The following is a 120840-nucleotide window of genomic DNA, read 5'->3' as shown; positions in this document are numbered from 1 at the left end:
GGTTACTCAGATGAGGGATTATTTATGAAGCAGAGCATGACGCCTTCACCCAGCTGGTGTTATTTATGGCTGACTTGAGGGACTGCAACATTTTGTTTGGGAATAGTATAGAGTACTTAAATCAACACTAATAGATAGATGGAAGGATGAATGCAAGTTTGTGGTGTGGAGATGGACTGGAGTATATAATAAGTGTACAGTGCAACTGGAAAGTTTTCAGACTGTTTCAAGTTTTTCCACATTTTGTTATGTTTCAGACTCATCTTTAAATGCATTCAATTCATTTTTTCTCATCAGTCTACACACAATACTCCAATACTTCACAAAAAGCAGGTGTTTGGAGTGTTTTGTAAATGTATGAAAAATAAAAGACGAAAATATCCCAAGTATTCAGAAACCTTTGTTATGACGCTTGCAGTTGAGCTCTGGATCCTACTTCTATCAATGGTCCTTGAGATGCTTCTACAACTTGATTGGGGTCCACATGGGCCTAAATGAATCCATTGGACATTATTAGGAGAGGCACACATCTAGATAGACAGATAGATAGATAGATACTTTATTGATCCTCAAGGGGAAATTCAAGGGTCTCAGTAGCATACAGACATAACACACAACATGCACTTACAACAGAAATGGTAAACATTAGTATAGTATAAACATATAACTAAACTCCACTGTACAATAAAGACAGTAGAAGATAAGATAAGAAACTAACAAAACTAAATACTAAATACACTATATAAGTTAAATTAAGAAAGTCCAATGTGCTTGAGGGTGATCAAGCATAAGACGCTTGTAGTGACAGGGCCAGGACTGGTGAGGTGCTAAAGGGAGTGAGTGTCATGGTGAAGGTGCAAACAGTAGTCCAACCATAGTCCTTAGTTGTGTGTGCCTGGCAAGGTGCTCAAGAGAGTGGGTGTCATGGTGAAGGTGCAAAAAGTAGTCCAACATTAGTCCAACAGTGCAACAGTAAGGTCTAGAGACCAGCATAAATAATATAGACAAATAGGAGAGTAAAGTGTAATGAAGACAAGGTCAAATAAAAAACTATTTCAGTGCAAGAACAGGTTGAGGTAACAGTGTAGCAGTAAAACAGTAGTGAAAACATTAGGCTGTGTACAATAGTAAAACAGTAGTAAGCAGTAGTGGGCAGTCAGTACTCAAAAAACATGGACATGGAGATGGTGGAGAGGCAGACAGACTAAGCAGAGAAGTCTATCTCTCCTCTTCCCTTTAGTGAGGCATTGAACAGTTCAATGGCCCTAAGAACAAATGACTTCCTCAGCCTTTCAGTTGTGCATGGCAGTGAGCGAAGTCTCCAGCTGATCAAGCTCTTTTGGTTTTGATAGTGCTGTAGAGCCGGATGACATTCATTGTCCAAGAAGTTGATCAGTTTGTTTAGGGTCCTCTTGTCAGATATTGAAGTGATGCACTCCAGTTCAGCTCCCACTACAAAGCCAGCCTTCCTTACCAGCCTGTCAAGTCGCCCAGCATCCTTCTTCTTTGTGCTTCCTCCCCAGCATGCCACTGCATAGAAGAGGGCGCTGGCCACAACAGACTGATAGAACATCCTGAGGAGCTTGCTGCACACATTGAAGGACCGCAGCCTCCTCAGGAAGTACAGCCTGCTCTGTCCTTTCTTGTAGAGTGCATCAGTGTTGGCTGACCAGTCCAGTTTATTGTCCAGGTGGAGACCCAGATACTTGTAGGTGCTTACCACCTCCACATTGACCCCAACAATGGAGACTGGTAGCAGACTGGTAGCAGAGCAGATCTGTCTATGTAAGGTCTCACAGTTGAGGGTGTATGACAGAAAGCTATCCAGCATGACACCAAGATTTTGCCCCTAACCACTCTAACTGAGTTGCACAGTTTGAAAACGAACGTTAAGGGTTGTTTTAGGACATGTTTGAGCATGCCTGTAGGCAGCCACTCTGACTAGTCAAAGGCGATTCAAAACGAGTCAGAAAAGTCGAGACAGGAGCAATCGTCAAAATTTCGGTGTCCACCACTCTAGTTCATCCAAAACAAACCAGAAAAGGGACTGAAAGTGCTAAATACCGAAATTTTCCTTTAAGGCTTGATCCAGGTCAGTCCAGGCAGGATCCTGACTGGTCCTTGAGATGCTTCTACAACTTGATTGGGGTCCACATGTGCCTAAATGAATCCATTGGACATTATTAGGAGAGGCACACATCTGTCTATGTAAGGTCTCACAGTTGAGGGTGTACAGTATGTCAGAGTGAAAACCAAGCCACAAGGTCGAGATAATTGTCCGTAGACCTAACGAGACAGGATTGTGTCAAGACACAGATCTGGGGAAGGATACAAGAACATTTCTGCAGCATTGAAAGTTCCCAAAGAACGGTATAGCCTCCATCATTCTCAAATGGAAAGGTTTGGAACAAACAGTCTTCCTAGATCTGGCCACTCAGCCAAACTGAGTGGCCTGGGACGGATGGCCTTGGTCAGACTGTACGCTTCTCTCATCTTCACAAATGAACTCTAGATCATTCACAATTCATCCATTGGGTTTGGGACCTTGGTTACCTGTCTGACCAAGGCCCTTCATCCTCAGTTATTCAGTTTGGCGGGGCTTTCCGGTTGAACTGTATGTTCAGACTGCAGTAAAAAATCAGATTTGTTTTTCAAATCAGTGTCAGTTTGGCCCCTTTTATTTGCATGTGATCCAAACAGATTGTTATGTCCAGCAACGATTGTTATGTCCAGCAACAATGTAGGCCTGTTCTGGTCACTGTCAGACACACAATTTCACTTCCCAAAGTCCAGACCGTATGTAAACACCAGTGCATATCAGGCCAACAAATTTACAGAATGAATGAATGCCACTCAGCCGATCTGAAGAACACGGCCTGATCTATCGAATATGGTCACGTTCATTTCTTCTTTAGCCAGTCAGTTAAACTTTCACTTCTCTGTTGAAGTCTGAAGGCCTAACCCAAAATGTGTGGTCACTTGAAGGTAAATCCTCTTTTTTGTGTGCAGATGTACAAATGAGATGTACTTTAACCTCTCGATAGTGCATAGAAACTTTGACAATTTAGATGTAGTTCAGGTAAAGGAATTGAACTTTCTTTGAGCAGCAGGAAAGAATCTGTCAGGGGAGAGCAGGACCTGGCCAAACAGTCAAACACACTTTATTTATGACAAATCCAGACAGCAGGCAAAGACAAAATCCAAGGGACAGGCACGGGGGGTTATGGATGTGACAGTTTTGCGCGGAATTGCCCATTGTCAGAATGAAAGGACAGATTATAGAAAAAGATATCTCTGAAGAGCTGAGGGAATGACATCTGAGGGGCAGATAACACTTTGCAAAAAAAAAAAGCTATTTGAATTCTCTCCATTACAGCACTGCAGAGTCAGTGTGCCTCAATCAGGACATCTACCGCAGTGTCCTAGTAGCTGAGCAGTACAACTGGCTCCTCCTCCCACTATTTACCACTTGGTGGAGAACTGGAGACCATTGCATCAACAATTGTATTTATGAGTGAGTTGTAGTTTGTCTATGGCACCTTACAAAACATAATTTAGCCTATGTGAGCTTAGCTACCTTTACTACAGTTGTACAATTCCCATTTACCCCCTGCTTATCCAGGTCTAAAGGTTTCCCCATTGCTTTTGTTTTGTTTCACAAGGAAAGACTGTTGTTCCTAGCGGACACTCAGGTGAGAGTCAGGTTACTCAGATGAGGGATTATTTATGAAGCAGAGCATGACGTCTTCACCCAGCTGGTGTTATTTATGGCTGACTTGAGGGACTGCAACATTTTGTTTGGGAATAGTATAGAGTACTTAAATCAACACTAATAGATAGATGGAAGGATGAATGCAAGTTTGTGGTGTGGAGATGGACTGGAGTATATAATAAGTGTACAGTGCAACTGGAAAGTTTTCAGACTGTTTCAAGTTTTTCCACATTTTGTTATGTTTCAGACTCATCTTTAAATGCATTCAATTCATTTTTTCTCATCAGTCTACACACAATACTCCAATACTTCACAAGAAGCAGGTGTTTGGAGTGTTTTGTAAATGTATGAAAAATAAAAGACGAAAATATCCCAAGTATTCAGAAACCTTTGTTATGACGCTTGCAGTTGAGCTCTGGATCCTACTTCTATATCTATAGTCCTTGAGATGCTTCTACAACTTGATTGGGGTCCACATGTGCCTAAATGAATCCATTGGACATTATTAGGAGAGGCACACATCTGTCTATGTAAGCCAGGTCTCACAGTTGAGGGTGTATGTCAGAGTGAAAACCAAACGAGACAGGATTGTGTCAAGACACAGATCTGGGGAAGGATACAAGAACATTTTGCTGCATTGAAAGTTCCCAAGAGCACGGTATAGCCTCCATCATTCTCAAATGGAAAAGTTTGGAACAAACAGTCTTCCTAAATCTGGCCGCTCAGCCAAACTGAGTAGTCCAGGACAGATGGCCTTGGTCAGACTGTATGCTTCTCTCATCTTCACAAATTAACTCTAGATATCATTCACAATTCATCCATTGGGTTTGGGACCTTGGTTACCTGTCTGACCAAGGCCCTTCGTCCTCAATTATTCAGTTTGGCTGGGCTTTCCGGTTGAACTGTTTGTTCAGACTGCAGGACAAATCGGATTTGTTTTTCAAATCAGTGACAGGTTGTCCACTTTTATTTGCATGTGATCCAAACAGATTGTTAAGTCCAGCAACAATTGTTATGTCCAGCAACAATGTAGGCCTGTTCTGGTCACTGTCAGACACACAATTTCACTTCCCAAAGTCCAGACCATGTGTAAACACCAGTGCATATTAAGCCAACAAATTTACAGAATGAATGAATGCCACTCAGCCGATCTGAAGAACACGGCCTGGTCTATCGAATGTGGTCACTTTCATTTCTTCTTTAGCCAGTCAGTTAAACTTTCACTTCTCGGTTGAAGTCTGAAGGCCTAACCCAAAATGTGTGGTCACTTGAAGTTAAATCCTCTTTTTTGTGTGCAAATGTACAAATGAGATGTACTTCATAACCTCTCGATAGTGCATAGAAACTTTGACAATTTAGATGTAGTTCAGGTAAAGGAATTGAACTTTCTTTGAGCAGCAGGAAAGAATCTGTCAGGGGAGAGCAGGACCTGGCCAAACAGTCAAACACACTTTATTTACGACAAATCTAGACAGCAGACAAAGACAAAATCCAAGGGACAGGCACGGGGCGTTATGGATGTGACAGTTTTGCACGGAATTGCCCATTGCCAGAATAAAAGGACAGATTATGGAAAAGATATCTCTGAAGAGCTGAGAGGGAATGACATCTGAGAGGCAGATTGGACGAGACCAAGAAGACAATAAAGGGGAAGAGGTAAGAGCAGAAATGGAGGGAAACTAACAAGACAGGAAGTGGTGATCATATAACGAGAGGGGCATAAGGTAAACACAGAGCATATATGGGGTAAGAGAGAAACAGGTACATGTCAACACAGAACAATACACAAAATGGCCTCTAGAGTGACACACCTTACTCTCTAGGCTTAAAGCTTGATCCAGGTCAGTCCAGGCAGGATCCTGACAAAATCATTTCTGCTTTCACTTCCTCTTGTCCAAGTGCTCTACATAAACTAATGGCAGCAATCCACACATAGTGCTAAAAATATTGAGGAGAATTGTCTTTAAATAGCTTTATCTTTAATGAAAGTTTCAGTGTGTGTGTGTGTGTGTGTGTGTGTGTGTGTGTGTGTGTGTGTGTGTGTGTGTGTGTGTGTGTGTGTGTGTGTGTAAAACAGGGAGACTTCATAAGCAATTTCAATGGAACCTGGATAATTACTGTTTCAAACCCATATAATGGGGCTGTGGAGGAGATGAAATCACAAGCACAATCACAGCATTTTGGATCAGATGTGATAATTTAGCTCTGAGTTGTTGTACTATTACATAGTGACAGCAATATCTCACACAGACCTTTTTGTGATGGTATTGAAAGTCTGGAGAATATAATAGATCGGAAATGAATTTGACCACAGTGTGGCAGCCTTGAGAACTATGCAGGTGTGTCTGGTGTAGGCTAGCATTGTAAACATGATAGTGTGGACCCCTGGGGATTGTGTGTCACTTCTGTGGCTGGAAATGTGTTGGAGATTGCAAGCCCAGACCACGGCTGAGCAAAGAAACTGAGGAAATCCTCAGACAGGCTAGTTCAGGTGAGGACCATCTCATGCCATGGACTAAGGCAATTAATGAGAGTGGCGGGGCCAGGGCTGTGTCCCAGACACCTGTTGGAATAAAAACTGGGTGTTTTGGAGCAATGTCAAAGACTGCTGGGATGTAGGGAGCTCATTTTTAGCCATACTCAACTGTATAACGCTACATTAACATTGGAAGAAGTTGATTTACTTTGAAGGTCAGGCCATTATTTAGTCAAATAGGCTACCCCAGCCATTCTTATTGAAAACCTTTATTTACAAATGCTTATAAAAAGCAAAATAATATTAGCACAGAGGTCCTTACACAGTTCACCATAAGACAAAAGGGAAAGACATGAAATAAACGTAGGGACACTACCACAATAATGTAAAAACAATTACACAATCAAAACAACAATGACACAAACAAAAACAAACCCTCAATACATTTGAGAAACAATCCAAAAGACTGTAATATACATAGATGTACATGGGCTGAATATTAAAATAGCATATACAGTAGAGTCCAATCACTGCCAATGACATGATAGACAACAGTCCCTAACAAGAAGAGATAACTTAATTGTCCTAGGTAGGTTCACTACCCTGTGATGGCATAAGTGTCGTAAGTTAATTAGACTGTAATGACTATTGTCCCTTCTCACAGGAACTTAAAGGACAGGGCAAATAAACAAAGACTCCTAGACAAACAGAGAATTACATGACATAATCATAGAAAAAACCTGAAAACACATAAATGTTATATATGTATTAATAACCTTATGTGTATAGACAAACATGCTCACATACCATTTGGGTTACAAGTTTGAGAGACAGTAAAGACACAACTGGTCATCCAGCAATTGTTATCATCCTTACTTAAATACTTTTTTTTCCCACATCCTTATGGGCATTTGTACAATAATTCCTGAACAGCTATGACCCAAGAACATTTGTAAATCATATTTATACAAAATTTGACAATGCTCTATTTAGTAGATGTAGAATTTCTGAATGGAACCAATGGATTACACATGTATGTACTTACTGCTATGATACACTAGGGGGGGCAGTAGGCCTATACTCTTCTGGTTGAATGTCATCTATGTACATTACCTAACTTCTTTGGTATTGCTGTATTCTTTAAAGACTTTATTCAAAAGCCTTTTCTTTCTTCTTATGAATTCATTTAAAAGATCATTGTTTCACATCTACCTACATTTCACTGCCTCAAGACAAACATGTATTTTTTTAAAAGTTTCAATGGGTAGTAACCTGCACTTACAGCATACACATTTCTTTAAAACACATTCTTTAAAAACACATTCTTTAAAAATGACAATATGTCACATATTCTGTCACACTTTTTAAAACACTAGACAACAATAAATTAAACCGAAATACTTCAAAGCTAGACAGATGATATATGTACAAGAACTCAATAAAAATACAAATGTAGACACAGATGCACACACACACACTTACCACACTCACTCTCACACACACACACGTGTACACACACACACACACACACACACACACACACACACACACACACACACACACACACACAACACACACACACACCCACATACACACCTACCCACACGCACACACACACACACACACACACACACACACACACACACACACACACACACACACACACACACACACACGCACACACACACACACACACACAGCTGAATGATGAAAGTTTCAGAAGGCCGTCATTTGAATTGATTGCAGCTTAGGCATATATACACGAAACACATCGTGTTTCTTCCTTTACAAGCTCAGTCCTCCAACATGAGTCATCAACATCATCAGCTCAGGAGCCTGTGTATGATGACCTCTGACCTCTGCTCCTTGCACTTAGTGACAGGGGTCAAAGGGGTAGCTGGTGACTCCACCATGCAGCTCCAGAGCAGACTCCGACCAGGCAATAATGTCCCCGGCCATGTGTCCGTTGCAAGAGGCCAGGTTGTAGATGTCGTGGCCAGTGAGGATGTGAGACCACATCTGCAGGTCAGAGATCTCACCCACGAACGCCTGGGTGGCATCAAAGCGACCGCCAAGTGTATCCTAAGGGAGAATAGAGAACGGTTGGTGTTACTAACAATCACTGCTTACCCACACATGGGACACAACTTCGGCTGAACAATCTGTAAGTAAGTTTACAATTACTTTGACCACAGCCATTGAGTCTCTACATAGATATGACTTCTGTATGTGTTTTGTCTTGACTGCTAAAGGTACCTGTCGTCAGGATCAGACATGATTAATCAAACTCCTAATCCAAACGCACCTGTTCCTGCCCCAGGATGAAAACTCCTCCGGGCTTGATAGGATGCCACGCGGAGAGATTCTCCCCTGAACCCCTCTTCACGCCATCCTGGTACGCCTCCCACAGCCCGTCACGAGTCGACCATGTCACACACACGTGGTGCCACTTCCCGTCACTCAACGAGAGGGGTAGGGTGACCGCCTACACACACACACACACACACACACACACACACACACACACACACACACACACACACACAAGCAAAAAATGGTTCTCTTCAGTATTCATATTTGCCTTTCTTCAGATGAAAACACACATATATAGGAATGTGACATCATTCATACTAATTGTATGTTTGCATAGTACACATAAACAAATGCACAGTCATACATCCAGGCATACAAATACCCACACACAAAATAGCCTCATGATTTTGTAAGTGGTTGACCCAGGTTTGATTCCTGATCACTGCAAGTCTTTGCCAGTTGCTTTGGATAAAAGCATCTGCTACATACCCGTTACCTTAACAAATATTGATATGCAGAGGTACACACACACACACACACACACACACACACACACTCTTACTCACCCTGTCGTTGACCAGCAGTTCCATGGGGTTGTTTCCCCACTCGATGAGCACCAGCTCATTGGCCTGGCCGGGCACAGAGTAGGAGAAGGGCGTTCCCAGCCCGGGTCCAGCGCCCGCCTTCAGCCACAGGCACAGGGTGAGGGAGAAGATCTCATGGGTGAGGGTCTGCTTCAAACGCCCATACATGTAGTTGGTCCGCATGGGGAACCCGATCTGGAACCCATCCGGACCCTTGCTCTTCTTACGGGAACCTGGGAGAACCGATAAAGCATTTATTTTGTTTGTTAAGTCATGGGTTTTGTCATTTAGAGTCATCTTAAAAATGTATTTCAGTTTGGTTTTGCGCTGTCAGGAGGAGGTTGTTTAGCCAGGCCTGTGAGTACAACAGACTATAGCACTACTACAGCATGTATTGGGAGTCAGAACTTTAATGATTGCAGCAGTTGATATTTAACTGTACAGTAAGCATCTTGAATTTGACCGTTTGGTCCTGGGAAAGTAGCTCTTGGGAAATCAACATCAGCGAGTGATTATAGAATAACATATGTCAGAGCCCGAGTTTATTTGCCTAGTTTTGCTTTTAATTAATGGACCCAGATGCTTCCTGTTCAAATACAAGCCACTCAAAACACGCTTCTGTCTGTATGTCAGTTTTAGACTGACTCTGGAACAGTTTTAAGCCTCATCTGCTGTTTACCATTGTGTTCTGTAGCTGATAAATGCGATGTTCTATCATAACTCAGGAGAAGGAGGGAGGTTTGCCCGAAGTACCTGTGTCTGTGAGTCTGTGCTGAAGGTGGTTCAGGACAGCATCCAGATTGCTGTTGTGTCCACCAGGTGTCCTGTGTCCTTGCGTGTGATAGGATGACCTTGGGTATGTGTGGCTGTCCAGGTCATTATCATCTTCGATGCTGTCATCATCGTCATCATCATCTCCACCGAGGTGTCTGTCGTCGTGACTTCCATCGGCGCGGTGTGCGTCAAAGTGCCCAAGGTCATGAGGTATGTCATCATGGTCAGTATCGTTGTCGTGCTCACCTTCGTGGCGCTCGCCACGGTGATCGTCATTGTCATAGTGACCGTTGTTGGGATGTCCATCATCGTGGTCCCTGCCATGCATACTGGTGTGATGACTGAGCTGTTGCTCGAGAGCATAAATTTTCCGTTGCAGGAGGTCTTTGAGTGAATTTGAGTAGGTAGTGGAGGTGTTGCGGGTCTGCAATGAAACACAAACATTTCAGTTTTAGCAGCTTGCACACTATTCACTCAATACAGTACGCAAATACAGTACATATTGCTGCAGTCATTTTTGTTGCAGGGTCCTTCAAAAATCCCTGTATTCCTGCGATATGGGAGCCAACAAATAGACATCCATTAACCCCCTGGATTTCCTAGGCCAAGAGAGTGTCAGCTTTTTCCACCAAAGACAGGAAATCTGGGATTACTGCCCACCTCATTCTCAGAACGAATGACGTCCGTGTCGTAGAAAGGCACCCAGGCACCTAACGTGACATTGACCATCTCGGCCTATGCCAACTCGACACTTTTGGCACCACCCTTCACTTCAGTGGGCTGTGCCATTGTTGGTCCTAGCACCCAGCTCTGCGTCGTTACTAAGTCTCTGTGAGACCCTGGATGAATCTGGATCTCTACTGGAATCGAGCCTGGGTGTGCTTGCAGCTGCAGCTGCCTCTACTCTAGATCCCGCTGATAACTCTGTGTTGTGTGGCTGCTTTAACACAGAAGTTAGGTTGTTCACTAATAGAAGATCAGTGTAGCTTTGGCAGAACCTGGAGTAGATCCAAGTCCAAGTGCTGGACCTAAGAATGCTGAAGCATTCCTTTTACACTAATTGTATATCAAAAATCACGCAACCTGGGCGGGGTGCGGTGGGGTAGGGTGCCAGGTAACTGTTATTGCAGAATATGAGAATGGCAATGGGTCATACGGCCAGTAAATATGTTCATCCTCTATGATGTATGTACATGTCTGTGTTGCCTCTCTTTGGACCCCAGAGTCAGGATCCAGCGCTGAGGGGAACATCAAATATGTGAATGGCTGGACTGGTGGGGTTATCTCTGTCTTTACCCATTTCTCTCTTTGTGTCTCATTTCACATGCGTCTTCTCTCGCTCCCTCCCCCGCCCCCCCCTCTCTCCCTCCCCCCTCTCTCCCTCTCTCTCTCCCCCCTTCTCTCTCTCTCTCTCTCTCTCTCTCTCTCTCTCTAGGTAAATCCCGCTTTGCTCGTGCTCAGTGTCGACCCTCATTACTGTACGTCAGGAGGGATCTCTCTAATCAAGTGTGATGTCACTGAGCTGCCTCCTGCTGTCCCTGACATCTGTCCGCAGCTCACGGGCCAACATGGCAGGAGTGATGAGAGAGAACAAACAGACAGAGTGTCATTGCAAGATCACTGATTAGCTGGAAACCTTCTCACTTAAAAGTGCATTGAAAAATGGAGCTATGATATGTATGTAACCTCTCTCTCTCACTTTGACTCTCTCCTGGAAGCATTTCCAAGGTCAAAAAAACATTCTTTTGTCACGTTATCAGAACTTGTATTTGTCACAGCAAAGTAAGTGCTCCAGGTGATAAATTCAATTTACATGCAACTATGGCCTGATAAAAGGAGTAGTGCAGTGTGAGTGGGAAAATAAATAATAGATAACAGAATAGCCATCAGTTTGCAATTGACTTGTAACAATCACTGTATTTTGTGGATGTCATGCTACCTCTCTTTCTCCACTGTGACAGTGAAACACTTCATTTATTTACTCAGTTTAGCACTTTAAAATTAAGGGGAGATTAAGGAGACTATAACATAGTCTCTTTCCAAATTTAAACCCCTTAACATTCATTAAGAGATACTGCATGGTTTCAGTGTAAGACGAATACAACACTACTACATAGTATGAATATAAGGGACTATGTTTAAAAAGTGTTCAGTTTCTTACGTGTTATAGATTGACACAATAATTTAGTGCTTTAAATCCAGGCTTCCAGGTTAGTGCTAATGTATTAGAGGATAGATTAAAGATTTATACCTGGCACAGTTGCCATAAGCCTCAACTTAATGTGACATGTTTAACCTGGAACCCCATCTGTCCAAACAGTAAATACAGAGGAGCTGGCTCTTGCCCAGAAATCGGCTGACCATGACATATTGGCGCCAAAGATTTGGCCTTAACACCTGGTTTTCATGGAGCATTTAGAAATCTAGTTTCCATCCTTGATCTTTGTTGTCATCCTTTACCTTATGTTCTCCTGTCTTCACTTATACAGGGATGGCATTAAACTCCTGTGCACAAGGAACCTCAAAAAGGTAATTTTTTTTAACTTTAGAATTACTAACTAATGACATGATTCAGCTGCCTTGGTTTGACTTGGCTTGATTTTGTGTGTGTTTTCTTAATGACTGGTCTTGTGTGTGTTTACTGGAGACTGGACTCGTGTGGCGAAGCGTCGAAGGCGACTGGACTGGCGAAGCGTCTCCGTCTCTCACCTGTAGACTCTCCAGCCGTTCCTTCAGCGCGTGCAGCATCCTCTCCAGCTGTTCCGGCGACGACGATGACGACGGCGTCATCTCGCCTGCGTGCTTGTCCCCGAGAGCTGCCGTCCTGTGGTGGCCCCCCAGGCTCATGGACGGGTAGTGCCCCTCGGGGTCGCTGGGGTGACCACTGTCGGGGTAACCAGAGTGGTGAGGTGTGAGTGTGTGGTGCGTCAGGTGAGGTGAGAGCCCCAGGTGGCTGTCGTGAGGGCCCATGCCTCGGCCAAAGCCCTCGCACATGGCCAGCTTGGCCGTCAGCTCCCGGATCTTGTCCCTCTGGTCCAGGATGGTCTCCTTCTGCTGGACCAGGCTCTCCCGCAGGTGCAGGATGGTGCTTTTGGCCTCCTCTGGGAGCCCCCACCAGCTGCTTCCACTGCCGCCACTGCCTCCACTACCGCCTCCACCACTGCTGCTGGGCCCACCGGTGCTGGCCCCTAGAGGCCCCCCAGCTGTGGGGAAGCAGCCGGGGTCAGCGTCCGCGGGGATGGGGGTGCAGATGAAGCGCGGGTGGGAGACGTAGTCGTACTCGGGCGCGCTGGCATCGCTGCCGCAGAACAGCGCCACCAGCAGGAGAGTCTTGAGAAAGACTGGGAAGAGTCTCCCTGGGTCTGGGCCTCCGGCGAGTCCTGGCATTTGGACCAGCCTGAGTGACAACCGATTCTATGGACAGCTGCTGGTTAGTTGATGGGTGATACTGTTTTTCTCCTTAACCAAGTTTGTTCACCTTTCAGATGTCATGCAACAGGTTGTCTGTGGGTATGGTTCTAGTCCAGGTAATCTTGAATGTCTTCAAATAACACACACTATATTCCTCATAAAATGTTTCCTATTTTCACCAAAAGTATTAGACACTTGATGGAGGATCCTGTCAGTGTGGGTCTCTAAAGAAGTGAGGTGGACACTCTCACACAGTGGAGTCCGGCACAGTGATCAGGTAGTACGATGAGTGTCTGTCGCCAGCGCTCAATGTTAGGAAGCTCCTTGCGGACTGCCTCTGTTTCTGTCAGAAAATACAAAGACACCATGTCAAAATAAAGTCTGTGTGATGACAATATATGATTCATGTACAGCCCATAACACAAATGCTTGTAGTAGTATTGATCATTTTGAGGTATTGCTTCAGTTTTGATTTAATGGCATTTATTATGTACCTGTGCTTTTATTTCTTCAGTAGCATACACATTAAATATGTACTTGATATCTACTTTAAATATACCATAGTCCTGTCTACTTCACCTTGAAAGCTCACATACATGACATGTACCTGTAGAGCCTACTTAAACTTCCCATGTGCATTTCTGCTGATTGACCGAGTTATTATAAGTAAGAGATAAGACCAGATTATCTGTGCTCTTGATGACTATATATGAGGGCACACACAGGCAACAAGTCACACAAAGACACTGCATAATAAAGATGAATAAACCTTTGCCAAGCAATCAACAAATAAATTAATTACCCAAGCAATTGATATGCTTGATCAATGCCCTCAGAGGGCTCTGCGTTTGTATGTGTGTGTGTGTGCTCAAGCCTTAGATGCATATAAGGTGCATGAACCCGCTCAATAAACCAGAATTTAAAAAGAGAATACTGTTTTTGAGTGGTGTGTCATTGACTTTGAGCTTCCACATATACAGTACCGTTTCCCAATACTGCTTTGTGTGTAATTCCCATGATTACTGTCTCAGCTATCCATCCTTGATCTCCTGGCCAGGACAGATGAGCCTATCGTGTGTGTGTGTGTGTGTGTGTTTGTTGGCCACTGAGTGATAGGAAACGTTCCAAAGCTTTAGAGGCAGACTGCTGCATTGTGACACAAATCCGATCCTGTCTGCCAGACTCAAACGTAGTAGTCCCAACGTAGGCACTCAGTCCCTCTCAAAGTGATGCTTCAATTGGTTTAGGGGATTATTTGCTTGGAGAACTGGCCTCACACCAGCACAGAGCCTAAAGATTTGTAGATGTCTACTGAACCTGAGGATCTGCAATACTGTTTTGTGCCGTAAACAAATTTGACTAACTTTTTCCAAAACGTTTTTTGAGTAAGTATATTTTTTATGTAGTATAATTTTGCTCCCTCCCCTTTTAACATGTTTTAGACCATCCTGAAAAAGACACGTGTGCCTATCTCTGGGCTACACCAGAAACCATTGCCACAGCCAATACAATATCTCAACATGTCTCATTCACAGTTTGCCCACCTTTTTGTTGAGGATACTTGTGCCTGTCTCCCACCCACCCTCCCATTTCCTCCAAGTCTATTATGGACAGCTGGCATGTCTTGGTCTTAAAGCACTGCTCTTCATCACTAACAACTCCCCTGTACCCATAACCTCGCATCACCGTCTTCCTCGGAAGCGACCAGACACCTTTAATCACAGTTAGAAGATTCGGAGATCATGTAATTAAAACATGGGCTGATCACATGCAGTGCTGGTGGCTTCGGCTCAGGCCACCAACTGTTGTCGCTGTGTTCAGACAATGGGCAGCCCTGGGTCAGTCTGCCAGCGTCTCACGTGATCTTAAGGGCTTCCTGCGGCCAACCTGGAGATTAAAGACCTGGTCCTTACTGCTCACGGAAAGCCACATATGTACATGTCTAAGGGACACTACAAGTCCATTCATGAAGGTGGAGTCTGTCTCGATGATAATATATATATATCCGACACCTCCTGATCATTCCTGAGCATATGGGACAGTGGCTGTCATATAGTTTGATGCGCAAGTCAACTTTCAGTGACTTGGTATGATGTTATCTGGCCTGACACAAGGGATGTTTATATCAATTTTGTTGTATCGCTTGGTATGGTTACTGTTTTCTGAATGTGTATGCTTACTTTGCGTATACTCTTACCAGTTTTCTCTGTCATTCAAGTATAACTCAGTGTCATGAGTCCACATTTATGGCAGATGTAGCCAAATCTGGACAATTTACTGAAATAGTAATACGACACTAATCTCTCCATGCCTTGGACCAAGCACATCTTGTCATTATACAGAATTCCTACAATTAAGATACATTACTTTTTGCCTGTCAGTCACACAACTTCACACTCTGCATGGTGTATGTGTCAGCATCTGTGTGTGTGTGTGCCATGTCAGTGCCGGTCAGAAAAATCCTCTTGACTTTGTCGTTCGCTTTGGGCTTAAAGGCCAACACAGATGGTCTCTGTGTTAGAGAGTGTCAATCCACACTCCTTGTTTAGCGTTAAACGTTATCCCCTGGTCATCCAACCAATTCAGCTAATTGCCCAGGCTGGTGAGGCCAAGTAATTACGCTGCCTGATGAGGGCTTTATACCCTACGGCTTGTTGCTTATATCCACAGCCCATTCTGTTGAATCTGTGCAATCTTAATTAAAGTCCTGGAGATGTATGCTTAAGGTTTTTGTTGCTAATTAAAAATGGATAACAAGGTCATGGAATTAGTGTAGCAATTTGACAAAGGCATTAAGATAAATAAGACACTTGGGGTCCTGAGGACACTTGCTTATGCAAACTGTATCTTAAAGTATTCAATTCATGCAACTGAACACAGGCTGGAGAGAGATGCAAAGAGGAAGTAGATGTGATTTGAATGGACAAATTTCATTAGACAATAACAATCTCAAATCGCAATACACAATGTAAACTTGTTGTTTACATATAATATACATATAATCTCATACCATATTGACTACTTCCATGCAGTTGCAAGCTCAGGCAGTTTGAAGGGCAGACGCTAAACAATTAAAAAGGGCACCTATCTCACAACATGGGGCACCATCCCCACGCAAATAGCTACAATGTATACATTTAGATTAAATAGTTTTCATTTGTCATGAAAATTAACATTATGTCAGGTAACCCAGACAAAAAGTAAGATCTAGGTGACCTCCACTGGGATAACTTGTGAAATTCTGTCAACTAAATGTACCATTTTTTCATGAAATAGAGAATTTCCTTTAGGGTGGAAGTCTGCAGTCACACGACTGTTCTTTATTGTGAAAAAACTTGAGATTGAAGATAGAAATTTAGAGCGGTAGCCCTGAACATTCTGGCCTAATGTGTCTGTTGGCAACTAAAAACAAGGACAGTGATTAGATGAGGTCAAAATGCCAGCTAGATATTAGACCAACTTACCTGCTCCTTGCAAAAGTCTGTCCTGCTTTGCCACTTTGTTATGCTTTCTCACCAGTAGTACACTAGCATGGCATTCCACTGCATTCTGTACTATATAACACTTTCTCACCAGTAGTACACTAGCATGGCATTCCACTGCATTCTGTACTATATAACACTTTCTCACCAGTAGTACACTAGCATGGCATTCCACTGCATTCTGTACTATATAACACTTTCTCACCAGTAGTACACTAGCATGGCATTCCACTGCATTCTGTACTATATAACACTTTCTCACCAGTAGTACACTAGCATGGCATTCCACTGCATTCTGTACTATATAACACTTTCTGAGTTTTATCGCACTGATTTCTGTCCACATGCAAGACATATCCATCATTAAATAAATGCCATCTTATGCACGTTCCACTCATCTCGACTTTCCCAGTGTCTCTGGTTTAACAAGTGTGAAAGTATGTAGGTTAAAACAAAATCCTGTGATTTAAAATGCCCTCATATTTCAGACTTCACAATGCTCCTTCAAAATCAACAGGTTATCCTGAGCTACCATTAACAGGACCCTTCCTTTAAGGAGGGTGTTTTACTGTGTCACCAGTAATACAACTTGATTTGATTATCTCAGACACATATCAATGCCAATGCTACATTAGCCTAGCTTATGTGAATACTACTCATTCCACTCCAGTTACATTAATGAAGAACAGAAACAACTGACATCTGAGGACAACATAAGAGCACTGAGAATAACAATCACTTAATCGTAGAAATGACAGGACAGCAGTTACCTGTTGATGGTCTCTCCAAAGCAGCGTAAGGTATCTTGTCCACCTGTGTGACTGATGTAGGCAGCCTTAATGCAGAGGGCTGATTTAAGTCTCCTATCTCTCCTCCTTCAGCTCCTCTTTCTCCTCCCTCTCCCTCCCTCCCCCATCCTCTTTCTCACTGTGTCCAGGCTGATTCCTACTTGATTACAATCAGACACTTCTGCAGACTGAGAGCATCATTTCATTTCTTCTGTCAATATAGTTACGTAGTAGTGGAACAGCATAATCAGCATGCAGTGAAACCTTTCAGCTTTTGAGAAACCGTACAAATTCAAAATCCAGTTCAACAGTACAAATTCTTTAGCGGAAGGACAGAAAAACTAAATAATTTAGCCTACATTTTCATGATAAAATTACCATTTTGTACTGTTATACAGTAAAGGAATTACATTCCATTGAGACCCTGTGATATGTATAAAGCTACCAATATCTGAAAAACACATAGGTACATTTACAGACTACACAGCCATACCACAATCTACCACTAAGAGCTTGATAAACCACAACACTATATTTTTTCCTTTACAGCATACATGCACATGTGTGACTTAATAAGATAATTAGCCTAATTAAGCCTCTCCACGCACAAATCCAGCCTTGACCACTGCAGTGACAGATGGGCTCCTATTCAGGTCAGGGTGACCAATGCACTCCGACTCCGACTCCGATCTGAACCGGATCAGAGCCAGACCTGAGCCAGAGGTGGCTGATGGCTAGGGCTCAGGGGCAGCAGATGGGGCCCTCGTTCCACACAAAGCACTCCCCCCCCTGCTCAGGATGCGATGGGTGAATGCGGGCACAGGCAGTGCAAAGCAGAATGCACACAGGGAAATACACGCACACACACACACACACACACACACACACACACACACACACGTGTCTAGTCAAATACCGTGACAGGTCAGACTTATTTACAAGTGATAACATGGGGTGTAGTGCGCCCAGGTAAGAGTTAGTTACTTGCAATAAGGCAGATGGTTCACAGCACAGGTGTGCAAGTCATGCCAACAGCACATTTAACAGGTTTGATTAAACTAATGTTTAACCTTTGACATAATTATTTCTGTAAATCCCTTACACTTACATGACCCATAATAACTACAAAACAAACACACATAAAATACTTATTCTATTATAAACAGTCAGTCTTGCAGACATAAAATGAAAGGATGTGATGAGAAACAATTTTTTTTTTAAACAACATTTTTTTTTAAAACATATTTTTTTGTGCCAGATTGAATGTGAGACATTGTACACAATATAGTAAACTACTTATGGGAAAGGTTGTAAAAACATGGATACATTTCAGATGTATCCATGTTGCATGAAAAATAACATAACATTCCACATTTATCCTCAGGATAAGGGCTATATAAGTGAAGCACATACGTCTCTGAAGCATCAAGGCAGCCATCATTTTGATCACAACTCACCCTTCACCCCTTGGCTGAGCTCCATGATACAGTTTGTCAGAGGCCTGTGACACAGGCACAGGAGGTCATAGTGCAAAGATCCAAGTCACGCTTTTAAAGACTGGCACACTCAGACAATGAAATTTCCACAAATCAAATCAGTTTTAGTGTATGTGATAAATCACAGATTTCTGCATTTTCAGGGAATAGTTCAGTTGCTCAACCCCTTTATGATACAATATCCTATGTATCCAATGTATCCTGTAACAAAGGTACAATGGTTGGGCAGTCTTCACCAAAGGTGCAAGACACAAGCAATACATTAATTTACTATATATCCCAATGAAGACTGATGTTCATTCACGTGATATTGACAAAAAGAAGCGTGTGTGTGTGTGTGTGTGTGTGTGTGTGTGTGTGTGTGTGTGTGTGTGTGTGTGTGTGTGATTTGTTAGCAGCTTATCTCATGTAGATCAGTGTAAGATGAACTCACAGATAACCTCCACTAGCATTTTGGGTGGTGGCCAAGTAGGCTAACACTCTGCATACTACAAAGCCTATAAAGAGACACTATGTTAACTCTGACAGACAGACAAAACAAGAGTCATTACTAAGACTACACATGATGCAGGAGCATGGAAACATATGACACTGAGGATGCCTAAGGTCTTGTTCCTGGAAGAGGAATGAAAGAGAGAGAGAGAAAGAAAGGGTGAGAGAGAGAGAGAGAGAGAGAGAGAGAGAGAGAGAGAGAGAGAGAGAGAGAGAGAGAGAATGAGTTCTAGGGCACAGACAGAGGGATGCTTTCGTGCAATCCCATTTATCGGTGTGTAAGTCATGCCTTAATAAGTTACAGGAAGTGTACAACAATAGGTGGCTGTGATGCAAATACAGTTAGGAACAAAATTATTCATACTCCTGGCAAATATTGATTTAATGATTATTTTATCTTGACCAATATGTTTGTTCTGACTGAAAATGACATTGTCACATGGTTAAAGGTTGGTAGAGACCGTTTGTTACTTATAAATGTGCCACAGGGGGGATTTGCTTCAATCAAAGGTTGCATGAGCCTCCCCTGCCTGCAAGAAATGTTTCAACGCCCCCCTAACAGGCATGAACCTCCATGGTCAATTATCGATACCTTCCGCGCACGCTATTAAGCGCTATGAAACACCTCGACATAATCTATCGTTCAAAAGTCACCCTCTGCTTTCTGATCTTACACATCACACTTCACCAAGATGGTGGCCATTTCAGTAGATTTACTCACTAACATTGTTGTGGAAACACAATAAGCATGGAAACTAAATGCACACTTCCTGCATTAGCCTTGAAATAAGTTACTCCTCTAGTAAGTAGCTATTCACATGAAATAAAACAATAAAACATTGAGACCATTCAACAAAGCACACTGGGTAATAACAAATCCAACACATGAACTTGCTGCTATCTCGTCTCTAGGCTTCCTCAGTCATTGTAAAGCTGCCGAAGCTGAACAATAATCACAGGGACCGAAAAATTCCTAACATGCCAACTTTTTCCGGGTTTAGGCCTATCATTTTAACTTTTCCCCGATGTCTTGCCGTTTTAATATTTTCCCGTAGAATATCCCATATTACTGTAATACTCTCATAACATTAGTCCTGCATTCTGGCCTGTCTCTGTGTCGTCCTGTTGTTACCCCTTGCCCTTCCAGGGAAACAGATGTATTCAAATCATCGTTTTGCTTGCTTAAATGCGAACTCAGCGTGATGTTAACCTACAGTAGGCCTATTTAAGTTAACGACGTGGTTGTCGTGAGAGCACGATTCATTGGCGCTTGCAGTGCGCACCTGCCAGGCTAAGAGCCAAAGAAATCCCCCTGTATATTCACTCCAATACGGAGCCCTAGAGGGGTCATCGCAAAATGTTTTGCATGTTGAGAGAATGTGCGCTCGTTTTACTACATTGTGCGCTCGTTTTACTAAATTGTGCTCTTGTTTAACTAAATTGTGCCCTCGTTTAACTATATTGTGCACTCGTTTTACTAAATCGTACGCTCGTTTTACTAAATTGTGCGCTCGGTTTACTAAATCGTGTGCACAATTTACTATATTGTGCTCTCGTTTTACTATAGTGTGAGCTCATTTTACTAAATTGAGCTCTCATTTTAAGCATAGTAAAACGAGGGCACAATTTATTAAACGAGTGCACTATTTACTAAAACGAGCGCACGATTGACTAAAACGAGGGCACGATTTATTAAAATGAGAGCACAATTTGTGAACATGGTTATAGAACATTGTGTGCACGATCTACTTAAACGTGGCCACAATTTGTAAAACGTGCACTTGATATTGTCTTGACACATGTAAACATGAGCACGTTATAGTATATTCGAGATCTCGATCTACTAAAACGCACCCACAAATAATTAAAACGTGGGCTCAAAGAAATTCAATTGTGTGCACAAAAACATAGTGTGGTGTCAAGGGGTCCCCGGGAATGACGTCGGGAGGTGTGTCGCTTGTAGTGACGTAGAGGGAATCTCATTGATTGCAGTGCACCTGGTTATAGCCCCGTTAGGTAGGCTGTAGGTGGGAGAGCAGATGATTGTGTGTTTGTACAGGCCCCTTGCCAACATCGTCCAGCTGAATGTTTGGCGAAGTTTTGAGTGTTTGTTGAGGTCCAAGTGTATGCAGAGCTGTGGTGTTTATCGCGAACGGTGTGAGCTGGGCTACATAGCCTGAGAAGCTGAGCATCGTGAACGACACTTTATGTCTCCCGTTTCATAGTCCGTATCAAAGCTTACCTCGTTGTGTGCATCATTGGTGTGCGCGTGGGTTATATGGTGAGGCCCATCGGGCGCTAGAGGGAACCTTATTGTATTGGGTGGGTATTAGGCGATACTACTAATTCGCAGTAGCCTATTTGTACCAACAGTAGGTCTACGTGTTGTAATTGTTTGGGAGCTTGTCGCTGTGATGTGCTTCGATTGACTTCTAGACCTCACAGTTAAGTCAACAATCCAGGAGATAGTGGAAACCGGTCATTAGGCTACAACAGAGCCCCAGTAGCCTTTGTAGTAGAATTTCCCCGTTATGGGTCTCCATAGCTGGCGGTTGACACCACAGTGCCCCTGCTACAAAGAGTAGAAGTCCGCTATAAAACATGACCACCTGAAGTCTTTAATTAGCTGCTTACGGTTATCACATTACCAATATGAACTGGTACAGACAGCTAGGCCTAGTCCATGTCAAGGTAACACGAAGTTGCCACCAAAGCACAGGGAGCGGTGAGAAAATGTCGGCAATTACTAAATGTGAGCACGAAATACATATTTCGAGAGCTCAATTTAGGCCTACAACGGGGTCACGTTGTATTAATTCGAGGGCTTAATTAAAGGAAAACGTGCTCACGTTTTATTAATTCGAGGGCTTATTTAAAGGAAAACGTGCTCACAAATTATCACGACCAGAAAATATATCACTTAAAGTGAGCTCTCCCGGGCTCCGTAGTCCAAGTTGGCCTACCATAACTTACCAACTCTACACTGTAGACCATAAACTGGCTATTTATATGACCAATGTATTTGTTCAACTTTATGAAGCAGAATTACGCACTGCTACTTGGAACGTAACACATTTTTGATGGCAGGAGAGAGAATGACAGCGATTACGTAACAAATTGCACTTGTTGCTGGTTACCAATAAATAGGGCCTACTATATATTTTTTTGCAAACAACAAAAACAGAAAGGATGGAGACAGCAAAGCTAGAGATGGGCAGAATCAATTGGTAGAAATGCTTGTCAAAACGTTAGGAGCTGGATGTGTGGATGAATGAAGCACAATATGCTTTATAAGCATGCACACTGTTTAAAGTTAGGCTAGGCTACACGGTAAAAGTAAACCAAAGTTAAATTTAGCTTTTTTAGGGCTGGATAAAGTTGACCAAATGATAGGCTGTTAGGCCTGAATAAAGTAGGCTACTTTGTTGCTCCAACCCTTCCAACGTTAATGGGGACGGATGTTGACATTTTGCGTGAGAAACCCGGGAAATCTCCCTTATTTTCATTGTTCAATGTTGACAGAGCTATGGAACGAAAGAGAACGTTATATGGCGACAGAAATCAACAATCAAACAAGCCACTTTGATTTTTTGCTATTTTCATTAATACAAAAGATGGGTGACCCCCAGACAAAAAAAATTTAGGTGACCCTCCCCTCAACAAAGAATAAAAAGACATGACCCTCCCCTATTTTCCTCCGGTGACCCCGTTTATAAATAACGAATGGTCCCTAAGACAATGTGGTAGAAACATGGATATTTTTTAATGGAAATGGCATGTCCACAATTATTCATACCCTTTTCAAATATTCAATGGAAACATCTGTATTTGCATTCACAGCTCTCAAAATAGTTCTTATAATACCTACCAAGCCTACGTGTCTCCACAATGATTCATTTTAGCAGCAATCCGGGTTTTGAGGCAGGAACGATTATTTGCCATCACTCTGGCCTTGTGTTCATTTTTTTGATGGATTGAGGTCTGGACTCTGGCTGGGCCACTCTAAAATGTTGTTATTGTTCTATTGCTATTGTTTTGGATCATTGTTTAATGGTCCGATGCCTTCTATTGGGGCAGGTCTCGGCAGACTGCCTGATTTTTTCGTCCAAAAATCTTAATGTAGCCCTTGTTTTAGTTTTACCATTTACTTTGAGAAGGTCACTATTGATGGATGTAGGTATGGCATTTAGTTTCCTAAACAAGTACAAACACAAACACAAACAACATACACACATACACACAGACACAGAGAGGTAGACAGAGAGAGAGAGAGAGAGAAACTCTCACAGAGATCTGTGGACTTTTTCAATTTCCTATAACCTGCACGAAGATAATTTTCATAAACTGATCCTATGCATGCACTTGATTGTCACACATAAAGCACCAATAATGTTATATCTTTATTTTCCTTTTTGTTAAGGCCCTCTGTCTTTTAATAAGTCACTAAATGGCAGACATGGAGCTCTTCAGCTTAATACCTGACGACGTCACTCACACTTAAGTTCCCACTAATGTGTCTGTCTAGGGTCCATCTACAAGCAAGAGGCCACACTCTGGACAAATGCTGAACTGCAGCTACTGACCCACTAACAGTTTAGGATTGAAGCTCCTACCACTGGGGGTATCGCCTTCAAAGCAATCTCATGCAATAGGCCTACATGCAGGACTGTAGTGGAGGCTGAATGCTAAACGCTAAATGCAGTATCCACCTTTGAAATTTCAAAAATAGAGTTTATCCACCTCCTATTAGAGTTTATCCACCTCTCAAAAGAGTTTTATTCACCAATTGCAACTGCAACATTCACAATATGTACACTCATCAACACTCTAGGAACCATTTAATACCACTGGTATTGTTATAAACATTGGATAACACCTCCAGCATCATCAAACGTGTTCTGAATGGCTTTTTAAAAAATCCAATAACGCATGGTGCAGTCCAACTTACTGTACCGTGATCACAGAATTTATAGTTTACCCACCTGTTATTTTACCACTACACCCTTGAATACATGTCAAACTGGATTTAACTCTTCAGTGTGAATATGTTTACCAGTGAGGTTGGTGGTTTTAATGGAGGGCCTATCATCAACAAAAACATCATTTGTTTATCTGAGACGAGCATTTAAGTATCAAGGGCCTTAAAGACCATTGGCCCCTTACTCAATCAAGGGCTGGATGCATTCCATGCATAGTTGGCATTAGCTGTCAACCACTTTGTTTTACTAATAGGCTACAAGTAGATTACAGCCAGCTTGCATATAGCCAGTGAATGTTTCATCAAATTTTTTATACATGAATCTATTTGCCAAAGCCACATTGTCGAAAAAGGGTAGAATAGGCTATAGTCTTAACTAAGATCAGGGGGGTATTCTAAGTAGGAGGTTAATTGACAGGCCTGGGTAAATTAACCCAGAGATAGTGGTAAACCTCCAATAGAGTCTTTTGGCTTTGTTTAGTTTAGAGATTGAAGCTCCTGGCCTGTTCTATGATCACAACATCCTCTGGGTTACCCAATCAAGGTTTGCCACTAAACCACCTTGGAATCAGTTGTGGTATACAAGAACAAACCCTTGAAATTGTTGATGTGAGATTAATCAATCCATTGATTGTCACAGATTATCTATGCAATATTTTGAAATGAAGACTGTTTTCTTGGGTCAAATAACGGAATGCTTGATTGTTTGATTGTTTGATTAAATTATTCTTTGAGAGAACTTTGATGCCCTTGTTTTATCTGATGGGTATTATTATTAAGAGTGTGTTTTGATGACTAGGAAGGGATTTGTGATAGCTAATGAGTTCTGTCTGGTTTGACAGCTGTCAGTCGGTTCTCACTTATAGTCAGTAGGTTAAAGTGTCCCCAGGCCTTACAGTTGGAAAGAAAACTGCATGGTAGGCCTGTAGCTACCTAGATGGCCTCGATACTTAAACTAGATTAAAAACTTTACTAAGAATTGACTGAAAAAAGAACACTGCTTGCAGATGATCATTCGTACAACACAGCTTGCCTAACACATTTCATGCCTATATTTTTATGTGAGGCATATTTAGACCATCTTGTTGTATAGCCTAATATCAGTGTCAGTGAGCTGTACAACGTAGTGAAATAAAGCTGGGTCTGGGTATCTCATAGAAAAGTAAAGTTATTAATAATGACTATGTGAGAGTTGTGCGGAGTGTCCAGAACGAGCTCTTTCTATTCGTGAATGAAAGAGTGGGAGAGGGGCGGCGGATATGGTCCAATGATGAGCGGCTAAAGGGCCGGGCGGCTCTGCGTAAAAAGTTCAAGTCATTATTCTCCAGCGCCGCTATTCACTCTGCAGTCCCGTTAGCTCATTGTTATTCAGTCCGAGAGAGTGAGCGAGGGAGAGAGAGGGCTAGTGAGGGGGAAAGAGAGGAGACATTGTCCGGGTAGAGGGAAAGAGGTAGAATGCACAACTGAGGTTGCATGCGTTAATTATCGTTTTCTTCAGATTACAAATTGAAGTGGGAATGTAAATCTTGGGGAATTGACCGCGATTTTACAATCTTTTGACCTGGCCGTGTGAGCGTGAAGGCATGAGTTTAATCTGGCCAACAATGAGGAGAGGTACAGAACGGCACCAAAAATCTGACCTCAATTTGAGTGAATAAGGCTTGAGAGAGAGAGAGAGAGGGGGGGAGAGGGTAAAGCGAACGAGGGCACTGAAGGGGGGAAATTGAGATTTAGTGCAGTGGTGGGTTCAACCATCCACCCCCACAAACGACGGGGGAAAGTGGAAGGCTACAGCGTCCCGAGTGAAAAAAAAGTAGACAAAGCCGAACGGAGTTATAACGAGTCGTCTTTTTCTACGATGATCACAGAGACGGTAAGCCCTCGTTGAAAATCGTATTGAATCAAGTAGTTGTAGAGAGTTGATCCGGTGGGCAGTTTGATAAAGATCAACAGGTGGTGTGAGGGGCGAATTTCAGAATTAGTTTCCAGTGCTCATGTTCAGAAATGTCTAACGTAGGCTAATGTAGGCTACTTGAAGCATAACTTTGCTGTAGGCTTTGTTTCCATAATGACATTTTAATTACATTCTTTTGTGACTGATTAGGTTGCAAGAGTAGCCTACCAAATTGGTGATGCCTAAGGTCTTTTTTTGCAATGCATTAGCAGTCCAAGAAAAGTGCAAGATTAAAATCATGAAGGTGGTTAGTGGACATGGTTAGTAGTACACAGAACATAGGCCTTATGATTTGGAATCTAAATGTGTAAAATAAACTACAACAATGGGCTTGTGACTTTTATGCAATTCTGAAAAAAAGCTGAAAGATTCACCTTGAGGCATCTTATTGTAATCATGTATGATTTGAGAGATTGTGTGAGGTTTTAGTGAAAGTAGTTTTGTTCTGCACTTTCATCAGCTCATTCAGTGTCCAGAGCACATAAAGCATGTTTCCCCCCGTAAAAAGCCCCTGTTCCCAAATATTTATGTTGGTTGCATACCTGTACAAAGTCTCAGAGATTTATTGCAGTCCACCAAGCACCAAAATAGCTAAGGTTCAGTTCAAGGGGAAAGAAGAGCTTTTAACCAAACACCAGGGCCAAACAGGGCCCTGCTCTAAAAGCAGGGAACTGCTCAGAGTAAATGTGAAAATCAGCGCCTGCTAATGAAGGGACTGAAAGGGTTCGACCACAGAGAATGTTGGTGAGCATCCTGTTAAGTTTGGGAGAGAACAGTAAGCTCTGTGTGATGGTGAGTGCATGTGTGTGTGTGTGTGTGTGTGTGTGTGTGTGTGTGCGTGCGTGCATGCGTATGTGTGGTTGACTGGGGGTGTAGATAGATTGTCTGTGTCTAAGTGAGTGAAATAAACAGGGAGGGAGAGAGAGAGATAGTGTTGGAGAGGGAGTCCGAGTGACAGACAGAGAGAGAGTTGAGGAGTGGGAATGTTTTCTTTTGGCCTTGCTCTATTACTTGATATGGGCGACAGTTTCCCCTTAATCTCACTTAGATAACACACATATGCATACACAAACAGTGCCAGAAGTGTGAACCCAAGGAGGAGAGGTTGTGTGTGAGATCGGATCGTTTAATCCCAGTTGGAATTTCGGCCTTGGCTGGCATATTCCAGCAGATCTTTCCAGAGGAAAGTGGTTTGACAGGCCGAGCTGTTTGTTCAGGAGGTTGACACTTGGTGCCTTGGCTTTCGTGGCCATTGTTCTCATCAGAGGCACTAGACTTGTCTGACTAAGTATAATAAATAGCTGCATTAACACTGATAATAACACTGGCTGGGTCATCTAATCTCAAAGTCAAAATAACCCTTCGCAGCAATGCATTTAACTGCGCTCATGATATAGTACTAGTGATTGCTGATGATAAGTTCACAAGGACATGGTGTTGTAATGGCACATATGATGTTTGGCCATGCACATCTCTGGTTATATATAAAGACCTGAAATATTAAAAGTAATGCACATCAGAAACTGTGAGTGAAACGTTGCAAATTCCCATCATTCACACCGAAGGAGAAAAGACACTTGTGCTGCTGGGTTAATTGATGTCTGGGAAGCTGTCTGGTTTATGTGGTGTGCTATTAAGAGTTTGCTTGTTGAAAGGCTTTTGTCATGCTCTGCTGGTTTTGTCAGTCTGAATGGACTTCCAGGCAAGTGCATTTGTCATTGATTGTAAATGTTCATTGCATAGGGATATAGCACCACAAGAACTACCTGCTGGGAGTTGATTTGTATTTTCCTAAGTCCAAAAGGGTTTTATTACTATGCTTCAAAAGTAAGGCTGCGTGATATGACCAAGATCTCAGATAACGATAAGGGTCATCTGATATCCTGATAACGATATCAGAAAGCACATTTTCTGCAAACTCTATTAAAACATAGTAAATAGAACTAACCACATTCAAAGGTCTTCCTGTTCCATGTTGAATCATGTACACTTGACAAACAAGGCCTTAAAGTAACACAGTGTGGTTCCTTTACCATAAAATAACAACTTCAAATTCATTTTGAGGCTACACTGACACTGACTGATAGGGAGAATGGAGGCTCTGACATTGCCAATGTGAGTCCGGAACGCCTAGAATTATGTAACATTGTTGTCGTGGGTTAGGAGCATGACCCTTTTAGTCGTTTTGGATTAATTGGGTACCCCCTTTGCCCTAAGAGGGTACCCAGTACTTTGAACATTGATGAAAAGAGGAATTCCTACATTGGGTTACTGTGCAGTACATATAGGCCTATTTCAGCAACCTGCCAATAGTGACTGACCTCATGCATTATATGTAAATTTCCACTCACATTTGACAAATGGCTAAGGCTAATTTTGGACCCTGTAAAAACATAATCATGTAACTATATCAACGATATCCCAATATGACGATATAGTTGGTCTTATCATGTCTTATCATGCAGAGGAATTATCACGATATATGATACTAACTTGGCATCTAAAAGCAACTGGCCAAGTCAATTGATGCTTATTACAACATCTTGACAGGACTGCAGTTGAAAGTTAGCCGACTGCCTAACACTGCCACATTTACAGACATGCTAATCAAGGTGTTGTTCTTATAAATAAATAAATGAAAATAATACATGACATGACACAGATATGGCACAGCCCACAGTCCATGGCCATGACATAAATTGGTCGATCAATTGGTGTTATCTATTAAATTATTACAGCATCAGATTTCAGATGAAATAATCTCAGTGTTCTCTGTGATGTCTCATTTTAAGGGGTGCCAAATCCACTACCATAACGTCTGATATTACAGTCTGAGAGGCTGCTGGCAGCGCAACAGGGGAAACGCAATGTCTCGCTCTGATGAGGTCAACAAGATGACTGAAAACGTATACAAGGTACAGTTGTGTCCGATACTGCACTGCAGTTTGAATGGCTGATTTTATGTAGTAAAATCACAGAGGTCAGTTCAGTTCCTGAAATGTACTCTGTAGTATCATGTTATTACGGTAAGATAATGATTTCCTCAAAAACGACCTCATTCAGCATTATGCAGCCAAATCCTCCAAATAAGCGTTTTGCCTTACTTTGGATTTATAACAGTGGAGGCGAAATACATCCACTCATCATTTTTGAGCTCATTATGTATATTTTATGTGTGTCCAGGGGATCCTGGACCAGTTCAATCCCAGTCTAAAGAACTTTGTTGCCATGGGGAAGCATTATGAAAAGGCCCTTGCAGGTATGGCCTCCATCACCTTACAAAATATTTACTCTGCATGGCTTGAAGAACTGATTTTTAGAGTACAATATTAATCTATTCTATAATGGAAATGAAATGTTTTAGAGTATGTTAAACTTAGAAATAGCTATCAAAGTATTAGACTATATTATTGGTTCCGACATTAAACAAAGTAATTAATTTGAGGCACTCAGTTTGACAAGAAAACAGACTTCAGCTATGAAAAAAATCTAGCCCAAATTTGGGATCTTTTTTAATGGGTCTCAATGTTACAAGTATGAATAGGTGGGCCTTAAAGCAGAAAAGGTTGAGAGTGTGATGATTCTAAGGAAACTAATTAAACATATAGAATAGATGTTTGTTGTACAGCATACCATAATCCTTTCTCATTACACATTTAAAATGGTGTGTTGGAGCCATTGTGGAGTTAGTGTATTGCTGGTTACACAGTTGTTATGTTGAGAGAGCTTTTGTTGTCATTAACTCAGTCAGTCAGAGGCTTAATTGCTGTTATTGTTGATGTGGTTCACGGTGGTTAGAAATTGCTTGTGCCCTTGATTTCCCGTGAACAGACAGGAGGGGGAAAAAATTGACACAAAAAAACTTCGGATGAACAAGTGGTTTTATTGAAAGGGAATGTTAGTCACAGAATGTCCTAAACTCTCTCCTTTGCCTTCTTCACAGGAGTGACTGTGGCTGCCAAGGGCTACTTTGATGCACTGGTCAAACTAGGAGAACTGGCCAGCGACAGCCAGGGATCAAAGGAACTGGGTAAGAGGAATAGACCAAGAGAGAGAGAGAGAGATTGAGGGAGGGATGAGATAACGAGTAAAGAAGGAAATAAAACAAAACTTGAGAAAAATGATGAAGTGAAAATTGGTGAGGAATGTGAGAAGGAAAAAAGAGAGCTCTGGATAGATAAGGAAGGTTGAATGAAAACCCAAGAAAAAGACAGAGTAAGATTGAGAGAATGAGAGAGGGAGAAAAAGAAAGAGAGAGAGGGGACATTGTTGAGAGATTAACAACACCACATGATCTCATTGTACTGCTGAAAACAGTGGGGGAGGGAGAGAGAGGGAAGGGGGAGAGAGAGAGTGAGTGAGGGAAGGAGAGAGAGAAAGAAAGAGAGAACGAGAAGGAGACATGCCAAACCCCACACACTGGGCAGTTCAGTTTGGTGGGAGCCTCGGTACTCGGAGCTCCGGGGCAACAGTCCAGCCCAGCAGGATGACACCCAAAACAAACCGGCCTACAAATGGACGCACGCAGGCAGCCTGGGCTCCCCATCAATGCAGACGGCACTCTCCAGACTGGGGCTATAACTCTGGATCCCATGGAGAGCGCTCCCTCCATGTGGTAGCCTCGGGCACCGTAAATCAAACAGCAAATAATGTACAAATTGGGGCAGGCGGGGGGGTGGGGTGGGGGGGACGGGGGGAATAAGGTGTCTGCCAAAAATGTCTCTTTCTTATGAAGGTTAGTTAAAGTTGGACTTGTGACAGATTTCTGACTATGGTTCGTTTGATATCGGTCACAAATTGTCCGCAAACAATAAGTGGTTTGACGTGAGCAAAGTATTGGCCTTAATGTTCCATTTGTTTGCTTCCATTCTTTGAAGTCCTGACAGGTTGCTTACATACCGTGCCACTTCATAGGCAGGGGATTCATATTAGCTCAGCTCTCATAGTTATGATTAGTCACACACACTCACACGCTCATTGGTTTACATGCAGACAAACATCTGCTTTTACCATGGCTCAGTGACAGTAGAAACCTCCTCTATTGGCATGCTGGACTGCTCACACCAGATAGCTGAGACATAAGTTAGGATGGTTTTGTCGGAGCCATGCCAATAGAATCATCATTTCCACTGCAAGCACAGCATGTTGTTCTCCTGCCAGACCACCATGCCTGTGCTCCCCAAGATGGTACTTAACCAAATCAATGCTAAACAGGTATTTTTTATCTTCTCATGCTTGACTGTTGGCCTCGCTGTAATATTTCCAGTGGCTCTGTCTCTCTGTTCATTTCAGCTTTGAATGTAACTTTTTGTGTGTGTGTGTGTGTGTGTTTCCAGGTGACACACTGTTCCAAATGGCAGAAGTGCACAGGCAGATCCAGGTCCAGCTGGAGGATGTGGTGAGTGTCATGTGATCCTCTCTGCACACCCTTATGTCTTAAACACACTCACACTCAGCTGCTTCAGTCTATGGAGGACTGACAAGACAGGCCTGCCCAGCTAACACATTATACCTGATACAGCTGCCTACCCAAGACAAGATACAGACTTAAACTAGGCTGGATCCAATACCGGATTTATTGTGGATAGTAATGGGTGGTGACAATATAGTATACCTTCAAATTGTTAAGAAATGAAATCCAAACATGTACTGTGTAATTTAGATGGTTATTTCTTGAGCAATCATGTAATTCTTGAACTGCTGTCATTTTTATATCCATAATATGTTTTTGTAGTAGGTACATAATCGATTATATTCTCAACTCCATTGCAGATATCCAGAATGTTTGATTTTATAGCAAGTTTTTTTTTATAGCAAAAAGCATTTCAATGTGGAGTCGAGTATTGTCAGTAATCCCAATATGCCATGTAAGTTGGCAATTTCATAATTTGCTCACATGTGTGGTGAGTCATGCCTCATTTTGTGAGATCCATTAGGAATACTGCAAAGACTTTCCAACACATAAGCCAAATCTTTCATGAGTTTATGCAGTGCACAGTTTTCAAGAATCTGTTTCTCTCTCTCTCTCCTTGTGTGTGTGTGTGTGTGTGTGTGTGTGTGTGTGTGTGTGTGTGTGTTTTGAATTTTGCCAGCTGAAGCTCTTTCATTCGGAACTCCTCACTCAGCTGGAGCAGAAGTTAGACTTGGACATCAAATACTTGACTGTAAGTGTGCCTGAAACAAACATAAGCCCTGGCCCTCACAGAACGAGGTCACACACTTCTGAAAAGAACTAGTGCCGTCACGAGAGGTTCTTTAATTATTACGTAAGAAAGAGTAATAAGTAAAGACTGACCACCCGGCCCGATTAGCATCAGCTTAGATCAAATCAGCCGATAAATAGTTTACCATTTTGATCAAATCAGCCAATAGTTTACCATTTTGATCAAACCAGCCGATAAATAGTTTACCATTTTGATCAAATCAGCCGATAAATAGTTTACCATTTTGATCTTCTGTGTGTTCTGTAGTGTTGTTCAGATATTTGTGTAAATTTCCACTCACATTTGAGATATTTGTTCAGATATTTCAGTAAGGCACATGGGCAATTAAAGGTGCAGTCCATGATTTTAACCCAATACCCTTTTTAACAGTGAATTGATCCTTAAGGTCGACCAGCAGTCTGTTTAATGTGTGTGGCGTGCTAAAACTTGGGTGTTCATATGCCTGGCTCTGTAGATGGGAGACAAAAACAGTGGCTCAGACAGTTATTAAAAATTCCAGCCAATCAATAAGGGACATGGAAGGGAGAGGAGTACTTTGCTTGGTTGTTGAGCTCAAAAAAGAACCTTTTGCCAGAATTGTGGACTGTTGCCAGAATTGTGACTAAACATTTGCCAAAACTATCATTTTTGGTCTCTTACCAACCAAAATTAATTTATTAAGTCATGCATGTAAGGTTGTGAATGTTTGTGTTACATTAGAGAAGACAGACAAAATAGAAATGTCATTACACATGTCATTGTAGGTTTAAAAACTGATTAAACAGATATCTGCCCCCTCTCTTATCCGAGACATTACCGGACCTATCTCTTATCAGAGACATAGAACAATTGTTATATATATCATTGAGGTAAATTTGTGACATTATCGCAACATTTATTCAAGGTAATATGGTCCTGCACTAGAATCAAGTGGATGAGCAAATAGTAAGTCAACAGGGATACATCATATGCCTTTACAACAGTGTCACTCCTAATCCAAACAGAAAGGACCTCCCAGATATACTTTCACTAAACATCTGCCATTGCACTTTGTCAAATGCCTTTTTGAACTTGTTTTTGTAGTCTAGTTGCTTCTCTTCTAGTTGCTCTCAGATGTACAATTGCACTTTGATAGAAGGGTGGGTGGCAGGGTGAAACATTTAATAATGTTCACACAAAAGCAGTCAGATGTGTTTTCCTTGCCTTATTTCAACAGTGGCTTTCAAACTGACATTTCCTGGAGTTTGCTTATCGTCTTACAGCAACATTTTAGCATTCCCTGCTGACTAGGATGGCGTTGCCAAAGACTCAGTATCATTTCAAGGGGTCTTCCTGGGAAAATAAAGGAGAGGTTAAACAAATGAAAAATATCCATTTCCAGGCGACACTGAAGAAGTACCAGAGCGAGAGGAAGTCTAAGGCGGAGTCCATCGAGCGCTGCCAATCCCAGCTGAAGAAACTGCGCAGGAAGAGTCAAGGAAGCAGACACCCCAACAAATATGGAGACCGAGAGATGCAGGTACGTGTAAGGCATTGTGGGAACTCTGTCGTTCTGACCCTTGATCCTTATCCAGCCCCGAGTGGTTTTGTCAGGGCATGGTCAAGGATTTTGTCACAAGTTTTAAGACGAGCCAGCCTGAGAAAGTTTCTCTCTCTGATCCCAGAAGCAAGAGAGAAACAAAGGTGGAGTTTTAGTCAAATGAAGGCCAAGAGTTCTCCATCCTTTCATTGGGGCATAAGAAGATGTTGAGAAGAGGCCTCATTTTTGGGGATAACCTGAATATAGATGCTGCCTGCATCAGCGTCTTAATCTAGATAAGGCCAGTGTGCTTTCACACAATTGATTACAGGAAAGTTAAAGGATATTGAGGCCAGTTGAACCAGAGACTTTCTAATGTGGAGACACAGCACTCAAAAAATACTCCATAGAAATACATGGGGCTAGTTTGTCATGCCAATATGGCCGTTGTCTACACATATCCCACCCCTTCCTCGGCAAAACGTCGACATGTAAATACATTGAGCCAATCATGTGGTGTGATGCGAATACATTGAGCCAATCATATGGTGTGTTGTGAAGACATCGTGCCAATCATGTGTTGTGATCTCGCCGCTGGAGCAAGATTGGTGTCGTGAAGCCTTGCGCACGCGCAGTTCGACCCAAAGACTGTGCCCGATGAGTGCCCATAAAACGTTGGTATATGGCCGCCGAGTGGAGGGACTTGCCTAAAAGGACTTTGGTTGAACTCACCTGTTTAAATGCAATGCACAGGAATCCTTTTCTTAACCTCAAAACGGCAAGCCAAGAAGCTAAGAACAGTCTCTGTATATCTTGGATTGTGAGAAAGGATATTACTTTCTTGGGGAATTGCATCGGCCATAAACGCCAAACTCCCTGTAAAACTTTGTAATATTTGTAAACTCTCTCAAACTGTTGACAAGAGTGTTAATAGTATTGAGGTTCTGCCGGTTTGGCAAGTGTAAGTGGTATGAGAAGTCACAGTGTGTGTACGCGCGTGTGTGCGTGTGTGCGCGTGTGCGTGTGTGTGTGTGTGTGTGTGCGTGTGTGTGTGTGTGTGTGTGTGTGTGTGTTTGACAGAGGCAAACAAAGCAAAGAGGATGAGATTAACCAGAAATCTGGCTCAGCTGATTTGAGGCCAAAAAGTGAAAAGCTGAGATTTGGAAGAAGAGAGAGAGAGAATGTGTGTGTGTGTGTTCATGAAAAGAAAAAAAAGAAAGGACAAAAGAAAGAAAGAAAAGAATAGAATAGATTGTGCAAGAAAGAAAAGAACTGGGGAAGGGAGTAACCCCTGAAAGAAAAGGTTACGTTGGGAGAGGGGGAGTTCATTTGTAATAGAAATCCTGGTATTACGGCTTAACAGACAGGATGTGATGTCATGTTTTCCCTTTAATCAGTTCCTGTATAGGTTCTCCATCTGTAAAACAATACCAGCTGCAAACATATCAGTTTAGGCTCTGTGGAGGTTCTTATGCTCCTTATGCCTATGTTAGTGTCATATTTACAGTAAAATACTACTAACAGTATAATCTGTGAATGGAGATTTATTAGTGTTTCTTTCTGTCAATCTGTCAGTATGTTGAGCTGATGAGCAGACGACAGGGGGAGCTGGACACGCTGGTTGCCGTGGGTTACCGCTCGGCCCTGACGGAGGAGCGGCGGAGGTACTGCTTCCTAGTGGATCGGCAGTGCGCCGTCACCAAGCTGCTCATCAACTACCACTGTAAGGTGAGGAAGGGAACCATAGGAACCGCCACACTCTGCATACACAGACAGAGTGAGAACCTAAATGACCAAAGAGCTACTTTAATACAATTTAAGTATCGACTATTGTCATTGAAATGATCACTATTTGTTGATCATTTCAGAAGTTTCCATTGCTAACTTATAACTTCACTGGCTGGCTACCTCAATAAGTAAGATAGTCAAGATGGTTTAATTGTTTTTTAGAACTTGAAACTGCTGTACTTTTTTGTCAAGAAATTTACACTGGTCAACACTGTGTTTTGTCATCTAAATAAGGGTAAACATGGCCTTTCCTGGCAGTAGGAATTAGATTGAGAAGGTCAAATAGGACTTAATCGGAGTGCACAAAAATTTCACTTCCTTTCTGGAAGTCAGGTGACTTGGAGTTTCATTTCAGTGTGAAACTAGGCTACCAAAGATTACTCAGGGGTCTGGCCTCCACTATGATGTTGCTTTCTCTTTCACCAGGTGAGGGAGCTCCTCTCTCAGAAACTGTCATCATGGCAACAGTCGTGTTCTCAGCCCACAAAGCTTCCAGAGAGAGCGCTCAACCTGCTCCGCCACACCGCCCCACAGACCTCAGGGGCTTCTGGGATAGCTGAGGTCCTCCGGCATGCTAAGCTGGGGGCAGCACAACCAGGGGAACAGGTGAGATGCCGATAAGTTCTCTTTCTCTTTTAGAATCTTACATGAACACATTCTGTTTTGAGAATGTTCAGAACTCCCCTACTGAGAGGGTAATTTATGAAAGCAAAGTGATCATGTCGTATTTGTCTGATGTTTCTCTCAATTTTCTCTCCTTGTTTCTTCTCAGAGGCTATCTGTGCAGGAAGTCCCGCCTTTACTCAATGGTGATCGCTCTCAGCAACAGCGCATCGTCCAGTCCTCGCAGAGCGATAGCCTGTCCCAGACTTCCCCTGGGCCCCAGAGCTTCCGAGCCCTGACCGCTGCCCTGACAGACCCTCTTCACACTTCTCCTAGCAGCAGCAATGGCAGCACCACCACCACCAGCACCAGCAGCTCTGGAGGACCAGCCCTATCCCAGCATGCACCTCTGTATGTCACCACCTCCAGCAGCTCTAGCCTGCAGTGTCCGCTGACGTCTTTGCCCCCCGTCCTGACCCTGAGCCCCGGACCTCCGTCCTCACACAGCAGCCCGATGCAAGGCCTCACTTCCGCGCCCCACAGCCCTCCACTGCCCCACAGTGCACCTCTCTCCAGGGCCATGACCCCCGTGCCCTCTGGGCACCCGGGCATTGGCAGCTCTCTGCCCATCGGTCACCCCCAGATGATGAAGGCCACAGAGGTGTACGCCACCTCAACACTGCCTCTACCCAGAAGACCCATCAGTGAAGCACGAATTGGAGGTGTGGGTAAGGCATCTTCATCATCATCCACATGTATCTAAAAACTTGTTAAAAGTCCTGTAGCCTTCCAAAACTTTCATCCTGTTAACATTCAATTACTTTCTTCCACATTCATTACAACCCCCCCCCCCCCCACTCTCTTTCAACCAGGCTCTACTCTTCCTCGAGTGCTTCCTCTGTCTCCACCAACCCGAGTAGAGGCCCAGTTTGCCCACGCTCCTTCCACCTCTATTGGGGGAGGACTGGGAGGAGGAGGAGGAGGTGGTGGGGGGTCGTGTCTGCTGCCCTTCCTCCCAGGAGACATCCTCATCCTCCTCATCAGTGAGCCCAGGGACGGCTGGCACTATGGCCAGAATGAGCGGACAGGACGGTACAGGACCCTTATCCTAAATTACACACACACACATGTGCACCATACAAAAATCAGACTTCCAGACACACCACATACACCCAACCAGCTTTTGCGTGCAAACATATGCATACACATATGTTTGTTCACACAATCTCGTACTCATAAATATATGCTTATGTGATCTTGTGCATACCTGTATTAATATTTTATTTTATTCATGATTTACATACATAATGAATTTTGTGTAGTACATACCCTAATTGTTAATCATAGTGATTGAGCCAAATCAGATGTGGTTTAGTGCATTTTCACAGCTTACTGCAGTTAACTGTAAGAGGCCTTTTGTGGATAAGCTTGCCAATCCCTGCCTTAAAACCTAAGCCCTTATCACAAATCCAAAGTTATTCAACAGCTTTGTATGTTACAGGTTACACATTTTGTTTTGTTTTATTTCTGCAGGAAAGGCTGGTTTCCTTTCTCTTACACTCAACCTTTCCCCAGCTCAGCAGATCAGCAGGAGCAAAGGTGCGGAAACACGTACGTATATGTGAGCATTTAAAAAAAAAAAGAAACAAGAGGAGCATCAGTCTGTCAATAACACATAAACGTGATATTCCATACATTCCTATTCATGGGAAGTCTGTCATACTCACTTATCTCTATAGATTTTTTTTGGTTTGTTTTGCATGGACAAGACGTACTGTATGCAGGTTTGAATTTCATCCATTTTAACACATCAGAGCATGGCTTTAAACTCCCATGCCGTCTTTTTGGATATCTCAGCTCTCTTCTACTGCCCAAAGCTACATTGCAGCCCTGACATTAGTCCATCAAGGTACATCAGGGAAAAAAGGCTAAATAAAAAGCTGCACCATGATCCAGGCAGAACATAAATCGGTGTCCTGTAGTTATTTTTTTATACCTGTGTTCATTCTGAGGGATTTTCAGTGCCGGTGGTAGATCCTTCAGGTTTTCTTCCCCGCATTTCAGCATCCCCCAGTTTGTTTTTATTTTACATAGCAAAGACCTATGTAAACCCTCGGCTCAAAACTCTCCTCTCCTCCCACTTCTCTCCACTCTTCTCCACTCCTCTCCTCCTCTCTCCTCTCCCCACTCCTCTCCTCCTCTCTCCTCTCCCCACTCCTTTTCTCCCTCAGCTCTCTCCTGCTGTCCAAGGTTAACAGCACCAGCACCGGGCAGCTGGACAAGCTGGAGAAGCTGATTCCGTCCGGCCCGCTGCTGCTGAGCCCAGACTCAGAGGACGAGGGCTCGGTCTCCTCCCAGAGGGTCAGCACCTTCAGGCCCCGTCCCTACAGCATGGTCAACCCGGACACCAACCAGGTGAGCACTGCGCATAGCGCTAGTCTAGGGCACCAACCAGGTGAGCACTGCGCATAGCACTAGTCTAGGGCACCAACCAGGTGAGCACTGCGCATGGCACTAGTTTAGATTTCTAGATTTATGCTATGTTCGCATATGAAAAATACATATTTACGTTTCAAGCGCTGCTCCATTTTGTCCGTGTCCGTGAACATTCAGAGAACATGCAGAATACAGACAACGTGAAAGTGAGTAGGGACGGAGGGTTCCATCAGTATCCGTTTTAATGTTGGACAGAAATAAGCCTTAATCTACACCCCCAAGGGAATATGGATTTTTACAAATTTTACCTGTGATATGATTTAAATGAATCACAGTTTGTAATGGCCATCTCCACTTGACACTTAATAAAGATGCTTCATGTGATGTGATGTTAATGTGTACCTATAACATCTGGTGTTGCACTCAACATAGAGGACATAGAGGATATACAGTAGGGACCTTTGGAGGACTTCTCTTCGGAAGTCTTCTGATTAGTCTGAGGCATTCACATTGGGACTCACAACATAGATATACAGACATAAAATGAACTCCTCATATCTTCTAGACACTAAACATCTTGTCTTAAATTTTGGAGGTAGCTATGGATAGCTATTTTAGAGGTAGCTATGGATAGTGTTAACATCCACCAGAGACAGCTACCACTAACAGATTCATTAATGATAAAGAACATTGCCATACAAGTCCTGTCTTTGTATGTCCTTAATTCTGTGGAGGTAAAAGTCAACCCAGGTGGCAGATTTTCTCTCTGCTTCCTTTTTTCCCCTACAGCAGACTGCTGCTAAAGCGGTCCACAGACAACAGATGGGCAGAGTAAAAGTAGAAGGTGATATCATTAGAATCAGTCCTTTGAAAGAGCAGCAGAGACTTGATTTGAAACCTTTGCATACTGTAACTTCAGCACAATTGTAGGATAATTGCAGTATTTACATTAAACTGATAAAATGCTTTTTAAGATGTGGTTTATATGGCACATTTCCAATATCCCCCCCAGTCCATAAATAATCCTTAACACATATCACTTAAGATTAAGGTTACTCTGAAGGCCAACACCCCTTGGCGCAATCTGACGCACGTCAACACCAAAGTTCAGGAAATTGTTCTCTCTCTTGAGCATCAAATCCATACACGTGAATGTCTTCGCCAGTGGGCGTTGGCCTTAATGGTCACCGGAATACTTACTGCAATACTTGTAGCCGAGGTCAACTAAGCGTTTGTCTAAATCTCTCTCTTCTCACCACAGATCTCATCTGAGTTTGCCTCACCACCTCCCTCACCAACCAGGTAATTACACTGTAAACACTTACATTAAAGGAACCATATGTAAGAAATGTATTTCAATTAATCATAAAATGGCCCTTATATGTCACTAGACATTAAGAAATCATGTTCATTTCAAAAACTTATATCACTGACAACAGTAGTCCGGCCAGGATGTTGTCATTTAAAATGTGAAGTTGCAGCCCTCAACTGATGTTGATGTTGTCATGTTGTGTTTTGGCCGGATGCGCCACCCTCCACCTATCTACTAATCACGAAGTCAGTAGTGTTTCGGCATCCAGATCCGGTTGCCAGCTCTGCCAGTCATGGGGGAGGGTATACACCGCTCTACAGTAATTTGAAAGTGATTGCAGTACCAGTTTTGGCTACAATCTTACATGCGGTTCCTTTAAAGTAGCACTCTATTTGCATCTCTCTGATTTGCTGTAACCCATATGTCCACTCTTACACAGGACCAACCCCTTTGCTCACATCCGCCTCAGGAAGACGGTGACCAACGACCGCTCGGCACCCGTCATTGAGTAGGACACGACGTGTCTATAGAAGGATCAGCTCGCTGGGCTTTGGAAACTGATAAAGCAGTCATAAAATAATGACTCACTAAATGCTTGTTTGGTGACTAGGGTGCTATCAGGTGTGCTAACAGCTTCTCACTCTACAGTCCAATACTGGCAGTGTCTACGTTAGTGAGAAAAAAATTGATTGATTTAATGATGAGATGATTTTCATCAAAACTTTGCTAATTTTTTAAGTTACTTTCCTAACATTCAAATTTCCAATTTAGAAAATTCCCTGGAAATGAAAATCAATGAAAATACATTATGGAATAGCTATTAGGAACCATGTTTTATAGTGGTTAACAATATTTGCTAATATACGCATAATGTCTTCATTTTAATATCAACTTTCACACTGGAATGTGCCATAGAGATGTCATTCTGTTGACCTAAGCTTACTTTAGTATGGCTGTTTCATTAACATGGTTGTTTCCATGGAGGAGTAGTTTATAAACAGGCATTGTGCACGGATTTGCAGCCTCTTCACGCTGTAAACGGGGTCCAGGTTCTGAGTGGAGCACTGAATAGTCTGTCAGACTGTACAGAATGTGCATAGCATAGCATTAACGCTGGTAAACTGTTGAAAGTCTATATATATATATATATATATATATATATGTGTGTGTGTGTGTGTGTGTGTTTTTGCCACTTCCATACCTGAGGCTTATGCTCTCTGAAGTGTTGCATATGAAATTTACTTGTCTTCTTTGTGTCCACTTCTTAAACATATAGCTCATAATGGGTAAATGATTAATATAAACCCTATAATCTTGGTGTAAATGTAGCGTATGTCTTTTGCTAAGGGGGACAGCAATGGAGATAGGAGTTGAAATTGTATAGCAGTCTTCATAACCACAAAGTATTACTGCATAATACATTTGCATCTGAAATATGTTCTTTGAAATGTTTCAGCATCAGTCGCCTATAATATTAGTTTTTTCCCCTTCTTTTTAACACATAGGGATCTGAATTTTTGATTATAGGCTAATTTATAGGCAAATAATATCTGCTAATTTTCTCATGCCTTTAAGTGTTGATTTTAAGTTCAGCAATGAATGAACTTAAATGATTATTTGAACTACAGTTAGACAAGAGAACATTCTTAATGTGTCAAAAGTGGCCAACTCAATTTTTAAATTAAATATTGTCTTGTATGGTTGAGGTACTCAGTAGCAAAGGAAGTGAGTCGATGGATGTGGAAAGCGGCAGTTTTATCTGACTGGAAAGAGATGTTTGGACATTTTAAATGTCTGTGGTGATGAAAATGAAAGCAAGAATTAAGATGGATATCACCAATAGTCTTTATGTTTTCCCCCACTGTCTCTGTAGTTGAAACGTAGCTTGTTTCCAGATCACCATCATAAGTCAGACCTGATAGGTTATCAACTGTGTGGACTGAAAAGAAACTACAGACCATATTTCATCTTCTGATGTACACCTGTATATTGTGTGTGGCTATCTGAAGGTAGACCATGGTCAAAAGCTAGGGGTAAGAGGGCTAAGGCTGGAGATGTGATGTGACAAATGGAATGGAAAGTGTGGAGTGTTCTGGAATGTTGAAAAGTGTAGGAGTAAGTGTTTAAGGCTAAGTAGAGTTTAGATTAGATTCCTTCATTGATATTTAGCCACTTTGTGTTGTATCTACCCTTCATTATCAGTGTTTTCCTCTCCTATCCAATCAAGGAAAGCTGTGTAAGATTCATGAGGGAGATAAATTAACTGTTTAACAGTGTATTGTGCAAGGCTTCTCAGCAGGTTAAGAGTTCATATGAGTGAAATTTACAATCCGTCCCCTTGATTTTGAAGGAACAACTGCTGAGACTTATATATGTACCGTTTATTTCCCATTTTCTTTTGGATGGGCATCCACTGTGCATATATTGCTATAGGTAATTTTATTTCAAATCAGAAAGTAAGACAACAAATGTTTAAATATTAGGCTTGTGCATTGAAACTGATCTAACACTATTACGCAGACATGGTGACATTATTAAAACTGATAATGTAAAAGATAATTTTGCCCTAAGAGTCAACATCGTCATCGATATAACTATAAGTATCAGAGCTAGAAGTCATTTCTAAGTTATTATTTAACTTAGAACCAACCTTTCATTGCCTCTACTATGAAAACATTGTGCGTTGTTTGCTGTGTTTATGCCAAGATATTGATTTGGACACAGACAACTTTTATCATGCATTGTGTTGTCAAGGTCAATAGATTTTTTTTTATTATTTCCTGTCTTTCAACTTGGGCAGATGAAGTTTCTGGAGGATAGTTTAAAAGATGGGCTATATAAATGTTGACAAATATGCTAAATTGCTAACAGGGCATTTAATTAAAATAAGCATTACAAAGAAATGGCTTATTTTAACTTGCAGCATCCATTTGAGCCTCCACTTTATAAAGAAAATCCTGAGCTGCAGATTCAAAGGAAATCTACCAAGAAAGAATATAAAACAAGAGGAGTTTTACCGGAGCAACACAGATGTATAAACTTCAGATTTTATTTAAAGTGCCAACATAAGGGACTAACGTTTCGACGTTCTGCCACGTCTTCTCTTCTCTACTAGACTCTGACGAAGACGTGGCAGAACGTCGAAATGATGGTCCCTTATGTTGGCACTGTAAAATAAAATCTGAAGTTTATACATCTGTGTTGCTCCGGTAAAACGCCTTTCTCTTGCTATAATTAGTCCTCTCCCGTTGACGCACCAGTTATTTAATTACAGAAGTGCAGAGGAACGTTTTTCGAAAGAATATAAAACCTCATGGGTAGTTTGTCAGACAGCTGTACTACCATGACATCACACCCAACGTCACCCATAGAATGCTGACATCCGATCAGCAAAGCAAATACGCAAAATCAAACTCTTCATCAGTATACCAGTTTTCCCCAAGATGCATGAGTGGAAGTTGAAATTCTGAGCTTTCCATAACGATACTGCACTCAAAGTGCAAGGATGACATTTATATTTCTTTTTTCCTCTTGCATTGTCTGAGGTACCTATTTGCATTTTCTGTGATGACCCAGCTCTCTCTGGGTAGAGCCCTGTATGCTGGATTTGTTTCCATGTCAGATGGAATATTGCAGTTATAGCACGGTATGAACTTCATGCTTCTACTTTACTAAAGGTATGCCAGCATAAAAATGGTCATAAAAAAGCATACACCCTGAACATGTTTTTCATGCAGGCATTTTAACTTACAAAAGATTGCATCTTTCATTTCAGCTAAATAACATGCCTTGTCTGTACCATTTAAGTTCATGAATTTAGAGTTAGAATTTTGCAAGAACAAACCTTTGGTAAATCCGGACCTGAACTTCAAAGACTACTCCATTGTAACTTTCAATCTCCTCTCTCACAAAACAATACATAGGAGACTTTTGGAAGAAAAACAAATTATGTATGTGAAGCTATACAGTGACTTCTAGAACACAGACCTGTGCTATTTCCTGCACTGGGTCACACATATACTATGAATACTCTAACCAAGAGTCGGGCACAGAACTGTTCTGTACATCATTTATGTATGTTATGTTTTTAAAGATGAACTCAAATAAAATATGTTAATCGTTACAGTTACTGAAGTATTGTTGTGAATTTGCAGGTATTCCAATGAAACAACAGAACTAGAAATACAGTAAGGTATAGGCATACTAGCCCTAAGGTGAGCCCATAAGGAAAGCTTAGTCTTCAACAGTACGCAAAGTCATGAATGTATTTAAATAAATGACATTTATTCAGCATCATCGAGTCAATAACACTTAGACAGCGGGAGGGTGAGACATGAGGAGATCTGTACAAGAATCAGTGTCAGGAACCTTAGAAGTTCTTCAGCCAGTCCAGATTTGGGCCCTGGGGATCACTTGGGTGACTGGGGACATCTGGCATGTTCCCATCATCTCGGACTGGGACTGCACAAGGACATACAGGGAGAAAGGAGGGAGATCAGTTAAATTAACTCCTGGCAGAGAGATCATGCCATGGTCAGGCATATTTTACCTGTTACATAAATACAGGGTTCCCACTCTAAGTCAAATGTATAATTCCATGACATTTCCCTGACAAAAAAAAAGAATTTCCATGACTTACTATATAATTAATTGTACAATATACTGACCAATGATTTCAGAGCCACATATCGTTCAAGAATATTTTTACTTCTTTAGACTGGGAGATGATTAAATGACCATTGAATAAATACATTTGGGCTACTCAAGCAAGCAGTAATGCTAATAACCAGACGCTCCAATTCTGCGTGGAAATATTTGAATCAATGTATTATTTTTGGCAAGTACATTTTAAACTGCTACAACAAAATTCCCCTGATATTCCATTATTCCATGACTTTGCCCCAAAGATGATAAAATTCCATGATATTCCAGAAATTCCATGACCCGTGGGAACCCTGTAAATAGAATGTGATAATGGGAGTGCTTTCACACTTTAAACATCACCATAACTGCTTAGGAGGTTGGTGTCAGTATTATATAGGTCTATTCTACACCTGCCATGTTCTCCAATAATACTGTGCATTGTTTGTTTTCCAAACTAAACATCACCATTTCAACAATTATTTGAGACAGGCCTTGGGAATGGGACTCAACATAGAAGAGTTAAAACAGACATTTACAAATAGTGTAAGTAGTGGCAACATCACAAATCGACATGGTTAATAAAGTACATGACATATTCTTATGACACACTTCCAGGTGTTGAAGATGTTAATATGACCAGTAGTTTGGAAAAAAACAAGAGATACACGAACTGCTTCCAAGTCTTATGTGGGTGGTTTTTAGGTAACTGGAAACACACCTGGATAGTTGTATGGCGTTGCTCTGTTGATCATGCCAGAGTACTTGGTATATGGGCTCACGAATGGAAATATAACCGCTGAAGAGTAAAGAAAATGATTGGTTTAATATTCAAGCGTCGGCAAATTATTTCCTTCATAGACAAACAGACCATCCACGTAGACAATACAAAATGCTATTACAGCAAATAATCAAAAAGAGTCTGGTTTGCTTCTAACTTTAACATTAATCATTTTAACGTTTTCAGTGGTAACTCACCTAATAATCCGATCCCACAAGAGGCTGTGATTACAGGCTCCTTGCTCCATGCATTTTTTAGGAATGCTCCGACTGAAGCAAAATTAAGAATGTGTTAGTAAAACCGTCTTAAAACATATATATTTAGTACACATTCAAACTACTGTCTTGATACAGTTAAGTGCATGTTGAGTGGATCAAGCTAAGTAAATATTTCCTAAAAAGCTTGTTTTGACGATTGATGTTAGCTTGTTCAAGTTAATGTTAACGTTAGCTCAAAAACCACTACAGTGGCAGATTTCAAATCATCCGTTCCTACTGCGATAGCACCTGGCTGTCTTGATTTCAAAAATGTAGTCAGATCATAAAGTATACGTGTACGATAATGTATCAGACATTCTCTGGTATCACTGACAACATATGAACAGCAGCAAAGGTTACTGTCTAATGAGCTGAAACATTAACCAACGTGAGCTAGCCCAAGGTCACCCGTCATAAGATGGGGATATCAAACAATTCTGCTCGATCTGAATAGTTCGATATTGTTGTAAAGGTGTAATGAATACCATCAACCTGTACATTTAGCAACAGCGCATTGCCTGTTCACAAATATGACACCTTAAAAGTCAACGCCAAAGCTAATACTTACTGCCCGCCATGTTTCTTCAGGTTTGTGATGACGTATGAACTAAGCGACAGTGAGATAGGTCGATCTAATGTGTGCGACGGCAACTGAAATGATCAAAATGAACATTTCCACGGCTTGGGAAATGAAAGGTTAATTTGTTTTCTGAAGTTTGTAAATCGTTTTAATCTGTGTGTTGAATGGATTCACGTTTATATATCTACTCATGGTAACACCCTAAATGAGTAATATGGCATTGTTTTGAACGAAGTGGTTTGCAGTAACCTTGTACGTCAGCTAAAGGTAGGCAAAATAATCATAGGCCTACCTTATAATCATATGTATGTTTACTTTATAATCGTGTGTTTTACAATTTTGATCCAGCGTTAAGTGTGTACTCGGTATTGTTTCAATTGTCACGTTAGATGATGGAAGACTTCTCTGGACTGGCATTGCCCCCTCTCTTTGGAGGACACATTCTTGAAGCGGAGTTGGAACCTGACGGAGTTGAGCTTGGACCAGGGGAGGTAGAGCTGGGACCTGGAGAGGGAGAGCTCCTGGATAGTGGAGAGCCAGGGCCAGACGAAGAGGAGAGAAGAGAGCTTGACAAGAGGAAATACCTGGCACTTAGCAAGAGATGCAAAGAGATAGAACAGGTAAGTGAGAGGATGTTGCTACTTGTCTTATCCCGAGCAGTAGGCTACCTCTTGTGGTAGGAGAGGAGGGAATAGTCTTTAAAAGCGTGTACAATTTGTATGGTATGCAAACATACGGTCAAGAGTATGTCGACCCCACTGACCCACAGTCTGAATTTACTCATGTTCTCTGACTGCAGGTGAATGAGAAAATTCTTGGACGCCTCCACCAAGTACAAAGGATAACCCGGCGACTAAAGAATGAGAGGAGGTGCTCTAGATTTGTTCTTGCTTAAAACTCCTGCATTATTGTGTTCTTCAGTTTCTGCTGTAAGAATAGGTGGTCTCAGTTGTTATTCGTCTCTTCACAGGTTTTTGATGAAAACGCTGGACACGTACGGAGACGACTATAGGAATGCACAGCTAACTATTCTCCTTGAGGTGAAGAGACCATAGAACATGTAATTCTATTAACTGAGGCTTGTATCCCTATCCAACAACCTAGTTAGTTTGGTTGTTTATATGAATGAAGCACAAATATGTTACTGTATTGATCACTGGTCATGTTTTAGAGAGGTTGAATAGCCTACTGATATTTGGACAGTATAGTTTAGATATTGGGATAAACATGGGATTGCCATTTAGTAGCATACATTAACATTTACTGCAGCTGGGCAGAGTATTGACTTTTACTGATTCATAGGATGATGTTGGAGCCACATTGGAATGTCTGCCTGGAGTGGAAGATGCCAGACCAAATGGCCATGCCAGTTCTCCCTCTATGCCACAGCAATCCACAGCAGGGACAAAAAAGAAGAGGCATCGCATTCCCAAGGAGAAAGAAAAAGAGGCACAGGTGATTATAAAATAGCGTTGTCCACATTATCAAACAGTGGATTAGCTTGTTCCAAATATGTCTTATTTTAATACATCCATAAATCCCACCCTGACAGACGGACACAGACCTCTCCATGCTGACAGATACACAATTCACAGGATTCCCCAGCCCAAACTCACTCTCGCACTAACCCCTTCAGGAGAAGATTATGCTAGACCTGATGTGCCACCTTCAATTTGTCCTGCAAAGTTGTATGGACCCTTGATACAAAGAGTATGCATTGCTGGACATCTTATGTGCATTTATTTGTATTTTAGTGTGATAAGATGTTATTTTTTCAAATGTTTAGGATATTTAAAATAGTTTTGCAAGCACAGGCCAGGACATCAGAAGTTAGATCCCAGGGTGAAAATAACTTTTGAACTGTGACTGATGTCCAGGCTTGTTAGTGGTCCAATGATTTTTGAAACAGAAATGAATCTTTTGTGTTTGGGTTTGTGTAGAATCTGATTTGACATTGTGTGTTATCCACCTGACAGTGATCAGTGGCAGTTGCGTTGGCTGTAAAGCACTAATAGTTATTTTTACTGGTTTTATACTATGTTAGCATGTAGCCACATAACATGACCCAACAAGAAGTGTAAACAGCAGTGTAACTTCTATAAGCAGTTACATGCATTTTTTTTTTATATCATTGTCCTATAAGAGAATTAAATAGATCTACTTTAAATGTCCCTTCAGAACTATATTTTTATTGTGCTAGTAATGAAAATGAAAATGTGCTAGTAATGAAAATGGAATACTGACACTAACACCTTTTGGAATATCATATTTATTTACAAGATTAAGGACAAGTCAGAATTTCAAATGAAAATGTTGCCAAAACATTCTGTTGAAACTGGAAGAATACCAAATCGCATTGCAGTTGCACATAAAAAAAAAAAACACTGCAGGAAAGAAAAATAGGAAAAGAAAACAAAACTTGCAGAGGAAAAAAAAACATCAGTCCAATTCATACACTGTCCATAAATATAATTAACGATGCTTCCCGTAGCGGTTGAAACGACGGTACAGGTAACGGATGCGTTTTTCCAGATCGTGCCGATCATCTGTCATCATCCTGTCTCCAACCATCTTTTTCTTTCGGATCAAGCGTTCCAGTTCATTACCACTGAAACCTTTAAGCCAGACAGGTGCCTTTACAATGTCTTTGGGATGCACTTTGAAATCTCCTGTGCCAACACAAATACATTAAATTAGGCAGACTTGTGAGGTTCTCATGCTGTGCACAGTGAACAAATGGTTTAAGTCATGGTTCCCACAGGTTCTTGAAATCCTTGAAAGATTCTACATAAGAAATCAAGGCCTTCAATGTTTGTGAAAATAGACATTGGTCATTGAAAGTGCTTGAATTTATATTTAGTGTTAGAAAAGGCAAGAGACTTTTCCATCACATAATTTACCATCACTGACATGACCGCACAACTGAGAAATGTGGAGAATTGTTCACACATTCAAGCCTCTCTTTTTATTGTTGCCTGTGAACCATAAAGCCTGAAAGCCTAAAGCTTGTGTAGTGGCAGCCAGGTAAAACATGTAATTTAGTTACATCCTACAATCTGCATGAAAATAATGGAATAACCATCTTACACTGTAATAGATAATAGATATGTAACAGATATGTACACCAATGAGTTAGAACATCATGACAAAGTAGTGTTGATTAGTTCATAACAATGCAACTTGTCAAGGCTTTGGACACATTAGGCTGCAAGAGACCGGTCTAGGCACAGTAAGGATCTGAACGACTTTGATGAAGTCGAAATCGTCATGGTCAGAGGACTGGGTTGGAGCATCACTGAAATGACTTGGTACTCCCAGTCAGCAGTGGTACAGAACTACCTATTGGTCCAAACGGAGGAACAAACCATTAACTGGAGACCGGATAATGGGCAGCAAAGGTGTACCTGGACTGACTAGTCTAGTTTTCTTCGACATAATGTGGATAGTCAGGTATATATGCATTGTTTACCACTGTTTACCTACTGTAGGGAAGTAACCACAACAAAACAAGCACAGTGTGGGAAGACAAACTGGTGGAAGGTGATGTTCTGGGCAACGTTCTGCAAGAAAACCCTGCTTCCTAAATATTGTTGGTGACCATTTCACTCAGTAAGGGGTAGGTCCCAATGTCAGTGGCCACTTTCATTAGGACTGGGAGTGATCATACAATCAACGCTTTAACAGCCACAGGTTGGGGGCAGCCGTGGCCTACTGGTTATCGCTTCCTGCTTGTAACCGGAGGGTTGCCAGTTCGAACCCCGACCAGTAGGTACGACTGAAAGTGCCCTTGAGCAAGGCACCTAACCCCTCACTGCTCCCCGAGCACCGCTGTTGTAGCAGGCAGCTCACTGCACCGGGATTAGTGTGTGCTTCACCTCACTGTGTTCACTGTGTGCCGAGTGTGTTTCACTAATTGACGGATTGGGATAAAAGCAGAGACCAAATTTCCCTCACGGGATCAAAAGAGTATACTTACTTATACTATAGATGTATTAGTGACAGCCAAAGGACAAACCGATTAGGTAGTAAGTCATGTTAATGTTTTTGACTCACTGGTGTACATAGATAGATAGATAGATAGATAGATTCTTTACTTTGGTCACATGTATAGTTATTTCAGGTAGCATTTTCTAGAAACTTCAAGCTGACGTTTACCGTAACAACATAAATAAATGATATGAACACAAATGCACCTACCCAAAATCCCTATGTTGTCATAAACTCCAAACGTGCTTCTTTTTTCTGTCCATCTGTCGACCACCTTTGGCTCAGGGATGGAATGCATCCGTATTCTAGCGCACATACCTGAATAGCAGCAATTGGACAAAGTTATTAGCAGCAAGCTTGGATCTATGGCTGTCCACAGTTAATGCAAACTTCTTAGGTCTTACTTGTGGAAAATTGTCTGCTGCACTGCTGTAGGGCTACTGATCTGTGGCAGACGGTGAGTCCAACTCTGACCAGGGCCTCAAAGACGGACATATTTCCTGTGAAATTGTCAAGTGAGTTAAATCACGGGCCCGTATACAGCCTTATAATACACATTCATACTACGATGAACATCAAATCCCATATATCTGACATTTAAACTTGCTGACTGCATTCACTGTCGCAAACAGAATAGTGAACCAACCGTAACAGTTAAAGTAGAGTAATCTGAACAGCATATTTGGCAGGGATATGTGATAGATTCTACCAATTTACGCAAAAATACAACCCATGTTCAACTCGTGAGCAACAAACCAATAAAAAAAATCACATCTAAAAAATCCCAGCTCCGTGCTAACAACTTTCAAACATGTGAGCCTTATGTCAGCCACAGTATTCAGCTAGAAGCTACGCTAAAACTAGCATGTGAACCATGGATTGACATTGGTCTGAACATTTAGCGGCTGTCCCTATCAGTTTGAAAATACGATGTATAAATAGAAATAGAAACATACCTTTGGACCTCAAACCAAAGATGTTGATGTTAAAATATTGTAAAATTGTACTAAATCAATATCGTTCTTAGCACAGACATCATTCAAAACACAACTCAAGTGCTGCAAGGGCACGCAGCTAGCAGTCGCTGTCCATAATGCATTGCGAAGAGCGCTACCGCTTTCGTAGGAGTAGCCGAGTAGGCGGTGTCTGTCCAGTGTGTAGCCTACTGGCTACATTGTACAGGGAGGGAGTCTGACCCGTCGACATGCTGGACATAGTCTGACGAGTCGACTATGCTGGACAAACCTAGCCAAATCAACAACAGCATGTGGTTTACCTTTAACCTCCGTTAACTGTAGCCTACCCCACCGTGTCTTGTTTATTGCACAGAGGTTAATGCATACAACTGTTGTCGGAAAGCATAGCCAAAGCCAACTATGACTGGCTGTTGTGGAAAATAAATTCAGGGAAATATGACTGACCATCTGTCCCCTGCCTATGAATCTAGACCAGGGGCACCTGCCTCCGAAGACTGATGGCTACACGTGAGAATAGGGCGATATGAATGTTATGGAAAAGCTCTGTCATTCCACCTACAATGTGACTCAATCACACTTACCGAAAAGAACTAACTTAGGCTAATAGATTGCGATCTGGCTTTATGGACATACATAATTGCAAAAGGGACAGACTTTGAGAGTTGCATTTTCAGATTACATGTGCTTACATAATTGCAAAAGGGTTCTCCAATGTTTTTCTCTCAGTTAGCCTTTTAAAATGATATCAGATTAGTAAACAGATAATGTGCCTTTGGAAAACTGCTGCTCTGATTTAAAAAAGCAATGCAACTGATCTGAGCTGGTATTCTGTCTATAATGGAGTGGAATGCCAATTTCTATGTGACCCCAAACTTTTGATCGGTAGTGTATGTCCCAAAATACTAGGCTTTAAGCTAGCCTATGTGCCAACATAGTATAATGACATACATAACTAGATGTACCGCAGAGCGGTACAAAATATGACCGCCGCCCAGTCCAGCACATTTTTTCCACAAAAATAAATCACACTGAAAGGCCTATATGATTCTAACTGTCTCACTAAATTGCATTATCCACACTCAATTCTCACTGGTATCTGCTAGACAACAAGTACCAAAACATGATTAGTTCATAGATTTCACATGTAAAATTCATTTTATACAACCCCACCCCCATCTTGCCTGTTCATAATTCTGAGAAATTCTTGAATTGTGTGCATGTGTGCGTGTACATATTTATGTTTATGTGTGTGTGTGTGTGTGTGTGTGTGTGTGTGTGTGTGTGTGTGTGTGTGCGTGCTTGTGTGTTTGCTTGTGTGTTTGCCTGCGTATGTGTGTTTGTGCATGTGCATGCATGCATACATATGTCTACTGTGTGAGTATGTGTCATACGTATGAATACTGTGAATGTATGTTTGTGCGTATGTATCTGTTTATGCACATGTGTGCACATGGAATAGGTTAACATGACCCTGGAGGCAAACATAATGGAAAAAATTGGTCATCCTAGGCCCCACGGTTCTCAAGATATTCACAGAAAACTGTGTCTGACCCTCCTTCGGGGGTCCAGTACAGCCGGGGCTACAGATCAAAACGAAAACGATGGTTCCATACTATCCATGTGGGGTTACATGCCCACCAAGTTTCGTGGTACCCTGGTCTTTCAGTGTCCCGAATCTTTGTTGGTGTACGGTCACTAAATGTACACATAAATTATTTTATTGTAAGGCCCCCCATGAACGAAAGGTCACAAAACTTGGCATGCATCCGGAGGGTGTCATAATGATCCTACACTTTCAATTTCGTGCAGTTTTGACCATGTCAGCCAGAGATATTGTGATGAACACCTAATTTTTTGCTTTTTAATTTTTAACTAGGTGGCGCTATACATGAAATAAGTGGTAATGGATGGGTTGACATGCCCCTTAAGACCAACATACAAAAAGGTGGACCTCCTAGGCCCTACGGTTCTCGAGATATTCACAGAAAACTGTCTCCGCCAGTTGGTGTATAGTAACATAAATTAATTTATTGTGTGGCCCCCATGAACGAATTCCACGAAACTTGGTGTGCATTCAGAGGGTGTCATAATGATCCTACACTTCCAATTTCGTGCAGTTTTGACTATGTTGGGTCACAGATACCTGCGATTACAACACCTAATTTTTACTTTTTTGTGTTTAACTAGGTGGCGCTATACATGAAATGAGTGGTTATGGAATGGGTTGACATGGCCCTTTTAGATCAACATACAAAAAAAAATGGTCCTCCTAAACCCTACGGTTCTCGAGATATTCACAGAAAACTGTGTCTGCCCTACCCTCCTTTCGGGGGGTGCAGTCCAGCGGGGGGGCTACAGATCAAAATGTGGGGTTACATGCCCACCAAGTTTCGTCTTGGATAAGACACAAACAATGAAACATTTCTCAGAATTATGAACAGGTTACCTAGTTAAAAATGAAAAAGCAATGTTGTGATCATGTTGTAATAGGTATCTCTGACCTGACATGGTCAAAACTGCATGAAATTGGAAGTGTAGGATCATTATGACATCCTCTGAATGCACGCCAAGTTTTTTGGAATTCCGTTCATGGGGGGCTATATCAATAAATTAATTTATGTTACTGTACACCAAGTGGCCTGTGGGTGGCCGGACACAGTTCTTCAGAGAGACAGTTCTTCAGTCGGACGAACTGTGGTCGCTCCGTCAGGTAATCTGTGATCCAGGTTACCAGGTGAGTGTCCACACCCATCTGCAAGAGCTTGTCTCCCAGTCTGAGGGGTTGGATGGTGTTAAAATCACTTGAGAAATCAAAGAACATGATTTTCACAGCACTTTTCCCCTTGTCAAGGTGAGAATGTGTCCTGTGTAGAAGATAAGTGATGGCATCGTCCACGCCCACTTTCTCCTGGTATGCAAACTGTAACGGGTCTAGTGCATGGCGTACCTGGGGTCTGAGCATACCTAAGACGAAGTTAGCTCCATTGTCTTCATCACATGTGATGTTAGAGCAACAGGTCTGTAGTCATTAAGCTCACTAGGATGTGGCTTTTTTAGGGACAGGGGTGAGACATGATGTCTTCCACAGTGTTGGAACTTGTCCAAGGCGTAGACTTAGATTGAAGATGTGCTTCAGTGGCTCCCCCAGCTCAGCAGCACAGGCCTTGAGTAGCCTTGGACACAGTCTGTCAGGCCCCGCTGCCTTTCTCGTGTTCACTGTGATGATGGGGGGTGTAAGGGGAGGGGAGGGGGAGGGGTGCATCTGGGATCTGTGTGTCTGATCACAGTGTCAGAGAGACAGTTCTTCTGTCTGACGAACTGTGGTCGCTCCGTCAGGTAATCTGTGATCCAGGTTACCAGGTTACCAGGTTACCATTCCATATGCACACATGTGCATAAACAGATACAGACGCACAAACATACATTCACAGTAATCATATGACACATACACACACAGTAGACATATGTATGCATGCATGCACATGCACACACACAGGCGCATTCACAGGCACACACACAAGCATATGCACGCACACACACACACACACACACACACACACACACACACACACACACACACACACACACACGCACACACATACATAAACATAAACACGTACACGCACACATGCACACAATTCAAGAATTTCTCAGAATTATGAACAGGCAAGATGGGGGTGAGGTTGTAAAAAAATGTATTTTACATGTGAAATCAATGAACTAGTCCTGTTTTGGTACTTGTTGTCTAGCAGATACCAGTGAGAATTGAGTGTGCATAATGCAATTCAGTGAGACAGTTAGAATCATATATGCCTTTCACCTTTTGTTTTTAGCCAGCAGTCAGACCAGCAGATACCCTGACTTTGCTGAATTACGGTACTTGGATAAGAGACCTCCTTGGAAGAGTAGGTTCCTGCTGGAAGTGGTGTTGGTGGCTGGCCAGTAGGTGGCACTCTTCCCTGTGGCCAAAAGCCACCAAAGAAATATCAATCCCAATGTCCTATTGCAGTGACAGGGACACTGTACTGCAGGAGATGCTTTCCTTTGCATGAATGTTAAATTGAGGTCCTGACTCACCATGGTTGTTAAAGATCCCACTTATCCATGGGCGGATTATGAACTTTCGGGCCCCTGGGCCTAGATGTATTAAGGGCCCCCCACTAATTGTCATATATATGTGGGAGGGGGGGTTTGGGGGTCCTCCCCCAGAAAATTTTGAATTTGTTTGATGTGATTTCCTGTATTCTGGTGCATTTTGGGGATGGCCAATACTAAATTCAATCAGATTCATAGCCTACATCCTGATTTGTTAGATAGATAGATAGATAGATAGATAGATAGATAGATAGATAGATAGATAGATACTTTATTGATCCCCAAGGGGAAATTTGTGATATTGAGGCAATGATTCCATGCAAAGGCTTGGGCTTCAGAGCCCCCTGACCTCTTGGGCCCCTGGGCCTGGGCCCGGTAGGCCCGTGCAGTAATCCATCCCTGCACTTATTGCAAAGGTGGTTCCTTGATTTGCTGGCTAAATTCCCAACCTGGTTCATTCAATTTGGCCTTTGTAATCATCCTCCCAGTGTGTAATTGGTTCATTCACTCCTTCTCTCTCCACCTGAAACTAGTGTGATTCACTAGTCCCCTATAGTATTTTGAAGGAAGGAACCAGTTCTGTATGCATTATTGTAACAGATGGGCTAGGTTATTGGTAAAGTTGAATAGCACACTACACATGCACACACACATACATGCACACACATGACACGCACAAACACGCACACAAAAACTAACTTACATCCAGGCACACACACTCAATAAACACACACAGAAGCACACATATACACAAAAACAACCACACACTCTGCACACACTCAATTACAAACACAAAAAAGGTACAAAGTAGGAAATGAACACAGTTTGACAAACGTGACTTATTTTTCTGGAAAAAATGTGCTGGACTGGGCAGTGGTTATATTTTAGTATCGCTCTGCGGTATATCTAGTTATTGTCTATTAGCTGCTTAAAGACCTGACAGCACACATAAAATCACCCCTACTCTCTACAACAACTATTTTTGACAACAAGCAATAATTTTATTTGATGGCTAGAATTATCTCTGACCTGCATTTTGCCCTGGCACTGAAGTTGAACATATCTATGTTTGCAAACACACACAGTTACTCAAATGTTGTATATATGAATTCAGGGTCTCTTTGAGGATGTTGCATATTTAATTAAACTGAGGGTGCAACTCTAAACTGTATATCAATATGTAGCACTTCCATAATGTTGGAAACATAATATTTTAGCTTCATAATTATAAGAAAGGGTGGGTTGTTGTCCCTATTTACAAAACTAAATATTCTCCAAATACTGTATGGTACATTTGTCAGAACAGATGTAAGATGTTTGAGGTAAAGTTCAATCTCAACAGAAAAGTAACTTCCACTCATTTACCGGTACAAATATAAGAACAACTTGGGGGAATAAAAGTGGAATTTTCTGAAGAAAAAAAAATACGTCATGGTCCCTCCACACGCACCCAATTTTATAGTTTTTTTCCCCAACCAAGCCAATAATGTAATAACCAGCCAATAATGTAATAACTTATTACATTATTGGCAAAACATTATTACATCATTGGTTCAGAAATGTTATTACATTATTGGCAAATTATTACATTATTGGCTTTATTACGGTCTTTATTACGTTATTGGACATTATTACATTATCGGCTGCTACAAACGCACATTCTATCGATATACAAAAATATCTTGCAATGACACCTCCTGGGCTCCGTAAATTACAGTAGGTCTACACAGCTTTTTGAACAAGGACCTGACCAACAAATGCAACAAAACTAAGACCTGGCTTAAAATTTGTTCTCTAGAGAAGAATTTATTTTTTGGTTGGTATTTTTTTTACCCCCCAGTATTTAATTATGCTCAAAATGCCTACGCAACCAGCCAGCAGCCCATAAGGTTAGGGTCCATTAATATTGCCATCAATTGTTGATGGGACATGCTGTAACACCATACCTAATACATACCTAAAACAGCTCAAACAAGATGGTGACTTGACACCTAACTATGTCAGCAACAGAGAAATGACAAATCGTGTAAACAGGTGGGAGCCAAGCCATGTGGAATTTTGTACACTATTTACAGATTTGAAAAAACTCTAAGTTCAGAACTAGTCTCGTATAGACTAACTGGAAGGGGTGTAAATCATTAGTTCCAACCATACATGAATATACATAAAGTAAGACAACTTTGAAGACTTGAAAACTAAGCCTTGTGGCATGTATGGGACATTAGTGTCTATGCTGCACAGTTGGTTTGATGGCAAGCGACCGATTGGTAATTGAACAAAATAGATTTACAGTTTTAAATTATTGCGGAGAATAAATAAAAAAAAAACATGAAAAAGGTATTTTTGAAAACCAAGCCTTGTGGCATTTAAGGTCTATGCTGCACAGTTGGTCTGATGCCGTCAGGTCAAGTCAATTGATGAGGGAGCATAATAGATTTATATATATATTTTAAAAATAAAATAAATAAAAATCATGCAAAATTTGTTTTTGAAATCCAAGACTTGGATGGACATTAGTCTCATGAATGTTAAACGTTAAACTAACTTTGCCGCAGTAATGGGCATTAGCTCATTAGCACTGAATTAACAGCAGGCTATAAAAACAGTGGAGTGGAAGGGGAAGACTGGGTTCAAAACAGCATCAGAGAGAGAGAAAGAGAGAGAGAGAAAGAGAGAAAGAGAGAAAGAGAGAGAGAGAGATGGTTTCGGTCTTACTGTAAACAGTGTTGGTAAGGCTCTGCAGATCAGCTGAATGGAATTTATTTTCAGGTTAAAAGAAAATGAAATCTTGTTTGTGTCAGTTCTTCTCACACACGTTGACGTCAATGGAAATTCAAGGAGAACATTGCACATTGCACTCTGCTTCATTTCTGCCAATAAAAGCAGATATGTAAAAAAATGAGAGCATCTATCTAACATCTAACAGTGGTCTATGCTGTGTGGCTCAACTGTAACAAAGCCTAGCCACTGAACTAAGTCTTTTCCCTGGGGGTATAAGTGTGATATTTCTGTATAAGTGGTAATTTTCCATATCTTTATATCAAGGCATTTATTTGCGTTACTTACATTCCAAAATGCATTGCTTGGGTCCGGCCTGAAGCACTCAATAAGCTTTTAAATGTGTTGTGCTGTACTTGCTTTGCATGTTGCCTTGAATGTGTGAACGTGTGTGACCCTGTGAATAAAGTAACTCTTTTATCATGCATAAGTTTGTTCTCTATGCACTCTATGTGCAAAGATGGTTAGTGACATATTGTGGCGTAAACTAATGGGTGCTCACACAGCAATATAAACTTATTTGATCATGCTGCTAACTTTTTCATGTCATCTTTAAGCCCAAAAGATTGGTATATAAAGTTTGCAGCACATCATTTGTATTTCAGTGAACTGCATGCAGATTTTGAGTTAAGCGAATCTCTCCATCAAAACATCTACTTTTGAGTCAGTTTATGTTCCATTCTTTTTGTCTTAGTTGAGGCTGAGTCAAAACCTACCCAACAAGACCTAATTGTGGTTGTGTGCTTGATGCAATGCTCCCTAGAATTATATCACCTTGGGGAGCATTATACAGACACAGTCACCACTGAAAGCCTACATATAAAATACTGCCTTTTTTTGAATGACCTCTGATGTGTGTTTTTTTTTTTTGCAGTCCAATGCAAAATCCAAAATCATAGATAGCATTATAGCCATTTCTGTGTGGTGTTTTTTGGTGATTTGATGCAAGTTAATGCAAAATGTTTGTTCATGTGAATGGTGTTGACAGATTTTCCATATGTTGTTTTGCCTGCTGGGGTAGAGTATTTAGGCTCACAGAGAGTAGTATGTGTTTTCTTGTTTATGCCACGAAAAAAAAGGCTGCATGCATTTTCCATGTTGATGTTTCAGTTACAGTATGATCCTCAAGTGGTGCAGAGACAAGTCAGCGTGTGGTGAGTGTCACCAGTAAACGTAGGAGAATCTGCTGACCAGGCTGCAATGTCTTCATGTGCGCATACTAACACAAGGCCATGTCCTTATCGAGTCACCCAGATAACACAATCCCACGGTTTCCACCCTGCTCTGAGCAAACATCTAGAGATGAGCATGCACGTCTGTGCTCGACTAATGTCAAATTTGCGCCATGCACGGCCAATTTCATCGGTTAGTTTTGCAAGGCCAATGTTACAACAACAACATATTACATTTATGCAGCGCATTACAGTTATCAGGAAAACTGTCAGAAAGAAAGTAAGAGAGTCAGTGGTTGACACTGAGCATATATTAGTTTTTCTTTTTTTAAATCAATCGTGATATTTTCCAACCAGTGCACGATTTATTTAAATACATGTTCTATTTATGTTTGACACCCACACACATTTGTGTATTTTCCATATGAGGGGCTACCATCAGCCCACCTCACGTCAAATTTAAATTCAGCAAAACATCAGCTGTAGGAAAGACCCCATCACTGTAGCAGCTAAGCGTGTCCCCCCTCCACCACCAAAACCTCATCTAAAGATAAAAGGGAGATGATTCAAACACAGGGGGGCGAGGAAGTGAAAAGTGTGATGCATGGCGTTGGCCCAGATTTTAGTGGGTGTGCTGTGGCAGCCATGTCTGGCTTTGTGGTATTCTGAGGAAATGTTTACAGCTCTCTCTTAAAACTGCTGGTCGGTCTCGACCTATATCGGTGGTAGTAGCTGTAGTTTGTTTGCCTGACTGTTTGTCTGTCTCTGTATCACTCTTCACTGATGGAAGGTCGCTTCAAATAATCTTTGAATGAAGCCATTTTACACCAAATCCACCACTATCTTGCTACATGATCTATTAGCTTCTAGTAATAAGATCCAGAGATAAAGACTTCCTACACCAATATGCAGATTTGAAGGGGAAAAAAGCAACATGAGCAAAAAGAAGAGGCTGGAGGAGAGAGCTTGAGTCATTCTCATCAGCATATACTCCCAGGAAACACCACATCTGAGAGCCCCATTCTTCCCTGCTTTACTGGAATGTGTGTTAACCCGCAGCATCTTTGTGAATATTCACCCGTGGATCAATAATGAGAAAGAAAGATTTAAATTTGTATGTGCTATTATAAACAGAACTGACTTCCAGAATGCCTTGTGGGGGAATCTGTTGTGCGCAATGGAGAATGTGAGGCTCCTGCAAGCCAGCAAGAAAAGTGATGCTTCTGGCTAAAGAAATAAATACAGAACTGAAACATTGTGGAAACGCAACAGTCACTGTTGGCCTGTGAAACAAAATCATCCCAGTCAATCTGCTGACTTAGAGATATGACCTGACGGAAAACTTTCAGGCTTTCTGAAATTCTCAGATAAACAAATATATAACTGATATGTGTACATCCATTACCAAAAGTGACAGACTGTGTACACACATTATGAGAAGCCAGAGAGAGATAGAGAGGGATTCCGTGGGAGAGTGTGGGTCACCCTCTCTACCTGCCTCTCTCGTTTTCCGACTTGCGTCAATCAGAGAGTCTCAAACCACACCAGGCACCCTGAAGCTCGAAGTCATGTGATTCACACAGAGGAACTACCTTCATCCTGGTTGTCACCCATGCTCACATATATATACCACAGTTCTAACCTCAAACCCCTGTTGTTCAGAGACAGGAACAGAGAGAAACAATAGACAGAGAGACAAATGCAGAAGTGGTGTCTTAAAGCAAATTAAAGAGGACAAATACAGGACTAAACGCCTGAAGATTGTCACTGAGATAGAGAGTGCACACTTGTATGCACACGTTTAAAGATGCTGTTTATACTTCTGGGAGTTGTACTTGCTGTGACAGGTGAGGTTGATGACAAGAAATAAATATAAGATTTAATCTGAAATAACCTCAATATTTTGTATTTTATTATTTGTTTGTTTGTTTATTTATTTATTTATTTTTAGACACCAAATTTATTTGGAAATATAAAAGTAAAAGGAAACTAATTTTAAGCATGTGTTATTTTAAACTACTTCTAGGAAACTATTTTTTTATGCTATGCTCTAAATATGTATATCTTTTTCAAAGCATGGTAATTCACAGAATTGTTCAGAAACAGTTGTTGCTGACATGGGGACTCCCCTGCAGTGACTGTCATTCCCTTCATTAAAATAATTAATCATAATTCTTCCATTGTGTGTCCGTGGAGAGCAGGTGGCACCTGTGAAACAGTGCTTGAGGTCATGGCACAGGAGGGCTCTCAGGCGGTGCTGCCTTGTCTCGTGTCTGACTCACAGTCAACTCATTATGCTGCCTTCCAATGGGTCAAGAAGGGTAAAAGGTATGTATCTCTATCTCTCTCTCTCCCTCCCTCCTTTCCTATCAGTCTCTCCTTCTGTGTCTTTTACCCTAAGTCTTTCCGTATATCTCTCCCTCTCTCTTTCTGTTTCTGTTGATTCTCTATCAGTTTCTTTCTGTGTTGTTCTCTCTCTCTCTCTCCCTCTGTTTTTTTTTCCAGACAAAAAGACAAATATGTGCCCCACTTGCCTGTCTTTCTCATTCCTTATTCCGTCCATTCAATAATATCCCATAATAACCCCTCCAACAGTCCCTCCTCCTCTTAGCAGCAGCCCTGTGACCCCTGTGTTCCTCTCCCTCTTCCCCCTCAGAGGCGAGAGTACAGTGTGTCGTCGGGAAAAGAGCGGCCTGGTCTACCGCGGCTCAGTACTCGGGCACCGCAGTCACTGCCTGGGCAGCCAGTTTGGCGACTACAGCCTGTACATCGATGCCGTTAGGGAGGAGGATGCAGGACAGCACGTCTGCAGCGTGCAGGGACATGGACTAGGACGCGGGACCACAACATGGAAAGTCATGCTCAGGGTCATGAAAGGTGAGCGTCTATGAGAAGTCTGTTAGCCATGACTCCACAGAGCAGCTGAAGAGTCGAGCTGGTCCCGGTGAAGTGTGAGAGTGGACACACTTGATCCTTTCAAGATCTTAGGCACATTCACCCCAGTGTGAGCAACACTACTCACAACTAACACTGCTAGTTTGCCCCAGAAACATAAATACTCAATGTTCTGTAATATTTTATAGAACATAAATGTAAATGCAGATGAGCATTATTAAAAGGGTTTTGTGTGCACATTTTGAATGCAAAATTGTCCTCAGACAGAAGTTAAATTCTCTCTCTGCGGAAGAGACAAAATGTGGAGATCAAGGCCCAAATATGGTTACCGGTATATTATTTTTGTAACTAAATAATAAATGATGTGCTTCAGCTCAGCAGTACACCTCCAGCCTTCTATCCAAATCCAGTGGCTGTTAATATAGTTGGCTGAACAGATCCAGATCCAAGTTATCAAGTCAAGTCAAGTCAAGTCATTTTTATTTATAAAGCGCATTTAACATGTACTTAGTACAATCCAAAGCGCTCAAAGTTATGCTGATAATGGCAACTCTTGCTGATGATGGCATCTTGGTACACCTCTATAACTTTGTATCTTTCTCTCTCTAGTGTCTTTCTCACTCCCTGAGGCCATAGAAGGGGATAAACTACAAGTGAAATGCATTGTGACTCCGAAACCAGACATGCTGTACAGTACAGAACAGTACAGATGGAAGCTCAACGGTGTGGATTACAAGGGGAATGGATACCGCCGGTCATCCATCCCCATTCCCAGTGTGTCCCAGAGTGACCGAGGAAACTGGACGTGCTGCGTTGACTACAGAGGCAAAGCGACAGAAGCGACGCAGTTCCTCAGAGTAAAAGGTGCGGTGCCAATGACGAGAAATGGCCCATTACGGAAGCATATCTTTTTACTGTTACCATTTTAAGGCAATTGTGATCGCACTTTGGAGTTTTCTGGGAGTCCTCTGATTGTTTTTCATATGCTGGAAAAAAAAAAAGATTAGTGCACTCAAAATTACACAGTCAAGTAATGTTGCACTGACACATTTGCAAATTGTCAAGTTTATGTGTAATGAAAAAAAAATTGAAAATGTTTTATTTTTTTCAGTGTGCATTTTGCTGTTTGTCATTCTCCTCTAATGTGATGTCCTCTCTGTACCTCTCTCCTCCCTTGTCCTTCCCTCTCTCATTTGCTCCATTGCCTTGATCCCTTTCTCTCTCTACCCCTTTCTCTTCTCTTCTCTGCCTGCAGGCATAGAGCACCCTTCAAATAACAACGCCCTTGTGTACGCTGCCATTGGCTCCAACACCATCCTCCCCTGTGTGTTCACCCAGGGCCTGACCTCTAACGCAACCTGGAGCAGGCTCTCCAAGGGGTCCTCCTCCTCCTCTTCTTTTTATCGTCTTGGCAGCAATTCACGTCGTCACCCGCCTCCCTCTCTCCCGCTGTCATTCATTCGTCCACCGTTGTCCCCCACCTCTCTGTGGGACCAGTCTGCGAGGCTGGAGCGTGTGGAATTGGGGGATGAGGGGAGTTACGTGTGTTCAGGAACGGTGGAGAGCAGGATGGTGAAGAGGGAGCTGGAGCTGGTGACTGCTCGAGGTGAGAGAAGGAGGAATACGATCAACAACTAAACATGTTACATACTCATACACAGACAGTAACCCATTACCATAGGGTTATAGGTAAATACCATCAGCAATGAAACCTGTTACTTATACGGTGAGCTGTTATCAGAGATGAATTGTATCAAAGGGATGTGAACATGCTTAATGCATTTTTGTTTCTTTGCTGGCAAATGCTACACCATTCATTAACAGCTCATAAACTGAACATTTGATAGAAAATATATAGTTGTCTGTACTCATTATAATTCATGATGTGCATGGTTAGCTAAAACACCATCCTCTGTTTTTTTTGGACCCTAGTGCTCAGTTCCCCATCTACAAAGAGGACTCCACTGACTCTGACGTGTCAGCTGAGCAACGACAAAGAAGTGACCAAGTATGAGTGGGTCCGTGTCACCTATGACAACAGCTCTGTGGCCACAGTAACCCCTGTGGGAAAGAACAAAACTCTGAAGCTGACAGAGGACGACATGGGCGAGTGGGTCTGCCGTTACTACGGAGAGAGAGGGTTACTGGGGAACGTCACCTACCACTTACACCTCATGGGTACGTACAGCAGGCTCATTTCACATAAGTGTGGGTAATGCAGTACACTTGTAGTACACAAAAGTTAAAAAGTACACACCTGAAAATAATAATGGATATTTATGACATAAATGCTTATTATATAGTATGCATGCTTATTTAAAAATATGTATATGAATTACCCGAAACGTTATCCACAAGCCTACTTTTGTAACAACATGTTTGTGTGAACTTGAGTACATTGTATTGATCAATTCATTAAGTATTAAGTGCATTAGCTCCAGACAAATAATGTATTGTGGAGACAATGTAACATTTCTTATAATTAAATAAATTATAACTAATAAATAATGTTGCTGTTCTGTAGGTGGTCTGGAGTCAGGGAGACCGGAGGAGCAGAGCTATAACAGGGGAGCGCTGGTCATCGGCTTTGGAATCCTCATTCTGCTGGTTCTCCTCATCGCACTGCAGATCTACAGGAACCACCAAAGGGTGAGTGATTCCAACCTGGATTTTTTTCTGTGTCTTACATAAACAATGTTATAGAACGTTGTATGTTCTAAGGAGGGTAAATGTTGGGGATGTTGAAAAAGAGGAAAATATACATTTTTATATAAAGTTTGTCTTAAGTACTTTCCACAGAAGTTGAAATCAATTGAACAAAGTTGATATTAGTCATAATAAGTTTGGTCAAATTAATATTTTTTAATTGACCATGAAAGAACATCACAATATGCATCCTATTATCAGACTGTTTTGCTGTAATCCTCAGTTGGAAGTTCACCAACTGGAAATAGTCTTATACACATTGAGTTTTATTTAATGTTATTTATTTATTATATTTATTTTCAATTTATATGTTAACATACATCAAGCTTGTTAAATGTGTTAAGAGAGAGAGAGATAGAGAGATACTTTATTGTCCCTCAAGGGGAAATTTGTCTTGGGCTGTAAAGTGCCTTCTCTGTAAACAACAATCACATACATGCAGGATAACAATCACATACAAGCAGTGATACATCACTGTGAAGCCGACTGTGTAGACTAATATATGTTAATTTGTGGCCTCCAGAGGAAAATGATCCTGCCCTACCCAGCCCTGGAGAACATTGTACACTCGCTTGCCAACGAACGAGAGAGGAGAGAGAGGCGTGGAATAAACGTGAGGAAGAACAGTGAGCCCATGGAAGAACAGGCCTGAAGTAGACAACATTATATGTGTTATAATCAGAGTTTTCATACACCTATAAGAACTTTTTTTACTCAGCATTTTCATATATATATATATATATATCATGTAACTCTGTATGTGTAAGTGTGTGCGTGTGTGCGAGTGTGACAGTGTCTGTGTGTGTGTGTGTGTGTGTATCTGTGTGTGTGTGTGTACACGTGTTAGTGTGTGTGTGTGTGTGTGCGTGTTTTTGTCCAATCATTACTCTTAACTGAAACAAAAAGCTCAAACATATGTAGCAGCCATGTTTTTTAATGCCTTATAACAGCTCTGTAAATACTTATGTTCACTACAAAAATGTGGTCATCATGTATATAAAAAACATTTTGTATAATCCTACGACAGTGAACATTCATATAATTTGCATGTATGTTTATATATTGTGTAAAAATAAACATGTAAATATATAAATGACACCAAGCAGTCTTTCTGATTTTGATCATGAGATTTATATAATATTGCTATCATATTTATACTGTTACACTAAGTCAAATAGCTTGCATTTATTCTTTTCTCAGTCCAATTCTCTTTTCTTAAGCATCAAGGGTAATTTTAAGCATAATCCGTACTCTCTCTCTCTCTGTATGTGTGTGTGTGTGAGAGAGAGACCGACAGACAGAGAATATGAGAACCCTCATTATGAGTATGTTAAAAGGGCAACCATGAAATATAGCGTAGTGGCATATCCATTCTTACTCATAAAGGTGGTTAATATTCATGTGCAGTTACTGACCAATATAATAACGTATTCTGAAAGTAAGATAACAGTGTCATCCCTTTAGTTAGAATACACTGCTTATGTGTAATTCTGTTGTATTAGATGTACCAAAACCACCAGCAGATATATACAGTGTTTTAATTTATATACAATAATTACAATATATAATTACAAAGACAATATGTACAATTGCAAAATATTTACACAATATATACACAGAAATTACAAAAGGCTTTAATCCGCATGCACACAATGTTCATAAAAATCTAAAGACAGGTGAAAATACATACTAAAAGAAACTGAGATGTTCTCAGCTCTGAAATGACATCTTCCTGAAGTCAAATCAAAAAGATTTTTCTCTAAACATTATTGGTCAACCATTGTAAGGTGTTTGGGTCTGTGGGACCCGTTTTCAATGTTTGATAAAAGAAAAAAATGTTCCTATTTATCTACTGGACCCGAGTGTAATAATTGTAGGTGCTATGTACCTTAACTGTGTCCTCCTCCTAACTGGGCCTGCTGTGTGTGTGCGTGTGTGTGTGTGTGTCTGAGTGTAGTTGTATGTGTGTGGTAATGTTGTTTTTCTGCACCTGCTATTCCCACACAAAGTTACAAAACTGTTATATTTCAAACACTTGCACCTGTTCTGATTAAGTTCTAAGAAATAAGCATGAATAATGGTCACAAATCTTGTTTCTATGTTTTTTTACCTTGTTTATAAATGAATTTCCTAATTTTCTCTCAAAAACAAAAATCATTCATAAGATCATACTCTATATACTGTATGTGATGTCACAGGGGTAAATGGCAAATTTGAACCATAGATGGTGTCTATATCATTGGTAATTGAGCTAAAGTAAACATCTGATAAGTATTTTTACATGAATTGTTATGGCTGTATTGATTTAAAAGCCTAATCATGTAGTGGGTCCACCAGACCTGGGAACATTGGCCGAGTAACAAAAATATGAACACCTTACAAGGGTTAAGTTAGCAATTGTCTGGTGTTGCCTGGGCTAGACAAATGTGCTGTCTGCATTAAAACAAACTTCTTCTTCTTTTTCTTCTACTTCTTTATCTTGAGCTATGGGGTCTATACCCACTAAACCTCACTACACGGGTCCTCCTCTTGTGGCCCATTTTGGCTGAAGTCAATGGAAGGTGGTGTTTTCTCTAGCTCGCCCCAGCAATCGTCGTGTTCTGGAGACAAGAAGCAGGTGATTTCTTCATTGCCGAAGCACCAGCCTGGCCACACGACGGCAGCCCCCCCTGGGTACGCAGGGCTGGAAGATGAGAAAAACAAAACAAGAGGAAGGGTGTGTTCAGTTTATGTTCCATTGTCATGACATTTAACTAAAGACAAAATGTCCACAGCTGTGTTGAAGGCATGACTATTTTAAATTGGGCTAAAAAAACAACAACTTTCCACTGTCCAGTAAAACCGGTACTGTCAGAGTCATATTGTCACTGGTGGAACAGGCAGACTTGAGATCTATTTCAAGCTCATTTCCACTCTTGACATAATAATTTCCCTTCATGAATAAACATGTTAACATTACTGAGTAACTGTATAAGACTGTGTTTCCATTTAACTACATACGTGCATCCTGTCATTGTCAATACACCACACGTAGACAATATTTACATTTCATTATAATTTCATATAAAGCTTTTGTGTTATGAAGACCAAAAATTCAAGAGATTTTCTTCTGGTGATTATTTTGCTCACTTTAGGATTCTGACTAATGTTGGTTTCCTGATGATTTATGCATTTTTTTGCAGCTTACTAGCAATTGACATACAGTATGTTACCCTAGAAACCTGCAAATCTTTCAAGTCTTACTGAAATGAAGACATTCCCACTATCTTACAATTCCACATCATATTCATTCATTGGTTCTTACAGTAATTATTTTCTTTCATGTAGTTCAAAAATGAGCTGCGCCTTGATTTTAGTCCTTATAGGTTCTTCTGGTGCCACAGTCAAGGTAAAAGTTCAGAACAGCCAAGAACTGAAAACTGTGCAGGAGAAGGATTTTTTGCCTCTTTGGTTCAACTTAAGCAAGCACATTATTTCTATTTTTTCCATGAGCCTGAGCAAAAGCTTCATCTAAAACTTCCTGTGGATACACCTTTTTTTTTTCAAAAAGTTGCCAAAGAGTTTGTTGGCCTCCACCTGGAAATCATTATCCCTCGTGCAGAGGTATCTATGGAGTCTTAGATGAAGCATTTAGCTAAGACTAAAGAAGACCAAAGTTGAACCAAAGAGGCAAAAGTCTCGGTCAAGTCCCGCAGCTGGCTCTCTTTGTTCTTCCGAGAGCCAGGCTGTGACAGCATCCCTTCCCTTGTATATTTGCCTAGTTCTCACTGGCTGTCCCAGATAGATAGATAGATAGATAGATGGATAGATAGAATGTTGTGTAAAATACGAATAAAAACAGAATGTGATAATCTGCAAATCTCTTAAACTCATATTTAGTTGCGAAAAGGACAGAGACAACATATCAAATGTTGAAAATGACAAATTTGACTATTTCATGGAAAATATATGGTCATTTTGAATTTGATGCCAGCAACATGTTTAAAAAAAGTTGGGACGGGGGTACAATTGGGTATGAAAAAGAACATCCCAGAGAGGCAGGGTCTCTTAGAAGTAAAGATGTAGGGGTATTCATCACTCTGTAAAAATGTGTGCACAAAGTGAAACAATGTAATTTGAATGCTTCTTAACATGTAATTGTAAAGTATTTGGGGAGTTCATCATCTACAGTAGTGGTTCTTAACTGGTCTGGCTTTGGGACCCACAATTTTCCATGTTCATAAAGTCGCAACCCATATATTTTTTTAGTGTTCAAGCCAACGGTATACATATGGTGAGCTACATGGTAAGACACACAAAGTGCCTGTAGGCCTTGTTTGGAATATGCGGATGAACAGTATATATATTATTAGGGTGGTCCTTATTTTGATAGAAAAAATGAATACCTGATTTTTTTATGCTCTGACCCCCTGAATGTGTTATATTTGTTGAAAAAACATGTTTTATAAGTTTTGGAGAAAATTTAGAGGTAGCTCAATTGACTTAAAGTTAGTTAAAAGTCCATGGCATTTTCATGGGCAACATCAAAAATGTCATTACATATTTAAACAGCATTTCTCCTAGAGGAAGAGTCCAGGTGTTAAAATGGCCCGTCTGCAGTACAAACCTGTCAAATTAGGTGCATCATGAAATGAAAAACATGATTAAGAATACTGTTAAGCTACTAAAATCCTATATCAGACAGGAATAGGAAAACATTTAATTCTCAAAACTCTGAAGAGGTGAAGCAGCACAGTGGTAAGCACAGTGGTAAACATTCCTTGTCCCAACTTTTTTTTACAGTTTTCTCAGTCGCTTTGGTGCTTTTCTCAGATCAAAATGAAAATTCTCATAACTATTAGTTCAACCTCCACAACATTTAGCCATTTGTGACCATCATAGTAGCAATTTCTCCTTCCTCTGAACAAATTGCAAATGTATCAGTTGCTTTCATACAATTCTCTGCTGTTTTATAACATTATCATTTGCTTATGTCATGCCAGTCAAAATTAACTATACTTATGGATGCTGAATAGTCGTTCTAAAAAAAAAAAAAAAAAATAGTCTTCATTTCATTGCTTGAGTCATTACATGCAGAATTGTTGAACTAGTTCTCAAATTCTGTCACCATGCTGTAGAATTGCAAAGAGCATATGAAACATATTATTCAGTGTCTTGTACTCACTTACTCCCCTAACCACAGCAATGTAACTTTACTGTAGTTTTCAAATGGCTGTACAAGTAGTGTATAGTAGGTAGGTAGAAGGTAGACTATATTGGGTAACACTTCTATATAAGAGTGACATGACACTGTCATAACCCTAACACTAACCCTAACCTGTCACGACAAAAAAACGAATGACACTTGACAGAAGCGAGGGACAGAAGCATTATGTCATAAACGTTTATGACTTGTTTAGAATGTTTATGACAAGTTCATGACAGTGTCATGTTACTCTTATGTAGATACCTTTAAGTAAAGTGTAACCCTTTATTGTGACCAGTGACAGAAATAGGTGGAGGCGCTGTTGTGCCGTGTGCACTGACTGGCTGTGTGACTCACTAAACTTGCACCATTTTTCTCGGTAACTCCTCTGGATTGACAGCAATGTTATCAGGCAGGGTTAACGCTGGACTCTAATTGCTCCTGCTGCACTTTTCTGCCATGGAGTCGGACTCTAATGCATCCATCAGGACAACCTCTGGTCCCATCCCGCACTCACCCCACTCCCTCTCCGAGCTCAATACAGAGCTTCACACACAGCTCAACCAACCCACAGCAGTGGAATAGTTCAGTTTCTTTTCTAATCAGTACAGAGCAATACAGAGCTTCACACACCAACCCACAGCAGTGGAATAGTTCAGTTTCTTTTTCCATTATATGCTTTAAGGAGGTTGTTTCTAATTGTGAAGGAGTGCTGTCACTACAGTCGAGTATGCGCTCTGACTTTCAGACCAATGAACCTGGCTCTTTGGCGTTGTGGTCAAGTGGCAGGTTTGGTTCCCTGGAGACCCAGGTTCGAGGCCGGGTGGGGTGCCTGCTCTCTCCCTTCACTACATCCCACGTCTTGCCTCATATTTGGTTAAATCTTGCTTCTAATTGTCACATATCCTTGTTAAATTGTGTTTCAGTGATTACATGTGCTTTGTTCCATTATTCTGTAAAAGCTGCTGGATCTTGTTAAGGCTGCCCCCAGTGTTTAGTGTGTGTAATGTGCAATAGTGTGCAGTGGTTACATGGCTACTTGGGCGATAGGCGCATCTGATGGCAGAAACCCAAACAGAGCAGTTAGAGCAAGAGGTGGAGACTGTACAAACTGTACAACACAGCCAAGATCACTCACTTCAACCAGGACGAAGGAGTCTCCAGAGAGAAGGGAAGAGAAGGGGGGAGATGCAGAGGAAAACAAACATAAAGTGAGAGAAAAAAGTTTAACTTTTGTTAATGTATTTGTGAAAAGAATTCACTGAAAATGGTTCATGAAAGTCTTGATATAAAGTTCTGTAAATAACAGTGATTAATGCACTCTTTTTTTTATTGACAGGGGTGACCCCCAAAACGGACTGTGAAATCTGCCTGCCTTCATGGAAGTATCACATGCTTTTTAGACTAGTCTAGCTATGTTTAAAAAATAAACTGTCAAATAAATAATTACCGGTATGTCGACCTGTTTTATTTCATTGCATGGCTATTGGATGGATTTTAAAACATGATATTGTAACATTCATGATTTGCAAACATTTATTGTAATTATTATCAAGTAATAGTGATTGGATTAAGGAGGAAAAGAAGATATTTAGAATAACTCATAAATTAGGTCAAATGAAATGACAGTGAAAATAACATAAATGCTGGGTTAAAAAATATAGTCTACCCAACAATAATGTAGGTTTAACCTAACAGTTTTGTTACAATAACCCAATGTTTGGGTTAGACTATCAACCCAACTCATTGGGTTGACCGAACAACCCAATTTCCGGGGCTATAACACAGTGCTGGGCTCGACCGGTTGGGTTGAAATTGGGTTGTTTTTAACCCAATGTTTTTTAAAGTGTAGTACTCAAATAGTCCTTTATCCTAGTTTTTAAACTGTGTCATTGTTAGTAGGCAGTCTAATCTAAAATGATTCTGCAATTTATACCAGGATGAGGGTGCAAAAACAAAAAAGGCACTTTCACCGAAGACAGTTCGCGTTCGGGGAATGTCATACATGATTTGCCCATATGATCAAAGATTCTGGTGGTGACTTTAGGAGTCAGGAGAGAGAACATAAGTAAGGAGGCAGTTCACACAGAATGGCTTTATAAAGAAAAACATACCAATGCTCAAACCTTTCAGAGCAGATTGATTTGCATGCATGTATAAAATAAATAATCCAGTTGCTTGTATGCTTGTATTGATCTATGTTTGTTTAAAAAATATATAAATGTATACATGTATACATTTATAACAAATTAAAGACCGCTGAAGATACAGCACCTAGTATTCACCCCCTTGGATGGATATTTTCTCCTTTTATTAATTTTATAAATGGAATAATGGTCAATATAATTTGGATTTTTTGACAAGGATAAAAAAAAAAACTCTTTTAATGTGAAAGTAATGTTAATTAATATACAAATATACTGTATAATGCAAAATGAGCGATTGCATAAATATTCAAGTCTTTCAAGTAGCTATTTAATATCATTGTCATTGTCAACATCACACATATGACATAATATTTACATCTGATTTCATTATAATTTCATATAAATCTTATTGTGCTACTGTGTTGTTAATGTGAAAGTAATGTTAATTAATAAAAAATATATAATGCAAAATTTGCAATTGCATAAATATTCAAGCCTTCAAGTCAGTAGCTATTTAGTAGATCCTGTCATTGTCAATATACCACACATATGAGATCATATTTACATCTGATTTCATTATAATTTCATATAAATCTTATTGTGCTACTGTGTTGTTAAGAGGTTTCTCTCTATTTGTCATTTCCACCTGACCAATTTTTTGGGTAGGGCAACCACATAACTGTCCATGTTTTCCGATTGAAATAAGTTGCCCAATATCAAAGGGAATGTGCCAGAACAATACTCAGCTACACTGCTCAGAAAGGTGCCTTGTGTATAATCAGCTTTGGAAGACAACACATCACAGTCAAAGTTGTTGCAAAGTTCTACCAAAAACAGGCAAACTTATAAGTGTGGGTGAGCAAGTAACAATGGTGGAGTGGGTTGGTGTAAAAGAGGGAATTTATTGTGTGTCAAGGACGTAGGTTTGCATGATAAAAGTGATGAAAAAATGATGAAAAAAAAAACATTTTTTGTTTTGTCTTGCTCTATTAGGCTGTAGTATGAAAAATCTGTGATTTTTTTTTCAAAGGACCATCCCATTCAATTTCTATGAACCTCTAAACGGTTGAAGTGCCAGTTAATGGTAAAAGTCAGTTATCTGACTTTGACATGAGATTATTGTGTTTTACTGAAAGACAAAGGTTTTTTCCCCAAAAAAGTGGTATTATCTTGTAGCCCTGGTCCCAGAGTTTAACAAGAAATGTTATGTTAACAAGAAATAAACTCATTCCCACTGTACCTGCAGACCACTTAAGTAAATTTACCATGGGATTATGGATTTAGGTGAAGAACGTGTACACATAATACATTTTGGTCTGTACCATGAAGAGAGAACTGATTCAACTATATAAACCATATATTTTCTGAGAGCTTAGACCCTCAGGATGTGATCTAACATGACATAAGACATGTCCCACCCTCCTCATTAGTATGCAGCCCATGCATAACACATTGGGTATTAGTAAATCGGGTATATGCCTGATACCTTTAGGTCTGTGCCATTTAGGAAAAACTGGTTCAACCATAAACCATATATTTTCTGAAAGCTTAGACCCTCAGGATGTGATCTAAGATGACATAAGACATGTCCCACCCTCCTTATTAGTATGCTGCCCATGCATAACACATTGTGTATTAGTAAATCGGGTATATGCCTGATACCTTTAGGTCTGTGCCATTTAGGAAAAACTGGTTCATAAACCATATATTTTCTGAAAGCTTATACTCTCAGGATGTGATCTAACATGACATGAAACATGTCCCACCCTCCTCATTAGTATGCTGCCCGTGCATTACACATTGGGTATTGGTAAATTAAGCGTATGGCTGATACATTTTGGGCTGTACCATGGAGGAAAAACTAATTAAACCACCTAAACCATACAATGTCTGAAAGCATATACCCTCAAAATGTGAACTGACATGGGTTTTGCCATTTGTCACCCTCCTCATGACATGATAGCCCAAAACAGTATTAGCCATATACACTATTTACCAATACCCAATGTATTATGCTTGGGCAGTATACTAATGAGGAGGGTGGGACATGTCTCATGTCTGTCATGTTAGATTACATCCTGAGGGTCTAAGCTTTCAGAAAATATATGGCTTATATAGTTGAATCAGTTTCCCCTTCATGGTACAGACCAAAATGTATTGAATTGCATTGAATTACATATCTAATAAGCCTATTTGATGTGTATGCATGCTTTTTAAACATATATATGCTGTGTTTACAGTAGTAGTATATATTTGACAGTATATAATGGTTAATATGATTAATTCATAAACTTTGTCATGTTTTCTAGTATTATCTATCTGGACCTGACTTTTACCATAAACTGGCACTTCAACCGTTTGGTTGAGCATGTTTTCAAAAAATTATTTGACCATGAAATTATGTATATATTTTTAATGTAAGTTAATACATGTGTTATTCCACTTCATTTTAACATAATAATGAAGAAAAAAAAGTCTTACTTTTGAAAACTTAACTTAACTTAATAACAAAATATGGCCGAAATCGCGTAAATTTATTTCTTAAATCGTGTATGATGAGAAGGTGTGGCCTTCGACATTACAGAGGTACTGAGCAAATATTTTGTGCTTAACATGTAGTGCTCAAGTGGTAGATATGGCTCCATATGTTTGAACTCAAAACAGTTGGATTTTATGGTAAGATATGGTGTCTTAAAGTGTCCTCTACCAAACGGTTGAGCAGGCAGTTAAAGGGATATGGACCATAGAATCATGTCCACTATACCAATATTTTGGGATGACAAAATTGTTCCTTGTACCAAAACGGTCATTTGAATTATTTTTGTTGTTAAGTCGTATTCATTCAAACGTGTCCTCATAAAATGTACATCTCCAGGACAACCAGTTTATGTCCCTACAAAAGCTGAGACCAAAACTATGCCCTTGGTGTGAATGAGCAACCTACACATTACTCATCTTGCACTGGACCATCTTCCTGAATCTCAATATTCTGATCACAAAAAGTCTGGACAAATTACCAAGTCAACACCAGTCAAAGGCTGCATTTATTCTTTTGCACTTTTATGAGGTCATCACATGACATTGATATTGGGGGCAGCCGTGGCCTACTGGTTAGCGCTTCGGACTTGTAACCGGAGGGTTGCCGGTTAGAACCCCAACCAGTAGGACCGGCTGAAGTGCCCTTAAGCAAGGCACCTAACCCCTCACTGCTCCCCGAGCGCAGCTGCTGTAGCAGGCAGCTCACTGCGCCGGGATTAGTGTGTGCTTCACCTCACTGTGTGTTCACTGTGTGCTGAGTGTGTTTCACTAATTCACGGATTGGGATAAATGCAGAGACCAAATTTCCCTCACAGGATCAAAAGAGTATATATATATATATATATATATATATACTTATATACATCACCAAAAGTATTGATTTTACCAAAACTATTTGCCAGTATTTGTAAGCTACAAAAATACACCCTGTAAAGTATTTTCATACAAAAATTTGGGTGACATACGTATGGCCGCAGACTTCAGGGTATTGTGCGCAAATTCTGCCCATGGACTCCAGAAAGACGGGTTAACTTCTAGCCGGGGACTATCTAGCCGGGATATTTTAGATGCTGCCTTGGCACTTCACCAGGAGAGGTCGCTGTTACTGAAGCTTCGAGTAATGAAACCATTTTAGAAAAAAAAATTCTAAGTGGTTCAGTGCTTCACCAAAGTTTAATTTGCCCATCACTACCAAGAAATACCTCAAAATAGGGGTACACTTACGACACAAATAGCACACAGCAGAACTCTGCAAGGGCACTAACATACACATGCTCATTAAATATCCTGACTCATTACCAATCACACAGGTGTAATCACTCAATTCGCCTTATTCACTTGGCGGCCATAACGAGGGTCTGGCCTGCTTTTCTTCAGTGTGTTTTTTTTGGCAGTTTGCGGAGTGCATTACCTCCCGAAAATCTGGGTTTGCTGGACTTAGGTGCAGGGTTTCATTTTTTTGCAGTTTGCCGGAGGCATGTTCCGGCACCATCCGGACTTAGGTGATCCGAACCTTTACCTCCTATCCGAAAAATAAATAAATTACTGTTTGTGTAGTGTTCAATGTTGATATATTTCTTATTAGTCTTTATAAATAGGGAAGACCAAACAGGATACAACAAGCTAATCGAGTATTTGAAAGTGCTTTATCCACAATATTGGCCACAGGAGGGTGACACGCTGTTCGGGGAGAGAGAAGTTGAGACGCTCTGCCAGCAGTTTTGCATCGAGCCCACGGAATGTCATCAGGGCTTTCAGGGAATACCACCTCTACCATCTCCTCCCCATTTGCCTTGTCGGCCCACCGCTTGCCCGGTTCAACCCCTTTCGTGAGGTCATGGATTTCTAAAGGACAGATGTAGAGAAAGAAGCAGGGTAGTGGAGGCCGGGGGTCTGGATGCTGTTGCTGTATGGGCCATTTTGGACAAGTAGGCCTAGGCTACGGTAGGAAGAAATCGCGCTTCCACGCTGTATCTAGTTGATCATTGATTACTGGGTGTGGGTGGTCCTCATTGCAATATATAGCATACTTTAGCGCCGAGGCTATTAGCCCCTTGTTGGGCTGTTTTGTTGGTTGGTTACCCTGTATCTCCTGTTTTCCCGGTATGTGTGCACGCTTGTGTGAGTTTGTGTGTGTGTGCGTGAGTGTTTGTCTCCCGCTCCCTCTCTGTGTCATATTATGTGTCAGTTCCGATGTGTTTTGATTGGGGGGAGGTGTCCGGGGGGAATAGGGGTTCAGATAGGTATTCAGATGTGTCAATCAGAAATTACTAATCATTCCACGCTGTATCTAGTTGATTATTGATTACTGGGTGGTCATCATTGCAATTTTTTTTACATTCAATTTTTTACATTTTACACCATGCAGTGCAGTGTGTTGCAAGTTCTGAAGTTAATAAACATTGCCCTGGTGTACACACCGCGTTGTTTAGTGTTTTTTTTTAGTCAGAGCTATATAGGCCTACGCAGGTTTTTTTGTTGTTGGTCTGTAACCTCAAATCCCCGTTTTGAGTTGCCGGATCCACCCCGCCTTTGCGCTCCGGCACCTCCCACTTTACAAATTAAGCACTGCTTAGGTGTAATGGCAAGTGTACCCTGTAGCCTCGTTTTGGCCGCCGGATGAATAAGGCGAATCACATGAGCAGAGAAAATCAGGCAATTCGAAAATGACAAAAAAAAGGTACAAATGAGGACATCTAGTGGCAAAAGGCAGTGACTGTAACTGAAAAGTCCCTGAGGCCTTCCAGGGACGACGTTGGGGGCTTAAAACCCCAAACACCATCTTGAGCATAGTTGAATATTGGTGGGGGCATGTCCCCTCTAAAGTATATTATGAGTTGAGGCCTTGGTATTGATACTGTACCTACATGTGACAATAAAGCCCTATGTGCCAAAATCATGGAAAAAATAGGAAATACCTCTAATTTCAAGGTGAGTAGGGCCTACTCATATCAAAATCAAATCAATTCAAATAAAATATACTAAAATACAGTTTGCTGTGTGATAGTTATTCAGACAGCACTTCATGCATTCAAATTTGGACAATTCCTTATCTATGTCAATTAATGCATTTTTATATTTCAGATATCTCCTGTAATAGTCCAGGAGCCATGCAGTCAGATGAGGTTATTTTTTTCTGCTTTATCTTGTAGACTTGGGGTAGCTAGTTTAGCAGGGTGCACAGTGATATCCCATGGGCAATATAGGCCTATATATATATTCCACATTCCATATATATTAAATCTTTTTTTATATTTAAATATTTTCCTTCCCTCTCTTCATCCTCGCATGTGCTTGTTGAGGTGTCCATGGCCATGGCAACCTGACAGGGACAACAACAACCGCACAACGGACATCTGCACTACCCTACTGCACAACGGACATCTGCACTACCCTACTGCACAACGGACAATTGCACTACTCTATCCCACCCATAGTGTTCTATTTATTTTATTCATAAAAGTAACTTACACAGCTACAGTATATCCTACTGCTCTTCATACTATTCTTACTGCTCTGTTTTTATTCTTTATATCAGTGGTTCTCAAAGTGTGGGGCACAGAGACATGGCAGGTGGGGCGCGATGAAGTGGAGGATTTTTTTTTGTGCCCATCGTTAACAATGGCTTTCTTTTTTGACAAGGAAGATCATAGATTCAAAACAAAAATAATGACACACAGGACATAGGAGTTATAAACAGACCGACATATGAATTAAAATAACATTTTGAACCAGCAGAACAAGTCTGGAAATATAACATGTAGCCAAAATGCGAGAAAAAAAAAATTAAGTTACCATTTTACCTGGTTGATGGGGTCATGGGGTTTGTAAATTCCCTAGGCTACCTCCAAAGTGGGGAATGACAGAAAAAGTTTGAGAACCACTGCTTTAAGTGAGTGTTGTACTTTTAGAGCAAAGATTAAACAGAGTCAAATTCCTTGTTTGTTTACGCCAGTGGTTCTTAAACTAGGGGTCGGGACCCCTTAGGAGGGTCGCCAAAAATATTGGAGGGGTCGCAAAATGATTGCAGTCTGGATTAAAGGCAGTTTTCTAAAGGTTTTTAGTCAAAGGCTTCTGCTTCCAGTGCTCATCTCGCAACCAAATTCCGCCAATTAGAGAGATGGGGGCGCGAGGCTTGGCCCATGTTTTTTGGTGGGTCGCAAGCAGAAATGTCCTAGCCCGCTGTTTAGGATGCATCGTAGACAGGTTATCTTTCATGGTTTCAGGTTATCTTCCATTAGCAAACCATCGTAGGCTATTACCGAATGTTAGCATTGTGGCTAACTAACTTAGCTCCTGTCAGTAGTGTTGCGTGGGTGCGAGTAGCTTGATCAGAAAATATTGCGGGTGCGGGTGGGTGGTGGGTCAAAAATTTACAAAGCACTTCTTCTCACAAAGTTCTCACTTAGTTATTAATAATGTAGGCTACAGAACATAAAGTGCAACAAACCTTCTTGCAATCTCTCTTAACTGCATAAAACAGGTTAAGATATGATGATTAGGCTAGTCTACAAGACCTTCCATCTTCTCTTCCCCTCTCCCTCTCACACAGGCTGATCAGCCAGCTGGTCAGGTGCTGGAGGCGCGTCGAAATAGATTAAATCCTGGAACGGTGGATTCCATTCTCTTTTTACACAGTGCAGCCAAACAGCTAACCTAAATCAAACAGGATCATCTATACACATTTTTGTTAAGTTCGGGGATGCATGTTATAGGCCTAATGATAATTTCAACTTTCTTTCATTAGACAGATGCAGTTTTGTTAAGTTTGTGGATGCATGGTTTAATGATAATTTTCAACTTTCTTTCATTAGACAGATTTCTGGTTCAGTTCATAAAAATGTGAAGTTTAGGCAAGAGACAGATATCAAGGGTTTAAACCGATTGAACACGTCTGTGTCAATGTGTGTGTGTTGCGCCCGCGGAGAGAGAAAGAGAGAGTTTAGTAGGCCTAGCCTATGTCCATGAAGCTAGATTCAGATTCAATTAATCCAACATGCTAGCGAGCCAAGCCTAGAGCAACTCTTTGTTGAAGCATAGCCTATAGGCTAGCCTACAGTGCAAATTCTTCTTGTTTTAGTGTTTAGTTAATTAGAAAGCATTGTCTCTACCTCAATATGAACTATAAATCATAGCCTAGGCTATAGGCACATTGTTTTTTTTTTGTCGGGTCGGGTTCGGGTCATTAATCAGAGCATATTTTTGAGGGTCGGGTTGGTGCGGATCAACTCTCCTGACGGGTCGGGTGGGTGCGGATGTTAAAAAACCTTAACCCGCACAACACTACCTGTCAGTATGGTCAGAAAAGAATGAAATGACAGTCGAAAGAGACAATTACAGTGCTGTTATGAATTTGCTTGGTATAAACGCATTATTTTACCTATGGATTTAACATTAAGCTGGTGTAAGATTAACGTAGCCTACCTGCAGTAAAAACCAAGCATGCCCGATAAACATTCTCAAGTTTATTTCGGCTTCAAGAAGAAATGGGAATTACATTTCATGTGAAAATCATCCTACCCTTATTAGACATTCTCTGTCATACACTACTCTTGTGTTGTCCTTGTAGGAAGTAACAGGTGTCTTGCACAAGACGCTGCGCCATCTGGTGGACAAACTACGTAACGCCAATACTGGAAATGCAGCCCTAAATGATGAATATTCGTAGCCTGGGTGCCATTCCGAACTTAGTCCCGCCCACAACATTTGAGGTCGGGAAGTTCGGTCTGGCATTGCTCCATTGTGGTGAAAGTATGCTCGCCCTATATCGGGTGGACCAATCAAATCAGGCTTTACGATGATGGACAGGTGAGCAACAGCGCCTGGTCTATCACGTCATCTGAGCATGCTTAGATTAGGCCTATTTTTGAAACAAAAACGCTGTGGCTAGAAGGATACATGGCTTTTAGGACCCCATATGGAAAATTCATATTATTTAATGAGGTTGTATCACTGAAAACGATTATTTCTGAAAACTTTGGCCAAAGTTGAGATGTGGGAAAACTCGTGGTTTCACTTTCATCAAGGGAAAACAGCGCTGTTGCATTGCGACATGTTCCCTCGTTCGTTTGAAATCTCTGATTCACCACCTGTTCGAGGGATTTGCGACAGCCTTTCCCAGCTGTTTTAACATGTTTGTAGCATATCACTGTTCAACAGAATTATTTTTAAAAACGGAGGGGATATAGGAGAAGAAGGATGGTTCGTGTGTTTTCTTCCTACACCTCACGGTAAGATATTTTGTTGCTCTGATTGGTTAGGTCTATCCAATTGAGTGCAGAGGCATTCCCCCCCTGTATCGGTTGAAACACGCCCCATAATTACATCCAAATGGAGCAGTATCAGACTCATATTCTGACTAGAATTGAGTATGACTACGTCAGGCTAGAATATTCGGTTTTCCTTAACTGAATTTGTAATTATTTATTGGCCGTTATAATTGCCGATACCTAGTATGTGCGTGCCTTCTGTGTGTGTGCGTGTATATGTGTGTGTGCCTGCCTGTGTGTGTGCATGTGCATGTGCGTGCGTACGTGTGCATGGGCGGATTATGAACTTTCGGGCCCCTGGGCCCAGATGTATTAAGGGCCCCCCACTAATTGTCGTATATGTGGGAGGGGGGGTTTGGGGGTCCTACCCCAGAAAATGTTTAATTTGTTTGATGTGATTTCCTGTATTCTGGTGCATTTTGGGGATGGCCAATACTAAATTCAATCAGATTCATAGCCTACATCAAGATTTGTTGATATTGAGGCAATGATTCCATGCAAAGGCTTGGGCTTCAGGGCCCCCTGACCCCTTGGGCCCCTGGGCCTGGGCCTGGTAGGCCCGTGCAGTAATCCATCCCTGTACGTGTGTGTGTGTGTGTGTGCTTGTGTGTATTTATGTGTGTCTGTGCATGTGGATGTGTGTGTGAGTGTGTGTGTGCATGCGTGTGTGTATGTGTGCATGTGTGTGTGCGTGCATGTGTGTGTGTGTGTGTGTATTTATGTGTGTGTGTGTGTGTGTGTGTTTGCGAGAAAGAGTGTGTCTGAGACAGTATCATCAGACTTTCTAATGAGGAGACACAACTTTCATTAGTTCTCAGTTATAATCATCAAAATTAAAAAATAAATAAACACTTGAAATATATCAGTCTGTGTGGAATGAATGTATACATTTTACAAGTTTCACTTTTTGAATGGAATTACTGAAATAAATCAACTTTTTCATGATATTCTAACTATATGACCAGCACCTGTAGAACCTTTGAGAATTTGAACACTTTGAAAAGTCAGGTGGTCAGATCTTCACATCAGACGGTGACGCGACACAATTAGCCCACTAGGTGTCAGGATTTACCTTCAACATCATTCAGAAGCTGGTCATGTGGCAAGTGGCAACAAAAGTTTCCTCGCGCTGGCTTGTGCACACACTAAATAATGATGGCAGATGATCTGGATGAACTGCTCGACGAAGTGGAAGCAAAGTTTTGCCACGACATCTCATTACCAGGTCAATCCATTCAAGTGGACCAGGCATCCGAAGAACAGCAAGACTTGCCTTGGTAACCTTGCTTTACAATTAACGTTAACGTTACCTACGCACGCTAGTCATCTTGGGAAATTACCATCGAAAACAAGCTGGCGTTGGCAAGCAAGGCGGTTGCTATGTACAGTGTAACGTTAACGTTGAACACTAAACTACAATACGTGGCCTATCATAAAGTAGCCCAACGCAAGACTGGACACAAAGGCTAACTTGAAAATAAAACGTCACCGATTTTTTTTTCTATGCTGCAACAAACTTGGCTAACGTGAACGTTACTAACATTATATCAGGACCAGACCAGGACCTGTCAGAGGCTAAGCTAAGCTAGTGTAACACAAAACTAGCTAGCCTCAATAAATGGCTTAGGCTGCTTCAAATGACTGAGTCTGGATAGTAACGTGTAAGCTAGCAGGCAAGGTATTTTGCATGGAAGAATTAACGTTTGGTTAACGTCAACGCTTTGGTTTCAGATTGACTGGTGTGGGTTCTTGTTCTGTTCTTGTTCCCCAGACAAGAAATCCTTAGTAGTGCTAGCTAACGTTTAACTTACGTTGGTTGTTATTTCTTCAGTGGACAAAGTGCGATTTACGTGTTTAATGTTAACATTTCTTATTTTGAAGCAAAATCAAGCAGGACGTAACCAGAAGAGTTGAAAACGACGACGACATTGACACGCTGCTTGATGAGTTACTTGACGACAACAATGAAGATGATGTCAAAAACAGATCAGCCAATTCTAAAGTAGGCTAATGTTGATACGTTAACGTTATTAACGTTACCTTCATTGTCATGAACGTGATGCTGTTTTCTGTGATCAAAGGTCACACTTTGAGGATGAAGCATTGTAATATCACTTTGAAACTTAATGCTTTTTGCGGTGGCTATAAAAGCGTCCTTGTTTCTCAGGTTGGAAAAGCAGTCAGAAGTGGACCCAAGGACCAAGTGACACAGAAAAGAAAGTAGGTTATGCCACTGATGAACATGTAGCATGAGCCTTCCACGTGTGGTGTCTGATCACAGTTCATGTGTTTCACAGATGCTGTCCAGTATTTGTGGGTGGCAGTACCATACCATCAGGTGTAGGAACAAGTAACTCACAAAGGTAGGTCTGTGAAAGATATCTGGCTCTTGCCACTCCCCTCCCACTCAGTGCAGCAAAGGTTTTCTTTCAGTTTTTCAGTGTGTTCCTACCTAGAACACTGTAATGCATAATGTATCTCCTGGATGGCTGGTGGTGGGAAAAGACATGTGTGTTTATCTGTCCTTCACATGACATGACCAAAATGAATTTGAAGATGATACCAAACTTAGTTGTTTGATGAAAGCACCTCAGTAAGTGACATAATTGTTGCATAGTATTCTAAAATTACCATTGCCCAGTAAGTTATGATGAATACCACCATGTCTGACTGCATTTAGCTTTAGGATCCATGTTGTCCTCCTTTCTTGCCTTCTGTACCGTAGGGTATGTGACCAGCTCAGGTGCATCTCCTGTGATTTTCGAATTGCTTCATTTGATGATCATGAGTGGGACTCCACATGTGATTACCTCTTCTTTAGGTAAGATGTACCATGTTGTCCTACACAACCACCGTGATGATATCAGCTTTTTTCTTTTATCTTACCACAGGAAAGCAATATTGATTTTTATCCATTGTTTTGATTTCAACAAGTCAGAAAGTGACAGCGCACGGCAAGAAAGAAAGTGCATCCAAATTCACCCATTGAACTACTCGCGAAGTAGCCTACTCATCATACAGACATCACAAGTATCACATCACATGAAAGAGCTTTTTCTCAGCTTTTAAACAATGTTATCCGCTAATTGCTGTGGTGAACGGTTCGCGAGACAAGTAAATATGATTAAATTGAATCATAAATTCTAGGTTCTGCGCCTATCTCCCTACCCATTCATCTCAGTGGAATACTTCACGAACCCTTCAACACATGACAAACCATATATCAAAAAAACAGCAGACCTTACCGAACACAAAGGTGTAAAGCAGTCCCCTGTACAGTTAGCCGTTCCAGAGTAATCCGGTTTTGAATTTGCAGCAAATTTCGACATGCATCCAAATTTGGGCTTTACATTTACAAATGTGTTTACATTTTTCTACATGATTTCATAACAGTCCAAATACAAAATAAATGCTACAAATATCGCCTAGATATCGGTAAATATTAAAATCAGAGGATATACAGCTGACTAAGAGTTTGTGAAAGTAGCCTTAATGATCAAAAATGCTAAGCATGCATCTAGGCAATTTAAGCTGAGCTGTGCTTAAATTGTTCAATACATGATTTCAAAACAGGCCAAATATAAAATAAATGTTAAATATAGCCTAGATATCTGTAAGATGATCAGATGATTTACAGTTCTATGTAATATGTCATGTTTCATGTTTTTGTAATGTTTCATACAGTGATGCAGGTCTACTGTTGTGAATAGGCTAAATACAACTTTGATCATTTTTATAGCCTACTACTGTATAGTTACCTTTGGCCTTGGTGCCCGGACATGTGGCCTTTGTGCCCCCCCCACCAAATATGCCCAACTGAAGGCCAAGTGGCCTTGCCCCTAAAATGGTGAAATTCCAAGCCTGGTTGTGAGGCATTGAATGCTTGGTGTAGAATATCAGATTGCAGGGGTTTTTTTTATTATTGTTATTATTAGGTAATAACAATTGCATTGCACATGCAGACATCCTTTCCACTCAGCAAAAGGAAAGTTAGATAAGTGATCAGATGGCTGTGCATGAATATCTTTACCGAAATGAAACGTCTTTTGTGAAATTGTGCATCTCCTCCATTTGTGAAGCGTAACTTTTTGAATGTCCCAGACTCGACAAACTCAAGATTTCAATTCTATTTCTGGTGCCTTATCTTACCTTCTTTATAAACGTGCAATAGCACTTTCCACATGTCTGCATCTCTTCAGTGGCTCTATTTAGTCTAGCCTCAGACAAAATGAATCACTCACACTGTGTTGTGGGTTAGGACTGTAGTTGCAAGCCTGCTGCTTGCACTCCTGCACAAAGAAGCAAAGCATCCTATCTGTGTCATCAGTGAGTATCTCACATACGTAAAAAAGGTGATTTAAAGTAGTCCAGGCTAATTGTTCCACACCGACAACCTGTCAACCAGAGCAGGTCCGAAAAAAAAACACCTGAGAAAAACGAGGATGGTGAAACTGGTATGACTAAGTTCTAAAGTTCTGTACTTTTGAACGAAAAGACTGGACAGTTAGGAAGACAAATAACCCTGTTTGGAGGAACAATGCCATTGGTATTTTCCGTTGAATACTAATTTTATGGTACATCATTGTATGTATTGAGTTTTTGCATTTATTAAAGTATTTTGGACAGCCACAATGAGACCATGTCAGTTATTGTGTGTGTGTGCGTGCGCGTGCAATGAAGAGAGTTTAATTAGTTACTATTTTTTTAATCTCCAGGAATAATATGCCGGATTGCCACCGGCTGCGGGCCAAGCTGAGGAGACGTAGGGGAGCACGGGCATACGCGTGCCAATGCAGCTGGCATTCAGCCCTGGCGCTCACAGATCTCAGGGACCAACCCCAGCTCAAATGGGTCTGCGGCAAGCACGATACGTGACATTCAACCCCCAAAAGAAGGCTGCGTTTTGTGTGTAGCATCATTTCAACACGGGTCTGTGTATGTCTTTTTTTTTTTTTTTTTTTTTTCTCCTTTCTGTGCACTTTCAAGTTTTCATGTGTTGGCAACATCAGATGTGTGTTTTTTTCTGTTGTCTTCTACCTATGTAGCAACGAATTGTAGTGATTGGGCACAGGTCTTCTTTTTATCGTTGCGGCACACTTTGTGTTGTGTTCTTTTCTCATAGTTTCCATATATTTCTCAGTAAATGAAAGCCTTTCTTTCTTCAAGAAGAGGCGACCGATTCAGACCTCGGTCTAATAATAAAGTGTTATTAACACTGGCTTTGAAGGCCGCTCATTACGAGGAAAAATGGAAACGGTTTCTTTCACTGAGGAAGGTGCATGTAAAGGAATTACTTACTGCATTGTGCATTCACAGTATTATGATAAATACCATCTGTAGGGGATAGAGGGTACAATACATTTTTTATATATAACTCCTTGCAATGCAGCAACTCAGCAAGAGGATGTTAAATTGCTCAGTAATTCATCTTAATGGATTCCTGGACCAAATAAGTTGAGGTGCATCAGATACATGTATACAACCAAACTTATGTTTTATTCACTGAGAACTGTGACTGTGTGTGAGTGTAGATTTGTTTTGAGAACTTAAGTGTTACATTTATGTTTTTTCAAACCTGTAATCTAATTTCTTTCAAGGGGGGCAAAGATACAGAGCAAATTGGCCAGGTTTGTTTTTGTATATACTTATCATCTTTCATTGCATTAGTTGTGTATGAGTGAGTGAGAGAGAGTTTATGAGAAGTAAATAAAACAACAGATGTGTCCATATGGAGACCAAATAAATAACACTATCTACGGAACCCTGGCTGTGCTTGTCTGCCATTTTGTTGCAGCTGCTCCCGTAATCTTCAAATGTCCATAATAAGTTAAAGTGCCGGCGTCATGTGGCCACCTCGTCATAATCGCTGTCTGAAGACGACTGATCTGCTGGGTCTTCGTGTGTTGAACGGGAGCAGTCTGCCTTGTTTATTGCCGGTACGTTCACATAGGAATCCCCCGAAGATGTGCTACAAGAGTCATCTAGAGAGAGACCAAAAAGATAATGTAGGATTCTTAAACTTAGTTAATTTTAGGAAATTTTTTAATCTTAAGGCCCTGAAAGAGTATGCCATTTATGTGTCAATATGTATTTTCATACTTAGATTTAAAATTTGACAGTGAGAAAATTAATATCACAGTTCTTAGTTCTATGAGCCACAGCAGTGCCTGTCACTTCCCTGTCGCATAACATAACTGCATTCAGTGCCTTGTTATTATGACTGCAGTATGTAAAGGGATTAACTTAAAAGTACAAATGAAATGTCAACAGGATATACTGACCTTGATCACAGTAGCTTTCAGGGATATGGCCCCTGTTGTAGTGATTGGATCCACTATAGTTTTCATTTGTAGGTAAAGACGTTAGTTGTTCCGAGCTTGGCTGGCATTCTTGTGAAGAATAGCAAAACAAGCATTCTTATATTCTAAAATATCTTTAGGTTTTTCAGGGAAAGTGTTTTTTTTTTTTTTTTTTTTCAAACTAGAGACACATGGCACTTCCTATGGATCTCACCTGGATATGGAAGAGTCATCTCCCTGTGAAAGGCCATGTTTTGATAGTCCTCTTCAGAGGATGAGCCACTCGACCCCAAAGACTCAGCTGTGTGGCAAAGAAGAGAATCATCAGTGTTGCCAGACTCGAACTATGGGTCTTACCATTAAATTTAAAACATATACTCAAAACCGAATTTTTAATAATTTTAATGTGGGTAATGTTTAACTAAACAATGTGTACTAGTATGGCCAATTATTAGCAAAGTAATGCCCAAATTAATAATCAATTACAATTGAATTGCTGTCAAATAGGTTCCTTATTACAATTTTTCACATTCTTTATACTCACTGCTTGCTGCCCTCTGCAAGTTGTGTGGGTCATGGACAGATGGGTCGTTCTGTAAGTCATTCGGAGTCAAAATAGTCTCTATTTTTAACAGAAATGAGCCAATTAATTAGCAGTCAGTCAGACGTGTCAAATGAGAAACACATGTCAAGTAATCAAAATCGACAAAGGCCAACACGGGGGATTAAGATATATATATTTATATACAGTATATTGGTCTGGACTGAATTTAATGGATATCCAGAGTGAAAGGCCTGTTTAAAAAGATGTGACTGAGCTCAACAGTACGTGAAAAACTGACCTGACTTTAAAAGATTGTGGATTTCTATGCCTGTGTTTTCATAGTCCTCTCCGCTCTCCAAATCCGAGTCTGAAACATTGAAAGGAAAATCCCCTGTGGTTGTTGGTGTGGTTCACTGTGACTGTTTGAGAGTGTGAGTCTGTGTGTACTACACACACACCATTGACATTTATTTAGTCTAATCTCTCTAATACTATATGACAACACCAGCAGAATAACTGTTCTTTCAGAAGGGAAATAGGAATGAATGAATGAAAGGCTTACCGCCTCCTGGTTTATCATTCCCATTGATTATTTCCTTTGATACTGGGCCTGGGCTGTGTGGAGCCTTGGGAGCTAGAAGGGAAATAAATCACCTCAGCAATACTACTGGCCAAAAGCCAACCTCTCTTTCTTGCTAAATGCTTTGTATGTCATGAATGGAGACCTACCCTGAACGCTTGGCGTGGTAGCAATAGGCTTTATGTAGTAATTCATTTCATCTGAGTCACAGGAGCTGGTGGAGGAGCTGTCGTCTGCTGATGGTGGCCGGTGTGCAACAGAAAATTTTGGAGTTGAGGGGTACACTACAGAATGAGAAGTCGTATGTAGAGCTTGAAGCTTGTAGTGCGTTCAAATTTTGCACGCTTAATTAAAAGTTAAAGAAAATAGTCTACCAACGTTCAGCTCTGTCAAATTTAATGCCACTAATCTCACTTTGAAAGTATACTGGTCATGTGTATCAAAAAATAAAACATTTGGGATAGTTAGTGAAGCCTATTCTGGCTCTTTCTGGCAGAGGAAGCAAGGACAGACCTTCATTTGGACCGTATTCTGTTGTGACTCTGAGCAGGTTGACATCAGGCTCTTCCTGCTCACTCCATTCCCTTATAATGTTTGAGGTGGAACCATTGTATGTTTGATGGATCACACGTGCTATCAGGTGGAAAGAATGTTCCTTTCAGTACTTCAGAACCCACTACTACATCTAACATCAAAACAGAACGTATGCTGCAAGGTGTTCTTCATTAGAACTATTTACGGAAACAGTGTGATGCAATTGTGAGCAGATTTTCCTTCATAGATGTCCTCATGATGCTATCATCACTTTTCACAAGACTTCAACTGAGTTTCGACTAATGGCTGTGTCTAAAACAAAAGAGGCCGTAAAACGACATCTCACCAGTTCTCCTCTTCTGCCGCCCACAGAGTATGACATTGGAGGCCAGCACCAAGATCAGAGCCACCGACAGCACGATGCAGCCTGCTACTGCAGCTTGCAGTCCGGGTGTGGCCGGGGCCGCCTCCATGGAGGCCGAGGTGGCTGCACCTATGAGACGGGAAAGGAAACGGCTTGCATTTGCAACATGCTGCAGACAAGTGCTGTCGTCATAGCACTTTCCCAGGCTGTGTTTTGCGTTGTGTGGTGTGGGCATTGCAGGACTGCAGTTTAGTTTCTGTACTAGTAGTCTCTGTCAGAAGTGTGAATGAAAGGGATGTAAACATAGAACTGAATTAATGAAGCCATACTTCAAAAGGACCGGAGAGCATGTAGGGCAGATTGGCATATACGTATGATGAGTATAAGAATGCTGATCAGAAGTAAGGGTAGGGCAGAGTGTAAGTATGGTTAATGATTGTATACTACATATGATATACATAACAAGTGGGATAAACGGTACCTGTGGTCCAATTGGGTGGAGACCGCGTGGTTGGCTGTTCAATAGAGAGGGGAGGGAGGCCTCCTATGTGACAAAAAGCAAAGGATTTGTGGTTCATGTGGCCCTCTCAGATGTTGTTATGATTGCTTTTTCATTTTCCATTCAGTTTAGTTTACATTTTGTATTCATATTTGTCCATTATATGTTGCTGTTGTCAGAACTCTTTACACATAAATCTATGTTCATCTTAGTGCTTAACAAATAGCTCTGTGCTATCAGTGCAGTGTTTCCAAGATAACTGAATTCCATTTGTGGTGGTTGGTTTGCAGAATTAACTTGAATGCAACAGTTTTTTAACAAATTAGCACAACGTGGTTATGATGCTAACCAGATTTAAGCACAATTTAGTACAACCTGGAAAATCATTGTGTGGTGGGCAATGTTGATATTGTGATGGGCCGCCACAAATAAGTCAATGTATGGGAAACACTGCAGTGGTTTACACTTAAGCACGTCCAAAGTGCTATTTATGAGAAACAAGCCCAGATCAAATATGGCTTTGAACCATAAGCCCTTTGGAAGAGACCATCTGTTTGCTGACTTTAGAGTATTTGAATAATGAGAGTGTGGGAACCTAACTCTGAATATCAAATGCCTCAGGCTACAGACTCGCTTCAGACAGCTGGAAATGGCTGCATTCAATATTTATATCCATTCATTTCACAACAGCCTGCACTCAGCCACATTAAGGAGGACATGAGAAAAGAGGTCAGTGAACTGAGGCCAGGATGAACTAAATGCCAAACTCTGGTTGTGTGCTAATGACGCTCTGTAAGGCATATTGGCCATCTCATGCAGTATCACACTATAGGCCCTCAGCATTACTGTACCTGTGCAGACTACCCCAGTGTCCCGGAGGACCTACCTGTGCACACCACCCCAGCGTCCTCTTTGTGGCCGCAGTCGTGAGCATGTCCAGTCCTCCGGGTCTTGCACTGCCACAGGTGCTTTTCCGTCCCCGTGCAGTTCAGTTCGTCCAGGTGAATGGGCCCGGAACCGGACGGGAAAGGCTGCCTCTCCTCTCCGGTGACCTTATGGGCCAACCCACAGCCTAGCTGGGCGCACACCACATGTCCAGCCGCTAAGTTCCAACCGTCGTCGCAGACCGAGCCCCACGTTCTGTTGCTGTACACCTCCACGCGGCCCTGGCAGGGGTTGGTGCCGTTGGCCAGTCGGATAGCTTGGTGAGCTGAGGGATACATGAGTTCGTAACAAGAACATAAAGAACAACCAGTGTCATCTTTGTGCTGTGGAGAAGCGTATACTCACTACAGTGTATCTCAGTGATGTTAAAACAGATGCCATTGGTGTTCTCGTTGCAGTGGAGACGCTTGGGCTCTTTAAAGACGCACTCAGTGGCACAGGTGCTGTTGAGTACTACTGTGGTTGCGTTTTGTCTGACCTCATGCACTTCCCCACAGCCCAGGTGTCTGCATATGTGTTGGGCTACAGTGCTGCGATTGGTTAGACTGAGTTCAGCTGGGATCCATCCATGGGTGTGAGTGTGAGTCATTACCACCCCGGCGCAGATGCCAGACAGATTGAAATGGTCAGGTTCACCTGAACATGGAAACAAGTTTGTTAGAGTAGCATTTGACACAGAAAGTTGCACAATGCAGAGCTGTTAATAAGGTGAAATATAGACCTAGTGGAAAAGTGCATCTTTGTGCAGTAGTGATGTTTTATGTTCAGGTGTACACATAGTGAGTGCCCCTCTGCGGTGAGCCAATATTTCTGTGTGTACGCAAAAACACGGCAGTGCGAAGCAGCACCAGCAGCACGGCAGAGCACAAGAGCCACATCCCGTGACTCACTTCCTGTGGAAATGTCAAGTTGTGGCAGTGTTGAAGGAGGACACCGAGGAAAGCAAAAAAGAAAACTTTTTTTAGATTCTCCGCCACCAATTGTTTTTTTTTTTGTGGTGTGGTTGTGCTGAGGTAGGGGGGATGTTCTCAGATTTGTAGTAGAGCAAAACATTAGGTTTGTTGTAGAAACTGCACACAGAAACTCAATAGCTTTTAGTCCTTGAGAAGAGAATACATTTGGCATTTTGGATACAGGACTGTGGAGGATGAATCAGCGTTCACGATTTCCACAGTTGCACAAGTAATGATTTCATTTCCAAATTGATTTATTTCTGAGTTTGCAAAGTATCTTAACTGTATTTGTGCATGTTTCTTTTTTTAAATATTTTTGGGAGCTTTTATGCCTTTAATCTGAGAGGACAGTAAAGAGAGTTACAGGAAGCAAGTAGGAGAGAGAGATGGGGTGGGGTCGGGAAATTACCTGAGATCAGACTTGAACCCGGTCCCCGTGGGGCATGTGGACCCAAATGTGGTATGGCCCTGTAGCCAGTTGCACCACAGGGTGTGTGTGTGTGTGTGTGTGTGTGTGTGTGTGTGTGTGTGTGTGTGTGTGTGTGTGTGTGTGTGTGTGTGTGTGTGTGTGTGTGTGTGTGTGTGTGTGTGTGTGTGTGTGTGTGTGTGTGTGTGTGTGTGTGTGTGTGTGTGTGTGTGTGTGTGTGTGTGTGTGTGTGTGTGTGTCCGATTGTGTTTCTTTGTGTTCATTGCATAGGATGTACACCTTATATGTCTCTAAAGCGTGAGCGTAAAGCGTAAAAAGTGAAGGTATGAGAGTGTGTTACAATTAGAATTATTTAGAGTAAAGTACTTGTACCCCAATTGACAACCACTTAAATACCATAACATCTAATCCATTTCACCCTGTGTGTATTTGTGTGTGTGTGTGTGTGCGCGTGTCAGTGTTGTCATTGTAGTTTGATCATCGTAGCCATCAGTATATTCAACGGTTGATGGTTAGTAGCCCTCCAAAGAATAGCTAGACACGGCTTTAGCAGTTTTCTCTGCCCATAAAGGTAAAACAATAACATATCCACTCAGGTAATATGAATATGGACATATGATTGGATGATTCAAAAAAGAATCTGTGTGTATGTGCATAATTCACAGAATCTAACTGAAGTATATAGAGAGAGTGTGTGTGGGTTGTAAATCCATGCAAATTCAACGACTTTTTGCAATTTTTGAACAACAAATCCTTCAGGAGTAATAAAATCCTCATGATATTGAAAAATACCCGCAAAATCAAAAGCAATGCCAAAAAAGTAGTTACTTCTGCCAACAACACTCACAACAACCCCAGACGCCATATCTCAATGAGATAGATTTCACAGACGGCCTAAGATAAGCTTTTTGTCAATAACAACATATTTATGTCCCAATATTGTTTCAGAATTGAAGTCGCGCTGTACTTGCAATGTTAATCAGAAACAAAAACCATCCATCAGTTTATAACCGCTATCAGCAATCAGGGACTTACTTGGCTTCGGAATGTCAGTATTATTCCACTGGAAGACTGGATAACTTGTGGTTGGAAGGGCTGAGTAAGAAAAGAAGAGATTGTGTTAGCAGTGACTCGGGAGGACATCTTGAAATGTAGTTTTTCGATTGTGTGCGGACCATTGTAGCCTATATATGACCTTTGTGAGATGCATTTATTATTCAACCCTTTTCAGCACAGGAACACATAGGTCTAATAAAGGTGCATACATCTTAAAATGTTTGCCCTTGATGCATCTGACTGAAAAGGAGTGTTGGGCAAGGGGTGCTATGGCCTCATGGGTCAAACAGGCCATCACTGAATACAGATGGGATTGAGAGAGCTTAGCTTTTTTGTTATGGGCAAAATGGGGGAATCCTCATGTGCTTGGCTCCAAAGACAATGACCGTATTTGCTTTAAAAAGAGACATTACAGAAATTGGTCTAATTTTTTTTTCTTGAAACTATAGCGAACTAGTTAGATAACAGACAGAAACTTACCATATACCAAAAATAGCACCAATAACACTGCTAAAAGGACGCGGACTTGCTAAATTATGTCTTTCATGGATACAATTCATCAAAAACATCATGCTGTAAAAGTTGCTGTTACGTTTTTGCAGATTGTCCAACCCGGAACACGAAACATGTTTAAACGTATTAACATGTGGCATAACTGTATGACCTCCAAATTAAACTATTTTACCATACTGTTAAAAACATTCCTTTTTTAAAATCCTGTATTATATTTCAACCCTGTTAATGTAATTCATATGACTATAAGATAATAAATGGATATATCTAAAAATAACAACAATTTCAACATTTTAGAGTTTTTGTTGAGTGTTGAACAAGAATGTACTCATTATTTATTTTAATTTTATTTTTTCATTTTAATTATTGTTCTGTTCTTTAAGTATTGTATAACCTGACAATAATCTGAGTGACCGTTTACAACATCTTTTATCTTAAAGTAATGTTTTTAAACTCATTTTGGTGGCACATGGCAACAATAAAATGGACATTGCCAATGCACGTCTGGGATGCTTGGTAATACATAATGTACTGTAAGACTGTTGTTATAGGTAGGAGAATGACCCTTTTTGTCAGTTTTAGACAAATTGGTTACCCCCTTGGCGCAAAACCAGTACCTGGTGCGTTGAAAATTGATGAAAAGGGAATTCCTCTGTTGTGTTACTTTAACAGAGATGATAGGAATAGGTGTAATTCTCAAGTATAAAATTTATTAGGACGCTGATGCTTCCTGGACAGGCCATAAGCTCATAACTGAGTAAAATGTGGAGAGGATAGATCAACAGATAAATTACTTAAAAATGGATCATTTGATTTCAGACAAACAAAATATAGGCAAGCCTAACATAGGCCTGAATATATCCACAAATTATTTTGTGTGGCTACACTCTTGAATCAAATGTGTTGAAAACAACACAACTCTCTGTGTCCATATAGGGACAACACAGTTTGTGTGGTTTCCTTTTTCATTTGTTACACAATATGTGTTGAAAATAACACAACTTGTGTTGTTGTTTAACACATTTCTCTGTCCAGATAGAGACAACACGTTCATTTTAAGAGTGTATTTGTCACTTTTATTGAGTTTATCACAAAGTTAAACACTCCTATTCTTGTTTTGAACACACACAAAAACACAATAAATGATTATTACAGTAAAATGTAATAGTGATTTTCTAGGAGGCAGTAAGGCAAGTGTATCATCACACCAAATGGTCATTACTAAGCAAGTGCTTAAAAAAGTGTTTGATTACATGACTGAAAAACATTAGTTTGGCATTTAAAAATAGAGCATTGATATTTTATGTCCATAATGCGCTATTGTATCTTACACTCTGACATGACAAGAGTATTGTGTAAGATGGCTTAGTTTAACTCTGAATCTAACTGTAAATATAGATGGTCAAGTGTTAAGTATTTTATTTATGCTGTGACTGTAATCCTGGTGGTTTGATGTTTAGGTGCGGTGGGGTCAGATAGTAATGTAAGGTTTAACATTTAGTTGCAAGGTATTGGTAAGATAAAACGTTGATGAAAATAAGTTGAAAACTCTTTTGTGAAGTACGGAATGGATTTAAAGGTCCTGTACATATACGAAATATGTTAATCCATTAATCCATGGTCGTCCTTGCTATGCAACACACTAACAAAGCTGTCTGACCAAAGTTCACTCATGAGAATCTTAGAAAATGCTGTTACCTTGAAAGGCGCCCAAAACTTGTAGTAGAACGACAGCTGTCAGCAGTTCCATTTCTTTCAGCCTCTCCCCACTTCATAAAAATGGCCTCTCTGATCTTTTTTACTTGTCAGTTCTGTGATACCAACCTTATCTGTCATCGCATGGTGAGCAAATGTGTGACCCTGCACTCTCTCTTACACACACACACACACATTCTCTCTGCATCTGCACCTCTGCATGGTGTGGTTTTCATTCCGGGGCTTTCACACATATTCGTATCAAACACACAATCACTCAAACGTATCCTCTGAAAGGGTCAAAACATTCATTAAAACATTCATGTTTTAAAATAGTGATGGGTAGTATAGTTAAACAACATTATGCTGGAATTTGCCATTTTTTTGAATTATTGAATTGATTGAATTATTAGGCAGTTTGTTTTTGCCTTCATCTTCAAATAATTTTTGATAATGATATTTTTGATTACTTTCTAATTATAATCATGACAGCAGACAAACACAAATGCTGTTCTCACAAGCCACCCAGGCAATGCACCGTCTCTGTTGTGGTCCGTTGTCAGAATTGTAAATATTGTGAAAATATAAGAAAACTTTTTCACACCCTGATGATGCCACCTGTATCACCAAAGCAGCATTTACTGCCATATAGTCATGTGTTCATGTGTTGTTGGTGCTTACAAAAGTTTTGTGCAGATTTTGGTATTATCTTGCTAGTATAGACCAAAAGATGTTGCTGCTGCTTTAAGCATTACAGGTATGGATGAACCTAAGTCCTTGAATTAAACCCAGTTGTGTGTGAGTATTTGTAATTGTGTGTGTGTGTTTGTGTGTGTGTGAGAGAGAGAATAATCTCCATGATGTCCAGTATCAACTAATTGTCCTTTTCCCGCTGGCCATTGGGGAGTCAGGCCAAAAACCAACTGGCATGTTACATGACCGATATAGTCCTAGTATATAGTAATGACCGAGCGAGTATAGTCCTGCCATTTACTTTGCTATCCTAATTAAATGTCAGAATCTACATTACTTTTTTACGAGAACAAAAAAAGTATCTCAGCCTTTTTAAGCTTCCAGAAACATAGGACAGTTGTTATCGCATGCTAACAGGCAGTTCTGTTGCTTGCACTTATTTCCTGACATTTCATGAGAGGGCGTTGCGGTGACTGATTCTTGTACCGATTAGAGCAAAAGAAGTGGCTCAGCCAACATTCACAGCTTTAACAGTGGAGGGCACTGTTGTTCTTTCTGCCTTAAACTTTCAACCTTCGCTAGAGTTCTGTTGATAATAAGACCATGTCAGTATACTAAAGTATAGGCTGTAACTCTGCGGTAGAAATTGTGTTTGAGGTGTTCACTAAAGTGCCAGGATATATTGATTATAAACAGGATAGCTGTGAACATGCCACTCTGTGATGGTGGTGACGATTATGTAACACTTCGATGGAATGACGTCAGACAAATCCAACTGAGGTGTGTGTAGGCTGCCACAGAAAGACACACTGTTTGTAAATATGTGTGTGTGCGGCCCCTGGATCCTCACTGCCTGTGACAATCCATCTTGGAAGACTTGAATGGTTCACTGCATGACCACAGAGGTATAAATTGGCAAAAGGATCAGCTGTGTCTACTCACATTACAGATGACAGTGGGAGGTTTTGCTGTCTCAAAAAATCCAATTACAATTTGCATTAATGGGCAATGGTGTGATGATCATCTGCAAGAAGTTATTCAACCCTCCCTCAGTTAGACCTCTCCATAATCTGATCTAACCAAAACCATGAATACTGGACCCAGCTAAATAAAAAAAGTTATTCAACCATCCCTCAGCTAGACCTCTCCATAACCTGATCTAAGCATCCCTCAGCTGGACCTCTCCATAACCTGATCTAACTAAAACCAGGAATGTTGGACCCATCGAAATAAAAATGGACTTGTTTTCTCCAGTCTTCTAAATTACATCAAATACATCCATGTCAGCATAAATGATTTGCTACATTCCTTTTCAAATCAGTTTTCTATCTATCTATCTATCTATCTATCTATCTATCTGTCTCTCTGTATTCCTTTGTGAATATCTTGCTTCTCACAGGATGTTCTCTCACTGATGTTAGGTTACGTTGAGGGGTGTATTCCAATTTGCACATCTCAGTACCATTCACAAAACATGATGTCCCTTTTTGATCATTGATTTTACATTGGAAGGTTAAAAGCCATAAAGATTTGCTCAGATTCCAACTACTTCACAACGCAAACAGGTCTTTGGCCATTATTTGTGTAAGAATGTTTTGAAGGTTAATGAATGCTGTCTGAATACTGTAATTACAGTTTTTCTTTGGTGCTTTTGGTCGCTTTGGTGCATTTCTCGAATCATAAGGAACATTTGCACAACAGTTAGTACATTTCTCAAATCAATTAGTGGATAACCTGCAAAAACGCATATCTTGCTCAAAGTCCTTAGTTTATGCCTCAAAAAGCAAATATTTATGCCAACGAAATGGTCAGTGCAATCAAAATGATGCCAAAATGACATAAATGAAGTCATGATGCCTTCATTTATGTCAAGATAGTCAAACTGTTTTGTCTTGTTGTCAATATAGTTTACTCTGTTAAGTATTTTCTCATGAACAACGCCTCAAGGCAGCACTATTTTCTCAAAACTACAAAGTTACACATTATTGTGTGTGGAGGGGGGTTGATTGAAAAACAGTGGATATGTTCTAAAGTTTTTTCTGTTGACAGACATTGACTGTAAAGAAAACCAAGGCTTTTACAGCATTGTGCAAATGAAAAATGACCAATAAACCGTAAAACAGCCCTGCTATAGTCTGGCTTTCACCAGACCAGCTCTTTTAAGATTGAACATTAGTCTGGGGAGTCCGCTATGTATTTTCTACTGCACAAGAGGCGTGATCAACGGGCATAGTTCAGATGACTTTGTAATTGGATAGTCATTCACTGATGCACTTATTCTTACTGTACTCTAATGTTTTTTAAATTGTCCTACAATTGTTGAGAATTGCTCTAAAACTTAAACTGTTTACCATGTTGTTAGTCGCTTTGGCTAGAAAAGCGTCAGCCAAATGTAATGTAATGTAACTCCAGGGTCTCCCGCTATCGTCATCGTTTTAAACCTGCGCGCCAGGTGGATAAGCCAGTTTGTGATTGGCCCCCGCAAAAGTGTACGGAGGCAGGAGAAAGAGATGTACAGGTTTCCAGCCTGAGCTGCAGGGCAGAAAAGAAACCGCCGTCAGATCAGGCTAGGTTCACCCAGCCTACTCCTGCTATGCACCACATCTTTCTATACATCCTGACGTTGTCTGTCAGGTCACAGTACTGTATATGCTAAACAGACTATATGACAGCTAGTTCAACACATTTCTTAAATTTCCCCTTGGGGATCAATAAAGTATCTATCTATATCTATCTATCTCTATCTATCTACATTTAAATAATGACACAAGCTATGAAATAAGGCCAATTTGTTTTTGTTTTTTTGTTTGTTTGTTTGTTTGTTTTTGGGGGTAGGACTATTCAGCAGGGATAGTGCATAGTGCATTTTGACCAACATGACATTATCCATTGAAAATTCGAAAAACAGCAGAAATTTGTATAAAATCAGTTATACAGTATATACGAATGCATTGATATTTGTTCAAAATGAGGAGAAACTGCTTCAATGATGTGCACAAGTGATGATATGGAGTTTGAACAGAATTTGGAGTTTTGACAATTACCATTCTGATTTGAGAAAAATGCCAAAGCAACTGAGAAAAACTGTAAATGGGTGCTATTCAGACAAACATACAGTACACACACACAGATACACACAAAATCTGGATTCCTCCACAGTCCTATTCTGTTCCTTGAACAGAGAGCTGACAAACTGTCATTTGTGCTACTGCAACTCTCCAGGAAATAAGAATAACTTTCTCAGTTTATTTCCTTCATTTATGATCCCATGCATTCAAATGTGTATGTACAAACACAATCTTAACCATTCCACAATCATTTGAAATGTCAGTTGGCCAATGACAACAAATTCTTCAGTCATTCCTCTTCATTGCTGTGGCTGTTCTGCTCTGATCAGCAACATATCAACATACCAACCAATGTCACAAATCCTTCAGTCATTCCTCTTGGTTTCTGTGGCTGTTTATAATCCAATCAGCAACAAACATACCAAGCCAACACACATGCCCTTGATGCGGGCACCAACAACTACCACTCCAGAAACACAGCGGCAACATTTCACACGTTTCAGTCAATTCAGACAATATGTCCCCAAGTAGTCTGTGAAGACCTCAGCCATAGCCATTGACCTGCCTTTTCCGCAGCCTCAGATAACTGTTTCACAACTCCGTTCAGTGACCGTCCTCAAAAACAAAAATCCAATATTTGTTATAATGTTTTTCTCTACTGATCTTGGTGTGCTTGTCGGCCACATTCCCTTACCTCCGCTACAAGTTCTGCATACAAGTAACTGTATATCCTTAGTAAAGGGATTTTTGTTTCGTTTTGTTTTTTAAATAACTTGAAATAAATTAGTATTATACCCTGTGAGTGACTAAGCCTGTTAATTAGAAATACTGTGAGTGTTTGGACTGTCACTAAAGGAGGCTTAGCCTACTTCTTGTTTGTCAGATGTACACACTTTAAGAGCTGCTTGAGGGTGCGGCCAGAATCCTCCACCTCTACCGTGTCCTGTTTATTTACTGACCAACATTAGCATCAAACTATGACAAAATAATGAGTCTATAAATAGAGCATATGAATCACATTGACCACTATTTGAACTCTGTTTCTAGCATTACAAATTTAACACAAATCTTTTTTCTCCATTTAGAGTATAGCCTATTTGGCCCTTTTTATCAACAGAAAATTGTACCCACTTACCTTGTACTACTACCACTACTGATATTGTGTTGACCTTGACCTATATATAAAGTTACACTGGAGACAAGTTGTTGACAAGGTGTCAGTGTGACACATATTGTTTAGGCTATACTGTATAATATATATGTAGGCTTAGGGAAAACATATCGTTCAGGCTATACTGTATAATCTATATAAATAGGTAGGCTTAGGGAAAACGGCTGCCTGCCGAGTGTCCCAATCTATGGGATTAGAGGCAGCGCAAGTCCGTTAATTCTGTATATTGGGTACACAACTCCATATCCGTATTTACCTTGAAGGTCGTTATTATCCCCCAATTGCCACTCATATAATACTCATTTATAGCACTAAACTAAAGTTATCATCTTCTCTAGTCAGTTACAATTTTAATCAGGTTTACATTTAAGTCAACTAAATGATCAAGTATTTGAAATATTTTGTCCAATATAAAGTAAATAATCTGTGTGTGTGTGTACCGGTATGTGTGTTTTATGTGTGTGTGTGTGTGTGTGTGTGTGTGTTGAGTTTACTTACTTACACCCCTGACATAACTTTAAAGTTAAGGGTATATAATGGATCTCTCTCTCAGACAGAGAGAGAGACATGAGGTCTCCCCCCATCCTGTGAAGTCTGAGTGCAAGGTCTTTTCTCCGTCTTGAGGAACGAGACACATCTCTGGGAGGATGTGGTTTGGTGTTGGTGTGTCAGAGTTCCCGAGAACGAGGCTTCTTTTTCACAGACACCCAAGGGCAGGCACCAGCCCTGGTGTGCTTTCTGCTCCTGGATAAATCCACACAGAGAGAGTCAGAGAGGGTGGCTCACTGTCAATTCATTTTGCTCCCTCTTTATCTCTCTCTCTCAGCTTCTCACTGATATTCACCTGCTCCAGAGAAATCAAGGGGTTTCGCAATATCTGTAACAGGTATATAACTCTATTACTTAAGGCAGCACAGCAAGTAGGCTACTATAGCGGCACAGGCCAATACTCCATTCCTTCTATGTGCACACTGCAAAAACTGTTTATCTAAGTGTTATCTTATTACATCGTATTATATATTTTTAACTTATTACTTACTTAAGATCACAAATCTTAGTTGGTATGTTTTTAGTATAAAGAGATGTATCTAGTGCTTTCTCAGTAAGATAATTTTGACTTAATGTTATGGACAGTCTGTCTTATTCTAAGATGTCTTATCAAGTTTTAAAGCATCACTATGCAAGTTTGTACCTTAATATAACAGCTTTGAAGCTATTTTGATGATATGCATTGACCTAGCATAGCCATAGAGCATAGCTGGAATCGAGCATAGCCATAGAGCATAGCTGGTAGAGCTCACCTAGCATAGCCATAGAGCATAGCTGGCAGTGTTCACCTAGCATAGCCATAGAGCATAGCTGGCAGCGTTCACCTAGCATAGCTGGCAGCATTCACCTAACATAGCTATAGACCCCTTCGCAACGGCGGTGAAAACATTCGGGTGGGTGTGACGTCACTGGAGGCAGAAACAATCATTTGGATAGTGAGGCGGCTAAAATCAGACAGTAATCTAAAATCTTTGCTAAAATGTGTAACGATATAACACAGTATGTACATACACTCAGTGTACGTGATCGGGAGGATTATTTGAAAAAATCTAGTTTGTTTCTTACCGGGACTGCCTGAAATGTCTAATTTTGTTTACCACGCTCGGAGTTTAGTGCTGGGCCTTACACAGTAGTAGTAGGCCTAGCTAGTAGCCTAATCAAGGATCTTTGGTTTAGCTCTTCGAGTCACGGTAAAATATAATTTTTAGTACATAGCTAATTTAGATACACTTATGGTGTGGGGCGCTTATGTTTCTTTAGGAATCCGCCGTCTTGGTTTGTATAGAAATGAATATTAAGTGACATATACACGGCTTGGGTTATCGTGAGTCAAGCGAACAACTACGTTCTCACTGGAAACTGTAGCCTACTTATTTCAAATTTAACCGATGCCTTTTTCGGTTCTGGCACCCGACAGCACAGCAAGATGAGACCATGATAACCTTTAGCCTCCCAAATATGACTGTTGGTTTAGCTTCCCAGCTGAGGTGATGGTTTGTTTTGCCTCCAGTGAACGTAATGACGTAGGCTGAGAAGGTACCTATAGAGCATAGCTGGCAGCGTTCACCTAGCATAGCCATAGAGCATAGCTGGAGTTGAGCATAGCCATAGAGCATAGCTGGAACTGTTCACCTAGCATAGCCATAGAGCAGGGGTGGGCAAACTGTGGCCCGCGGGCCGCATCCGGCCCGCCAAGCACTTTCATCCGGCCCACACAGCATTTAAATTGGTTATCAGGCTGCTCAATATTTTTTTTCCTATGGTAGAGACGACGTTGGTTAGCTTTAATGCAAACTGCTTTTCACTCTCCTCAGAGAACGTTTACCATGTCAATGTCAAAACATCATGTTAAATAGAGATGATAGGCCTACTCTTAGTCAAGGGCATCAGTTTGTTTTTAGAAGTGGTGGGGACAATAACCATAAGCTTGAGTGTGTTTTGAAAAGTGCGGGGTAGGCTACCCTTATGTAAGCTATTCATCCATTCAACGCTGCATTACAATATGCTCAACAGTAGTGTTGCGCTGGGTAAGATTTTTTACCATCCGCACCCACCCGACCCGTCAGGAGAGTCAATATGCACTGATTAACTACCTGAACCTGACCCGACCCGACAAAAAAAAACGTGTGTCTGAAAACGAGGTGAAAATTTGCAGGCCTGCTGATCTGTTCACATGATGCGGAATTTTGGGGAGGCAGCATCAGCTATTAATGTGACGTGCAACAGGGACGTGCCTAGGCGTAGGCCTTATTATGCGTGGGCCTTCCTTCAGATGCAGCAGGTGTGTGATTTCCAAAACCATGGCGGGAGAACCGAGTGCACTTTGGTTAGCTTGCATTTGCTTTGCTGTTGCTTAGAATGTTAGATTCTTGCGATAGATGTCTTCAGACAATAAAAAGTAATTTGTAATTGAAGAGTAGAGTTGCCCCCTGCGTTGGCTGTGATTCCCCTTTGAAAATCAGAGGTTCACAGGCTACTGTGGCCTTGGTCAGTGGCTTACCAGCCCTAATCCTGTAGCCTACGACTGTGCTGCGCATAATTCATTCATGAAATCATTCAACAATAAAAATAGCTTGTGTACTGTCTTAATTAAAACATGCTTCACGCACAAATGATAGCCTAGGGCAAAGAGAATTGACATCTCAACATAAGGATAGGCCTACATTAGAAGATGATGGTTGGTGTAAACTTTGTCACACGACGTGATAAGCAGTTCTGGCTTTAAAACGCAACGTTCCATTCAGTCATAAATCATTCAAACGTAGGCCTAGTGCTCGTCATGAAAAGAAAACAGCAGCTTAATATTTTTCAGGTGTTTAACAGTAGTAGGCCTAGGCGCACTGTATCAGTTATGCCGTAGGCAGTGAGATTATTAGGCATTGCATCCTGTCACTCTGTTTGTAACATCGCAGTTCGGGTTGATAAGATTCAGTTAATGCGAGTATGGGTCGTTCATGGCTCAGCTTTTAAACAATGTTGGTGGTTAGTTGTTTTGGTAAACGGTTCGCGAGAAAAGTAGCCTAACTTTAATTCATCATATCCCACCCGTCCCCCCGTAATCTACGCGTATGCTCTTAGTTATCGCCTTTGCAGCAGATCTAATGTGAACGTTATGCGATCCATTTAATTGGGAACGCGTCTGCACTCACGAGAGGGAGAGAGAGTGGCAGGTTCCAGCTGGCTTGTTATTGTTGATAATTGATATCTCCTTATAAGAAACTTTTAAAAGGAAATCATGAAGGAAGGCAAAAGTAGTTCTCACTACTGACCATTTAAAAACTGTGAGAGGGCACAGCCATACAGTAGGTACAGCACTAGCCATAGCAGTTTGCAAACGGAGTGCATTACCACCATCTGCTGGACTGAGGTGTAATGGCTAGTGTACCCTTTAGCCCCGGATGAATAAGGCAAATTGCATATGTCCAGATTGGCTGGGGTCTAAATGTGGTTTGGGTCTAATTCATAATGTAGTTATAACCTACTTAATCAAATCTTCTTCATTGTATTTATAATGCCTGCATCTGCAATCAGATATATCATTTATTTGGTGTTAATTTAAAGGAATTATCCGGAGTAAAATGCACTTTAGATCAATTTACGGATGATTGGGAGTACATACGTTGAGTTGACATCAAAATCATGTCATTCGGATGTGTTTTGAGAAAGTTCGATTTTACCGTTTTTAGTCAAAACTCGTTAGCGTGGAAGTGAGAAGGGCATATTATTTCGCCGCTACAAAACGCTATTTTTATACCTCTTCTACAGTTCCAAACAACATTACACTTACGTGGTAGTGAATAGAGGGTCCCTAAAGCCAAACCAACGTATCCCGAGGTCTTTATGTGGTCGGATAGAGAGTCCAGAATGAATTTCATCAAGCCAGTACCTTTCCGGAAATGTTGCCATCTTTGCTGCCATCTTTAGGGGAAAGTCCGTAGGAGTCGATTGCCAAGTGTGAAGTAACACGCTCTGGAAATTCACAATTTCGTCGCCGTTTAAAAAAAAAAAAAGTCCAGTCCAGTATTTCTTTTGAAATTGAAATGAAGTTGTATGGACTGGACTATGTTTTTTTTTTTTGTTTTTTTTTTAAACGGTGACGAAATTGTGAATTTCCAGAGGGTGTTACTCCATTTTACTCCGGATAATTCCTTTAAGTGCAATTAAACTACATTAGTACTTGTCATTCCTGCCTGCTGTATCACATTTCATTTGTACAGATTGTATAATATTTCATATATTTGTTGTCCATTTTTATTTTATTGTAGAAACCTCGGCTTCATGGTGTCATTGTTCACGGCCTCATTATTCATCATAGCTTTACCTGGCTTCAGTAGTTACTGGATGAGAGGCATGTGTGTGTGTGTGTGTGTGTGTGCAATAAATATGGCTTCACTGGAAAACACAACATTTGACTGTTCTTACCAGACAATGTGTGTCATGTGCTCAGACTCTCCCCAACACCCTCATGGGAAAACATTGCTCTGACCCTCTGGTAATTGTATGCTTCTCCTCAAGCAAATTATGCACAAGCAATTTATGCTTTGAATGCACATGGTTAAAATCTGGGTATTGAATATGGATTTTAGCAGCAGGTTGTTGTCAACTGATGTCGACTGTGTGTGATCACAGTGTTCGCTGGGAAGAACAATATAATTGTGGCGAGTATAAATATTTTGATAAGAATTGTTGATCCGGTGAGAATCATTCTGACACCAATTGGATTCTGTCTTCATTACCACCTGTTGGACAACCAAATGACTTTGCAATCACTTTTATAGCTGTTTATCACCCCCTCCCCACTTCAAAGCCAATAACCTGTAACATGTGCCTCTGGCTTGACTCAGTGCATTAACTTCTACAGTATGTAATCTAATGTGTTATATAATGTGTGTGAATATAATGTGTCATTGCATTTTATATTTTATAACTCAGCCTGTATGTGTCTACTTATTTAGCTTTTGCCCACCTGTAAATTTAAATTAAGATGTGAAATCAATAAAATAAAGAACATAATTATGTTCTTTCCTTCCTCTATAATCATTTTGTCCTGTTCACCCTGTACACATCTGACTTCTGCTACAACACCGAGTCATGCCACATGCAGAAGTTTTCTGACGATACTGCAATTGTGGGGTGTATCAGGGACGAGCAAGAGGAGGAGTACAGGAGCCTGGTGGAGGACTTTGTGCAATGGTGCAAACTCAATCACCTTCAACTCAACACTTCAAAGTCCAAGGAGATGGTGGTGGATTTCCGCAGGTCTAAGCCCGCTCTGCTACCAGTCTCCATTGATGGGGTCAATGTGGAGGTGGTAAGCACCTACAAGTATCTGGATCTCCACCTGGACAATAAACTGGACTGGTCAGCCAACACTGACGCACTGACGCACAAAGGGCAGAGCAGGCTGTACTTCCTGAGGAGGCTGCGGTCCTTCAATGTGTGCAGCAAGCTCCTCAGGATGTTCTACCAGTCTGTTGTGGCCAGCGTCCTCTTCTATGCAGTGGGATGCTGGGCGACTTGACAGGCTGGTAAGGCTGGCTCTGTAGTGGGAGCTGAACTGGAGTGCATCACTTCAATATCTGACAAAAGGACCCTGAACAAACTGATCAACATCTTGGACAATGAATGCCATCCACTCTACAGCACTATTAAAAAGCAAAAGAGCTTGAGTGTGCTGGAGACTTCGCTCACTGCCATGCACAACTGAAAGGCTGAGGAAGTCATTTGTCCCCAGGGCCATTGAACTGTTCAATGCTTCACTAAAGGGAAGAGGAGAGATAGACTTCTCTGCTTAGTCTGTCTGCCTCTCCACCCTCTCCATGTTTGAGTACTGACTGCCCACTACTGCTTTACTACTGTTTTACTACTGTTTTACTAATGTCCACAGCCTAATGTTTTTACTACTGTTTTCCTGCTACACCGTTTTTCATGCTATATTAGCACACATGATCAATGGCTTCTGCTACAATACTGAATGGCTGTAACCCTATTACCTCAACCTGTTCTTGCACTGACATAGTTTTTTATATTACCTTGTCTACATTATACTTTACTCTCCTATTTGTCCATATTATGTATGCTGGTCTTTAGACCTTATTATTGCACTGTTTCACTGTTGGACTAATGTTGGACTACTTTTTGCACCTTCACCATGACACTCACTCTCTTGAGCACCTTACCATGCACACATAACTAAAGGACTACTGTTGGACTACTTTTTGCACCTTCACCATGACACTCACTCTCTTGAGCACCTTACCATACACACAGAACTAAAGGACTACTGTTGGACTACTTTTTGCACCTTCACCATGACACTCACTCTCTTGAGCACCTTACCATACACACAGAACTACAGGACTACTGTTGGACTACTTTTACACCTTCACCATGACGCACTCTCTTGAGCACCTCACCATGCACACAGAACTACAGGCCCTGTCACTACAACTGTCTCATGCTTGATCACCCTCAAGCACACTGGATTTTTTACATTTAATTTATATAGTATATTTAGTATTTAGTTGTTCTTATCTCCTACTGTCTCTATTGTACAGTTTGGTTATATGTTTATACTTATACTTATATTTACCATTTCTGCTGTAAGTGCATGTTGTGTGTGATGTCTGTATGCTACGGAGACCCCCTGAATTTTTCCTTGGGGATCAATAAAGTATCTATCTATCTATCTATTTTGAAATTTTCTCTCTCTTTAATCATTTAATAATTCAATCATGAAATACACAGAGGCAAATGTATTGACTAATGGTCTTAAAACAATTAGCTAGGCCTATATTTACTGTTCTCTTTTCGACTGTCTATAGAGCACTGTGTAGCGTTAGTGAGTAGGTCTACCAGGTAAAGGTAATGCAAACGGTATGGTATTACCATGTAGATTTCTATTAGAACGAATTAGGATAGCATTAGAGATGCAATCCAAATACATAAAACAAGTTTGAGTTGTCAGCAGAATGTTGAGCTGGCTGAAATCCCTATACCATACGCTATAGTATTAGGCTAACTGGTGCAGGCCTAACCCACTTCTAGTGAATTATGCTAAGCTACGCTACAGTGTGAGAGTGGGTTATTGCATAGCATAGCTGTAATCCTCTGCGAGGGTTGGTCAGGGGCTGTCAGTGCTCAATGTGCCTGGGTGGGTAATTAGTGTCAGTAGAAATGAGATGGTTCATTTTATAGTCCGGCAGCCAAATGCCATAATTTAGGTGAACCTGGTTTTGTCGGTTAAAGTTTTTTTTTGCTGCTTCTTGTTGTCAAGGGGTAACTCAATAAGATTAGAGAGGGTGCCCGGTGATATCCCTTGGGCAATTCTCGATATTAAGCCTTTCTTGTCCAATGTGAATATAAGGCGAGGCACCACAGGTGAATAGGGTAAAAAAAATGAACTAGCAGATATCACTATGAAACTTCCCCAGTTGATTACTTACATTAATATGGAAAAAAATGTTTTACAAGTTATCTGTAATATAAAGTTTAAATATGCAAATTAAGCATAATCCAATTAAATATGTGCTGATTTGCATAAACTAAAAAAAACTAAATCGGAACATTGGATGAAGCCAGTTCAAAATGACTTTTTCATTGTGTTGACATACTAGATGAAAATCTTTACACAGGGTATTTTAGATATCTCTTTTATTTATTCCGTAAATCAGAAGGTACTGCCAATAGCCTTAAAAAATACATTTTGTCCATGTTTTTAGGAATAAAATGTCATATAAAAAGGCTAGGAATAATATATCAACAAACCCCTCTGTAGAAGCCTTCTAAATATAGTTAGGTATAAGACTGGAAAGTTTGGTGTATGTAGGTGCTTCTGAAGTGCAGATTTCATTCTCAGAGTGGGAGAGGAAACTGATCCATGGGTGCTAGCATCTCTCACTAGTACGTCAGGTGTGGATGGAGGTTTACCAGAGACTTTCTAATGAGGAGTCACAGTATTAAAAAAATCCTTCATAGAAATGCATGGGGTTTGTAACGCCAATATGGCAGTTGTCTACACATATCCCGCCCCTTCCGCGGCAAAAAAGTCAACATGTGAATACATTGTGCCAATGATGTGGTGTGTTGTGAATACATTACGCCAATCATGTGTTGTGATCTCACTGCTGGAGCAAGGTTGGTGTTGTGAAGTCTTGCGGACGCCGAAATAGATGCCTGTTAAGTGCCCAAAAAGCGCTACAATATGGCTGCTGAGTGGAAGGACTTGCCTAAACTGCCCTCTATTAGCTGACAGGGTGTCTGTTCTACTGTTCTAATATGTGTAAGATATACATTTATTTTTATTCTTTATTGCAGTAGTAGTCTATGCTCAGAGCCTAAACTCGTCATTCAAAAAGAGAATGTTCATTTTTAAGTATTGAAGTATTTGGAGCCTGAAACAAAGGAATACTTCAGTTGGAAATTCAACTGCCATTTGAAGAAAGATTCATTGATTCATTACTGAGCCCAACCAATCTCAGAAAATGTCTTGAAAAACTTGCACCAAACTACATTTTGGAGATGATCAGATGCAAGAGTGAAAATCCTTGAATCCTTGACTTGCTCTAACAGATGCAGTTGCCAGGTTAATGGTGCCTTGCACAATGTTCTCTGCATGTTTTAAGGTAGGATGAGCCAGAACTGGACAATTATCAGAACTAATACTAGAGGAAAAGTGCACATATTCAGAATTATTACAGGCAATATCTGAAATTATAAATTCATTATTTGACATAGAAAAGGGTTATACAGTATTTTCCTAATTTGAATGCATGAAGTATTGTCTGAATAACTATCACACTGCAAACTGTATTTTAGTACATTCTATTTGAGTTGATTATTTGCTTTTCCTATTTTGTTTTCTTCATGATTTCGGCACATAGGGCTTTAATGGTCAATATAGGATATTGCCCAAGGGATATCACTGGGCTCCCTCCTAAATATTAAAGAGCCACCCCAAGTCAACAAGTCTAAGCAAAAATGAATAAATAAATAAATAACCCACAAAACCAGGTCTGACCCCATGTGTCACGGTTGCAAGGGCTTGACCCAAATGCAGGGCAAAGTACGGCAAGGCAATCTTAAGAGTTACAAGAATCTTTATTCCCAACTAAACAAACCTTGTGTAACACAACACACATTGACTAATAACCGACGGAGACAGAGGGTTTAAATACACAGGGGTAACAGGGCACAGGTGGACAATGAACAAGGTAAAACAAGAGACAGGTGGAAACCATAATTAACAGACTAACGCGGATCAGGTGAGGGGCGGAGACACGGGCACAGGGAACAGAAACACATGGCAAAACAAACAAAGAAACACATGGAACAGGACACAGGAAGTAAACAAGAGGAGCAGACATGAAGGAAAACACTAAACAGGGAAAACAAAACACGACAGGACCCTTACACCATGGCTCCCGGATTGGCATTATCTGAAATATAGAAATTCATTAATTCACTTAGTAAAGGGTTAAATTGTCTAAATTTCAATGTACTGTCTGACAAACTATCACACAGAACACTGTATTGTAGTACATTTTATTTGAGTTGATTTGTATTTAATATAAGTAGGCCTACTCATCTTGAAATTAGAGGTATATCCTATTTTTTCATGATTTTGACACATTAGGCTTTTTGATATTTAAACATTAAATTACAGAAAACTTGTAATTCAAATTTCCTGTGTAAAATACTTTTCATCTAATATGTAAACACAATGAAAAAGTAATTTTGAACCCGGCTTCATCTAATGTTCAGATTTTTTCTTTTTAAACGTTATGCAAATCAGCACATATTTAATTAGATTATGCCTAATTGGCATATTCAAACATTAAATTTCAGATAACTTGTAATACATTTTTTCCATATTAATGTAAGTAATCAACTGGGGAAGTTTCATAGTGATATCTGCTAGTTAATTTTTTGCCCTATTCACCTGTAGTGTCTCACCTTGTATTCAATACATTGAACAAGAAAGGGTTAATATACAAAATTGCCCAAGGGATATCACTGGGCACCCTCCTAAATCTTAAAGAGATACCCCTAGTCTACAAGATTCTGCAAAAAAAAAACTTTAACCATGGCTGCCGGACTATTAATGTTGCCTGCTCATGAACTTGTCTCTTCTTCAGTAAATAGCCATCCTGTTACTACTACTGCTACTAGCCATACTATTACTGCTACTACTACTGCTGCTACCACCATAGATGCAATTGGCTACATAATTCCCAACATAACCTACAATTTCCCGGAGGCAGAGGCTATAGAGCTGGTAAGTCCCGCCCAGTGGACCTCTAGATTGAAAAATCGTCAATGCAAGTGAATGTGAGAAAATAATTATTTTCTGGTCCTGTTTGAATTGTGCCATGAATGTGAACAAATGTTGTCTGTGAATTTTTAATATAATTTTTCATGTTACGAGTTTGACAGTATATTATATGATTCTTTGGCTATCAGTTGTGGAAAAGACATAACGGGAAAGACTACATGTCGCCTGTGACGTGAGCTAATCGCTAACATTAGCTGAGATGCTAGTTTTTGTAACGGCAGGAATAAACACACATGGTAACAAAAATATTCGAAACATGTCTAGCTTCACTCAACACATTAACACTATGATACAGTGTGATTGTAAAGTTGTATAGTTTACTGTGTTTAAAGTCGATCTTAATAACCCTCTACATCTCGACCAACTGATGGTTGTTAAGGGAAACTAGTTAGCTGTCGTCTAGCGGAAAGTTGTAGTCCACAAAGTGCTCTCACACAAAGTTTAACCGCATCAAACTTCTACCCGCTCAATTGTAGCATTCTTTACACGAAAATTTATATTAAAAATTCACAGACAACATATGTTCACATTCATGGCAAATTTCAAACTGGACCAGAAAATAATTATTTTCTCACATTCACTTGCATTAACGATTTTTCAATCTAGAGGTCCAGCGGGGATAGCGGAAGGGGCGGGACTTACCAGCTCTATAGAGAGCCGAAGTCACGCCCTTCTACTTCCGGTCCATGGGACCTATCTTTCAAAAAAATATGAACGGGAGTTAATGGAGAGACAACAATTATTTGTTGGTCCAGTTTGAATTGTGCCACAAATTTCACATATGATGTGTGTGAATTTAAAAGATAATTTTTCACGTCAAGAAAGTACTGTTGTTCGATAGACTTCAAAAGTTATGTTGGTTCTGTGCGAATCCACTCAGTGGACTACATCTCTCGTCTCGAACGATGTACGTCACCAACGTAATGAAACGATAAGAGCTGTTACTTAAGAGCTGTACTTAACAGTATGTAATGTACAGTCTATGGACGAATACAACTTACCTGATGTGTTTAATCCTCTGACTCATGGTATTTTCTTCGGCAAGAAAAGCCCAATTAAGACCTGTTGCTGGTATGCTTGTACAATCTAGTGTGGCTGTGAATGAGCTAACGTCACTAGCGCGACTGATGGGTTTGTAGTCGTTGGAATTACGATCTTTCACAATGTTGTAATTCAATAGTTACGAAACAAATGTCTTTACATGAAAAATTGTCTTTAAAATTGACAAAAATCATATGGGTAATTCAAGGCACAAGTCAACCGGGACCAGAAAATAATTTATTTTTCGCCATAGACTGCCGTTCAAATTTTTTTTAAAGATAGGTCCCATGGAGGCAAACGGAAGGGGCGGGACTTCGTCTCTATAGCCTACTTGTTATATTCAATGTCGCTAATAGACAGGACCATCATTTAAAGAATGACACCCAGCCTCTTGCAATTGTAGACCACAAGGAACTTTTTTTAAAACCTGAAGACCTGTCTCACCTGTCTCATAAGTGGTAAGTGGACTAAAGGTTACGCCAGTCTCACACATGCATTTTACCATCAAATTAGATACAAATGTAATTAGCATTTTAACACTAACTCCATGAACTTTACAGTACAGTATAGTATTAGAACATATTGAATCATATTTTACGCAAATGACATGAGGACACATGTAGCCTTTAAACAGTAAGAGAAATCCTTACTGAATCCAATTAAGCCATTCCTTAAAAATGTGCTTTTCAATGAGTGTTGTTTAGCACCCTTAAAAAAAGCAGATATTAACATATCCAAATACATGCCATGTGTCCATGGCAAATAACTTCAATCAAATGACAGTTCTATAATGAAGTCTGGTGTTCACTCCTGCAATACCCAACATTTCTAACACAAGAGTCTGTCTTTACTCTGTTGTTGGCTGTTTGTGTCACATGTCCTGAGACCTTCCCTCTGAAAAGCAACCAAGCAAACCATACCCCTCAAGTAGACAGTTTAAAGCGATGGTTCGGAATAATTTCACCCTAGGGTCATTTGCACCATGACCTCGAGCCAAACACCCTCCCAGAACCTGTTTTCACTTGGTCGAACCCTGGTCGAGCGCTGTCAGAAACTAATGAGTTTCTGCAGTCGTAATGGTGCCAACTTTTATCTCGTAAATTACCCCACTAATAATGCCCTGAATGGTACGAAACTTCTACAGTAGTACAACTATGTTCTTTACTCATAAAACAAGGCATTGAAAAGTTTGTAAATACACCAGGAGTTTATTTAACTTGCCTGATGGATGCTACTATACCGCTGCATCGACGTTACTTCCGTGATTTGGGAAAAGCCCGTAAAAAACCTGGCAATGAACGTGTCAATGACGTCATTCATTAGCACAAAGTCAAAGTCAAAGTCAAAGTCAGCTTTATTGTCAATTTCTTCACATGTTCCAGACATACAAAGAGATCGAAATTACGTTTCTCACGTGTCTATCCCACGGTGAAGACAAGACATATTTTCCCAATTTAAGTCCACAGACAAACATAACATTCAAGTAAACAAAAAAGTAAGTAAATAAGTAAATAAGAGGGCACATATAATAATGAAAAAATAAGAGCAGCAATATTTGGTTGAAATTGTGCATAGACAGTCAATAAAATACTAGTGCAAAGTCAGGCCAATAAAAGGCTTGGGTAGTTCTGTTTGACCTAAGTAATAAAGAAAGTGGCATAGTGGTGCAAGTTATGTAAGAGCAGCAGAAGTGTTGTGTTTTCAGGACAACAACACCAAGTTGTAAAGTGTACAAGTGTGCAAGTGTTCAAGTGTGCAAGTGGAGTAGTGCAGGCGGCCATTGTGGGTTCAATGTCCAGGATGTTATGTAGCTGAGGGTGGAGGGGGGAGAGGAGGGAGAGAGTTCAGCATCCTTACAGCTTGGTGTATGAAGCTGTTGGTGAGTCTGGTAGTGCGGGAGCGCAGGCTTCTGTACCTCTTCCCAGAGGGCAGTAGATCAAACAGATTGTGAGCGGGGTGACTTGCATCACTCACAATTTTGGTCGCCTTGGCGGGTGAGGTGGGTGGTGTAAATGTCCTTCAGGGAGGGGAGTGAAGCACCAATAATCCTTCCAGCTGTGTTCACTATGCGCTGCAGGGCTTTCCTGTTGTATTCAGTGCAGCTTCCGCCCCCACACAGCGATACAGCTGGAGAGGATGCTCTCAATGGTGCCTCGGTAGAATGTGGTCATGATGGCTGGTGGAGCACTTGCTCGCCTGAGTTTCCGCGAGGAAGTACAGGCGGCGCTGAGCTCTCTTCGCCAGTGATGCAGTGTTGGTGGTCCAGGAGAGGTCTTCACTGATGTGCACCCCCAGGAATTTGGTGCTGCTCGCTCTCCCACCACAGCACCGTCGATGGTCAGTGGCAGGTGTTGGGTGTGACCTCCGAAGTCAACAACAATCTCTTTGGTCTTGCTGACGTTCAGCAGGAGGTTGTTGTCCCTGCACCACGTGGTCAGATGGTCGACCTCCAACCTGTATTGAGTCTCGTCGCCCTTGGTGATGAGACCCACCAGAGTTGTGTCGTCAGCAAATTTCACTATGTGATTGTTGCTGTAGGTTGCAGTGCAGTCATCGTCAGCAGGGTGAAGAGCAGCGGACTGAGCACGCAGCCTTGGGGCCCCTGTGCTCAGTGTGATGCTGCTTGAGGTATTGTTGCCAACACGTACTACTTGGGGCCTCTGACAGAGGAAGTCCAGTAGCCAGTTGCAGAGGTAGGTACTGAGTCCCAGTTTGTCAAGTTTGCAGATGAGTTGTTGTGGTATTATGGTGTTGAATGCAGAACTGAAGTCTATAAACAGCAATCTCACATATGAGTCTCTTTTTTCCAGGTGGGTGAGGGCTGGGTGGAGGGCAGAACAGATTGCATCCTCTGTAGACCGCTTGGCTCGGTATGCAAACTGGAAGGGGTCCAGGGTGGGGGGGAGAATGGCTTTGATATGTGACATGACAAGCCGCTCAAAGCACTTCATGATGATGGGTGTCAGTGCCACAGGGCGGTAGTCATTGAAGCAGGATGGAGCAGTTTTCTTCGGCACAGGTATGATGGTGGCAGCTTTGAAACATGATGGGACGATGGCTTGCTTCAGGGAAGTGTTAAAGATGTCTGTGAAGACATCCTTAAGCTCCCCTGCGCAGTCCTTCAGCGCACGACCTGGGATGTTGTCTGGACCTGTTGCCTTACGGGTGTTGATAGCAGCAAGTGTCCTCTTCACGCTGTCGGCAGAGAGGCACAGGGGCTGCTCATGTAGAGGGGGATGGGTCTTCTGTGGGCAGGTGCTGTTTTGTGCTTCAAAGCGAGCAAAGAAGCGTGTGTTATGGGCAACAACTCAAAGAAATCAAAAGGACACTCGTTCATTCAACTTTTGACCTATAACCCATGTTGAAGTTATACAAACTACAATCAAATCTGAGATTTGACAAGGACAATCAGGTGAAAGAGACAAATTTAGCCGTCTAGCTCCATTGACTCCCATTCATTCTGCACTCATGGCGATCGCCCCCAGTGGAACTCTGGTGGAACTGCAACCAAAATTCATGGTGCAAAGGACCCTAGGGTGAAATTACTCCGAGCCATCGCTTTAATTTTAGCATGCTAAACCCGTCAGCCTTCCTGTGACATTTGTCCTGACATTGTGCTCCAAAACCTTTATTCCAGACAGGTATTACTTTTTCATGTGGCTGTCTTAAAGCTTAAAATGAAAAGAAAGTGTGTTTCTTAAGTAATTTCTTTCATTCACTCAAGAAGCTTCAAGTGTCGACGCATGACACAAGTCGCACTTCACAGCACGGCACGGCACAGCACTTTGTATTGCTCTCAGCCTAATGTGGTTTACTTGTAGCGTGTTAAAAAAATAAAGCGGAAGGGCTCTTCAGTTGCCCTGACAACCTAGCAACACAGATGCTGAGGCGAGTACATCGCTTGTCATACAGGGTATGCTTTCATCAAACAGATGTATCTGTCAGATGGAATGAGAGAAAGCCTGGTACAAGAATAGATTTATGAGTGTACTTCAATGTTTAACTTGAATTGAAACATCATACATTACCTGTTATGTGTCCTGGGATTTTAAGATGGATGACCTCAAAAGCTCATAATTGCTGATTGCTGCATAAAGTGAAACCACTTGATGCTAAATCCTTTTTTTTTTTGTTTACCTTGTCAACTTCCTGGTTGACATGTTGCATCTCCTTTTACTCAGATATTGTAGGCAACTGGCTACATATGTCATAGGTAACAACTGTGTTACTACACTGAGTTGTAACTGTGTTACTGCAAAGCAAGTGCAGAGTTGTACTATAGTCTGTGTACAAGGGATAGTCTTATAGCCCAAAAATTCAAGCCATTGAATGGACCAAGTTGTCTGGAGCTGAAGATGATATTTACTTGGGTTCAAATGTGGGTAATATTCCAATACAAGAAAAGAAGAGGGAGAAGTCTTGGTTGACTCAGGAGGTTGCTTAGCAACAAATTTTGGTATCTGATTGCAAATAATAAGGACATCACATTAGGACTTTTTAAAAAACATTAATGAGCAATAATCAGGTAGAATACCTGCTAGAAAAATACAAGCGCAACAAACATACTGTCAAGAGATAAGAGTACAAAGCAAACACTGTGCCATCCTTCTGTCAAAAATGTTTTTCATTTAATTGAAACACTATAGAGGAAGATGTCCTTGACTGATTTTTAATTGACTTTTTTGTTTTTTATGCATCAGTTATTCTGTAAGATATGGAAAATGTCTCAAACTACATTATGGCCTTATTGTGTAGAATTCAGAATGCAAGTGATATGTGCGGTGTAATCAGAGTTCTAGTTTGTCATTTCTTCATTTATTCATAATTTTCTCAAGAATAGGCAGTCTTTTCTGGTACTATTGTTCCACAGACCAATATTTTATGCAATTATTCTTGACAGGTAGTGGTTGTTGGAGACAGACGGATTAAGCAGTCTTGTCATCATCGTCACAAAGTGTAATAGCACAGTCACTTAAGTGTAGACCGCTCAGGGTGCAACTCAGATCGTAACCCAGATCGTAACCCAGCAAACATCTCCTGGAAGTGACTGTTGGGTTTCTCTACTGTGTAATTATTGTATGATAAAGGTCTTACAATTATATAATGGGTGATCATAGAATGTTATGCAATTATGTCTTCTTGTGAAGTTCAGTCATTCAAGGCCGGCACTAAAATGTTTCACGGTTCACTGAGAGCCCGATTATGTGAACCCTTCCTCAGAGCTTGGCTCTGTCAAAGGAGGGAATTAGGAATGGGCATGGAGGTTAAGAGAGTACCAAAGAGCACTGTCCCTCCACAGGGCTCTTGAGCATTTTAGCCTAAAATTGAAAAACTAACAAATCTGGAAAAACCAGGAGCAAGTGTCAGGTCTGTAATTTTGTTGAAATTGCTCAGGGGCAGATAAAAATACAGTCCTGTCATTTCCATCAAACAAGATAGGAATTCATTTTTAGACTACCTTTGACAACACATCATCTGAGGTAACTTCACAAAAAAAGAAGCCATATCTATCCAGTGTGCTGAATGAGTGAGTCTAATTGATGCCAGTAACAAGGACTCAGTGGGGTATTCAACAAGTATGTATGTATTCAACACTTACAAGGAGATTTCTGACAAATGACACACACCATGTTCTATCCATACAATGCTATTCTAAATGACATCAGGATGATCTAGGCAGGGATAACTAAACTCAGTTGATATGCTGATCAGCAACAGTTGGTGGCGATGGTGGTGACATGATTCCATGGAAACCCAGTATTTTTTAGAGTGCAGCTTCATAACAATGTTGCTTGTAATAGTGTTTCCCCATAAGGCAGTGATCCCCAAACCTTTTCTTCCGAGGGCCAGCTTACTATGCCTGGCTGTAAGAGAGGGCCAGAGACTCAGAGTTTATCAGTAACCATAAATAGCTTAGTGCTGTGAACAACAGCAGTCTACCTTAGTTGAATATTCCATTACATTTAATCTATAGGCTATTGCAATTTAATACCATTGTTAGCTGTGTTTATATTGCCGTCATGCCATATCAGTGTAAAATGTAACTCAAATTAAATAATACTAATAAAAAGACTTTTGCATTCCCAAAAGTACTAGCAGGTAGTCCCAAAAGTATATTTAATTAAAAATGTGTGAACTCTGAACTCTGTGTCTTTGCATACACAGCTCATGTTGTGAACAAGTAATATTCTACAAATAATTCAAATAACTCAAACTATGAGAGTTTAAGTGCTGAAGTGGTCTGAAATGACCACCATTCTAACTTTCACTCACCTGAACTTGTGAACATTGTATGAACATTTGAACCAATAAAAATAATTATCCCAGAAAGTCCCAGAAAAATGACTTGAATATAAGTTAGTTAGTTATTAACAATTCATTGATAAACTTTTAGAATACTTTGAGCACTGATGCAGTCAGCATAGGCCTCTTACATTGTTTGCAGATAGGCCTACACTTCATTCCGTTTTTGATGGCAAACACGAAACAGCGCCAAAACAACCACCAGTGGACAAAAAGAGTATACATGTGTACTGTTAAGACTCGCCATAGAGAATGAATGGGGGAAATTGCGGAGGTTATAGTTTGACGATGTCGTACTCCCGTGCGGGCCGGTTGCTATATACCACGGACATGTTTTGGGGGGGCCACCCAAAATGAGGTGGCGGGCCGTAGTTTGGCGACCACTGCCATAAGGGGACACTGTGCAACAGTGTTTCTCAAACTTTTTCAGACCAAGGACCACTTAATCAATAAAAAAGCCTCAAGACCACCTAGCTAAAAATAAATAAATAAATTAGACCTACTTCAATAGTAAATTACACAATAGGCCTACTCACTGAACCACTTTGATTGAATTATTGTGTCAGACAATTCATATGACTGGCATGGCTTACATAGGCAGTGTTGCAGAAATGTTTGGATTTACATGCAAGTTGGTTCAATATTGCAAACAACTCATCGACTTGCTGACTGCCTACAGCAGGGGTGTCAAACATAAGGCCCGGGGGCCAGATCTGGCCTACGCCCCGATGTTTTGGGTAGGGAAAATTAAAAAAAAATTGTAAAATTTGTGTAATAAGCATTATCTCTATGATCTGATAAATTGATTAAACCTAGTACTACAAGCCATCCTCAGGAAGGAAAAGGCAGAAAAACTAACATGGAAGTAGGGCATTTCAAGAGAGAAAAACAGTATATGACAGCAGTTCATTATTTGTACTTGTTTGCTCATAAGGGATATCATCAAATAACACTGATGCAGAAAAATCATGCTGACCATGACAATGATGGCCCCCCACGAGGTCTCCATCCAACAAACCTGGCCCACTACCTAGCCTAATATGAGTTTGACACCCCTGGCCTACAGGCTGCCATAGAATCAGAGGAATGGACACCCATTAGCACTCTGAGGTACCCCAATTAACCACAACCCTCCACTAAGGAGTGTTCTTTTGGTAATTATGAAATGCACTATGACATTCTCAGTCCAATTAGTCAGAAGGTACATGTGTATGAAGCAAGCCTGTCAATCACTCCTTTAATTAGTACCAGAGACTAATATTAAGCTTTCATGGTTTGTTCCCTGCAATGTTTAGTTGTCTAGAAAGCCTTTGCTTTAAAACACATACAATTACAGACCTCATTGTTAGGCAACCACAAGCTGACCTGCTCTACAGAGATGGACATTTTACACGCTCTAAAATTCTGTTGGCAAGCATCAAGGTACAATGTACCTTACCTATCTTGTTTTTCTTTAATATTGTTGTGAAGTAAAGGGTAAAGTGAGTGGACAATGCACAATAGCCACTTCATTTAAAAGCCAGTGAAGCTTATGAAAAATAACTAATAACTAGAACTAGTATAGTGTGATGTTGTCACCAAAGATTCTAGAACAGAGGTCAAACTGCCACAACCCAGTAATTGGGTGCAGAAATAACCCAGCATTTTTTAGAGTGTAGCGTATTATAACATAGGCTATCATTGCACAAATTAAGTTCAACGTTTAGATTTATCTGAACGTGTTTTAAGCCTGTAAATAGGCTAATGATTTTTGGAAAACGAACTTCTGTGGTCATATGCATTTCACATAGGCAAGCCATTTTTCAGTTTTTGACTGCATGGAAACGATAATAATTAGTGTCAAGCACGGTTGTGTTTACCCTAGGCCTACCATTTGCATTTATTTAAGTTATGGACATCAGAGGCTTGAGTGAAATCTCGACCTTATTAGTGATTGATAATATC

General features: G+C 40.9%; 8 protein-coding genes across 16 annotated transcripts; 4 read left to right on the top strand and 4 right to left on the bottom strand.

The window, feature by feature from the left end:
• Nucleotides 1-7787: 7787 nt before the first annotated feature.
• Nucleotides 7788-17578, bottom strand: si:dkey-283b15.2 (neuronal pentraxin-1). Its single transcript, XM_048260480.1, has 6 exons — nucleotides 17523-17578; nucleotides 12569-13613; nucleotides 9839-10283; nucleotides 9068-9318; nucleotides 8494-8673; nucleotides 7788-8270 (listed from the first exon to the last, which is right to left on the bottom strand). The coding sequence occupies exons 2-6, from the start codon at nucleotides 13244-13246 to the stop codon at nucleotides 8061-8063; spliced, it is 1764 nt and encodes a 587-aa protein (XP_048116437.1). The 5' UTR covers nucleotides 13247-13613; nucleotides 17523-17578; the 3' UTR covers nucleotides 7788-8060.
• Nucleotides 17579-25856: 8278 nt separating this feature from the next.
• zgc:158689 (uncharacterized protein LOC791177 homolog) lies at nucleotides 25857-43382 on the top strand. 4 transcript variants are annotated; one of them, XM_048260478.1, is made up of 16 exons: nucleotides 25857-26379; nucleotides 29253-29375; nucleotides 29644-29719; nucleotides 30404-30490; nucleotides 31797-31858; nucleotides 32553-32624; nucleotides 34045-34182; nucleotides 35758-35910; nucleotides 36397-36576; nucleotides 36743-37301; nucleotides 37446-37665; nucleotides 38107-38184; nucleotides 38805-38988; nucleotides 39799-39853; nucleotides 40271-40311; nucleotides 40761-43382. In XM_048260478.1, exons 2-15 carry the CDS (start codon nucleotides 29328-29330, stop codon nucleotides 40279-40281), a joined length of 1923 nt encoding a protein of 640 aa, XP_048116435.1. In that variant the 5' UTR covers nucleotides 25857-26379; nucleotides 29253-29327; the 3' UTR covers nucleotides 40282-40311; nucleotides 40761-43382. The 4 variants fall into 4 exon arrangements, with proteins under 4 accessions (XP_048116435.1, XP_048116433.1, XP_048116434.1 ...); XM_048260476.1 differs by lacking the exon at nucleotides 39799-39853 and having other exon boundaries at nucleotides 36743-37295; XM_048260477.1 differs by lacking the exon at nucleotides 39799-39853 and having other exon boundaries at nucleotides 25858-26379; nucleotides 38107-38172.
• A 1202-nt stretch (nucleotides 43383-44584) lies between these two features.
• On the bottom strand, nucleotides 44585-46595 carry ndufa3 (NADH:ubiquinone oxidoreductase subunit A3). The gene is made up of 4 exons (XM_048260544.1): nucleotides 46569-46595; nucleotides 45941-46012; nucleotides 45684-45761; nucleotides 44585-44782 (listed from the first exon to the last, which is right to left on the bottom strand). Exons 1-4 carry the CDS (start codon nucleotides 46576-46578, stop codon nucleotides 44691-44693), a joined length of 252 nt encoding a protein of 83 aa, XP_048116501.1. The 5' UTR covers nucleotides 46579-46595; the 3' UTR covers nucleotides 44585-44690.
• Nucleotides 46596-46646: 51 nt separating this feature from the next.
• On the top strand, nucleotides 46647-48751 carry tfpt (TCF3 (E2A) fusion partner). 2 transcript variants are annotated; one of them, XM_048260539.1, is made up of 6 exons: nucleotides 46647-46847; nucleotides 46970-47200; nucleotides 47380-47450; nucleotides 47551-47620; nucleotides 47883-48035; nucleotides 48133-48751. In XM_048260539.1, exons 2-6 carry the CDS (start codon nucleotides 46970-46972, stop codon nucleotides 48205-48207), a joined length of 600 nt encoding a protein of 199 aa, XP_048116496.1. In that variant the 5' UTR covers nucleotides 46647-46847; the 3' UTR covers nucleotides 48208-48751. The 2 variants fall into 2 exon arrangements, with proteins under 2 accessions (XP_048116496.1, XP_048116497.1); XM_048260540.1 differs by having other exon boundaries at nucleotides 46682-46696.
• A 79-nt stretch (nucleotides 48752-48830) lies between these two features.
• Nucleotides 48831-51675, bottom strand: mrpl51 (mitochondrial ribosomal protein L51). Its single transcript, XM_048260543.1, has 4 exons — nucleotides 51524-51675; nucleotides 50972-51067; nucleotides 50778-50885; nucleotides 48831-49249 (listed from the first exon to the last, which is right to left on the bottom strand). Exons 2-4 carry the CDS (start codon nucleotides 51060-51062, stop codon nucleotides 49053-49055), a joined length of 396 nt encoding a protein of 131 aa, XP_048116500.1. The 5' UTR covers nucleotides 51063-51067; nucleotides 51524-51675; the 3' UTR covers nucleotides 48831-49052.
• A 9577-nt stretch (nucleotides 51676-61252) lies between these two features.
• cd4-1 (CD4-1 molecule) lies at nucleotides 61253-65924 on the top strand. Its single transcript, XM_048260489.1, has 8 exons — nucleotides 61253-61436; nucleotides 61791-61917; nucleotides 62246-62466; nucleotides 63094-63348; nucleotides 63740-64090; nucleotides 64417-64662; nucleotides 65009-65133; nucleotides 65714-65924. The coding sequence occupies exons 1-8, from the start codon at nucleotides 61397-61399 to the stop codon at nucleotides 65840-65842; spliced, it is 1494 nt and encodes a 497-aa protein (XP_048116446.1). The 5' UTR covers nucleotides 61253-61396; the 3' UTR covers nucleotides 65843-65924.
• A 16469-nt stretch (nucleotides 65925-82393) lies between these two features.
• Nucleotides 82394-86926, top strand: cfap418 (cilia and flagella associated protein 418). The gene is made up of 6 exons (XM_048260536.1): nucleotides 82394-82606; nucleotides 83211-83331; nucleotides 83497-83549; nucleotides 83627-83692; nucleotides 84055-84150; nucleotides 86045-86926. Exons 1-6 carry the CDS (start codon nucleotides 82482-82484, stop codon nucleotides 86202-86204), a joined length of 621 nt encoding a protein of 206 aa, XP_048116493.1. The 5' UTR covers nucleotides 82394-82481; the 3' UTR covers nucleotides 86205-86926.
• Nucleotides 86927-86931: 5 nt separating this feature from the next.
• On the bottom strand, nucleotides 86932-101255 carry LOC125305619 (T-cell differentiation antigen CD6). 5 transcript variants are annotated; one of them, XM_048260485.1, is made up of 14 exons: nucleotides 101169-101255; nucleotides 93510-93569; nucleotides 91440-91730; nucleotides 91036-91359; nucleotides 90132-90194; nucleotides 89633-89779; nucleotides 89266-89385; nucleotides 88902-89036; nucleotides 88735-88806; nucleotides 88471-88539; nucleotides 88173-88250; nucleotides 87843-87929; nucleotides 87611-87718; nucleotides 86932-87310 (listed from the first exon to the last, which is right to left on the bottom strand). In XM_048260485.1, exons 3-14 carry the CDS (start codon nucleotides 91681-91683, stop codon nucleotides 87171-87173), a joined length of 1587 nt encoding a protein of 528 aa, XP_048116442.1. In that variant the 5' UTR covers nucleotides 91684-91730; nucleotides 93510-93569; nucleotides 101169-101255; the 3' UTR covers nucleotides 86932-87170. The 5 variants fall into 5 exon arrangements, with proteins under 5 accessions (XP_048116442.1, XP_048116439.1, XP_048116441.1 ...); XM_048260482.1 differs by lacking the exon at nucleotides 101169-101255 and adding an exon at nucleotides 95742-95943; XM_048260484.1 differs by lacking the exon at nucleotides 101169-101255 and adding an exon at nucleotides 95742-95943 and having other exon boundaries at nucleotides 88902-88985.
• Nucleotides 101256-120840: the final 19585 nt, after the last annotated feature.

This window comes from Alosa alosa, chromosome 13 (assembly GCF_017589495.1).
Source record: "Alosa alosa isolate M-15738 ecotype Scorff River chromosome 13, AALO_Geno_1.1, whole genome shotgun sequence".
Classification (NCBI taxonomy): domain Eukaryota; kingdom Metazoa; phylum Chordata; class Actinopteri; order Clupeiformes; family Clupeidae; genus Alosa; species Alosa alosa.
This window is presented reverse-complemented; position numbering and strand designations above follow the sequence as displayed.

Excerpts from the sequence above, each read along its gene's own strand:
- zgc:158689 (XM_048260475.1), top strand. The coding sequence starts at position 29,328 with ATGTCTCGCTCTGATGAGGTCAACAAGATGACTGAAAACGTATACAAG. Across the intron at positions 29,376-29,643 it reads TGACTGAAAACGTATACAAG|GGGATCCTGGACCAGTTCAA; the intron begins GTACAGTTGTGT and ends ATGTGTGTCCAG. Across the intron at positions 37,666-38,106 it reads CAGAATGAGCGGACAGGACG|GAAAGGCTGGTTTCCTTTCT; the intron begins GTACAGGACCCT and ends TTATTTCTGCAG.
- mrpl51 (XM_048260543.1), bottom strand. The coding sequence starts at position 51,062 with ATGTCCGTCTTTGAGGCCCTGGTCAGAGTTGGACTCACCGTCTGCCAC. Across the intron at positions 50,886-50,971 it reads CAGCAGACAATTTTCCACAA|GTATGTGCGCTAGAATACGG; the intron begins GTAAGACCTAAG and ends GCTGCTATTCAG. Across the intron at positions 49,250-50,777 it reads TGACAACATAGGGATTTTGG|GAGATTTCAAAGTGCATCCC; the intron begins GTAGGTGCATTT and ends GTGTTGGCACAG.
- si:dkey-283b15.2 (XM_048260480.1), bottom strand. The coding sequence starts at position 13,246 with ATGCCAGGACTCGCCGGAGGCCCAGACCCAGGGAGACTCTTCCCAGTC. Across the intron at positions 10,284-12,568 it reads AACGGCTGGAGAGTCTACAG|ACCCGCAACACCTCCACTAC; the intron begins GTGAGAGACGGA and ends GTTTCATTGCAG. Across the intron at positions 8,674-9,067 it reads AACTGCTGGTCAACGACAGG|GCGGTCACCCTACCCCTCTC; the intron begins GTGAGTAAGAGT and ends GTGTGTGTGTAG.
- cd4-1 (XM_048260489.1), top strand. The coding sequence starts at position 61,397 with ATGCTGTTTATACTTCTGGGAGTTGTACTTGCTGTGACAG. Across the intron at positions 63,349-63,739 it reads GCAGTTCCTCAGAGTAAAAG|GCATAGAGCACCCTTCAAAT; the intron begins GTGCGGTGCCAA and ends CTCTGCCTGCAG. Across the intron at positions 65,134-65,713 it reads TCTACAGGAACCACCAAAGG|AGGAAAATGATCCTGCCCTA; the intron begins GTGAGTGATTCC and ends TGTGGCCTCCAG.
- cfap418 (XM_048260536.1), top strand. The coding sequence starts at position 82,482 with ATGATGGCAGATGATCTGGATGAACTGCTCGACGAAGTGGAAGCAAAG. Across the intron at positions 83,693-84,054 it reads GGAACAAGTAACTCACAAAG|GGTATGTGACCAGCTCAGGT; the intron begins GTAGGTCTGTGA and ends TCTGTACCGTAG. Across the intron at positions 84,151-86,044 it reads TGTGATTACCTCTTCTTTAG|GAATAATATGCCGGATTGCC; the intron begins GTAAGATGTACC and ends TTTAATCTCCAG.
- ndufa3 (XM_048260544.1), bottom strand. Across the intron at positions 45,762-45,940 it reads TTGTGGGATCGGATTATTAG|CGGTTATATTTCCATTCGTG; the intron begins GTGAGTTACCAC and ends TTTACTCTTCAG. Across the intron at positions 44,783-45,683 it reads AACGCCATACAACTATCCAG|TCCCAGTCCGAGATGATGGG; the intron begins GTGTGTTTCCAG and ends GTCCTTGTGCAG.
- tfpt (XM_048260539.1), top strand. The coding sequence starts at position 46,970 with ATGATGGAAGACTTCTCTGGACTGGCATTGCCCCCTCTCTTTGGAGGA. Across the intron at positions 47,201-47,379 it reads GATGCAAAGAGATAGAACAG|GTGAATGAGAAAATTCTTGG; the intron begins GTAAGTGAGAGG and ends CTCTGACTGCAG. Across the intron at positions 47,621-47,882 it reads AGCTAACTATTCTCCTTGAG|GATGATGTTGGAGCCACATT; the intron begins GTGAAGAGACCA and ends ACTGATTCATAG.
- LOC125305619 (XM_048260482.1), bottom strand. The coding sequence starts at position 95,793 with ATGGAACTGCTGACAGCTGTCGTTCTACTACAAGTTTTGGGCGCCTTT. Across the intron at positions 91,731-93,509 it reads TACTGACATTCCGAAGCCAA|GTGAACCTGACCATTTCAAT; the intron begins GTAAGTCCCTGA and ends TTCCATGTTCAG. Across the intron at positions 90,195-91,035 it reads CGCTGGGGTGGTGTGCACAG|GAGGCCTCCCTCCCCTCTCT; the intron begins GTAGGTCCTCCG and ends TTTGTCACATAG.